The sequence below is a fragment of the Ceratotherium simum genome, chromosome 16 (genome assembly GCF_057802395.1).
Source record: "Ceratotherium simum simum isolate JZ-2026a chromosome 16, ASM5780239v1, whole genome shotgun sequence".
In the NCBI taxonomy this organism is placed as follows: Eukaryota; Metazoa; Chordata; class Mammalia; order Perissodactyla; family Rhinocerotidae; genus Ceratotherium; species Ceratotherium simum.
Window position 1 is genome coordinate 26,424,367 of NC_141915.1, and position 122,217 is coordinate 26,546,583.

A 122,217-nucleotide genomic window follows, 5' to 3' on the forward strand; every position below is an offset into this window, starting at 1 on the left:
GCTGCCACTTAACATTATCACCCTGTAATCCTAGGCTTCTAAATACCACGTTGCTTTATCACTGAGTGTGAGCTAAGCTGAGTCCAAACTGAATTAGAGAGGATGAGGCCTTAAGTCATTTGCTTGATTTTATCCTAGGAAACGCTATATGTGCACAAAATCAAAAAATATAGATTGATTAAACAAAAAAAACTTCATATGGAAACATAAGTTTCAAAATATTTATTGAAAAACAATTTACCATGACATTCCTGTACCACAAACATACCACAGGACTCTAAATAACCAACAAAAGTATACAAAGCCTATCCTGAAAATATCTTTGGAGGTATTAAATATATAGGCCCATGAGGATAGAGCCGAGTAACTTAAAAACATTAGTCCTTGGTCACACAGACTATTTGGTAATTAATAAAGAGGTGCCTCTTGGCATTAGATTGCAATTAACTGGGAAAGGGAGGTGCAGGTGCACCAATGTACTCTTTTGAAAATTAAAAAGAAAATAATTCAATTTGAGAAATAAACCCAGGTTTCAAAATGACATAAGTATAATCTGAGGATCTGGGCTTGCTTCATCTCTTTAGCTACCTCCCCCAGTGAATCCCCTCCTGGGGACTTAGAAACACTGGTTCATAACTAACAAGACTGCAAATAACAATTTTAAACAAGGTTATATTTGGGAAGTTAAAAAAAGTGATTAAAATCAAATTTATCTGAAATCTCCAATTAATTTTTCTATACTCAATGTGGCAGACAGTTTAGATTTTTTCCCCATCCCACCCCAATGTGCATGTTAAAAGAAAACCAAAATTCAACACACATCCACTCACCCACAGACTACTCCAAGCATCAGCCAGGAGTAACATCTCTAACAGCCAAGTCATGAACCCCTGAAAATAGGGGGGAAAACCCTGATTCTTAACTATAGAGGCACCAAATAGGCCACTATAATAAGAATTGAGGTAACAGCAAAAGACCTTTCTGTTTCTTGGATTGCTACATGTCACAACTTCTCAAATTTGAATATTACCTCAACATTAAATAACCTGACTGGCTTAAAAAAAAATCAAAATCCAATGAACAGAAAGATAAGTTAGTGAAATAGATATATCATTAGGGAATCTTTCCATTTGACTCTTGAATTTCAAATAAAATGATGTAGTCGTACTATTATTTACCATAAAGATGAAGGATTTCTAAGAAGACTTGTTTATTTTTGGGCATTCATTTTTCCATTAATCCCCACAGAAACATATAGTAACCTAAAATTCTCATCCAGACATGAGCTATTTCATGACTCCTAGCCAAGATACTTGTTAATTGCATCGATTATTAGGGTAACATTTAAAATGAGAGGGACAGCTGCAGCAGATATTTATAGACTTGCTTATGGCATTGCCATCTGGGTCCCTCGACTAAAGATATGCCACTGAAATTGCCAAATTTCCCTAGTTTGGTGTCTATTACATGAATATAATTTTTGCATTACCACTTTTCATTATACATCTAAATGAAATCATTCTACTGATAAAAGTATATGCTGGGGCTAAAATAATAATCTAAAGCCTCTGGTCCAAATAACCCCTTTCTACATTAGGCTGGTCCTTTTTAGATCCTCCTGGTCCTGTTAGCAAATGCTATCAGAGCATCTTGCATTGTTGTACCAAAAAACAAAATAAAACAAAACAACCAAAGAGTTATAACTGCTGGTCTACCAGCTTTTCTATTACTTACAGATCAACACTGGTCCAGTTCAGATGAATCTGACAGTCCTTCCCTTGTAAAGAGCTCTGGAGCGGCTGCATCACTTCTCTGGGTAAGGTAGCCAAACCTAAGTCAGGATGTCCCTCTTCTATTAGGACTTGTGTTAACTCCTCTATACTGCATATAAAGATTTTCCCCATAAAATTTCTTTACAATACAGTATTGAATACCTTCACAAGGAAGAATTATATGTTAAAAAGTTGTTAAAATCATCCTTACATAATAAGAATGCAACTCTTTTAAACTCTTAAATAGTTTTATTTAGGGGGTTCTTTTTTCTTTCAGGCTTTCTGCAAAATGATTTAAAAAAAAAAAAAAAAAAAAAAAAGAAAGATTTCCTGTTGTTTGTTCTACTAGGTTGAAAATATGGGCCAGACTACTTATACATGCGGGTACATGCTGAATATAACTGAATATATGCTTATTCCTACAGACACTCTGCAAGATAGGGATCACCCAAATAGGGTCAATGGACTGGACCAGTGTTTCAATGCAAATTCCAGCCCCAAAAAAACAACATGGTTTTGATTTCACAGTATGAATTCCCTGGAATCTGGGAAAAGGTAAATTAGTTAACTGAGGTCCTCCCTCAGCAGCTCGGTCCCTCCGCATTCTGAGAAATCAGGAAGGACTGCACCACTTCTTCTGTGGACTGGGGGCTGGTGTTGACGTCTTCAAGAGCATCGGTCACTGAATACTGCCGATCTCTCAACCGGTTCCAGTTAGACAGAACATTGTGATATTCAAACACTTTCTCATAATTTCCAATGGAGTTGTAAAGTTTAATGAGACCTCGGTAATCATATTCTAGTCCACTGTAGCCTTCACCAAAAAGTTTCTTCCCTGAAAGTAAACAAATAAAAAGAAAGAAAGCTCAAATAATGAAACAATGAACGGTTTCTATAAGACAACACAAGTTCAATTCTTTAAATAAGGTGGCTTGGTTTCATTCTCTAATTTAAAGGTATAGATTTAATTCTTCTATCAGAACTCCCAGACAAGTCCTACTCATAAGCTACCGCCAAGACTTAATTATATTTCACAGATTGAAGCAACTGATTTGAAAAGATGTAAAAGAAAAGGAGAATGGCAGCACCTCCATATATATGCACATATATGTAGCACTGTTTATAATTGCAAAATATTAGAAACAAATATTGGTTCAATCAACTATGGTACACACTCAACGGCATACTATGCAGCTGTACACAGAGGAGAAAGCTCTCAGCTTTCTATGAATTGACACAGAGTATTTACAGGGTATATTAAGTTAAAAAAAAAAAGCAAAGTACAAAAAGTAGTTATAGTATGCTACCTTTTATTTAACAAAGGGGAAACAAAAATATTTATATCTCTGAACATTTGTGCAAAAAGATAACACAGAAATGACACAAGAGAAACTAATGAGATTGGTTACCCTTTCAGGTGGGTGGGAAGTGGACAGAAGAAATTAGGGGGAATCACACATCTGTGAGCATACCTTTCTAAACAGTTCTGACATTTAGAACATTAAAATTTCACATACTGAAGAAAAATTAACAAAGATGGGGGAATATTATACAAACATAAACAAATGAACCTAATTATCTTTCAAATGAGTAACCAGAGTGATGGGGAGGAGGGAGGAGAGTAAATAACCCAAATAAATTTCGAACATAGTATTCTGAGTATCTACCTTCAGGCTAAAGACAAAGAAAACTGTAAACAAAGATTGAACTCTACATAGTACGAGTTTTTTTCATAGTACTGTGTTAACAATTCTAAAACTACTTTATGTATATTTTAGGATTTAGCAAGTCAAAATATCATGGGTAACGGGGAATCCATATATAAATGGATACATAATTTACGACAAAGGTAGCACAGCAGAGAGGAAAGCACAGTCTTTTGAAAAAATGGTCCTAGGTCAACTGTATATTCATATAAGAAAAAAAAAAAAAAGATCCCTACCTCACACCATAAACAAAAATCAATTTCAGGATTGTAGATCTAAATGTGAATGGTAAAACCAAGTTTCCAGAAGATAATCTTCTAAAAGAACATCTTTATGACTTTGGGGTAGGAAAAGATTTCTTAAACAGAATACAAAAAGTGCTAACCATAAAAGAAAAAAATCAGTATATTCAATTACATTAAAATTAATAACTTCCGTTCTTTGAAAGGCACCATTAAGAAATGAGCAGGAGCGTGAGAGTTGTCTGCAACACATATAACCAACAAAGGGCTTGTTATATCCATAGTGTATAAAGAACCTCTATAAACCAATAAGGAAATGACAGACAACCCAATATAAAAATGGGGAAGAGTTTTAACAGGCACATTAGATGATGACTACAGTATCTTATTTTGTAATAGACCTGAACTGGAAACAATCCAAATGTTCTGAATATCCATTAACAGTAGAATAGATAAATCATGATATACTAATCCAATAAAATATTATATAGCACTAGAAATTAACAAGCAACAGTGATATGGAACAACACAGATGGATTTCACAAGTCATGTTCACCAAAAGAAACCAGACTTATATAAAAATATACATTGTATGATTCCATTTATAACAAGTTTAAAAACAAGTAAACCTTATCTATGATGTTAAAGTCAGGAGAAGGGAGGGGGAGGAGAATGGGGGTATTAATTACACAAATAGTTTACATAACTACTTTTGCCTTTATTTGAAACTCTACTGTCATCCTTCTTACTACTGTCTTCAACATCAATAAATCATCTTTAGCAAAATGTTCCAGATGATTTCTGGGTGGTTCCTGGATATCTTAGCAGCTCTAAACTCATCTAAGTCTTAGTAATAACACTTCCCTTATAGAACATTTAAGACATGTTGACATGTTGACTTCTAATCAATTGACTAAGAAAGTCTTAACATACCAATTGCTATAGATCGCAAATAAAGTTTCTCAGCATTTTCATACTGATTCATGTCATAATTATATAAAGAAGCTAGATGTCCCACTGAAAGCGCTACTTCATAATCTTCTTGACCAAGAAGTTGCTCTTTAATCTGAATTGCTTTGATGTGCATTTCTTCAGCTTCCTGAAAAATAATTAAGCTGTATTAACCATCAGATTATACTTTTTCTAATGTCAACAATTCTTACCCAATGAGCAAGATTCTTCTAAATGCCAAAGACATCTTATGGATGGTATAAAGTAATCAGATCTGAGAACATAACTGTGTTATTCCAAAAGTTGCCTATGGGAAGCATTACTCGTTTTGGGAAGCCATGCATATAAGCTGATGATAGTAGTAGTATCCTATACTATATAATGTGTCCTATACCAAAAACGACAAAAGAAAACTTCTGGTAATAAGACATTGTTAGAAGAAATGAAATTAACATCAAAACATTCTAAAATAAAACTATTTTTTCAGTTGAACTCCAAAATTTAACTGAACCCTGTTAAGAAACTCTATACTACAGTACGTTAATATACATAGGAGTACTATTTTATTTTATTTTTTGGAGTTTTTGACAATTTTTATTCCAACAAACTAAACTCAGGTTAATTGGGACATGTAGATTGATTTTCAGGTAAAAATGAATATCTTAGGCAGTGACTCTCACTCTTTCCTTACTGCGACCCTAAAATGGACACTGTTAAGAATTTATAACCCAAAATTAAAAAAGTGAACTAAATTCAGTAAATTTTTATAGCTACAATGAGTAATAGTCTCAATATTTGACATTTCTTGTATACCCAGTATGTGCCAGGCATTCTACTAAGTTCTGTACATAATACAGCTAAGAGCTATGTTTTAAGTCTAACTATAATAACCGTATGAGCCTTTACGGTTTGATATATTTCTTATTTTTCCACTGTCTGAATTTCTGAATTTTATTTATATTTTGACTATGTTGTTTTATATTAGCTATTTTCTCAATTCTTTGGTGGAATTAGGTAGGAGTATAATAAATATATACTTTACTATCTAAGATTACTGAAGCTGTACTATTTAAGATTTATTTATTAAGATTGTACTTTATTACCTAAGATTATTTAGAGAGAGAAAAATATAGTAAAACATGCTTCTACCTTAAATTTTCTCATTGACTGATAAAGCCTTCCAAGGTTTCCATAGTGTTTTGCAGTCTGTACATTAAATTCCCCAAAAGCTTTTTTAGCTAGTTGGAGTGAGGACAGGTGCAAATCATGAGCTTCTTGAAGCAGCCTCTGTTCAGTTTCTTTATTATGACAGTCAATTGCAATCTCCTCTAAAATGAGTGCTGAATAAGAAAGCAATAAAATTAGTGTCCTTCAAACCATCTATCAAAGCTAACTAGAGCATATAGTTTAAAATTAGATTATATAAATGTTTGTTATATATATTTATATGTGGTTACAGTTTAGAACTGGTAAAAATGAAAGTACTCCACTTTAATGAAAAAATACACTTTTGGGGTCATTCTATTTTGCATAGTATAAAGAATTTCAAATTTAAGAAAAACAATGGTATACATCAAATTATTTTGCAGAATTAATTTCTATTTTACTAGACTGTTATACTTTGCCAATGTGAATTTGTTTTTTAAAGCAAATGAAAGGAAGACAAGAAGGAAAAGGCAAATTTTTTAAAGTTATGAAACTGTCAACGAGTACCTAAGTACTGTTGAAAATTTTGAAACCACACTTTATAAAATATAACCTTTAACCAAATACAACTAAAAGAACTGGTTTCCTCCTACTCACTTGACCAACCAAATCAGGCCAGAAGACAGTTCAATTTCAAAGTCACATTCAAGACTTTCAAATTCCATTTAAAGTCTTAAAAATACACACAGTCATGCAATGCTTAATGATGGGGATATGATCTGAGAAATGCGTTGTTAGGTGATTTTGTTGCGCAAATATCATAGAGTGCACTCAAAATAAACCTAGATGGTACAGCCTACTACACACCTAGGCTATACGGTATGAATCTTATGGGACCACCATCATATATTTGAAACGTCATTATGCGGTGCAGGACTGTATTCTTTTACCAGGTAATTTTATTTCTAAGAAAACTGTCCATGTGCACACAAGTAAAAGAGATTTAGTTCACTGTGGCATTTTAAAAGAACAAAAGGTTAAAAACAATATAAAGGTCCAATAATAGAGGTAAGGTTAAAAACATTAGCAAAAAAAGGGATATATACCTACATGTATTGAAATGGAAAAATGTTCATAATATATTAAGTGAAAAAAGCAGACTATAAAACTAAAAAAATATATTCATCCATTTTTTGATGAAAGAAAGGTCTAAAAAAATATTCACCAAAATGTTGATTCTGGATTGGTAGAACTTCAGGTAACAATTTGTTTTTTTCTCTTTTCTATCTAACTTTAATTTTTGACATAAATCATGTATTATTAGTGTAACTTTAAAAATGCAAACCTAAAGAGGGAAGAAAAAACCCATTCCAGAATTAAGGTAAAACTTAGCCAACATGTATGGAATTACCACATGGGTGATCCAATCAATAATGGCAAAATAAATGCCTTAAGTGAAAGGGCCTTGGTAGTGATTAGAAAAAAAGTTAAAATTAGAAAAGAAGAAAGTAGTATTTGGTAAGAGCCTTGCAACATTAAGGGTGACCTGATAAGAAGCTGAGTTTCAGAATCCTGCACTATAAAGCTGAAGGTATGTGAAAAACCCATCTTCAGCTTGCTACCCATGTTACTGTGCAAAATAATCATTTGAGTTATTCTTCCATCCTCCTTTCAAAAGAAAAGGAAGGAAGGATGGGAGGCAGGAAGAGAGGGAGGGAGGAGAATGAAGGAAGATAGATAGATATACTGGCTTATTAATGTTACATGAGAGAAGCAAACAATCTTTCATTATGAACCACTGGAAATTCTTGAGTTGCAGGCAAATGCTTTAAATCAGTACATTGGCTATTTTTGTAATATGTAAATAGTCTAATCCTATGGTACTATCCCCAAGGAAATAAACACATACTCCTATTTTATACCATATATCATTAATCTAAAAATATCAGATGGGCCGGCCCGGTGGCTTAGCGGTTAAGTGCGCGCACTCCGCTACTGGCGGCCCGGGTTCGGATCCCGGGCGCACACCGACGCACCACTTCTCCGGCCATGCTGAGGCCGCGTCCCACATACAGCAACTAGGAGGATGTACAACTATGACATACAACTATCTACTGGGGCTTTGGGGAAAAAAAAAAAGGAGGAGGATTGGCAATAGAAGTTAGCTCAGAGCCGGTCTTCCTCAGCAAAAAGAGGAGGATTAGCATGGATGTTAGCTCAGGGCTGATCTTCCTCACAAAAAAATAAATAAAAAAAATAAAAATATCAGAGATTAGACATCTATTACAATTGACAGCAAAGAAATCTAAAGAAATATACATATATAAGACTAGATTACAAAGGGTACCTTTCACCCTCTTCGAAGAAGCCAAAAGAAGATGATCTTCAGGTAGGATGTGGGTAATGATACCAATAGCTCTTTCTGCATGAAATCTGCAATACAGATAGATATATTCTGGCATTTCTTTCTAGTTGTAAAATCAGTATTTAAAAAAATCATAACGTATAATTTAATACTGATAGAATTTCTAAAACTGTATGTGGTAAACAAAAGGATCAGTTTTTGTTTTAAATTTCCAATCTGTTGTGGACTGAACTTTTAACATCCAATGGATTCCCGTCTTAGAATAAACCGTGAAGTTGTTTTTACAGCCTAGAAGGCTCAACATGATCTCTTACCAGGCTACCTCTCTGATGTCATCTCCTACCACTGTCAGAAACAACCCCTTCTTTCCTCTCCAGCCACACAGGCCTAGCAGTTTTCTGACCCAGGCAAAGCATGTTTTCACCTAGGACTCTTGCACTTGCTTTACTGTCTCTCTGGAATGCTCTTCCCTTGAATATCCACATGGGTCACTCCTCACTGAAAGCCTTTCCAGACCAGCCTATACAAAAGTCCCTAAAAAAATCTATCATCACTCTGTAAACTCTTAGCTTACTTTATTCTTCACAGCATGTACTCTCACCTGACATGTTTGGTTATTTGTTTACGGCCCATATTGCCAAACAGAAGGTAAGCTATTTGTCTATTTTATCTGCCAGTTTCTCTCAAGCAACTCCAAGCCTTCTATGCCCATCTTCCAGGTAATCGTTAATTTTCTCAGATCTGTCTTCAATTCACTAATTGTCTCTTTAGTTGTGTCTAATCTGCTGTTTAACTTGTCTACTGAGTTTTAATGTCAATGGCTATTTTCCAATTCTAGCTATTATTATTTTATTTTTTGTAATACCTCAAGATACAACTCACACCACACAATTCATCCATTTCAAGTGTACAATTCAATGGTTTTTAGCATATTCAGAGGTGTGTACCCATTACCACAATCAATTTCAGAATATTTTCATCACCCTCAGAAGAAATCTTGTGCCCATTAGTAGTCACTCTCCATTTTCCTCCAACTCCTCCCCCACCCACCCAGTCCTAGGCAACTACCAATGTACTTTCTCTCGCCATAGATTTGCCTATTCTGGACACTCATATAAATGGAATCATATGGTATGTGGTCCTTTGTAATTGGCTTTTTTCACTTAGCGTAATGTTTTCAAAATTCATCCATGTTGTAGCATGTATCAGTTTTATTTTTAAATCTGCCTTTTTTTATTTTCCCTCTAAAACGTTACTCATTCCTTCTTTTATAGCAGGGTCAGCAAATTTTTTCTGCAAAGGGCCAGGCAGTAAATATTTTAAGTGTGGGTCACATACTCTGTCCCAACTACTCAACTCCACCATTGTAGCGTGAAAGCAGCCACAGACAACACCTGAGTGAATGGGCATTGCTATGTTCCAATAAAAATTTATTTTGCCTGCAGGCCATAATTTGCCAACCCATTTTATATCTTTAATTATTTAAGAATATATTTACTTTATAGCATCAACCAAAAAGTTCTGTTGACATTCTTAGGGTTCTAATCTTGTTCATTTTGTCTGCTGACTCTCACTCACAGAGGAAATGTTTCCTTATTTTTAAATTTTTTTATGGTGAGTTCATCTTAGGTAGAGCTAGACCTATGGGAAGTTTGTAGGGTTTGGACTGAGGGTTAATTATTTCCAAGAGTTTTGCATTATCTCTTGAAAGACATCCCAGGAGAACTAGCAGTACCAAAGTGCTTTTGAATGTTTTTCTCAGTTTGGGCGTTCCTGCATGCAAGATGCCCGAACACAAGAGTAGTACAAGTCTGTAGTTATAAATTCCCCTGTGAGGCTCCTTTTGTGTTCAACTGAGAGCCCAACCCGAGACAGACAAGTTTCTCTGTCATATCTTTTGCCAGTGGGCAGATTTTTTTCCCCCAGTTTACCCTTTCCCTGAGGGCAGAGCCTTGACCTGGGCTTCATGGGAGGGTTTCACTTCTAACTCACAGCTTCCTGTGGGCTCAATGTCTTGTCTCTTAAACCCAACATGGTTGTTCAATCAAGGTTACAGAAATTTCTAAGCTTTCAAATCACCCCAGGGCAGTTATACTATAAGTCATCCCTACTCTTTTGGATTTTAGTCTATTATTGGCCCTAGAGGATTTCCTCTCTCTTGCAAGCTCAGTTATACATTTTAAAAAGATGGGTGTTATATTTTACTCAATATTTCTATGTGTTTTGAGCAAGAAGTTTTTAGGTTAAGCCTTCCATTTAGCCAGAGGCTACTATATTACTCAAAGAAAAATTATTGAAGGAAATATTCAAAAGATAAGTCATATTCTATATGAAGATATACAAGTCAATATTAAACCATGTAAGACCTAAATGAATGGCTTATAAATTGGTGTGATTTTAAATAACTTCAAGAATATTTTAGGAATCTTGTTAAAGCTCCAGGAAGACAAATTTCATTTATAAAGTATATTAAATACTATTGTACTGGGAAAAACAAAACAATAGCAACAGCATTTAATCCCTCACTGAAAAGGAACATGGAACTTACAGTGCATTGTCAAATTTCCCAGAGCTATACTGGTGAACATAAGAGGAATAAGCCAAGTCTTCATGAGCTGTTGCTACATGGATATTTTTGCCACCAAACACTGACTGCCGAATGTCAAGGGCTGCCTGAAAGAGTCATGAAAACAATTGATAATACTGTACGTAAATCCTTAGAAAATACTACCCTGTTAAATTAAGCATCCTACTAATTTAAATATATATTCTATATACTCAATCGCATCAGTTTTGAAGCAAGAAAAGTCCTGCTATATTTAAATCACAATAGAACATAAAAGTCACCTATAAGGCCTGATTTTCTGAAGACTGAGCTTGACTTAAAAGGCAATAGCTTAATAATAAAAATCATTCATTTGTCTTGGGAATGACATCAGTGTTTTTCTCTATGTCCTTCTTCAGAAGTGAACTATAAAATCAAGGATACCTTGTCTAGAGCAAAGGCATAATATGTCATTTACCAGAGAATGACTAAGGTAAGGCCTAAAATAACTATCAACTCTTCTTGCTTTACAAAGGCAGCTATAATGACCTGTGCTAAATCAACAACAAAGACAAGCCATCATCTGGACAAATGAAAAATGGAAATACTCTTAAATATGGGCCCACAACCCAACAAGTCTTTTCCTGGATGATTCTCTTTAATTCCTAAAACATTAACTTTTAAGTCTTCTCAGTATTATTTAGTAAAACAATGGCATGGCATATATAAGGAGGGGCTAAGAAATTATTTTTAGACGGCGATTTATACACAGCAAACAAACATAAGCCAGCAAATCAATTTAGGTCGAGAGAAAAAAAAGTGCAACTATTAACATACCTGATAAATTGCAACAGACTGACAGATATTATCTACATTGAGTAAGTAGAACCCATAATCTAGCAGTGTATCAGAATATTTTGGGTGTTTGGATCCAAAATGATCTCTACAAAAAGATACAAAACTATTAGGATATAAAGTAGAGAGAGACAATTTGAAATGGTATTTTTAATAACAATCTCCTACCGTGCCAAATACACTGCATGTTTAATTAACTGTTCTGCCTTCTTAAATTCACGTTTTACAACACAAGCCTATAGATAAAGAGAAAAATTGTTAAATAACTCTCAGTTCATTAGTGTGCTAAAATAAGTATAAGCTTATATATTCAGACTATAATGGTCAAAAAGAAAAAAAGCATCTTCAACATAAATAGAAGGGTTCTATTTGTAGTTTCTTTCCTTCCAACTACTTGAAAATTCTATTATAAACAGATCTGTACTTATCCTGGGAAATTGTAGTTTAAAATTTTGGTAGTCATGCCCAATACAAGCCTGCTATAACAAAATTACCTTACAAAGCTGGTATATTGCCATCATTACATATTATTAAAATAAAACAGTGGGGACAGGATTCACCATATTATTTTCTAAGATACTTATTTATATCCCAGTTCTAGAATGACTTACAACTATCTTGTAGTTTTCATCTAATAATTTTTAAACACACAGAATTTCAAATTTTCCTATTACTTCTAAAAATATTTTGATTCATGAGAATAGCCAGTAGTTTTTAAACTCTAAATATCACCACATTATAGAAAATCAGGGGGCTGGCCCTGTGGCACAGTGATTAAGTTTGGTGCGCTCCGCTTCAGTGACCTGGGTTCACGGGTTTGGATCCCAGGCAGAGACCTACATGGCTAGTCGGCGATGCTGTGGTGGCAACCCACATGCAAAACAGAGGAAGACTGGGGGACTGGCCCGGTGGCATAGCAGTTAAGTTCGCGTGCTCCACTTCAGCGGCCTGGGGTTTGCAGGTTTGGATCCCAGGTGTGGACCGACACACACTTGTCAAGCCATGCTGTGGCGGCGTCCCATAGAAAGTAGAGGAAGATGGGCACGAATGTTAGCCCAGGGCTGATCTTCCTCAGCAAAAAGAGGAGGACTGGCAACAGATGTTAGGTCAGAGCTAATCTTCCTCACCAAAAAAAAAATAGAGGAAGATTGGGACAGGTGTTAGCTTAGGGCTAATCTTCCTCAAGCCAGAAAAAAAAAAAGAGAAATATAAATCTTGAACATACATTAAGTTGTCTTTATATTAAATGTATATCCAATGTTTTAAATTAATTAAAACATATTAATCTCTCTCTTCTGGCTTTGATGATAACCTGAATATTTACGCTATTTACTGATCTAAAATGAATGACTTAACAAATTTCACAGAAATCTTGGACTCTTCTAAATCTATAAGTTTAGAATCTTTCTTCTAACTGAAATTTCCATAAGTAAAACCAACCAAAACGGAATATTCAAAATTGAAAAACCTCTGGTCAGAAAGAGTTTATCTGAAAAGTACATCAATGCTTTAAAGTCTCAGTGCACCAAAGTAGCAATTTTTAAATATTATTAAATGACCTTAAAGAGTTAATGCATTTATTTACAGAATAAGAAGAAACTAGAGGAAAAACCAAATAACTATTGCCCACTAGGTTAAATACAGAAAGCTGTCATACTCTGAGACTGCAAAACTATGGCTAAAAGACTGAATACTAGGTCACCCTTTAGGAGAAAAGTGACCAAAGGCCCTATCTCTATGCATAAGGGATTCAGGTTACTGTAAAGGTTTAAGAAAAACAAAAACAAATTCAAGCCAGAACAGCACCAAAATCCAAAATACTACTTCGATCTGTACTTCAGTGAGCTGAATTACCAAAATAAATTTTTTCACAGGTTTTCTGGGTATAGGAAAATTAGCTAAAGTCTATATGTGAGACAGTTTTAGAAACCAGATTTCTAAAACTGAGCATAGAATCACTTAGAAAATAGACCTTGTTAGTTCATGGAGTATACAATACCTAATTTGTTAAATAATAGGTTAATTAAAACAAATTTAAAGCTGGCTAAATCCTATAATCCATTTAATAATTTTAACATTATATTCACCTTAGAAGCTTGTCTTAAAACATCCACCACGACTTTGACGGGTAAGCCTGCTGTAATTTCTTTCATTGCCTCAATGCACCATTTGTATGCCTAAAAAAATTTTTACAGAAGAGCAAAAACTGTGATAAATCAAACTGACAATACTTAATGAAATGACTGTGAATTTTTCCTGTAAGCTTTCAAGTATCTGAATAAGAACACACACAAAATATTTACACTAAAAATTATCTCTGAGGCTAAGTTTTCTTGAACGTATAATTACATTTTTCTTTGAATATGTGACAGATATTCAGGAAATCAGAGGCATGTTCTCTCTTGCCCAGAAGTCTTTGCACATACTGTTCCCTCCACCCTAGAATACATTCTTCCTTCCTCCAACCTCTTAACCCACCTAACTTGTCTTTCAGGTTTTGGCCCTAGACTAGGCTTCTTGTATTTTCCCTCCCCTACTGTAATGATTATTTTATATCTTACTTATTTTATATCTTACTTTGTGTCAGCTATTGTTCTAAGCACTTTATGGGCATTAACACATTTAATTGACACAAAAGCCCTATGAGATACGTACTATTATTACGGGACACTGAGGTGCAAAGAGGTTAAGTGCCAGGCAATGTGCTAGCATCTAGGTATCTAGTGGGGAACAAAACATAAAATGTCCTTCCTCTCCTAGTGCTTAGTGGGAGAAAGAAAAAAAAGCAAAATAAATTACTTTGGATAGTTAAGAACTGCTTCAAAGAAACAAAACAATACTATGAAGGATCACAAGGAATGTGGAGAGGACAAATTAGAAAATACTAGAAAATAAACATTTGTTTTCCTTTGCGAGCTTCCTTCCCTTCCATTCCACCTAAAAGATGTAGGTATCCAGAAGCAATTTTGATGCAGAAATGAAATATATGTGATTTAGGCCAAAAAACCTGGTTTGTTTGTAAGATACTAGATAAGCTAATTTTGTGCCACAGTAACAAGGTAAAAATCTTTAGAATTGTGGTAGACTGTATGACTACTTTAAAATATTTACTGCCCCTCCTTGGGGAAGGATACACTTCCCTTCCACATTAAAGACAAGAGTGGTCACATGATTTCCTCTGCCCAGTGAAAAGATGAACAGAAGTGAAATGTGCTATTTCAGGGACAAAACTCTAAGAGCCAGTAGTACTTTCCCATGATGTTTTTGCCTCTGCTCCAAAGCTGGTAACGTTCTAGATAGAGGCTGCTCCAACGCATGGGGTTTTGACCAAAGTGCAGACATCATGCTAAGCAGAGCCTCAGACATCCCAAGACAGGATGTACTATGAGCAAGAAATAAACTTTTATTGCTCCAAGTCACTGCCACTTTAGGGTTGATGTTATCTGTGCAGAGCCTAGCCTACCCTGACTAATATCAGAATATGGTGATAATTCATCAAACTATAGCCTCAAGATTCGTATACTTTTCTGTAGATATCGATGACAGATTTATTTACATTTAAAAGAATAAATTATCAAAATTATCCAAGAAACATCTATAGACTGAAATATTCCACGAATGTGCTGAGAGTTGAAAAGACCATGAATAAGGCACAGTATAAGTCCCCAATCCAAACGTAGAAAGAAAATAACTGTCAATTAAATACTAACTGTCTAGTAAAGAAACGGGAAACTGGTAAATAAAAGGCACTTTTGTTCCACTGAATACATTGGTGGGTTTGGACATATTAAGATGGGCCTGGAGCTGAGTACGGGAGTAAAGAATGGCAATATATGAATCACTCTCTGTAACAGAAAGAAGAGAGCAGAGTTCCAGAAGGCAGTAGGAAAAATAGGCATGAAAAGAAATGAGGAAAGAGGAACCAGAGATGGCTACGATGAGTTCTTACGCAGAGATATAAAAAGATGGCGGGGCACCTGAAGAGCGTTGAAGACAGGCATTTCCAGTACTCAAACTGTTGTTGTTTACCTCCCTCTCATTTCCAGTCAAGTTGGCTATCCACACAAAGCCCTTCTGTGAATGGAGGTCTTTGTTTTTGGTGTGTGAAAATCATAGAAAGGGCCCATGTCCTTTATCGGGGTCAATAAGCGGTGGAACAGTCATCGCACACAAGGGGCAGCAAAACAATCCACAGAACTAATCCAGCAGACACAGGAATTCAGTATCAAAAATACCCAGAAGTACATACATAAACCTCCTGAGAAATTGCAGGCATGCTGATAAGGATTTTAGATGTTTACACATGGGTTTGATGCCTTCTTACATAGGTGTTAAAAGCAGGATGATCCTAGCATTGGGGTTGCACAACATTACTTTACAATTATTCCAGAATTTTCTAGTTTCACTTCTAATTGTAATTTTTCTTTAAACATGGAATATATACATATGTATTTATATTAGTGGGGCAAAAATCAAGATAGGGATAATTTTAAAATATGAAAGCCAAATGCCAACTATCTGACAGCATGAAATAATTATATTCTTCCATAAATAAAGCAATCAAGCAAAGGAGTTAAGCATAAACAGATCACTTCTCAACTATGTATTAATTAGCACCAAAGCATTAATTTAATAGTATAAAGCCAAGCGGGAAGCTATCTTTCTCATAAGGCAGAGGAAGGAGCAAAACAATGCAATAAAGTATAAATAAAATCTAGCTTCCCACTGAAATGAATGCCTTCAAGTTATGCGAGCTCACCCAGAGCTTCACATCCAATAAAAAGCATCTACTAAAGATTCATTTAACAGAGCATGCCCATCAAAATAATTTAGGCAGAGATACATCTGGTCAAATTAAAAACAAAAACAGGCCCTAAATCGTACATGTATATGTTTAAAACCCATCTCACAGAATACTCCTTGTGCCTGATTTTAAATATTCCATTACAAATATGTACTGCTTTAAGTAAACCTAATATGTGAAAATGAGATCAAGACAAGTACGAGATTATATGATTACCCTGTTTTACAGGTACTTACTGGTCACAATGAAATGCACTTCAAAACACTCACCTCATCATAGTGACTTTTTGCAAACAGGAGTGCACACAGTTCTCCATAGAGTGCAGCTTTGTTTGCTTGCTGGCCATGTTTTGAAAGTTTATCCATATATGTCTGAGCTAACTTAAATGTTTCTTCACCCAAATGATATTTGCAGTTTCCATTTCGCACATGAAGCAACCTGCAAAAGCACAAATGACATTTCTCTATTTTTGATATTTCCAGCATGGTACACCTGAGAACCTCTTACAGATCACTATGTAGCACCTAAATGAGATAACGTATGTAGATGCAAGAAATGAGGCTGCATTGGAAAACAACTATCTGGCCCAAACTGGGATTGACTAATGCACATAAAGAAGTATATGCTCTTCCTAGAAAGCTACCCATGATTAATCTCATCCAACTTTGATTCCTTATCTTCTCTGAATATTTTGCATACTTTGTCCACTCAGCACATGCTACATCTGGCTACATCTAACACTTAACTCTTTTTGTTCTAAATCCAAAAGTAATGCAGTCTCATTATAAAAAATTTGGAAAACAATGAAGAAAAATAAAAATCCACTTGAAATACTATTACCTACCATTACTTTCCATTCTTTTTTCTAGTACATTTGTGCAACACCTGATCAGTTACCATTCATTTCATTTTGCTTCATAAATACTCATTTTTGCTTATCTTTCCCGTAAGGTAAGTTCACTGAAAACAGTGGTCGGCTGTTTCTTTTATAACTTTTATCCTCTATAGTGGAAAAATACAGAGTTCTTTACACAAAGTAACTGTAAAACCATCCTGACAATCTAAAGATATGTAAAAGTAGTAAAATGCTTTAGGTCAGACTGAGGTCTGGATAGCAACAGACCATACATCTGTATAGACTGTACAAGACAGGAGAATAGTGTGATGACTGGACATATATTTATGTATCTATTATAATGTGGGCTAGAACATTATGCCCAGGCATCACGCCAATACAATTTTCTGAAAATGCTCAGCCCTGAGAGGGAACAAGGTATAAAAATCATTTAAATGAAAACCAAGTAAAGAGAAGTTAGGAAGTATTCTTCAGGAGCATTAAAAAAACCACATACTTAAAATTTATTTTTTCTGTCTACACCAAAAATATTAACATATCAGTGACATATAATGGGAAACACTGTAACAATCTTCTCATCTCTACCATTCCTTTGTAGTCAGGGAAAACAGACAGAATAACTTCAGATGAACCAGGACTATTCAATAAGGTGGCAAATATACAATGCCAGCGTGCATCCTCCCAACACTCACCATAGAGTTATCTGCTTTTAGAAAAGACTAAAACACTCAAGCAAAATAATATACTAAGGTTAATCAAAAATTCTGAATGGTGTATCTTTCATAACACCAAATTCCAACTTAAAGCGGAAATAAATGCAATAATTTATTAGACTACTCTAGAACGGTAAGTTGATTGGATTTACACTTTTAAGCAGAAATATAAAAGTAGAAAAAAATATGTTTTGGTATACAGACAACTTTTCATGCTAAAGTAAGTGTACTGATACAGAATAAAGAGACAATGTCACTTGACTGTCAGATTCCTGATCTAATGACTAAGCAGTTCGCAATGACCTCTGTAACAATGGAAACCATACATAGGAAAACAGAACTGAAATCTAGTAAAAGATTATAGTCCAAAAAAATACGGTAGCTCAGATGACAAAGTTCTGAGAGACTTGCATCGTCAAGTACTGACTGAGCACTTATTATGTGCAGCCACTTTTCTAGGTGCAAGGCATGTAGAGGTAAACAAGAGAGAAAGAACCCATGGCTGTAAGAAACTTCACTCTAGTGGGGGAAAGTGTGTTAGGGTAGGCAAATACACCCATAAGGTAGACTTTCAATAAATGCTATGAAAATGATAAAAATAAGGTAGTATGATCAAGAACTTCTTAGAGGAGCTGCTCAGGGCAGACAGGGAAGAAGTCTCTTGAGGGGGTAAGATCTGAGTTGACACCTAAATGATGAAGAGGCAAGCATGTGAAGACCTGGGGGGAGACATGTTTCAAACAGAAGAAATAACAAGTGCAAAGGCCCTGAGAAAGGGAAAAAATTCTGGCATGAGGGCCGGCCCGGTGGCTTAGCGGTTAGGTGCGTGTGCTCTGCTGCTGGCGGCCCAGGTTCGGATCCCGGGCGCGCACTGACGCACCGCTTCTCCGGCCATGCTGGGGCCGCGTCCCACGTACAGCAACTGGAAGGATGTGAAACTATGACGTACAACTACCTACTGGGGCTTTGGGGGAAAATAAATAAATAAAAATTATAAAAAAAAAAATTCTGGCATGATCAAAGAACAGAAAGAAGGCCAATGTGTCTGGAATATTATGAATAAAGGATTATGTAAGGACAGACGAGAAAGCAGAGATAAGAAAGATTTTATAGGGCCTTGCTGGCCACGGTAAGGAATTTTGAATGTAAAAGTGAGTCAGATTATTTGATTTATGCTCTAGAACAACACTTCTAATAAAACTTCCTGAAACGTTCTATACCAGCTCTGCTCAATTTGGTAACTACTAGCCACAAGCAGCTATTGAGTATCTGAAATGTGCCTAGTGTGTCTGAGGACTGATTTTTAATTTTTAACTTTAATTAATTTAAATTTAAATAGTCACATATGGTTAATGGCTACCATATTGGACAGTGCAACTCTAAACCTTGGCTGCAGTGTGGAGAATGGATTATAATAAAGCCAAGAGAAGAAGCAAGGAGGGGTCAGCTCAGTGGTGTAGTGGTTGAGTTTGCATGCTCCACTTCAGTGGCCTGGGGTTCGTGGGTTTGGATCCTGGGCACGGACCTACACCACTTATCAAGCCATGCTGTGGCAGGTGTCCCACATACAAAAAATAGAGGAAGATCGGCAACAGATGTTAGCTCAGGGCCAATCTTCCTCACCAAATAAAAAAAAAGAAAGAAAGAGAGAAAAAAAGAGTAGAAGCAAGGAGGCAACTAGGACAGAAGATATTATAACAGTCTAGAAAAAAAAAACCTTGAGAAAAAAAGGATTGGTATTAGAAATAGAGATTTGATAGTTATCCAAATGGTTGAATGAGAAAAAGGTTAAACCCAGGAATAGGCTGTAAATTCAGAAAATGAAAAGAATAGTGTTCATCTCTCATTCCTACCGTACTAAGAATTGCATTTCTAACAACCTTCACGGTAGGTATCCCCTCTGAAAATAAGTTTCTAGAAATTATTTAATAATTGGCATATGAATGGGGTAGCAAACTAAATATTTTATGCCAGAAAAGCACAGCTTGCTATTTTCTCCAGTCCCTGCTGGTTGTCTACTGAAACAAAAGGGCAAATTAAACATATGGAGACTCTTCAGAGTCTGTGTGTCCATCTGGGCTGACACCGAGCAGGATGCAAGATGCAAGGAACTTCTGGTCTAACTGAGGATCTAATTTTGCCTCAACACAGCCTAATGAAAAGGCAGGTTCTCCAAATGTGGCTCTACCATGTAAGCATATTTTATTACTTTTTAAAAACAGATTTATTCTTTAGAGCAGTTTCAAGTTCACTGTAAAACTGAGCAGAAGGGCCGGCCCTGTGGCTTGGTGGTTAAGTGCGCGCGCTGCAATGCTGGCGGCCCGGGTTCGGATCCCGGGTGCGCATCGAGGCGCCACTTCTCCGTCCATCCTGAGGCCGAGTCCCACATGCCGCAACTAGAAGGATATGCAGCTATGACATACAACTATCTGCTGGGGCTTTGGGGGGAAAAAATAAAATAAATAAAATCTTTAAAAAAAAAAAAAAAAAAAAAAAAAAACTGAGCAGAAGATAAGATATTTCCCATATACCCCCTGCCCCACAGTATTTTATTTTTATGATAACATAAAATCACATCTACTTAATCAATAGCTATTGTCAAAAGCAATTACTATTTATTTGGTTAAACTAGTCATTGTTTGAAATGGAAAATACAGAAACTTAGAAGTTATTAGCTTACGTATCTATTTACTATAAGATTGAGCAAGATGACTAATTAGATCCTCATCAGATAGACATGACAAAAATAAAATATACTAAAAGTAAACCTAAAGGAAAAGAATCTCTCTCTTGTTTACAAGTGTCTTGTTCCAAGAACTATTTAAGAATTCTGGAAATAAATGATAGACTGAAAGAGGAGGGTTAGATAACAAAATAATGGATAACAAAAGGAAAATGGATAACAAAAATCAAGACTGGTATGTGTTTTTTTATTGTGGTGAAATACATAACATAAAATTTGCCATATTAACCATTTTTAAGTGTAAAATTCAACAGCATTTAATTATACAGTCACACACTGCATAGTGACATTTTGGTCAACACAAAAGCTCATAAATGATGGTAGTCCCATAAGATTAGTATCATATAGCCTACTACATATAGTAGGCTATATGTAGTGTAGTGTAGTGTAGTAGGCTATACCACCTAGGTTCATGTAAGTATACTCCATGATGTTCACACAACAACGAAATCACCTAACGGCGCATTTCTCAGAATGTATCCCTATCATTAATCAATGCGTGACTGTATTCACCCTGTTGTGCACCAGTGACCACTGCCCATTTCCAAAATTTTTCATCACCCCAAACAGAAACTCTGTAACAAACAACAGCTTCCCATTCTCCCCTTACCCCTAGCTCCTGGTAACTTTTTTTTTGTCTTTTGGTGAGGTAGATTAGCCCTGAGCTAACATCTGTTGCCAATCCTCCTCTTTTTGCTGAGGAAGATTGGCCCTAGCTAACATCTATGCCTATCTTCCTCTATTTTTTATGTGGGACGCCTGCCACAGCATGGCTTGATAAGCAGGGTGTAGGTCGCTGCCTGGCATGTGAACCTGCAAACCCCGGGCTGTTGAAGTGGAGCACGCAAACTTAACCACTACGCCACTGGGCTGGCCCCCCTGGCAACTTTTAGATTTTTATTTATTTATTTTTTTCCCCTTAAAGCCCCAGGAGGTAGTTGTATGTCATAGCTGCACATCCTTCTAGCTGCTGCATGTGGGACGCGGCCTCAGCATGGCCGGAGAAGCAGTGCGTTGGTGCACGCCCGGGATGCGAACCCGGGCCGCCAGCAGCGGAGCGCGCGCACTCAACCGCTAGGCCACGGGGCCGGCCCCCCCCAGTAACTTTTAATCTTTCTGTCTATATAAATTTGCCTATCCTAGATTATTTCATATAAGTGGAACCATATAGTATTTGTCCTTTTAATAATTTTATTTATTTTTTTCCCCCAAAGCCCCCGTAGATAGTTGCATGTCACAACTGCACATCCTTCTAGTTGCTGTATGTGGGACGTGGCCTCAGCATGGCCGGAGAAGCGGTGCGTTGGTGCGCGCCAGGGATCCGAACCTGGGCCGCCAGCAGCGGAGCACGTGCACTTAACCGCTAAACCATGGGGCCGGACCTATTTGTCCTTTTATATCTGGCTTCTTTCACTGAGGATATGCTTTTCAAGGTTCATCTACACTGTAGCATACATCAAAACTGGCTGAATAACATTCCACTGTATATATGTGCCACATTCTGTTTATCTATTCAGCTGCTGACAGATACTTGGGCTGTTTCCACCTTTTGGCTACTGTGAAAAATTCTGCAATGAGCACTGGCATACAGATACCTGTTTGTGCCCCTGTCTTCAATTTTTTGGGGTATAAATATCTAGGAGTGAAACTGCTGGGTCATATAGTAATTTTTTGTTCAACTTCTTAAGGAACCACCAAACTGTATTCCACAGCAGCTGCACCATTTTACATTCCTGTTAGCAATGCATGAGAATTCCAATTTCTACACATTCTTGCTAATGCTTATTCTCTGTTTTTTTTTTTTTTCAATTACACCCATCCTGGTAGGTGTGAAGTGGTATCTCCTTGTGTCTGATTTGCACTTCCCTAATGACAAATGATGTTGAGCATTTTTTCATGTCCTTATTCACCAATTATATATCTTCTTTGAAGAAATGTCTATGCCAGTCCTTTATCTTTTTTTTTTTTTTTGGCGAGGAAGATTGGCCCTGAGCTAACATCTGTTTCCAATCTTCCTCTTTTTGCTTGAGGAAGGTAGTCCTGAGCTAACCTCTGTCCAGTCTTCCTCTATTTTGTATGTGGGATGCCACCACAGCATGGCTTGATGAGCAATGTGTAGGTCTGCGCCCAGGATCCGAACCTGCGAACACTGGGCCACCAAAGCAGAGCACACAAACAACCACTATGCCACAGGGCCAGCCACCTTTATCTCTTTTTTAATTGGGTTGTTGTTGCTGAGTTCTAGTTCTTTTGTTTTCTTTATTGAGGTCACACTGGCTTGTAACATTCTGTAAATTTCACGTATACAGTCTTCTATTTCAGCTTCTGAACAGCTTGCATCGTGTTCACCACCAACAGTCCGACTTTTATCCGTCACCAAACATATGTGCCCCTTTACCCCTTTCACCCTCCCCCACCCCCTTTCCCTCTGGTAACCACTAATCTGCCCCCTTATCTATGTGTTTATCTTCCACATATGAGTGAAATCATACAGTGTTGGCCTTTCTCTGTCAGACTTACTTCCCTTAGCATAATAACCTCAAGGTCCACCCATGTTGTCACAAATAGCATGATTCTGTCTTTTTTGTGTGTGAAGATGATTAGCCCTGAGATAACATCTGATGCCAATCTTCCTCTTTTTGCTGAGGAAGACTGGTCCTGGGCTAACATCCATGCCCATCTTCCTCTACTCTATATGGGATGGTACCACAGCATGGCTTGACAAGTGGTGCGTCGGTCCACGTCCAGGATCCGAACCTACGAACTCCGGACCACCGAAGCAGAGCATGCAAACTTAACTGCTAATGCCATCAGGCCAGGCCCACGATTTTATCTTTTTTATGGCTGAGTAGTATTCCATTGTGTGGAATATATACACACACATCTTCTTTATCCATTCGTCCGTTGACAGGCACTTGGCTTGCTTCCACATCCTGGCTATTGCGAATAATGCTGCGATGAACATAGGGACGCATAAATCTAGTTCTTGATATATTCTGGATACTAGACCCTTATCTGACATATGATTTGCAAATATTTTCTCCTATTCTATAGGTTATCTTTTCACTTAGATAAGGTCCTTTGATGCATGAAAGTTTTAAATTTTGATGAAGTCCAATTCACATATGAACAGAGTTTTACTTTTTTCTTTCCAATATGGATGCCTTTTCTTTCTTTTTCTTCTCTAATTGCTTTGGCTAGAACTTTCAGGACCATGTTGAATAGTAGTAGTTAAAGCAGGCATCCTTGTCTTGTTCTTGCTCTTAGGGGGAAAGCTTTCAGTCTTTCACCATTGAGTATGATGTTAGCTGTGGGTTTTTTATAAATGTCCTTTATTGCATTGAGAAAGTTCCCTTCCATTCCTAATTTATTGAGTGTTTTTATCACAAAAGGGTATTGGATTTTGTCAAATGTCTTTTGTGTCAAGTGAGATGATTTTTTTTCCTTCATTCTATTAATGTGGTGTACTGCATTCACTGATTTTCTTACGTTGAATCACCTTTGCATTCCTGGGATAAATCCCTCTTAGTTGTGGTGTACAATCCTCTTATACGCTATTGGATTTGATTTGCTAGTATTTTGTTGAGAATTTTTGTATCTATACTCACAAGGGATATTAGTCTGTAATTTTCTTTTCTTGTGATGTCTTTTTTCTGGTTTTGGTGTCAGGGTAATACTGGCCTCACAGAATAAGTTAGGAAGTGTTCCTTCCTCTTCCATTTTTTGGAAGACTCTGAGAAGGATTGGTGTTAAATCTTCTTCAAATGTTTGGTAGAATTCACTAGCAAAGCCTTTTGGTCTCAGACTTTTCTTTGTTGGAAGGTTTTTGATCACTGATTCAATCTCTTAACTCGTTATAGGTTTGTCGAGATTTTCTATTTCTTCTTGGGTCAGCTTAGGTAATTTGTGTGTTTCTAGGAATTTGTCCATTTCATCTAAATTATCTAATTTGTTGGCATACACCTGTTCACAGGATTCTCTTATGATTCTATCTCTGGAAGGTCGGTAGAAATATCCCGACTCGTATTTCTGATTTTAGTTATTCGCATCTCCTCTTGTTTTTTTCTTTGACAGTCTGGTGTGGTTTTAATTTTTTTGTGTGTGTGTGAGGAAGATCAGCCCTGAGCTAACATCCACGCTAATCCTCCTCTTTTTGCTGAAGAAGACCGGCTCTGAGCTAACATCTACTGCCAATCCTCCTCTTTTTTTTTTTTTCCCAAAGCCCCAGTAGATAGTTGTATGTCATAGTTGCACATCCTTCTAGCTGCTGTATGTGGGACGCAGCCTCAGCATGGCCGGAGAGGCGGTGCCTCGGTGCGCGCCTGGGATACGAACCCGGGCCGCCAGCAGCAGAGCGCGCGCACTTAACCACTAAGCCACGGGGCCGGCCCTGGTTTGGTTTTAATTTTAAGTGGAGGAACAAAGCATTGTGAGATATAGCAGACACTGTCGGCTCCCTAACCAAAAGCCATTTTCAGCACCTCATGCTTATTGGCAGAACCCTGATTTTGTTTACCCCATTTCTCACAGGACTCAAGAGTAAATCACAATTAGTTTAAGCTGATCATGGTGTAGAGATCCCATTCTGCCTGCCAGTGATTGATTCAGAGGTCACCAAAGGACCTAGCTTTGGCTAGTGAGACTCAAGGGTAGGTAGGCTGGGTGGTTTCTCAGAAAGATTCCCTGTCATTAAAGATAAAAAATGGTGCTTGGACCCACACATCTATGGACAGCTAATCTTTGACAAAGGAGCCAAGAACATACAATGGAGAAAAGAAAGTCTCTTCAACAAATGGTGTTGGGAAAACTGGACAGCCACATGCAAAAAAATGAAAGTAGACCCTTACCTTACACCATACACAAAAATTAACTCCAAATGGATTAAAGACTTGAATGTAAGACCTGAAACTATGAAACTTCTAGAAGAAAACATAGGCAGTACGCTCTTCGACATCGGTCTTAGCAACATATTTTCAAGCACCATGTCTGACCGGGCAAGAGAAACAATAGAAAAAATAAACAAATGGGACTACATCAAACTAAGAAGCTTCTGCACAGCAAAGGAAACCATCAACAAAACGAAAAGACAACCTAACAACTGGGAGAAGATATTTGCAAACCATACATCTGATAAGGGCTTAATCTCCAAAATATACAAAGAACTGATGCATCTCAACAACAAAAAAACTAACAACCCAATTAAAAAATGGGCAAAAGACCTGAACAGACATTTCTCCAAAGAAGATATACAGATGGCCAACAGACACATGAAAAGATGTTCAAAATCGTTAACTATCAGGGAAATGCAAATCAAAACTACAATGAGATATCACCTCACGCCCGTCAGAATGGCTATAATTAACAAGACAGGAAACAACATGTGTTGGAGAGGATGTGGAGAGAAGGGAACTCTCATACACTGCTGGTGGGAGTGCAAACTGGTGCAGCCACTATGGAAAACACTATGGAGATGCCTCAAAAAATCAAGGATAGAACTACCATATGATCCAGCTATTCCACTGCTGGATATTTATCCAAAGAACTTGAAAACACCAATTTGTAAAGGTACATGCACCCCTGTGTTCATTGCAGCGTTATTCACAATAGCCAAGACTTGGAATCAACCTAAGTGCCCATCAAGAGATGAATGGATAAAGATGTGGTATATATACACAATGGAATACTACTCAGCCATAAGAAACGATGAAATCCAGCCATGTGTGACAACATGGATGGACATTGAGGGTATTATGCAAAGTGAAATAAGTCAGAGGGAGAAGGTCAAATACCGTATGATTTCCTTCATTAAGTAGCAGATAACAACAATAAACAAACACATAGAGACAGAGATTGGATTGGTGGTTACCAGAGGGGAAGGGGGTAGGGAGGAGGGCGAAAGGGATAATTCGGCACATGTGTGTGGTGATGGGTTGTAATTAGTATTTGGGTGGTGAACATGATGTAATCTATGCAGAAATAGAAGTATAATGATGTACACCTGAAATTTATACAATGTTATAAACCAATGTTACTGTAATAAACAAAAAATTTAAAAAAAACATGGTGCTTGGGAAGGGAGTCTTTCTTCTGCTGGACAATGTGGAATCTACATGTAATACCTCAAACTATGGCAGCATTTTTATAACCACTGGGATGCTAGCCAAAGGCAAAACTGGCACACAGAAGACACAGGAACAGATGGGAAAAAACCTAGCTCCTTGTTAACTTCTTTGAATTCTGAATTAACCTACCGTGGTGGCACTCGACATTATATTGGTTATCTTTTTATTAAATTCTTTGTATTTTTAGGGTGCACTGCTTATGTAGATGGCTGCTATCTTATTTGCTATACATGAGTTTATGACCTTTTTGTGCATTTTATTATCAATATCCTTTTTTATCAACTAATGGTTTTTATCTTGAATTCTGCTTTGCTGTTAATATTAATGTTTGGGGGTGTTTTCTTTTAACAATATATAGTTGGATTTCATCTTTTTACCCTCTTGGCAGTTGCTATCTTTAGATAGAGGAATTGAGTCCATTTACACGCATTTTGATGACAGTCATATTTAGTTTTAATCTTTTCATATTATTTTTACTTTATCATTAGTTAGCTATTTTTCATTTATCATACTTAGTTATTTCCTCTATTTTCTCTGCTTTTATCTAGCTTGGACAGGTTTCCAACCATTCTTACCTCTACTCCCACTACCTTAATTTGGAATGTCTATCATACTTTTCCATTATACACGTCATTATATATCCATTCCTAGCATTGGTAATATTTTAACACTAAGTAATGACAGCCATTCCTATTCCATTCACCAACATGAGACCTTTATAACACTTTCTTGTACTACTACATTTTCCCAAATGTGTATTTTTAAAACAGGCTATTACATATGCCCAATATAACGCAACCTGAATATAATAACATACACCTCCATTTACCATCCAAAAAGTTTTTTGGCCAACTTGAATATACCAAGTTTTAGGGATATATATGATAACGCTTTAAAGTTATAATATTTAAATCATATTTATGTTATGTTATGCATAAATATTTAAATTCTAAATTAAATTTTCAAAAATTGCTTTTCCTTCTTGCAATTTATAAAACCATTTTATCCAAACTATTCACATGTATCTTTAAACATTTATCTTCATCATCATCATAACTACTTTTTGAGTCATCTGTTTTTCAGAGTAAAACATTTTCACTTGTTTGAAAATCAGCACTTTTGAGCATAGTATGATATCACCAGAAATTTTATCCCAAGGCACCACCAACCATCTGTAAAGCACTAGGACTGCTGGGCTTTTCCATTCCACCTGCAGCAAGTAGACATTCATAATCTCCACAACCAAACCACTTATTGCATTCCATTTCAAAGTAATCTTCAAAAAGCCAGTTAATAAAGACATCTAACACAACTATACAGTTATTTAATGACCTCCAGAATAATTCTAAATGTGTTAAATTCCATTACTTTCTTAAAAAGAAAATTCTGCCAGGTGGTCTCCATGAGCTTCCTGACACTGGCACTGGCTGAGTTTTCAGGCTAACATTTCTTTCCCAAATAGTACCTTGTTGTTCAAAATAATAGACCTGAAAGAACATCACATAGCATGAGGGACTTTGTAAGGCAACTCTCCTTACTGAAGGATAATTTTCAGGGAAAAAAAAAACTTACCTTACAGTTAATAGTATGTGGTAATGGAGAATTTCTGTTTTATGTTATTTCTAAAATTTCCCTTTCACTTCCAGTTTGAAAAAAAATCCTTACTTAAGACATATTACAAATTCCCAATTTGGTCTTCACTCTCTTTCTACTCCATTTACATGAAACTATATATTACAATATTCACTGCTTACCACTGTTTCTATACCATCCTTGGGATGTGTTATTATTGAACTTTTATTTGGTTAAAGAAATTCTGAGTATTTTCCTCAGATAAAGTATATGGAAGTATACTGGGTCTCTGTATGTTTGAAAATTCTTTATTTTACCCTAAAAGTTGGTGAAGTTTAGTATTTTCTCTCAATAACTGAGATACTGCTATTGTCTTCTAGTTTCTAATTTCTATTTATTCTTGGATTTCATGAAATTCAACTGCCAAGGGTTGGGGTTCTTTTTCAATCTAGATTCAAGTCTTTTTCCCCCAGTGCAGGAAGTTCCTTTTTGCTTAAAATTCCAAAAATACACTGATACAATAATTGTGGCATAGTTTTCTATATTTTTTAAATTTGTTTGGCAACAGACATGAGCATAAGCAGAAAAAACAAAGCTATTACATAGAAAATGAGTAAAGGGAAACAGGCAGAGTCTTCAAGGAATACAACAAGGACTGAGAAATGGTACCAGGTTTAACTACAGTGGTACCAGGTTTAACAAGAAGATTCTCTAACTGCTTCTATGCTCTGTAACAAGATGCTCTGTACTGCTTCCATGCTAATCCCAGATTAGAAACTGGTTTTGTGACATTACATTAAAAAATACACTCTTACTCTTGCATCAGGCTCAAAGCCACTGAAATTGGCCAAAGGATTTCATTAGTATCTGTTTTGCAAAAACACTTTTTCTCTAATTCAATTAAAAACATGGTCAATTAATCACCCACATTTTTCTGCCTTAAAAAAACCTAAATAGGGGCCAACCCGATGGTGCAAGCAGTTAAGTGCGCGTCCTCCGCTGCGTCAGCCTGGGGTTCGCCGGTTCAGATCCTGGGCGCGCACTGACGCGCTGTTTGGCAAGCCATGCTGTGGTGGCGTCCCATATAAAGTGGAGGAAGATGGGCACGGATGTTGGCCCAGGGCCAGTCTTCCTCAGCAAAAAAAAAAAAAAAAAAAAAAAAGGAGGCTTGGCAGATGTTAGCACAGGGCTCATCTCCTCACCAAAAAAAAAAACAAAAAAACAAAAAACCTAAATAACAAAAATTTAGTCTTTTTTTAAAATAATACTAAGGGGATGATAAGACTATATATCATATATAAGTTATATTAAAAATACCTGTAACAACCAAGAACTTGGCTAGTTTCATTGTGTAGAAGCAAATTTTACTTTGAAATTTCAAACTCATGAGAACAAAATGTCTAGGTATACAAGCAGTAAGCTGGTATTATAAATAGCTTTGTTTCTTGGTCCAGATTATTTTTCTAATTTCATATGTGTCTGTTTTGAAGACAGCCAGGACAGTCACTATATTGACCTATCCAACATTCTCCTCCCCTCCTTCCTTAATGTAGACCCATGAGTTCATTCAAGGCAGCAATATGCACAATTAAAAATGTTTTGCTTCCCAGACCACCTTAACATGGGTTGAGGATGTACAGAATGTGTCCCAGTTTCAAAAAGAGGTAAGCAAAGAGACAGGGCTGGGCTTCTGGAAAAGCTATTTTTTTTGACTGAAAGAAAAAGAAAAAGTAGATTCAGTTGGTATGAGCCTTTTGCCCTTCCTCTCCCTGTAACACTTGGAAGCATAATGATGTAAGCTATATGCTAAAGATGACAAAACAGGAAGGAGAGAAGGAGCCTTGGTCCTGTGAGAAAACTAAATCTTTTGGTTATACTGAAGCAAAATTTATATAGGAGCTTAAAATTAGACAGACAGAAGAAATGTCAGTTATACGGGTAACATAAATCTTCTGATTTTGTGAATAAAAAGCAAGCAAATACAAGAAGACAATGTTTTACCTTTTGGTCAAGACTGCTATAAAGAGGAATCTACAATGATAAGTCATACAAAATGGCTTTTCTGTTCCAAATTAACTAGTTCATATACGCAGAAACATTTAACTAGCCCTCAAATCCCATATGAGATAGTCTAGTCTCCTATTCCTACAAAGATAGAACAGGCAGAAGAGGGGAGGAAAGATGACACAGAGATTATTTTTGTCAGTACTACAAATTATGGGCCCAAATACCAATCCCTTTATAGTTTCTGCACATAAGTATTCCTATAATTTATCATATACTTCCAAAATATCTGTGGGAAATTATCATAAGCTTCGAAAATATTATTTATAATTACGTTTACACATTACAAAATTAACTTCAGGATTTGAATGTGTGTCTAACACAGGTAAGCCCTGTATAAAACAGAGTAATGACAACCTCAAAAGACTGAACTCTTTTAGAGAGGTTTACTCAATTTTAGCTTAAATCAACAATGGTTTTATATAGAAGAATCTATATTCTAGCTCTGAAGGGGTCCAGATTTAATTAACTCATCTCTAAGATACCAAGGAAATATGATCCTTTAATCAATAAAAATAGAAGACTATAAATTCAGTAAACAGACCAGACTTTAGTTAACTTAGGATAAGGAATTTGTTATTTTTTTAACATTATTTTGATTTCCCTTTAGTTTTATAAATAAAATTCTTTTTAGGAAATGTCAAATCAAATTGCAGAAGAGAGAGAACCTATATAAAAACAGCTAAAATTAAATGTTATATGTGCAGAAAAAAATAAGGACGGTAAAAGCAGTTACTTCTAGACTTGTTTGCCTTTCCTTTAAGTACCTCTGTTTAAAAAATGTATTTTTAAAGAAAACAGTAATTTATAAGTAAAATACTATGCATAATTCTAGAAATGTAAACAAAGTAGCAGTAAAAAAATAACACTCAAGAAAAAAGTATATTCCTTTTCCTAGCCATCCAGTAGTTCCTGGTACATATTAGGCATTCAATAAATATTTGTTGACTGAAAGAATAAACAAGCTCTATGACAAAGCAAAAAGATATATACAGTCTGGCTCACAATACTCAAATCTAAGCTAAGATGTCTACAGCAAGTTAACTTTATTTTGGGGATGACAGACAGGAGGCCAGAGGAGTGAAACTGTGACATATGAATATCTCCTCAGAAGATTATTCAAATGTTGGAGTATGTTTAGAAAAGTAAAAGTATAAAACCAAGTACCATTACAGCATTATTTGTAGGATCTATTCCAACTTACCTCACACAACATTCTACTGCACGAAACCAATGAAGCATCTCATCATGTAGAGTACACAACTGAAGGCAGGACAGAAAAACTTTCTCAGCATCACTGTACCAGCCTGCATCTGAAAGAAAGCCACCTGAAGGACAAGAAAAACCACTAACTTTAGATAATTTAATAAATCACTTGAAAGCTAAAATGACATGCTTATAAAGAATATTAGCTAAAAAAAAAAAAATCTGTAATATTAAAGCCCTGTGTTTAGCCCAAAACAAAGTCTAATTGTGAAATTAAACAAAAAAAACAAAAAAACTTTCAAACGAGGGGAATTAGGTCAAAGTTGAGACCTTAAACAAGGAGTCAAGAGTTTTAACCCTTTAAGAATACTCTGTGCCTAAGAGCTGACATTTTCCAGTTAATTAGCTACTATATTCTAAGGATCCTAATACTTTCATTTTGCAGGATAAATATAACTTTTCAATCTCTCCCTACCCAATCCCAAAGAAGATAAACAAATCTGAATAAACTTAATCTTCTTAGTATAGCACCACATCATAGAGGATACATAGATAAAAAAGACACCGATACTTGCTCACCTCGTTTTTTTAGCAAGAAACTGAATTGCTGTCCTCCAACAGTCCTAATGCACAGGACATTTCCTTAGAATATTGTTCATTTTTTTAGAGGCTCTTACCCCTCATATTAGTTTAGTACATTTTTAATAGTGTCAACAGTCTTAATAGTGTCAACAGTGTCTGAGCCAAGAAAATACTATATTCTGCTCAGATATATATTTTATGTTTAATTCAAGTTATATGTAATCAAATATTTTAATTGGAGAGAAGTATGCTTTAGAACATTTTAGGGCCCTCACTAAGTGACAGGAAATAATAAGGTTATAATATCCATACTAAGCAACCTCCTTGTCATCATCCCAACATACTGTGTGCTATGATGGTTATTAGGCTACTGTCTCTTCTCAGCTTCAAATCAACCCTTCTAGACTCTGTTTTATGATGCTGGGGCTAGGACTCTGTAAACCAGAGAGAAAGAGAGACTGAAAGACTGCAGGAGCACAAGACACATGAGACACTCTTTGCTGTTTGTCAGCAAGGCCCCTGCTGACAGCAATGCCCCAGGATAATGCTTCTTTACTCTGGCAGTGTCAATTTATCCCAGTAAGCCAATTCCAGTTGCAGTTTTCCAACACTTGCAGAACCAGATTCACAGCACCCCATTAGAGACACCAGCACCAACCAGCCAGGTGCCCCTCTTAGAGGTCTAGGTTCTAGACCCATGGGCCCCCTACTCAGAGCTCTGAGGCATCAGGACTCGCCTAGCAGCATCACAGCTCTGCGAGGCACCTCCTCAAACTTCTAAATTTTAATAATTCCAACCTCATCCCCTGGTTCCCCAAGCCCTAAGTGTAGTAGTTGATTCCTGCAGTTGCAGTGTCCATAATATCCCAGTGTTCCATTTTTGTCTTTTCAGTTCTCTAATACCTGTTTAAAAATTCTTTATATTAAATTCTATCTCTACAACATGGATGGATCTTGAAAACATTATGCTAAATGAAACAAGTCAGTCACAAAGACCATATGTTTTATGAGTCCATTTCTATGAAATGTCCGGGATAGGTAAATCTATAGAGACAGAAAGTTGACTGATGGTTGCCTAGAGCTGGAGGGGCTGGAAGGAAATGAAGAGTAACTGCTAATGGGTTTGGGGTTCTTTCTGGGGTGATGACAACATTCTAAAACTTATTGTGGTGATGTTTTCACAACTCTAAACATACTAAAAACCTTTGAACTGTATACTTTAAATGGGTGAACTGTATGGTATGTGAATTATATCTCAATAAAGCTGTTATTTAAAAAATTATCTCCATCACTATATACTTATGGTATGAAGTTTTTTCACTGTTTTGGTAATTTTAGGATCAAGACTGATAATACAACTATGAGTTTGTTACGACTTGGTTCTATCTCCAAGGTATTTCTTCAACCTGGCTCATTACAATGGCTACATTGGTATAAGTGTTTGTGGACATGACAGAGGACCTCAATGAACACTAGCCTTCCTGCCTTTCACCTTCCTTGATACTAAATTTCTCCCACAGATTTTTACACGACCACCTAGGACTAAAGGGATGTCAATCTTAACATTCATCAAGATCACAAACACCACTGTTAGATATTCTTTGGTCAAAACTCTTTGCTGCAATTTATATTCCATGAGACTATCAAAGGATAAATGCCGAGGGTTCTTTTCAGGAAAGAATGTTATGAAGTTCCTCCAGCAAACTGTCTACGACCACTACAAAGAATTATTCTAAGACTGAAGGAAATAACCACGAAAATTTGTTGACAAAGTGTATGTGCATACGCATAAGAAGAGAGAAAACATGCACGTGCACACATTAATGTGAGAAGTTAAAAATGAAAGGTAGCCTGTGGTGATGGAACAGTCGGTAATGATGGTTACATGCATCTTTACATGAAATCAACCGCACAGAAACACACACACACACAAATGAGTACATGTTAAAATTAAATAAGGTCTGTAGTCTAGCTAACAGGGTTAAACCAGTATCAATTTCCTGGTTTTGATATTATCTGTGAATATACAACCATTTCAAAATAAAAAAATTTTTAAAAAGAAAGGTAGCAACAACTGTAATAAATAATTGCCTGAAACATACTCATCTATGTAGATTTGTGAAAAACATATAAAATGTTATCAAATATTAAACAATATTTTTCTGTATGTATAGCATACAAAACCTTCTCAGAATCCTTTTCCATTTATGTTTTCACTATTCTTCAAACATCACCACGAGGAAACAGAGAATTGCCTTCATTTTAGAGATGGAAACATTGAGGCCCCAAAAGGATTAAGTCTCATGTCACACAGCATACAGTAAGCTGGTGCAAGAGGCTGGAGACATGACATGGTAGAGAGACAGGTGGTTTGGAATCATATAGACGGAGGATTCTAAACTTAGCTCCACTTCTAGTTATGTGACTTGAGCAACTTACTTAACTTTTCTGAGTTTGTTTCCTCATTTGTAAAATGCTATTAATGCCATCACATCACTGGAATGCCATGAGGATTTAGAAAGATAAACATTTAAATGCCTAGTATAGTGGTTGGTGCAAAGTTAATGTTCAATAAGTCACACCTAGTTTTTCTGATGTTTTTCCCATAACCTCCTTATGTAGACTTTGGAAATGTCCTGGGAGAATCCTTTATTGTTAGCAGGTTTAATTCTGAGTCATGTCACAGGACAAAACTTAGTCCTCTATTTTACCATTACTTACCTAAAACAAAGCCAACCTGAATGGCTTTTTCCTTTACTGCAGCATCTGATTCTGCTATATAAGAGCACCGTCTACTGAATGAGTAGGCCAAGACTGAAGCAACTTTTACACCATGATCCATCAACGCCTGGAAACAATGATGAAGCAAATGTCTGAAAAAGAAGGAAAACGTTATTTTATAAAGGTAACATATTTTGGCCTTTAAGAAAGTGCTAGCTTGCTTTTTTTTAAAAATAACAGTACCATTATTTTCCATGATGGAGTAAGATAAAAAACCTCTTGCCTTACGAACTATGAGGCCATAATAATTCACTATTTAGCCTAGTATCTTTACTCAGTGGATCCCCGACAGACCCTGTATGTGTAAAGTGACAGCAATGAAGGATAAAACTAACTTTTAACATCAGTTTTAAAAACCAAATTGTCTTATAATTCAATAATAACTCAATTAAAAAATAGGCAATGGATTTGAATAGAGATTTCTCCAAAGAAAATATACAATAGCTAATAAGCACAAGAAAAGATAATCAACATCACTAGTCATTAGGGAAATGAAAATCAAAATCACAATGAGATACCACTTCACACCTGCTAGGATGGCTATAATAATAATTTAAAAAAAAAAATGATGGCAAGGATATGGGAAAACTGGAACCTTCATACATTGGTGGCAGGAATGTAAAACAGTGCAGTTGCTGCAGAAAACAGTTTAGAGGTTACTCAAAAAGTTAGGGCCGGCCCCATGGCTTAGCGGTTAAGTGCACGCGCTCCGCTGCTGGCAGCCCGGGTTCGGATCCCCGGCGCCCACCGCTTCTCCGGCTATGCTGGGGCCGCGTCCCACATACAGCAACTGGAAGGATGTGCAGCTATGACATACTACTATCTACTGGGGCTTTGGGGGGAAAATAAATAAATAAAATCTTTAAAAAAAAAAAAAAAAAAAAAGTTAAACATAGGGTTGTCATATGGATACATCCTAGCTATATATATAAGGGAATTAGAAACATATATCTATACAAAATCTTGTCCAGGAAGGTTCATAGCAGCATATTCACAATAGCCAAAAGGTGGAAACAACCCAAATGTTCATCAACAGGTAACTAGATAAATAAAACATATCTATACAATGGAAAATTATTCAGCCATAAAAAGGAAAGAAGTACTGATACAATCAACAACATGAATGAACCTTGAAAACATTATGATAAGTGAAAGCAGCCAGTCACAAAAAACCATATATTGTATGTTTCCATTTATATGATATGTCTAGAATGGGTAAATCCAGAAACACAAAGTAGATTCATGGTAGGCCAGGGACTGGTGGCAAAGGAAAGAGAGAGTGACTGTTAATGGGTACAGGGTTTCTTTTTGAAGTGATGAAAATGTTCTAGAATTAGACAGTGATAGTTACAAAACCTTGTGAATATACTAAAAGTTACTGAATTGTATAATTTAAACTGGTGAATTTTATGTATGTGAATTCTTTCTCAATAAAAAATTTATTAAAAACAAAACTGTAAATAATGAAGTCACTGCTTTGGATAAAGGGAAAAGAAGTCAAGCTACATGATTTTAGTTTCACAAATACAGTAAACACTTACCAAGGGATTTGGACTTGGTGAAAGATAACCTGAGAGATGAAAGAAATATATTCCACTAAATCTTTACAATGGCCATGTTTAGAACTGCAGAGAGAAATTCAAATCCCAGAAAGCTAAACTTTTCTTAAAGATAGTTTTTTAAAGTTTTTCTGTAGCCTTCTTTAAGCAAAATGAAGTTCTCATTTACTATTTTTTTTTTTACACATTGATTTTAATTAATCAACTAACCAAGAAGTTTCTCTATAGACTTAGTACGCAGGCCACATTTCGAAGTTATCCCTGAACAGTGAAATCATGTTAATTATTTTACCACCCTTCTCTAAAATACAAACTCCATGAGGAAGAGAAGATGTAGATCTTATTCAATGTCGTACTCCCAGCATCTAGAACAGTACCTGACATTCTAGGCGTTCAACAAGTATTTACTTAATTTGTTGAACAAATGAAACAACTTGGCAATATTCATATTAGAGATTAGCAATATTTTGTAAAACTACTTTCCTAGAAAGGTGGGTTCTAGGAAATAAAAATAGCATTTAAAAGGAAAAAGAAATAGCATTTAAAGCAAATTTGGGGAAGAACGCTAAGGAGAACAGCAAGTACGATCAAAGGCCATGTCACGTACACCTACATGTGGTTCTTCCTACATAATAGTCACATGGGAAAGATGAATTTGGCCTCCCTTTCTTGAACACAAAGAGTAATGGTGGAATTGATGGTTTCACAACAATATGAATGTACTTAACGCCAATGAATTGTACACTTAATAATGGTTACAACGGTAAAATTTAGGTTATGTACAGTTTTACCACAATTTTTAAAAAATGAATTTACCTTTTATCCAAAGCTCTCAATACTTTAGCAAAAACTTCCAATTCACAAAATTCACTGCCTAGTTGACATAAGCGTCCCTGTTGGTAAAGCTGAAATTAAAAAAAAAGGTAATTAAAAATTTTTAATTTAATTTTAATTTCTACTTTAATCATACTTATGAATATAATTCGATGGACTTAATATTTGATGAATTTAATGACTACTATCAAAGTGAGTATGATTACATAGCAATATCAGGAAAGATGCTTATGCTAAAACAAATGTAACAGTAAATTAACAAATTTCTACAAGTCATATAAAAACATTTTAATAGTTGTATATAATAGTTAGAAATTAATATCTGTAAAGTAATATCTGGTACATGGTTAAATATTATAAAGTGCTATATAATTATTTCTTTATTAAATAAACATAAAAAGTTATATTCAAGAAACTTTTATTTTTTTTTTTTAAAGATTTTATTTATTCATTTTTTCCCCCCAAAGCCCCAGTAGATAGTTGTATGTCGTAGGTTCACATCCTTCTAGTTGCTGTACGCGGGACCCGGCCCCGGGTTGGACGGAGATGTGGTGCCTCGGGGCGCGCCCGGGATCCGAACCCGGGCCGCCAGCATCAGAGCGCGCGCACTTAACCGCTAAGCCACGGAGCCGGCCCTCAAGAAACTTTTAAAATTAACTTTTTTCCTTTAAAAAAAAAACTGGATTGTTAATATAAAATTATCAAAACGAGAGCAAAGCAAACGTCCAGAAGCCAGAACTGGTCAATATGCTCCACTTAGGGCTCTTCAGACTACCACAAGATCAGTTCAGTTCTGGAAATGACACTTCAGAAGCAGACTAACAGGGGCCGGCCCCGTGGCTTAGTGGTTGGGTGCGTGCGCTCCGCTGCCGGCGGCCCGGGTTCGGATCCCGGGTGCGCACCGAGGCACCGCTCCTCCGGCCATGCTGAGGCCGCGTCCCACATGCAGCAACTGGAAGGATGTGCAGCTATGACAGACAACTATGTACTGGGGCTTTGGGGGAAAAATAAATAAATAAAAATCTTTAGAAGCAGACTAACAGCAGATCATGTCTAAAGTATTTTAGGATGGCAGGATTTCTAATCATGTCACAATCATTTACTCATTTTGCCTGACTTTTTAGAACGTCTATTTAAAATAATATTTTAGTAAATGTGTGAAATGTTTATCACAAATGATATATGCACATGGTTAAAAAGAGACAAATACTATTGCCCCTCTTTGCCCTGCCCCAGCTTCAGCAAATGCTTTTGAATTTATATATGCTTTATAAACACAGTGCCTTAGAAGGCAGGAATTTTGTTATGTTAATTCACTTTATATTATAGGCACTTAACACTTAGCTCAATTGATGACAACATGGGTTTCAGAAAGAGGACAAGACCTAGGGTTCATTCGCCAAATGGGCCAGTTAACTTTGCATAGGGAAAACATACTAAAAACTCAGCAAACTCTTGAGCATAAATCACTATCACAATGGAGGCCAGCTCAAATGAGGTAGATATATTAATGCAAATCAATAATAACCGCTGTGAAAAATTCGTAACAACTGCTTGAAGGGAGAGGGGACAGGGACCACCACATGCTCAGGAAGGGGAGGCAGAAATGTTATCTTCACATAATGGCTGGATACTCATATTAACAATAAACCTTCATGGGGCCGGCCCCGTGGCTTAGCAGTTAAGTGCGTGCACTCCACTGCTAGCGGCCTGGGTTCGGATCCCGGGCGCGCGCCGACGCACCGCTTCTCGGGCCATGCTGAGGCCACGTCCCACATACAGCAACTAGAAGGATGTGCAGCTATGACATATAACTATCTACTGGGGCTTTGGGGGAAAAAATAAATAAATAAATAAAATTAAAAAACAAAAAAAACAATAAACCTTCATGAAGAAAGATGTGTTATTTCTGAAGATGATTATGTTTTCTGTGTAAAAAAATAAGAACTTTTGGGAATGTATACAGTGAAATTCATTACTATTAATCACTGTCATATTTACTTTGACTATTAACCAGTAGAGAAACTCAGGGGAAATAAAGCTGAGAATTTACGACCAAATCCCTATTTTGAAGCTTAATAATGTGATAAATTTCTAATTTTGGGCAGAAATTCAAACATAATTATAAAAATAAATATATACACATACCCCAAAGAGTATAGGATAAAAAATCTTACCAAAATAACTCATCATTAGCAAACTTAAAGCTTAGAATTTCTTCTTTTTTTTGCTGAGGAATATTCACCCTGAGCTAACATCTGCTGCCAATCTTCCTCTTTTTTTTGCTTGAGGAAGATTAGCCATGAGCTAACATCTGTGCCAATCTTCCTCTGTTTTTTGTTTGAGGAAGATTAGCCGTGAGCTAACATCTGTGCCAATCTTCCTCTATTTTATATGTGGGTCGCTGCCACAGCATGGCTGATGAGTGGTGTAGGTCCATGACGGGGATCCAAACCTGCAAACCCGTGCTGCCATAGCAGAGCACACCGAACTTAACCACTACACCACGGGGCCGGCCCCTAGAATTTCTTTTGTAAGACAAAAGAAATGAAAGAAGTCATACAACTTTTTTGCCTGTACTCAACAATCAAATAAAGACAATTAAACTAAATTTTGTATGTTCTACAACTCATAGTATTTCTTTAAAGACTGAAAATTGGTATATCCTACTAAATAGGATTTGAAACTAAAATTTAGGAAAGTTGCTACCTTAGTTACAATTGTAAATATATTGTAAATACGCCCTATTAACGAGCACAAGCATTTTTTCACTCAGCAGTTCAATTTTTCTAGCTAAAAATGAGTTCACATTTAAATTCTGGGGAGAGGGTAACGATTTAATTGTTTCAAATCATCCTTTACCAGGTTTATTAAAAAAAAAAAAAACAAACACAAATTTATACATTTTTGGATACCGATCCAGAATAAAAATAGCATCTAATCCTTACAGAGATCGTCTATGTGTCAGGCACTGTTCTAAGTGCTTTTCATAAGTAACTCTTCTATCTTTCCACAGATGAGGAAACTGAGGCATACTGTATAAAGTTAAATCACCTGCTTAAAATCCCACAACTAAGAAGTGGCAAAGCAAGAATCTGGCCTCAGGTAGTTTGTCATTACATCCATGTTCTTAATAACTTACACTATACTGCCTCTTGAAGACAATATATCAGGAAGTAAGAAAGAGTATAAAATGGAAAACTAACATTTTTATAGAAATAGTAGAAGTATTAAAGATTAATCCCTTCGTAGATTTTTTTATGGCTGAGTAGTATTCCATTGTATATATATACCACATCTTCTTTATCCATTCATCCGCTGATGGGCACTTGGGTTGCTTCCACATCTGGGCTGTTGTGAATAATGCTGCAATGAACACAGGGGTGCATAAATCTCTTTGAATTGTTGACTTCAAGTTCTTTGGATAAATATCCAGTAGCAGGATAGCTGGGTCATATGGTACTTCTATTTTTAATTTTTTGAGAAATCTCCATACTGTTTTCCATAGTGGCTGCACCAGTTTTCATTCCCACCAGCAGTGTATGAGGGTTCCCTTTTCTCCACAGCCTCTCTGACATTTGTTATTTTTTGTCTTGGTAATTACAGCCATTCTGACAAGTGTAAGGTGATATCTCATTGTAGTTTTGATTTGCATTTCCCTAATTTTTAATGACGTTGAACATCTTTTCATGTGCCTGTTGGCCATCTGTATATCTTCTTTGGAAAAATGTCTGTTGGTATCCTCTGTCCATTTTCTGATAGGGTTGTTTTTCTGTGGTTGAGTTGTATGAGTTCTTTATATACTTTGGAAATTAACCCCTTGTCAGATATATGATTTGCAAGTATGTTCTCTCATATGGTGGGCTGTCTTTCCATTTTGTTCATGGTTTCCTTTGCTTTCCAGGAGCTCTTTAGTCTAGTCCCATTTGTTTATTTTTTCTTTTGTTTCCCATGCCTGAGTAGACACGGTATTTGAAAAGACGATGTTAAGACTGATGTCAAAGAGCGTACCACCTATATTTTCTTCTAAGAGTTTTACAGTTTCAGGTCTCGCTTTCAAGTCTTTAATCCATTCTAATTTTTGTGTATGGTGTAAGATAATGGTCTACATTCATTCTTTTGCATGTGGCTGTCCAGTTTTCCCAACACCATTTATTGAAGAGACTTTCCTTTCTCCATTGTATGTTCTTGGCTCCTCTGTTGAAGATCAGCTGTCCACAGATGTGTGATTTTATTTCTGGGCTTTCAATTCTGTTCTATTGATATGTGCGTCTGTTTTTGTGCCAGTACCAGGCTGTTTTGACCTTTTTTTTTTTTTTTTGATGAGGAAGATTCCCTCTGAGCTACCATCTGTTACCAATCTTCCTCTTTGTGCTTGAGGAAGAGTCGCCCTGAGCTAACATCTGTGCCAATCTTCCTCGATTTTGTATCTGGGTTGTCACCACAGCACAGCTTGACGAGTGGTGTAGGGCTGCACCTGGGATCCAAACTGGTGAACCCAGGGCTGCTGAAGCGGAACGTGCTGGACTTAACCACTATGCCACGGGGCCAGCCTGAAATATTCTTTTTTTTCGATGAGGAAGAAAAATACCTGTGCCCATCTTCCTCTATTTTATGTGGGATGCCTGCCACAGCATGGCGTGATAAGCGATGCATAGGTCCACACCCGGGATCCAAACCTGCAAACCCCAGGCCACTAAAGCAGAGTGTGCAAACTTAACCACTACACCAGGGGGCCGGCCCACCATGCTGTTTTGATTACTATAACTTTGTAGTATATTTTGAAGTTAGGTTTGTGATGCCTCCAGCTTTGTTCTTTTTTCTCAGGATTGCTTTAGCTATTCAGGGTCTTTTGTTGTTCCATATAAGTTTTAGGATTCTTTGTTCTAGTTCTGTGAAGAATGTCACTGAGATTCTGATTGGGATTGCACTGAATCTGTGAATTGCTTTAGGTAATATGGACATTTTAACTATGTTTATTCTTCCAATCCATGAACATGGAATATCTTTCCATTTCTTTATACCATGATTCTTTGCTGGTTAATTTGTAACTCATCCTAATGGTCTCAACTGATATGTCACTTCATCATAGAGACCTTCCCCTTGACTTTCCAATCTAAATTCTGTTCCCTGTTATACTTTCTCATGACACACTGTATTCTTCCTCCACAGTAGCATCAAGACATGTATGCAGGCATTCACTTAAATGATAATTTGTTAAACATGTCACTCCACTACACTCTACATTCTATGAGGTGACCACTGTCACCATTATATCTCCAATACCAAGCACAGTGCCTAGTATTAGATATACATTCAACATTTTCTGAGTGCATAACCCAAATTGGTAGCAACCTACTTTGGATGGAACTCAGAACCTTAGAAGAAACAAAAAAATTCAAGACTCTCTACTCTGGAGTTTATCATTAGAGAATCAAGTATTTAGTGCTGTTACTCTATCATTATTTATTGAAACTGCCCAAATTCATCTGATGAATTTCATACGAGGGGAAAAAACTTGATTTCATACATAGTTACTTATTGTCTCCCTAACCAGACTGTAAACACCTTAGAGAGAAACATTTACAAAGCAGTCTTATGTCCTATCTCTATAGTACTCTGTATAGAACAGTGGTCAGGCAATGAACTCTGAGAACGCAAACTTAAAAAGCTGGAGTCGTGAAGAACATAAAGTGCCAGTACCTATATGGAAAAATCAAGAACAAATTCTAAATAATAGCTGCTTAAATTTATAGACAAAAATAGGTGTTTCCTATTTTAACATCTGATCTTTAGCAAGTACCCTGGCATATTCATCACATAAATCTCCTAGCTTACTCCTAGCCTTATCTTTGTGATTTTCACATCAAAGGCATGAATATGACAGCTAGGAATATTCTACTTACTATTTGTTTTTATTAACTTAATAAATATCAGGAACATTTGTGTAAGGCACTGTGCTAGGTATGGGGAATATAGCGGTGACTATGGTCATCCCAGGAATACAAAGTCAGTAAGAACTGATCTTTGATCTCAAAAAATTTAGAATCTGTTCATAGCAGAAAAATAAATAATGTGCACAGATTATATAATGGAGGTAGGCAGAGCGTTTTAGGAACACTGACTTCAAGGAAGAATTTCAGCTGAGTTTTGAAGAGGAACGGGAGTAAAGCTCCTGGAAATATGGCAGATGGCACTGACACATAGGAAAACCTTCTAGCCCCTTTCCAAACACAGGGACATGCAGGATAAAATATCACAAAACAACTTCAGGATAAATAGCAGAGTTTGAAACCAAGAGCAGAAGCTCTACAGCTGCCAAAAATTAAGACACAAACTCAAAAACAGCTGGAAAGGAAGAAAAAAAGAACAGTTTATACCTCCAAATCGCTATGGGCTAGAGTGCAAAGATCAGAGAGGAGAGAGTCCAAGCAGCAGATCCTTGTAAACAAAGAGACCTGGAGCTGAACTACAGTAGTCCCCCTTATCCCCAGGGGATACATTCCAAGACCCCCAGCGGATGCCTGAAACCACGGACAGTACCAAACCCTAGATATACTATGTTTCTTCCTATACACACATATCTATGATAAAGTTTAATTCATAAGTTAGGCACAGTAAGAGATTAACAACAACATAATAAAATAGAACAATTATAACAATATACTGTAATAAAAGTTACCACAGATCTTAGCAACCTCAGCATATGACTTTTCTCAAGCCAAGAACTTGCACCTTTTCACTTAAAGGAAGCACTTAAGGCTTCTCTCTGGCATATCAGAATTGCCAGCATCACTACTCTTGTGCTTTGGGGCCATTGTTAAGTAAATTAAGGGTTATTTGAACACAAGCACTGAGATACTGCAAGGGTCGATCAGATAACAGAGATTGCTACTAAATGACTAATGGGTGGGTAGTGTATACAGTGTGGATACGCTGGACAAGGGGATGATTCAAGTCCTGGGCTGGACAGAGGGAGAAGGCTCGAGATTTCATCTCGCTACTCCGAGTGGCATGCAATTTAAAACTTAGGAATTGTTTATTTTGGGAATTTTCCATTTAATATTTTCAGACCGCAGTTTATCGAGGGTAACTGAAACTGTGGAAAGCGAAACTGAGGGTAAGGGAGGACTACCTGTACCTGCCTAAAGTCAGGAGTAAAAAGAACATCTAGAACAGGCTAGAACATCTCCCATAGCCTTAGCATAAAGTCTGCTGTGAAAAACTGAAACCTCTAGCCTAAGACACATGAGACTATGTAGTCCAAATTCACACTACCTAGATTATTTACAGACCCCAAACCCAGAAACTGGGATTAAAAACTGGCCTGAAACCAGTGAAACCCATGAGGTCCCCACAGAGGCAAAGGCTAAAACACCTAGAAGGAATGATGAAAATGTTTTATACAGTGATGACTGAAACCCAGATTGCAGGAAACTCTGTAGAGTCTACAGGACAAAGGATCCCATTTCTTCAACAAATAAATAGCAAAGGTAAAAAAAAAACAAAGGGACAGGGAACCTACAGATCAAGAGAGAATTAAGAGATATATCAACCAACAGCCAAGGTATAGAACTTACCTGGATCCTGATCCAAACAAGCAAACTGTAAATATATATATATGGCATTTGAAACAACTGCAAATTTGAATGGATATTTAATAACATTAAGGAATTACTGTTCATTTTTCTTAGGTGTTATGATAGCATGGTGACTACTAAAATATTTACAGAAAAAATTATATGTCTAGATTTGCTTCTAAATACTACAGGAAAGGTATGTGGGTGGGAGAACAGATTCAGCAACAAGACTAGCCAAGAATTGGTAACTGTTAAAGCTGGGCGATGGACACATGGAGGTCCATTATTCTATTTTTTTTTTTTTTTTTAATTTTTATTTATTTATTTATTTTTCCCCCCAAAGCTCCAGTAGATAGTTGTATGTCATAGGTGCACATCCTTCTAGTTGCTGTATGTGGGACACGGCCTCAGCATGGCGGGAAAAGTGGTCGGTATGTCGGTGTGTGCCCAGGATCCGAACCCAGGCCGCCAGCAGCGGAGTGTGTGCACTTAACCGCTAAGCCACGGGCCGGCCCTATTCTATTTTGTGTTTAATTTTTTCCATAATAAAAGGTTTATAAGAAAGAATGTATCCTTTATCTCTAAACAAATGTATCCTTTACCTCTACAATAAATAAAAGTAGTAATATTTTAACACACATGTGCTATCTTCACTTTTAAGATACATTTATTCTTGTCTAATCTCAAAATCTGAAATGTAGCTCTGAAAAAATTCACATTGGTATAAACTTGATATTCCTTTAATTTGTTCTTATATTGTATATTATATGTAATGTCCTTTATCTGTTGTTTGACTGCATTGTGATCTCAGATTGTAAATTCTTGGATTAAAGCTAATATCATAGCAGTATTTTAACAAAATGCACATGTAATTAAAAGGTAAATGCTTTCTTCTGGAGATAAGCCAACATTTAAATTTCTAGCTTATTAACATTTTAATTTCTCAGCCATTCTACACTCATTGGTTCTATGTCATGCTTTTAAAAAAATATACAACTGATCAACATGATTATTTGGATCTTGCGGGGCAAAGTGTTTCTTTGCTTATTGGTAAGTAAGCCAAAGGGTTAAGTGGACATGTTCATATTATTAAAAACCACAAGAAATAGATAGTTAACACTCAAATGAGAGGACACCACCTTACTAACGTTTAAACATGCTGTCCACATATGAAGATGTTACTAGACCCACCATCCATTGAACAAAAAATTAAGAGTTTTTTTTCCCCAACTGTTACGAGAACGAACTTATGTCTAGTACCCAGATTCTCTAACTCTATCCCTAACATGATGGGTCAATGGCATAATTTTCAAGAGAGCATGATTGTGTTAATGGTGGAAGACACTATCATGATACAAACGGAAGGTGAAAACAAAAATCTAGTTAGAGATCTAACCAACAATGATAACCAGACACAAATAACTCAATACATATCAGCAATCTCTATATTTGGCTAAGAAGTTTCCCAGCTTCTCTTCTTAAAGCTTCACTACCAATCTGTGTTGAAAATTAGAAGTGTATCCATGAGTAGAGAGAGGGTAATATGGTTATAAGAAAACTCATTCTGTATTTTAGATAACTGTAAAACATTTGTTTCCTCTGATTTCAGAAGAATTACATATACATTTTTAGAAAAATTAGAAAATGTAGAAAAGAAATTATATAAAAGAAAAACATTCACTCAATTTTCCTGTCTAGAGAAAATCACCGTCAACATAGTGGCACATTTCTGTTCAGTCGTCTTTTTCTTCTTGATTTGCAGGAGTTATGAGTATGTTCCATACACTTTAATCCTTCATTCTGTAAGTTAACTTTTTTCCATTACACATTTTTATTAATTTTGGTTCCAAAATATGTTTTTTGGGATTCTGATTAAGTTTACCCTGAATATACAGATTTAGAGAGAAATTCTATCTTTAAAACTCCGAATCTTCCAATCTAGGAACAAAATATGTCTCTTCTACATTTATTAAAGACTTTTAGATTTCTGTATACCTCTTTTCTGATTTACTCCATGGCATGTTTTCTGTTATTTTGAGTAAGATATATTCTTTCCTATATTGCATAGAGAAAAATCATTGAATTTTTAATTATAAATGTGTAATAATCCCCTATACTGAATTATCTTATTGCTATAGTTTTTCAGTTGATTTTGCCAGCGTTTTCTTTATTCTAACTGCATTGGCTGGCACTTCAAGAATGCTGAATATGCAGTACAGTTCCAGGACTAAGTCTGAAAGTCTTTTTTTAAAAAAATTTAATGATACTGATAATAGAAGATATCTTATTATAGTCCTGATTTTCATCAGAATGCTTGAAGTGTTTCACCACTAAGTATTTTTGTTTAGTGGTGAATATTATCCTTTGATTAGGTATATGTTTATAATGTCAATCGGTGTGTTTCCTATTAAAGTTTAATAGAAGAGATGTTAAATTTTTATATTATGATGGTTTTCCTATCTTATTAATATGGTGAATTATATTAACAGATTTGCTAATATGCATTAGCTATTATTTTACCCGGAATTTTTGCTTCAAATGAGGTTTTCTAGAGACTTTTGTTTTTGTTTTTTTTTTGGTGAGGAAGATCAGCCCTGAGCTAACATCCATGCTAATCCTCCTCTTTTTGCTGAGGAAGACCGGCTCTGAGCTAACATCTATTGCCAATCCTCCTCCTTTTTTTTCCCCCAAAGCCCCAGTAGATAGTTGTACGTCATAGTTGCACATCCTTCTAGTTGCTGTATGTGGGACGCCGCCTCAGCATGGCCGGAGAAGCGGTGCGTCGGTGCGCGCCCGGGATCCGAATCCGGCCAGCAGTGGAGCGTGCGCGCTTAACTGCTAAGCCACGGGGCCAGCCCCTCTAGAGACTTTCTTTTTATGCTATCTTAGGCTCAGGTATTCGTGTTACGTCGACCTCTTTTATTTTTTATTTTTTTGGTGAGGAAGATTGGCCCTGAGTTAACATCCATCACCAATCTTCCTCTTTTTGCTTGAGGAAGAGAAGCCCCAAGCTAACATCTGTGCCAATCTTCCTCTATTTTGTATGTGGGTTGCTGCAACAGCATGGCTTGATGAGTGGTGTAGGAATACGCCCAGGATCCAAACCCGCGAACCCAGGCTGCCTAAGAGAGGACCAAACTTAACCACTACGCCACCGGGTTGGCTCCGATTTTACTTTTTTTGTTGTTTTGTTTGTTTGGTTTGTTTTTGAGGAAGACTGGCCCTGAGCTAACATCTGTTGCCCATCTTTCTCTTTTTTTTTTTTTTCTCCCCAGCACATAGTTGTATACCTAGTTGTAGGTCCTTCTAGTTCTTCTATGTGCGATGCCACCTCAGCATGGCTCAATGAGCAATGAGTAGGTCCACGCCCAGGATCCAAACCGGCGAAGCCCAGGCCACCAAAGCAGAATGGCGAACTTAACCACTAAACCACCAGGCTGGCCCCTACTTTTTTTTTTTTAATTGGAAAGAATTAGGTAGGTGTGGAACCCGTTAAATATCAGTAGCGTCAACTGTTCTTTGAATACATCCAAGAAAGTGTCAGAAGTTGGCAGGAGTTTTTGTTTGTTTGCTGAGGGAGGAGGCAGATGGACAAAGGGAGAAGTATAATTTCTCAATTTCTTTTCCCATTTTCAGTCTATTAACTTCTCTCTTGGGTCATTTGCATTTTCCTAGAAATGTAATTTCAGTAAGGTTTTCAGACTGATTAGCATAGAATTATACAAGCTATTCTACATCTAAAGAAGCTTCTCTACAATTTAAAAAGCTATTTTTCCCCTTTCCATTGTATCTATGGTTGTTTTTTCTTTCTCATTCCTAATTTTGAGAATGTGAGCTTTCTCTCATGTGTCTTGATTTGGCTAGCCAGTGAATTAACTATTTAATTATTTGAATTTATTTTTCTTTGTAAACAACCACTTGGACTTATTTCTCATTCATACCGACAAATATTTTAGAATATCAGTTTTTAGGCTATTCTCTTCTTAGTACAACTTTGTGCCCCAGATATTTTATTCTTAAAAATTCAATTTTACTTCTTCTTTTATATATCAAAATAATACATGGTCATAAAAATCCAAGTATTAAAAAAATAGAGACTATAGTACAAAACAAAACACAACTGCAATCTTACCCCTTGAGTAAACACCATTAAAATTTGGTGTTCCTCCAGATTCTTTTTTTCAATGCATAAACAAATGTACATATTTATTCCCCCACTTACAAAAAACAACAACAAACAGGATTTTGTTATTAACACTACTTTGTAACAAGCTTTATATTCTCCCCACTTGAGGTACTCTGGCATCTCTACCCTAGTATATAGCATCCTCATTCTTTATAACTGCAGTATAATATTCCATTTCTGACTGATTAACATATAGTTATTTCCAATTTTTACCATCATAAACAATACTAAACACCCCTGAATAGAATTTTCTGCACACTCAACAAGTATTCCTTTAGGAAAAAAATCCTTAAATGGTGTAGTAGGTTAAAGGGTATTAGTGATTTGAATCTTTAAACTTCGACAATCTGATCAGTGAAGAAGGATGTTTTATTTAAACCTTTTTATTGAAGTATAACATACATACAGAGAATGCACAACTCATATTTAAAATGTAAAGCTTGACAAAGTTCCAACAACATTTTTCACAGAAATAGAACAAAGAATCCTAAAATTTATTTGGAACAACAAAAGACCCCGAATAAGTAAAGGAATCCTGAGAAAAAAAGAACAAAGCTAGAGGTATCACAACCCCTGATTTCAAAATATACTACAAAGCTATAGTAACCAAAACAGCATGGTACTGGCACAAAAACAGACACACAGATCAATGGAATAGAATCGAAAGCCCAGAAATAAACCCACACATCTATGGACAGCTAATCTTTGACAAAGGAGCCAAGAACATACAATGGAGAAAAGAAAGTCTCTTCAACAAATGGTGTTGGGAAAACTGGACAGCCACATGCAAAAAAATGAAAGTAGACCCTTACCTTACATCATACACAAAAATTAACTCCAAATGGATTAAAGACTTGAATGTAAGACCTGAAACTATGAAACTTCTAGAAGAAAACATAGGCAGTACACTCTTCGACATTGGTCTTAGCAACATATTTTCAAGCACCATGTCTGGCCGGGCAAGAGAAACAATAGAAAAAATAAACAAATGGGACTACATCAAACTAAGAAGCTTCTGCACAGCAAAGGAAACCATCAACAAAACGAAAAGACAACCTAACAACTGGGAGAAGATATTTGCAAACCATACATCTGATAAGGGCTTAATCTCCAAAATATACAAAGAACTGATGCATCTCAACAACAAAAACACTAACAACCCAATTAAAAAATGGGCAAAAGACCTGAACAGACATTTCTCCAAAGAAAATATACAGATGGCCAACAGACACATGAAAAGATGTTCAAAATCATTAACTATCAGGGAAATGCAAATCAAAACTACAATGAGATATCACCTCACGCCCGTCAGAATGGCTATAATTAACAAGACAGGAAACAACATGTGTTGGAGAGGATGTGGAGAGAAGGGAACTCTCATACACTGCTGGTGGGAGTGCAAACTGGTGCAGCCACTATGGAAAACAGTATGGAGATTCCTCAAAAAATCAAGGATAGAACTACCATATGATCCAGCTATTCCACTACTGGGTATTTATCCAAAGAACTTGAAAACACCAGTGTGTAAAGATACATGCACCCCTGTGTTCATTGCGGCATTATTCACAATAGCTAAGACTTGGAAGCAACCTAAGTGCCCATCAAGGGACGAATGGATAAAGAAGATGTGGTATACATACACAATGGAATACTACTCAGCCATAAGAAACGATGAAATCCAGCCATGTGTGACAACATGGATGGACATTGAGGGTATTAATGCAAAGTGAAATAAGTCAGAGGGAGAAGGTCAAACACCGTATGATTTCCTTCATTAAGTAGTAGATAATAACAACAATAAACAAACACATAGAGACAGAGATTGGACTGGTGGTTACCAGAGAGGAAGGGGGGAGGGAGGAGGGTGAAAGGGATAATTCGGCACATGTGTGGTGATGGGTTGTAATTAGTATTTGGGTGGTGAACATGATGTAATCTATGCAGAAATAGAAGTATAATGATGTACACCTGAAATTTATACACTGTTATAAACCAATGTTACTGCAATAAACAAAAAATTAAAAAAATAAAAATAAAAATAAAATGTAAAGCTTGATAAATTTTCACAAAGTGAACACACACGTGTAATCAACATCCAGATCATGACAAAATATTATCAAAATCCCAGACTTCTCCCTTCATGCCCCTGTGTAGTCATTATCCTCTCAGGTTAACCTTCCCTGACTTCCAACACTTTTGATTAATTCTGCCTGTTTTTGAACTTTATATAAATGGAATCATACATGATATACCCACAGTTTCCAAACTGTACCAAGGTGGCCTGGGGCACTGCAAGATATTTTAAATTTGAGAGAAACAATATTCAACATCTGTACTATACCATGCCAATTACTAGACTGCTATATCCCGTTCAATGATATTTTATCTTTGTGAAGCTGCATTGTCACTGGTTGCTATGATAAAAAATAATGTACGGGGCCAGCCCGGTGGCGCATGTGGTTGGATGCACACGCTCCACTGCGGCGGCCCGGGGTTCACCAGTTCGGATCCTGGGGGCGCACCAACGCACCGCTTTTCAAACCATGCTGTGGTGGCGTCCCATATAAAGTGGAGGAAGATGGGCAAGATGTTAGCCCAGGGCCAGTCTTCCTCAGCAAAAAGAGAAGGATTGGCAGATGTTAGTTCAGGGCCAATCCTCCTCATTCATAAATAAATAAATAAACAAATAAATAAATATTAAAAATAATAATAATAATAATGTACAAAAATCAACATGGAACAGAAAATGAGAACGGGGTGTCCAATCTTATTCCAAGACTTGAGAAGTTGTATAGCGTCCAACAAACATACATATCTCATTAGTAAGCAATTGTGGTTCTTTAAGAATGAAGTAAAAATACTATTTTTTGTTTCAACTTTTGTGCATTATTTTTTTAACGGCTCTTATGTTGTTAGGACATAAGTACTATCATTTGTATCTAATTAGTTAATGAATAAACCTGTTAGGTATTTCTTTTGGCCTGGGGTGCCATGAACCAAGCGCTCTGAAGGGAGAAAATCTGGGAGCCTCTGGTATATACTCCTGTGACTAGTTTCCTTCACGCAATATCATTTGTGAGAGTCATCCATATTGTTTCAACCAGTTGCAGTTCATTAATTTTCAATGTATAATATTCCATTATATGACTATTCCACAATTTATTAATTCTCCTATTGATGGGCATTTGGACAGTTTCCATTTTTTGGTTATTATGAATAGTGTTGCTATGAACATTCTTAAGTGTATGTATCTTAAAGTGGAATTACTGGGTTATAGGGTACGTACATGTTTAATTTTAGTAGATAACACTAGTTTTCCAAAATGGTATATCAATTTTCACTCTCACTGAGAGTTTTGACTGCTCCACATCCTTACCAACACTTTTTTCTTTTTCATTTAGTCATTCTGAGGAATGTACAGCAGGACAGCAATTTCCCTGAAGACAAAATGAGGTTGAGCCCCTTTTCAAACGTTTGACTGGTCCTTTGAATATCCTTTTGGGATGCCTATTCAATTCTTTCCCAGTTAAAAAAAAAAAAGACATTTGTTTTCTTAATTTCTAGTTCTTTAGCTGCAGGATGAGTCCTTGTCAGATACATATCCTGCAAATATCCTCTCCCACTCTGTGGCTTGGCTTTTTAACCTCTTAATGGAATCTTTTGAAGATTAGATGTTCTTGATCTTATTATAGTCCAATTTACCAAATTATCTTTATAATTAGCCCATTTTTGTATCCTATTTAATAAATCTTTGCTGACACAGTGAAAACTTTTTTTCCTAAAATACAGTTTTTCACATTTTGATCAGCAATCATCCAAAAAAGATTACTGTTTATGGTGTAAGGTAAGGTCACAATCCTTTCTCCCCTACATGGATACCTAATTGACCAACACCATTTATTTGATTTTCCTTTCCCCATTGTACCTGTGTCACTTTTATCACAAATCAGGTTACAGTATATGTGTCAGTCTGCTTCTGGACTGTCCACTTTGTTCCATTGGTCTATTTTTCTATCCATGTGTCAGTATCACATTATCTCAATTGTTAAGAGCTTGATATTTGGTGGGGTAAATCCTCCAGATTTTTTTCTTCTTCTCCATGATTGCCTTGGCTTGATATAGCATTTTAATTTGCATTTCAGTTGAGTATCTTTTGATGTTTCTTGGCCATTCATATTTTCCTCTTCTATGGGCTAGCTGTTCAGGTCTCCTGGAAATGAGCTGGTTGTCCTTTATGTACTGATTAGTATTAGATCTTTCTGTATCAGGAAATTCACTCCTTACTTGACAAATGTTGTCATTTGCACAGTCTTTTTAAAAAATGTGCTTAGGGGCCAGCCCGATGGCGTAGTGGCCACTTCGGTGGCCCAGGGTTTGCAGGGTCAGATCCTGGGCCTGGACCTACTCACTGCTTGTCAAGCCATGCTGTGGCGGTGTCCCATATAAAGTAGAGGAAGATGGGCACAAATGTTAGCTCAGGGTCAATCTTCCTCAGCAAAAAGAGGACTGGCAACGGATGTTAGCTCAGGGCTAACCTTCCTCACAAAAAAATAAACAAATAAAAAAAATAAATGTGCTTACAATTTTTTCCCGTTTTTTTATGTACTCAAAAGTATCTATTTCTTTTATTCCTCCTGGGTTTTGGTTTCATGCTTAGAAAAGCCTCCTCCATGCCAAGATGGCATTACAGTATTGGCAAGATGAATAACACAGGACTTCACCTTTTACGGTACTTATATTTATAATTGATATTTTTTTAACTTGTAAATTACCTTAAAAATAATTTCTTTTTTTGTGTGTGTGTGAGGAAGATCAGCCCTGAGCTAACATCCATGCTAATCCTCCTCTTTTTGCTGAGGAAGACCGGCTCTGAGCTAACATCTATTGCCAATCCTCCTCCTTTTTTTCCCAAAGCCCCAGTAGATAGTTGTATGTCATAGCTGCACATCCTTTTAGTTGCTGTAGGTGGGATGCCGCCTCAGCATGGCCAGAGAAGCCGTGCGTCGGTGCGCGCCTGGGATCCAAACCCCGGCCACCAGTAGCGGAGCGTAAGCACTTAACCGCTAAGCCATGGGGCCGGCCTCTCTCTGTCTGTTCTTATGCCAATGCTACACTGTTTAAAAATATGTAGCTTTATAATATACTTGACTATCTTATAATGCATATCTCTCCTAAGTATTGTGCATCTTCAAAACTTCCTTGGCTCATTTATTCTCAGGTGATTAATTCCTCCACATGAACTTCATATTTAATCAGCTTCCTATATCCATTAAAATTCTGAGAGTCTGATTCAAATTGTGATAAATTCACAGCTTTAACTTAGATGAGTCAACAAATTTATAACGTATTAACTTCTCATCCAGATACATGGTATGGCTGGCTATTTATGTTCTTTCATGCCCCTCTCCCATAAAGGTTTTGTTCTCAACTTATTAATTCTAAGAGCTCTTTACATAAAAGATTAACTCTTTGGCTGTCAAATATGCTGCAAGAATTTTTTTTTAATTTGTTACCAGCCTATTTTAAAAGATTATCAGAATATTAGCTGAAGCTTATATAGCTATAAAACAGAAATACATGCAGAAAAAGAAAAAATTAAAACTAAATCAGGTACTAATTCATATGGTTTTCATCATGAGACTTATAATAATAATAAAATAAAACCCAAAATCATTAAGTTTAAGACTGAAAACAATAAATAGAACACACTACTGAAACACTTCAGGGGCCGGCCCTGCGGCGTAGCAGTTAAGTGCACGCGCTCCACTGCTGGCGGCCCGGATTCAGATCCCGGGCGCGCACCGACACATTGCTTGTCAGGCCATGCTGTCGCGGCGTCCCATATAAAGTGGAGGAAGATCAGCACGGATGTTAGCTCAGAGCCAGTATTCCTCAGCAAAAAGAGGAGGATTGGCACGGATGTTAGCTCAGGGCTGATCTTCCTCACACACACAAAAAATAAAGTCTTAAAAAATAAAAATAAGACATAAAAAAATAAAAATGAAACAATCACCTAGCCAAAACTTAACTCTGGCAAATTTTGTAACTGAACAGGACACAAAATAGACCATTCGGCAGGTAATTAAAAAGAAAAGAACATACACAAGAACCCAACTCTTCACTCTATTTGCTTTCACTTGGTATACAATTTTATAATTTCTTCTATTCACCTTATCCACTTCTATACCTAATAGGTTGAGCACCCTTGGATAAAAACTGTTCAGATTCAAAGACATTATTTTGTAGGGTACTGATTTTTACTGAACCATCTATACCACCTGTCAAATTTTTTTTTTTTTTAAACATATTTTTAGTGAACTTCCCTTCCCATATACCTCAGCAGCCGTTTCCAACTTCAGGTTAGCCTTCCTACATAAAAAGCCAACACTCCCATCCACTACGTTCAGCAGATATCTTACCTCATTCATGACAACCATTCTTTGCAAACTTACCTATGTCGATACTTTATGTCCTTAACTCTTTCCATCTGATCTTAGAGGAAAAAGCATTCTTTCCCCAACTCCAATTTAAGACTGATATCTTAATTTATGCACAGTGAAGGAAGCGGCAGGACTCATTAATTAATGTTCCTACTCAGGGACTCTGCTCCATAATTTATTTCCCTCTGCCTCACTTATGTATTCAACCTCTCACTCTGTTTTGGTTTCTGCCATTTAGCAAATAAATATATTCTAATGCCTTCCAGTCTTTAAAAAAAACCCATTCACATTTTACTCTTTCTACATAAACACCTCTCTCCCTTCCCTTCTTAAGGAGCAGTCAGCATGCCTACTTCTTCACCTCCCATTCATTCCATAATCTCCTCAAGCTTTATAACTGTGCCCTCATCCGCAGCCACTGACAAAAATTAACACAGTGACACTGCACTTCACCAATCAAGAGGGATGGGGGAATTTTTGGTTCTACAAATACTGTAATTTTGTCTATGACTATGCCTGTTGATGGAAGTTGGTACTGCTGGAGGGATCTGATTATGAGTTTCTCCTTGGCTCTAAATTGGAGAAAACTGGAAACTATAAACAGTAAGTCTCTTAAAATTGTCACAAATTAGGCAGGGGATGAGTATCCTATATTTATATGACTGTGGGAGATCAGAATTGGCCACCTCAAAATATGTTTCTTGTTCTCTGCCTTGATTATTTTCAAGAACAAAAGACTCTGGGGCCGGCTCCGTGGCTTAGCGGTTAAGTGCGCGCGCTCTGATGCTGGCGGCCCGGGTTCGGATCCCGGGCGCGCCCCGAGGCACCACTTCTCCGTCCAACCCGGGGCCGAGTCCCACGTACAGCAACCAGAAGGATGCGGACCTATGACGTACAACTATCTACTGGGGCTTTGGGGGGAAAAATGAATAAATAAAATCTTTAAAAAAAAAAAAAAAAAGAACAAAAGACTCTGAAAGAAACTCTGACCTCCTCCCCACCCCCCACTAACTGCCTAAAAGAAACTTAAGATAGAAGGCCTGGGAGCCGGCCCCGTGGCTTAGCAGTTAAGTGCAGGCTCTCCACTACTGGCGGCCCCGGTTCGGATCCCGGGCGTGCACCAAGGCACCACTTGTCTGGCCATGCTGAGGTGGCGTCCCACACACAGCAACTAGAAGGATGTGCAACTATGACATAAAACTATCTACTGGGGCTTTGGGGAGAAAAAGGAAAAAAAAAAAGGAGGAGGATTGGCAATAGATGTTAGCTCAGGGCCGGTCTTCCTCAGCAAAAAGAAGAGGATTGGCATGGATGTTAGCTCAGGGCTGATCTTCCTCTCACACACACACACACACACACACACACACACACACACACACACACACAAGGGGCTGGCCCGGTGGCGCAAGCGGTTAAATGCGTGCGCTCCGCTGCGGCAGACCGGGGTTTGCCGGTTCGGATCCTGGGCGCACACCAACGCACAGCTTGTCAAGCCATGCTGTGGCAGCGTCCCATATAAAGTAGAGGAAGATGGGCATGGATGTTGGCCCAGGGCCAGTCTTCCTCAGCAAAAAAAAGAGGAGGATTGGCAGATGTTGGCTCAGGGCCAATCTTCCTCACCCCCCAAAAAAAAAAAAAAAGATAGAAGGCCTGTCCCCAGGACAGGCCATCACCATAGATAACTCTGGGTAGGGATGGACTGGGAGGGTCCTTGCTAAGCCTGTTCTTATCAAAGTTCTGTTTACCAAACATTTGCTTTCCATTTCCATGTGAATTGCCTTCCTCCCCTCTGAAGTCCCAAACCACTATCCCCAACATCCTCCTTTGTCTTTAGCTGAAAATGCTATTTAAGATGACAACCTGGGCCAGAATGCTGAGTTACTCAGTTTTCCTGGGTCTCTTCCACGTATACATGTTACAAAGCTTTGTTTGATTTTCTTCTGCTATTCTGTCTCATGTCATTTTAATTCATAGCCCAGCCAGAAGGACCCAGAGTGGGTAGAGGATATGTCTTCCTCTCCTATAGTATTAAAATGATTAAAAAGTATCTTATGTCCATACTTCCTAAAGCCATCTATAGATTCAATGCAATCCCTATCAAAGTTCCAACAACATTTTTCACAGAAATAGAACAAAGAATCCTAAAATTCATATGGAACAACAAAAGACCCCGAATAGCTAAAGGAATCCTGAGAAAAAAGAACAAAGCTGGAGGTATCACACTCCCTGATATCAAAATATACTACAAAGCTATAGTAACCAAAACAGCATGGTACTGGCACAAAAACAGACACACAGATCAATGGAATAGAATCGAAAGCCCAGAAATAAACCCACACATCTATGGACAGCTAATCTTTGACAAAGGAGCCAAGAACATACAATGGGGAAAAGAAAGTCTCTTCAACAAATGGTGTTGGGAAAACTGGATAGCCATATGCAAAAAAATGAAAGTAGATCCTTACCTTACACCATACACAAAAATTAACTCCAAATGGATTAAAGACTTGAATGTAAGACCTGAAACTGTGAAAGTTCTAGAAGAAAACATAGGCAGTACGCTCTTCGACATCGGTCTTAGCAACATCTTTTCAAACACCACGTCTGACCGGGCAAGAGAAACAATAGAAAAAATAAACAAATGGGACTACATCAAACTAAAAAGCTTCTGCACAGCAAAGGAAACCATCAACAAAACGAAAAGACAACCTAACAATTGGGAGAAGATATTTGCAAACCATACATCTGATAAGGGCTTAATCTCCAAAATATATAAAGAACTCATGCATCTCAACAACAAAAACTACCAACCCAATTAAAAATGGGCAAAAGACCTGAACAGACATTTCTCCAAAGAAGATATACAGATGGCCAACAGACACATGAAAAGATGTTCAAAATCACTAACTATCAGGGAAATGCAAATCAAAACTACAATGAGATATCACCTCACGCCTGTCAGAATGGCTATAATTAACAAGACAGGAAACAACATGTGTTGGAGAGGATGTGGAGAGAAGGGAACTCTCATACACTGCTGGTGGGAGTGCAAACTGGTGCAGCCACTATGGAAAACAGTATGGAGATTCCTCAAAAATCAACGATAGAACTACCATATGATCCAGCTATTCCACTGTTGGGTATTTATCCAAAGAACTTGAAAACACCAATTTGCAAAGGTACATGCACCCCTGTGTTCATTGCAGCCTTATTCACGATAGCCAAGACTTGGAAGCAACCTAAGTGCCCATCAAGGGACGAATGGATAAAGAAGCTGTGGTATATATACACAATGGAATACTACTCAGCCATAAGAAACGACGAAATCCAGCCATTTGTGACAACATGGATGGACATTGAGGGTATAATGCAAAGTGAAATAAGTCAGAGGGAGAAGGTCAAATACCGTATGATTTCCTTCATTAAGTAGTAGATAATAACAACAATAAACAAACACATAGGGACAGAGATTGGAATGGTGGTCACCAGAGGGAAGGGGTCGGTGGAGGGTGAAAGGGATAATTCGGTACATGTGTGTGGTGATGGGTTGTAATTAGTATTTTGGTGGTGAACATGATGTAGTCCATGCAGAAATAGAAGTACAATGATGTACACCTGAAATTTTTGCAATGTTATAAACCAATGTTACTGCAATAAAAAAAAAAAAATGATTAAAAAGTATCTTATATTTATGTGTCAATACAGTGTTTAAGAGCAAAGAAAAATTCCTTTTTATATTTTCACTAAAGACTGAAAAGTCCAGGGACTGACTCTCACTCTATCTACTTCTGTAAGAGCTAATCAAAAATTAATTCTACAGGGGCCGGCCCAGTGGCGCAAGCGGTTAAGTGCGTGCGCTCCGCTGCGGCGGCCTGGGGTTCGCTGGTTCGGATCCCGGGCGCGCACCGACACACTGCTTGGCAAGCCATGCTGTGGCGGCGTCCCATATAAAGTGGAGGAAGATGGGCACAGATGTTAGCCCAGGGCCGTCTTCCTCAGCAAAAAGAAGAGGAGGATTGGCGGATGTTAGCACAGGGCTGATCTCCTCACAAAATAAAAAAAAAAAAATTAGTTCTACAATGTCTTTCATCAAAACAAGCTGTACCTCACAATGCAAAATCTTTCCAAGCAAGAAAGCAAAGTATGTAGGAAGTAAATACTAGGTATGAGACCTTGACTAAATTACTTAACTTTCTCACCTTTAACAAAGGTTATACCCTACTTTACAGTTTAACCGTGAGGATTAAACCAGATCACATGTGTAAAAGCACTTAACATAGTTCCACGCACATGTTAAATACCTTCCTTCACCTTAGCACAGTGCCTAACTCCCAACAGACATACAACTATCAAGGAATAAAAGTGTACCAAAAAAGCAATATTAAAATTTTATGAACTATGTGAAACAGAAAATATGGCAAAAGCACCATCTGTTCATACTCACTAATAATCATCTTCAAATGAAAAGCTTCAATTAGAAGTGAAAGTTACTAGAAGATATCCAACTATTTGAGGGAATTCAACTACTTAATGTACTCTGATTAAATTTCCCATGATTTTCTCTAAAAAGAGTAAAAGATTACATACAAATAATAAAATAGAGTCAGCACACACAAAGCTGCAGTTTCCCAGGCTGAGAAAGACAAATCTTAACTCATCCTTCCTTGGGAGGAATGAATCTTAAATATGCAAAATTTCCTTAGATATACACAAAAGTAAATCAATGTATCAAAGAGAAATGAAAGGAGGTTTTTCTCTAAATGTCCCCCCTGCAAAATAATAATATGAATGACCAAAATTAATCTTCTCCAAATATTTCGGGGGGAAAAAACATTTGAATTGTTAGAACTGGTGTAAAGCAGCTGAACTTAGTAGAATGCAGCAAGTCAGCTGCTTTCTGAAAAAATATTCCAGGGTGGAGAAAGCGGGTAATCTTCCCAGTAAAACAACTGCCATAAAACACCATACATATATAAGTACATACACATCTGTCAAATATCAGTTTACACTGTTTCGGCCAACTTACAAATCAAGAGGAAGTATTTAAGATCTAAAAACTCACTCATACTCTACTTCTGGTCAAATTTTGCAGACCAGAAGTGGCTACTGGAGAACAGAAGTTATCCAGGCCGATTCAAGGCAAGGAGGACTGAATAATAAATCCACTGTTCACATTCAAATGTGGGGGGAGAGGAAAAGGGAGGCTCCAAATCCATAAAGTTCTCCTCCCTCTCTAAACACTGCAAAAATTGTCCACGTCTAAAGACACTTACACTTGAAACTCCTTGGAAAGTGACTTGGAGACTTTCTGTTCCAATTTTTGAGGGGGAGCAATTTAGGAATGCTGCAAGATTGCAACTTTCAAATACATGAGCATAATTTAAATTCTAAAGTATTTTTTCTTTCAGAAAAGATTCTTCCTTTCAAAGAGTTTACCAGCCCTCCCATATTAATAAAATCTCCAGTTCAACCCCAAGTATACACAAAAAACAAAGCTTTAAAGAATATGCGAATACAGCACGACTATTTCCAATAATTCTTCAACTCCCTCTCGATTAGGATGAGAAAAGAGAAACGAAGGAATACGAAGCAGAAAACAATAGTTGGGGAGGAAGGCGGCGAGAGAAGTAGGAAGGGGGGTGGGTGGAAGCAGAGCAAAAAGTCCAGCTGATGCTGACACTTAATTGGGAAAAGAGCGCAGAAAATATCCCGAAGACAGGCTAGAAGGGAAGGAATGAGTGGGACAGGGGCGCAACAGAAGTCGTCCACGAAAAGGCCTACTCAAGGGGACCACTGTGTAGGAGGGAACACCAAAGGGGGAACACTCATTAGAAAGAGATAACAATCAAGGCCGAAGAGCTTGCGAGACAGCATGTGGAGATAGGGTGTTTCGGTTCTGGCAACCCCGAGACCGCACCAGATGTCTCGGCGGGCGCTCCTGCTCCGAGGGGTGCGGGGTTAACCGCAGGGGTTCGCAGACGTGGAAGGGGGTGCGGCCCCAGGGGTTTCGGCAGGAGAGCAGAGCAGGCCCATGGACCGTACCTTGTAGTAAACATCGAACTGGATGTTCTCGGGCAAGGAGCGGATGTCTCGGCGGGAGCGGATGTAGTTGTCCACGACAGCGGAGATGGCGGTGTTATAGAGAGTCTCTGGGATCCACTCTAGTTCCACGGCCGCCATCTTCCTTCCCTCCTCCTCCGCCCCCTCCTCCCGAAGGCCCCCGCCTCCCTCCGTAGCGAACTCCTCTGCGGCCCCGGAGGATTCGGAGGGGCAGCGGCAGCCACGCGGGCACGCGGCAGAAGGGCACGGCCGCCCTGGGTCCTCCGAGGGCGAGCTGCGGGGCGGCGGCAGCGGACGCAGGCCTGAGTAAAGAGCGGGGCAGGAGGCAGCAGCCAGCCGGGCTAAGGCCTCACATTGCGGGTTTCAGAGAAGCCCGGGTTCCGTCCCAGCGCCGATCTCTGCAGGGGCGGGACTGCGTGTGCGGCGTCATGACGTCACCGCACGCCGACGCGCTGGAGGGAAGGAATGCGGCAGGCGAGGAACTTGGGGAGAAAAGAGCAGTTATGCTTCCCTCCCACGGAGAACGTACGTTCTAAGGAGGCCAGAGTTGGGTGCATGGGGGTAGACTTTTACCACTGGGACGAGTTGTTCCAGGGTTATTTACCCGCCCCTTTCGAGTCACTCGGGCGCAGGAGTCCCTTCAGCAAATCCTTCATCGGGAGTTCTTAGGCACGGACACTTTAGAGGCTCGGGTGAAAGTTTGGATCCTCTCCTCGCAAAAATGCACAATTATCAGTGCATTGAAAATATGCATAATCGAATTTAATTGCATAATTGAAAATTATGCATTCAGGGAATTCACATTGCTCTAGAAACCCTTTCTTAGACTCCGATCCCTAAGCTAAGAACCCTCGGTACAGGAACTAGAGGTCAGGATGGAAGGGGCACTTGCTTTTCATTGTATTACCGTTTGCACTGTTTGAACTTTTTACCATATTTCTTTTTCCAAACAAAATTTACCAAAACAAAACACCAAAAAACAAAAGAAGAAAAGAACTCCTGCTCTAGAAGAATTTGGTAGGAAAGTTAGCCTAATTATGGAATTACAAATAGTAGTGAGAGAAAAAGGGCTAACTGGTGGCTGTGATAGGACTTAATGGTAAGATAGAAATGAAGATTTCCATTTTCTTCCATGGTTCTTAGTCCCGGCCTCAGGGAATTGTTGAAGAATTGAGAGTACTTGTTTCAGCTCCCTTCCTTCCTCGGCCTGAACATCTGCTATTTGTTTAACTTAATATTGCAAGTCAGCGATTTCCTAAGAACTTTATGCAACATCTTTCTGCTCTAGGAATTTAACAAGGAAATTACTGGCCATAATTGGTGATACTGTCAATCTCATAGTCACTCTATAACAATGTAAAGCCTGAAAACAGTAATGATAATAATGTTCTGATATTTAGAGCTAAAGGAATTGAAAGTGCTGAATGGGAATTCTTCCAGTTCACCCTGCTATCTCAATGTTAAATGGTTAAATAGTCTGGTAAAAAAGAAAGAAACCCAGTTAGTCCTCTTCTCAGTCTATACCAGTTCTTAATCTATCATCCATGAACCCAAGAAAGTTGTGTTGGCCTTAGGGCCTAGGGTTGCCAGACTTAAGTAAAGAAATACAAGTGCCCAGTTGTATTTTAATTTCAGATAAACAATGAATAGTCTTTTCATATAGGTATGTTATGTGCAATAGTTTTACCCAGCCATTTGAAGTCACTCAAGCACATCAGTTCCTTCAGCAAATCCTGCATCAGGAGTTCTTAGACACAGACCTTTTCAGACTGTTGGACCTTTTCCCACAAAAAAGCATAATTAACAATGCAAATATTGCATGGGACATGTTTAAACTAAAAAATGATTCATTGTTCATCTGAAATTCAAATTTTACTGGGCATCTGTATTTTATCCAGCAACCCTACTTTAAGGGATCCATGAATCCCCTGAAATTGAATTCAGGTGTTCTAGGACAGTTTGGCTGAATCAAGACCTGGGCTTAGATCCTATAAACAGCTGAAGTTATTTCAGACCCAAATGTTGATGGCTATACGCACCTTGAATGCTGCGGGAGAGAGTTAGACATTCAGAAATGTGTATAGACAGAGGGGTCTCTGTGGACGAAAGGGACTCTTGATCCCTTCGTCATTGTTTTGAGATTGAAAGTTATTAAAATGTGTTTGAAGGACTGGGAGGACCTGACCAAGAGCAGACAGACTGCCCGAAAAGGCACCCCTGAGAAACAATTCATCATGAGGGTTAGAGTAGTCAGGACCAATGGGCTGGGGTCTGTACAAAGGACCGAAGGTCAAAGGGGAGCGTTGACTCCAGAACTAGAACCGATCTGCAGGCTTGTGCCCTTGAGAACTGGCTGAACAGAGAAACCAGTGGAAACTAGGCTGTTTTTGTTGTGGACTGTCCTAAACTGAAGGAAGAAAGGTTCTCCCTTGTACCCTAGTGTCTTGACATGAGTACAGCCATGTTTGGCCGCTCCATTGACCTACAGCCACCAGCACAAAAAGAAATACAAAGCTGCTTTCTGTGTGGTGGGAACTGGCCCTTCTCCCGCGGAGAGAGTTGCAGGTTGTAACATTTCAAGGCTCTTGGAGCGTCGTAGCACGGGATGGACTGGCCATCTGTGCCGGGCTGGGACGATAACCAAAGAGAACAATGCACGTACACAACTACTGGGCTGGGACGTTAGCCAGGGGGCTCAGTGCACGTACGTCACTGATAACCATTTTGTGCATGGAAACACTAAATGCTTGCTCTGCAAACTCTGTAATTGCTTACTCTCAAAATTACTGATGGTATAAAAACTGCTGGAAATTGAGACCTGGTGAGAGTTCCACCTGTGGAAGGGACACCTTGCCCAGGACGTGTGATCCTTGCCCAGCCGCATCGATTGACAGGGCTTTCCCGGCAGTGAGGTGTGGATGTTGTGAGTAATTGATTTGATATGAAGTAATTGATTTGATGTGTTCTCTTTTCGGTCAACCTGGTGTTTCTCTTTCCAGTTGATTTTTGTCATTTCTCTTCAGCCGATGTGGATGTTTTCCCTTTCCAGTCAGGCTGATGTTTTTTCCCTCTTAATATTTGAGCTATTCGGATCTGTTTGCAGACTATCGCCTTTACTATCCTCTATATGATAAAATATACCTTCAGTCCATTTGTTTGGAGTGGAAAGTGCCTTTTACGTCTCTGATCGAATCCCTGAACCTCTCGTAACACCTAGGAAATTAACAAGTCAACCAGAGGTGGGATTTTAACTCAATAATTATGTAAATACTTCCTTTCATATTTTGGACTATAGTATAGCATCTGAGTTTTCAGTGATCAGGGCTAGATCATAAAGGGGCTTATGTGTGATGCTAATGGCCTTAGACTTTATCTTGGAGATGATAGCGAATCCTTAAAGAATTGTAAGCAGGGAAGTCAAAGGATCAGATTTGTGTGTCAGAAAAAAGACAACAGTCATCTATAACCAGCAGAGCCAGAAGAATGTCTAGAATCATGCACTCTCAGCTACAGAAGCGCAGAATACAGAAGGGGCCTGCTAAACTGGCATAGATGCCTATACATTTTGGTGGACAGAGGTCCTTTGTATCACAAAATTACCCCTACTGTCCACCAAATCCCCTTTAAGCTTTGACTACTGGTAGCCTCAAATTTAGCGGAAGACCTTGCACCCTACAGAGCTGTATGAGACATAAACCTGGTCCAAAAAGTGTCCTGAGACTCTTAAGAGGCAATACACATTGTGATCATTTTAAAATGGCAATTTCTCCCTTCATCGAGATGTGGGGTCTAAGTATCTTCCTCTTGAATCTGGTTGGATTATGTCTGCTTGGACAAATGGAGTACAGCAGAAGTGATGCTAGGCCAGAAAAGCCATGCAGAGTCCACCTTGTTCTCTGAAATACTCACTCTTGGATTCTTGAGCCGCACTGTGAAAAGATGAACTATGCCAAGGCCACCATGCTCTCAGAAAGTCCAAGCCACATGGAGAGGCTACATGTAAGCACTGTGGTCAACAGTCCCCGCTGTGTGCAGCCCTTGAGTCATCCCATCTCAGCTACCAGTTGTTTCAGTGAAGAAACCTCCAGATGATTCTGACTCCAGGACATTTGAGTCACCCTCAGCCATTCCGGTGTTCCCAGATGAGGGCCCCAACATCATTGAGCTAAGACAAGCATCCCTGCTCTGCTCTGTCTGAATTCCTGACCCACAGGAGCATAATAAAGTGGTTGTTCATGTATGTCACTAAGGTTGGGGTGGTTTGTTATGCCACAATAGATCACTGGAACACCCCATTCTAATCCCCTACAGTTCCCAGGAACCCATCACCTTAGATTCCATATTGAAGCTATTCCCTCTGAAGGCTACATATTACTAAGCATATGAATTCATTCATGAAAATAATACAATTCATAACCTATACTGGACAATTATCTTAACTTTCTGACTATGGCTCTGCTACACTACTTATAAGAGAGAACTGCCTAACTATAGAGTATCAGAATGGAGACAATGAGGGGCCACCCAGTGGCGCAGTGGTTGGGTGCACGTGCTCTGCTTCGGCGGCCCGGGGTCCGCAGGTTTGGATTCCGGGCGTGCACCAACACACTCTTTGTCAAGCCATGCTGTGGCAGCGTCTCATATAAAGTAGAGGAAGATGGGCATGGATGTTAGCCCAGGGCCAATCTTCCTCGGCAAAAAGAGGAGGATTGGCATCAGATGTTAGCTCAGGGTCTTCCTCACAAAACAAAAAAAAAGAAATAATGGAGATAATGATATTTGTCTTAAATTTGAAGTCTTTTTCAGAGCCCTCCAAGTCTAAGTCCACATATTCAGCAACCATTAACCATAGACCAACAATCACATGGACTTCATAAATACGGCTGTCAAGGCCCATCTATGGCACCACACGTCATATAGGCAAAATGACTAGGTTCTATAATTTGCAACCAAAGAACAGAGCAAGGCTTTGTCGACAAATTCTTGTCACTTGAGGAAACAATGCAGATAGGAAATCTGGCCCAATTCTCGTCCCTCAGTACCATTACCCATATCTGCAGAAAACTCAAGAGTTTCCTGGACATGTTCATAGTTACTGCCCATCTGGTTTTGGCCCCTTTAGATTCACTCTGCTTCCTGCATGTGGCATTCTGTCTTCAAAATTAATCCAGACTGCAATCTAATAGGATGCCCCCTAATTCTTGATCTCTACTGTCTTCATTAACATATGTGACACTCCCATTTGGCCCCAAGAAGCAAAGGAAAATATACCCTATCACTTGCCAGTCCTTATTTTGAGGAAGCCCACTTGGAACCTGCCCTGCCCAGTCTGCCTGCTTACCCTGACAATCAGAAGTAGAGAATCAGCATAGAAGGTCTGAGTGGTTTCGTATTTGTGCTGCTAATGCTGGTCTGATGTACAGAATAAAGGGTTAAAGGTCATTCTTGAAAAGACAGAGATGTAATTAATAACAACAACACAGTGTGAGAAATACCGTGGTAGAGTTTGCACAGGATATTTTGAGAGTATTGAGGAGATAATGAGTTGGTTTTGGATGTAATAATGTTATAATGTTCCCCGTATGGGTCAATTCTCAAGGTATTTTTAGTTGCAGTGAAGTTCATAGGAAAATAACATTTGGACAGATTTACTTGAACAATTATAAGTGAGTTCATTTCACCTTGAAACTACACCTGCCATTTCTGGGAAATTTTCTAATTATCAGAATGTAAAAATACGTGAAAAATTGTGAAACAAAGATGTAGTTCATTATTTGTGACAGTGAAAAGTTATGACTTTTTCAATGAGATAAAAAATAGGAACAAGGTAAACTATATGCAAAGTGATAAATGGTCATATAATAATAACTCTTGAGCTGTCTAATAGAGAGAGATACCATTATCCTGTCTAAGTGGATCCCATCTATTTCCAACACCCCACCAAACATTATAGTTTAAATATACAAACAACACAGATTTTTAACTTAGAAGACAAATATACGGCGAAGTCATTTACTGAGCTTAACAACATGCTAAGGACTTCGGATCCAGTTTTGAATTTTTTGAGGATGATGTATCTATAAGATACACAGGCAGACTAAGGAAAAGTTTCTTCAAGAGTGGAAAGAAAATTAATTGTTGATAATAGTCAAAGACAAGAGAGTATATCAAAAGAGAAGAAGAATGTGTAATTGAAGAGAGAAGAAAAAGTTAAGAGATCACATTATAATCTGCCCTGTGACATCTCTTATAATGATGTCTTATGTTATAATTTAGTTATAGCATGTGTGGATGCCTTATCTCCCCAACAGGCTCATAAGCATCTTGAGGACTAGACGACAAATATTATGTATTTCAGATACCAAGCCTAGTGCAGACACAGGATGAGCTTTCAGTAATTGGATTAATAAATGAATAGCTCTTCCTACTTCTCTTAAGGGGGAAAAAAACCACACAGATTGCTGCATCGCAAAATATTTCCTTCCATTAAACTCAAATTTTCAAAAATATACACTTTAAAATATTTTTTTCCCTTTTTAAAAATTGTGGTAATATATACATGACATGAAAGTTACTATTTTAACCATTTTTAAATGTGCGATGCATTGGCATTAGGTATATTAACAATGTTGTGCAACCATCACCACTATCCATTTCCAGAACTTTTTCATTATCCCAAACAAAAACTCTGTACTCATTAAACAATAATTCCCCATTTCCTCCCTCTTCCCAGCCCCTGGTAACCTCTAATCTTCTGTCTCTATGAGTTCACCTATTCTAGGTACCTTATATAAGTGGAATCATACAATATTTGTCCTTTTCTGTCTGGCTTATTTCATTTAGCATATGTTTTCAAGGTTCATCCATGTTGTAGCATGTATCAGAATATCAATCCTTTTTAAGGCTGAATAATATTTCATTGTATGTATATAGCCCATGTGGGAGATCAAAATTGGCCACCCTGAAATATGTCTCTTTACCTTGGTTATTTTCTCTGATGGACATTTGACCTCCCTCAAACTGCCTGAAGAATTTAGCATAGAAGACCTGTTTCAGGAAGGAGCCACTACCATATGATGGCTGTAGTATAATGTAAAATAGATGTTACAATAGGAAAGGCACCACTAGGTGCATCTTATCAAAATTTCTGTCTCTCCCAGGCCACATTCTCTAGGTGGCCCTGTAAAGGGGTGTCAGACAAACAGTTACATTTATAAAGGAAATCTCCATTTGTAAAGGTATCTCCCTTTCTGTACTGGGAAGAGGGGGGATGACCTCATCTCTAGAAACTTATCAATGTGGAATTTGAGGCTTTAAATCTGCATAATAACCTTACTCTTGTTTACTGTGCTTTTCTGGTAATGTCCTATAACTGACTCTCCCTACCCCCAACATCCACCTTTGTCTTTAGCTGAAGATAGAATTTAAAGTGAAAATCTCTGCCGTTTTGTAGAGAAACTCAGTTTCCCTGGTTTCTCCCATGTATACATGTTATTAAACTTGGTATTATTTTCTCCTGCTAACCTGTCTTTTAATTATTTGGCCATCCATAAGAACCTTAAGGGAAAGGGGGGAAGGGGATTCTCCCTCTTCCCCAACACCCATTTGTTTATCCATTCATCTGTCCATGGCCACTTGGGTTGTTTCCACCTTATGGCAACTGTGAATAACGCTGCTATAAACATAGGTATACAAACATCTGTTTGAGTCCCTGTTTTCAATTCTTTTTTTTTTTTTTTTTTTTGTGAGGAAGATCAGCCCTGAGCTAACATCTACCAATCCTCCTCTTTTTGCTGAGGAAGACTGGCCCTGGGCTAACATCCATGCCCATCTGCCTCTACTTTATATGGGACACTGCCACAGCATGGCTTGCCACGTAGTGTGTCAGTGCGCACCCGGGATCTGAACCGGCGAACCCCAGGCAGCCACAGTGGAGTGCGCGCACTTAACCGCTTGTGCCACCGGGCCAGCCCTCTGTTTTCAATTCTTTTCGGTATATACTTAGGAGTAGAATTTCTGGATCATATGGTAATTCTACATTTAACTTTTTGAGGAACTGCCAAACTGTTTTCCACAGCAGCTGTACCATTTTATGTTCCCACTAGCAATGCAAAAGCGTTCCAATTTCTTTACATTCTCACTAACGCTTGTTATTTTCCTTTTTTTAATAATAACTATCCCAATGGATATGAAATGGTATTAAAATATTTTTGTGTTTCACAAAAATTCACATTAGAGTGATGAGCTAGCCAGATAAGAAGAGAAAGTATATTAAATACATAGTTGAAGACACTAAAGTTATGTTGGAAAAAATGTTGAGGCAATACATATCAAGAGCCTTAAAAAATGTGCAAATTGCAACTTAATTTATAGATGTTTCCTCACATGTTCAAATAGACATATGTATAAGGATGTTCATACAACTTGTTTATGTGCTAAGACAACAGTTTTAAAACATGAACAGCAACACTTCCCCCCATCGAGGCAGCAGATAGAATGGTTCTATGCCCATTTGTTTTAAGTCAGAAGACACAGAAGAGGGAAACAAGGAGCCTTTTCTTTGCTTTTGCATTTCAAAAGTCTAGGCCCCGCAGGGAAACAAAGAACTCATATGCATAGACAACACTGTAGATTTGATGAATAGAGCTTCTCCATTCCTTATACCAGCCAGTTTTCCTGGAAAGGAGAAAGAAGGGAGGAAGCCCAGAGCAGAAAGTATAGGAACCTGATTACGGAAGAAGTTCCCTACACCCTGTCCCTTCACCACCACTACCCCGCACTCCACACCCCTGCATGGATCCTTGAGTAGGAATGAAAATAAGATTTGGGGGGTCTGAGTGCAGAAGGTTTATTTTCATAAGTAGAGTCCCGAAAGGCAGTAAGAACGCACAGTGGGTTTGAATGGCTGCCCGATAGGCCAGGCAGATGGGTTTTAGACAACATCACAGGGCACCCAGCATGAGATGAGAGTAATAGAACGACTGTCTTTAATTGCCTGAGGGTAACCAACATTTATGAAGGGCTTTGAGCAGCCCAAGAGCTACCCAAGAAAAAAAATCAGGTGATGTTCCCAAAAGATCAGGTCAGGGATGTCTGGCAAGCAAAAACTACAGATGTCTACCATAGCTGAATTCACCAAGTGTATTTACTGGGTCAAATATACAATATTTTTTTTTAAAAAAAAATCAACTTTGTTAAGGCATAATTTATGTACAATAAAAGTTATACATTTTAAGTGTACAGGTTGGTGACTTTTGACAAATGTACACACGTATGTAACCACCACCCCAATCAAGGTGTACATTTCCATCTCCCCAGAAGTCCCCTGGTACCCCTTTGCAGTCAATCTCCCCAACTGCCCCACCCCAGGCAACCACTGATGTGATTTCTAGTATTATTGATTAGTTTTGTCTGTTTTGGAATTTCATATTAAACGGAACAATTTTTTAATATTTCATTTTATTTTTATTTATTCATTTTTTGTGTGTGAGGAAGATCAGCCCTGAGCTAACATCCATGCCAATCCTCCTCTTTTTGCTGAGGAAGACTGGCTCTGAGCTAACATCTGTGCCTATCTTCCTCCACTTTATGTGGGATGCCACCACAGCATGGCCTGACAAGCAGTGTGTTGGTGCACGCCCGGGATCTGAACCCCTGGCCGCCAGCAGTGGAGCGCGAGCACATAACCAATAGGCCACGGAGCCGGCCCCTAAACCAATATTTTTTTATGACCATCGAGATACATTATCTATAATTTTGCTCCCCTACAGAGGATAGTTTTAGCAAGATTTTATTCTCCCCTGCCTTATACCTCACTTCCACGTTTATTGTGATTCAGTTTGATTGTTATTATTTTTCTTATTTTGTCTCTTCTATTTTAAGAATTTCTTCTGAAAAATTGCATTAAACTTCAAAATCACTTTATCAACAACTATTTATACTTAACTGTAAGCTTTGCCAGTTTCTTTGCTCATCAATGTTTCTTATATACCATACTTCTCCTTTTTGAGCTTTTTATTGTGACTCATTTTTTTATTTTGCTATAGTACTTTCTTAAGGAAAGAAAATCTCTTGTTGATAGATGGCTTGCATTCCCTCAGAACTTGTGCCAGTCGCTGAGCTGTTCGGTTTCCCCTGAGCTAGGCCTCCCACTCCCAGGCTGCAGCATTCTGCTGGCAGGCTTCACCCCGGGGTGTGATGCAGGGGCCTGGAACAGGCCTGCAGGTGAAGACCTCCCAGAGCAAGAAAGCAAGGGAGGTGGTGGAGGCTTAAGGGATTTCTCTGACCTGATTTGACTGTCATGCTGAGCTTTTTTCTTTTTTTTTTCTTTCTCTCCTCTATTTCTTGTGGTTACCTAAAATTATTTGGATCTCAGCCAGCTAATTTCTCTGACCACTATAGTAAATTGCCCCTTCAGAGAGAGCGAGGTATAGTAGTCTAGAATCATGATCCTTTTCCCTAAAAACAGTTTACACTGCTCCATTGTCATTTTGCAACTACTGTTGCATATGAGAAAGCTTGGAAAGCTATGAGTATCTTTTTATCGTTGGAACATAGAAAAGTCACCAGGATTCACTTGGAATCATCGTTGATTCCCTTGTTTCTCGCACCCTGCACCCTACCCACCCAGAAATCTTGTCAGTTGTGTGTGTGTGTGTGTGTGTGTGTGTGTGTGTGTGTGTGTGGAAGATCAGCCCAGAGCTAACATCCATGCCAATCCTCCTCTTTTTGCTGAGGAAGACTGGCCTTGGGCTAACATCTGTGCCCATCTTTTTCCGCTTTATGTGGGACACCGCCACAGCATGGCCTGACAAGCGGTACATCGGTGCACGCCCAGGATCCGAACCCAGGCCACCAGCAGCAGAGTGCGCGCACTTAACCGCTACGCCATGGGGCCAGCCCGGTCAGTTCTACCTTTAAAATGTATGTAGAACCTGATCGCTTCTCACCACGTCTACTGCTGCCACCCTGGTCTAAGCCCCTATCCTCTCTCATCTGGATGACTGAGATAGTCTCCTCACATGATCTCGCTGCTGTCACTCCTGTCATTCCTCTACTCAAAACCCTGCAATGGCCTCCCATTTTGCTCAAAGTAAAAACAAAAGTCCTACAGTGGCCAATAAGACTCCACATGACCTGACATTCTCCCCACCCCACGTCACCTCCCTGACCTGATCTCCTACTGCCTTCCTCCTCATTCTACTCCAGCCACAGTGATCATCTTGTTCGTCTGTTCTCTCTGCCTGGAACACTCTTCCCACAAATAACTACACTGTTACTTTTTCACCTTCTTCAAGTCTTTGCTCAAATGACACCTTTCAAATGAGGCCTTCCCTGATCACCCTAAATAATGTAACTAACCCTCCAACCCATTTACTTCTGATCCTCTCCATTCTCTGTTTTATTTTTTCCCAGAGCACTTACCATCTTCTAACACACCACATGAACGAGTAGTTATCATGTTTATTGTTTATTGCCTCTCCTCCTGCTGGAATATAATCCACAGGGTAGGGATTTTTGTTGGTTTTTTCTGCTGTTCTATCTCCAGTGACTAGAACAGTACCCTGCACATAGCAGGTGCTCAATAAATATTCGTTGAATTGAACGAATAGGATATATTTAGATGTGGCTCATCTTCCAGTAACCTAAAATAAAGACAACATCAGCTTATATTTTTTCCCAAATAGAGGTAATCTGTGGGAAATTCTCAATGCACAGGCCCTCTTTTTCATCCCCAAATGAGATCATCCCAAACTTTAAAAAATTGTCTATCTAGTTGCTTCTCTCCTCCCAACCTTTCATCTGACTCAGCTCCATGGAAATTACTTGAAGACTAAGGTATGAAAGGGGTTTCTCTTTAGTTTCCAGAAGCAAGACAAAAAATTTTCATTTTACAATTCTTGAATCATTTCATCAGGAAGTTGGAGAGAGGAAGTAGAATGTGTGTGGTTTGTTCAGCACGTCAGCCAATTCAACATCTGTTTTGTATTAATTTTTTTACTAAATAGTATTTAAAATATTCCTGACTTTAGTTAAATAGGTAGTTTGAACAACTGTGGGTTTTTCGCCAAAAATTTCCTTCTTACCAAAACTCTATTATAGCAACAGTGAAGGTATAAAAAAAAGGCATAAACCAGCAAGAATAAAGAAAACAAGGATGGAGACAACAGCAACAATATTTCAGCAACTGGAATGTAGATGGATGGATGTTAACTGACTAAGTAGACCTAAGAAAGCACAATCTTAAGCCAGTAATGGAGAAAATAGAAAATCAATCTGATTTATATTGGAGAACTCACAAAAGACTTGGGAAATGGCGGCACCAGGTACCTCTGGAATTGGAGGGAAAGGAGGGGCTAAAAACAGGAAGATTGGCTGAAAATTTGATTGGGAAATCTTAGGCTCCTAGTTGCCCACCTACACACATGCTGACAAACCACTCTGCTTCTTCCAACCTGGCAGAACAATGGAAGTTTATTCTTTAGAGAGGGTAAAACATAGGATCTCTGGTCTGGTGGATAACAGGTTCTGTCGAGGGTAGGGGTTCAATACTAAAAACAGGCATACTAAGTGAAAATTATTATAATAAATGCTAAGATGCTTTCCCTACTCCCTAGCCTTCCTCCTGTCTCAGCTCCCAAAATGCTGACAACCAGGTCTGTACGCTTCCTATAGGAGAAGAGGCTTCTCTAGGGAGTCTGATCTGCCCAAAAGAGGTAAAGAAAGTAATATCAAGGGTTTCCCAACAAAACAGCTATGTCAGGTTACCATATAGGAAAGGCCACAGCGAACAAGTCTCACCCACATATAGGGCCTGGAGGCAGCTCAATATTAAATATGAGCACTCAGCTACACATCACCAGACATTAGACGAAAGCATCTAATATAAAAACACAGTAAGTAAAACAAACAGAAAAAGCAACTTGGAGGAAACGTATATGAAATGGGAGAAAAAAATAAACAAACAAACAATTTCTCATATCTTCAGAGGTATCTCATCTACAAAATGAGAATAAGATGCAATTTAAAAAGGGACTTTAAACTCTAAACTTTAGAGAGCAAAAAGAACTCTTGGAAATTAAAAATATGATCACAGAAATTAAAATCTCAATAGTAGTTTTGGAAGACAAAGTTCAAATCTCCCAGAAGGTTGAAGAAAAACCAAAAAATAAAAAAGATAGAAAATAGTCAGGCAGGGCCAGCCCCGTGGCTTAGCAGTTAAGTGCGTGCGCTCTGATGCTGGCGGCCCGGGTTCGGATCCCGGGCGTGCACAGACCCAGCGCTTCTCCCGCCATGCTGAGGCCAAGTCCCACATACAGCAACTAGAAGGATGTGCAACTATGACATACAACTATCTACTGGGGCTTTGGGGGAAAAAAATAAATAAATAAAAATTAAAAAAAAAAAGAAAATAGTCAGGCAGAGAGGAATGACATTTTCAAATCTTAGGAGGATAAAAAAAAAAAAAGAAGAATAGAGAAAAATAGGGGGGAGAAAATAATACAGAAATAATTTAGGATTATTTTCCTGAACCACAGGACATGAGTTTCCAGACAGAAAGGGCCTACCCAATGCCCAGCAAAATGGATAAAAATAGACTTCCACCAAGCCTCATCTTTGTGAAATTTCAGAACATCAAGGACAAAGAATAAATCCTTCCAGCAGGATTTTAAAAAACAATCAAAATGACATCAATCGTCTCGATAGCAATACTGTTGTGAAACTATTTATTAGCGTATGGTCTCAGGAAATTCCTTTGAGAGAAAATTATTTCCAAACTAGAATTCTCTACTCAGCCAAATTATCAATTAAGTGTGAAAGTAAAGTAAAAATATTTTCAGACACAGAACATCTCAAAAAAAAATTGCTCCCCATTTACCCTTTCTCAAAAGCAATAGGGAATGGACTCCACCAAAATGAAGGAGTAAACTAAGGAGGAAAAAATATGACACAAAATTGAGAGTCCAACCAAAACAGAGCTAAGGATGATGGTGAAGGCAGACACCAACAAGACGGTGGGACAGGCCTAGAGAGGAACCAGTGCAGACTGGAGCCAATCAGAAGGCTTTGAAAGAGATGTCTAAAAAAGGATTAAATTGATAGAATATTATTGCTAGAGTACCAATATTTTTGAATGTATCAAAAGCAGATTTATATAACTAGAGGAAGCTTGGGGTTAAATTGATAATAAATAATTAGAAAGCTAAATAAATGAAAAACCAAGATAACCCCACAAAAAACAAAATGTGAATGATTAGGCACACATGTGTGGTGATGGATTATAATTAATCTTTGGGTGGTGAACAAGATGTAATCTATACAGAAAGCGAAATAGAATGATGTACACCTGAAATTTATATAATGTTATAAACCAATGTTACTGCAATTAAAAAAAAAAGAAATAACACCTTAAAAGAAAAAAAGTTTACTGATTGGGACCATAAAATTTTTATAGTAAAAAATCAGAATTTTGATGCAAAACAATGAAGCTAAGGACCGCTGATGATGATATAAGATGATTATTGCTATAAATACAAGCACTCATTGAAGTTAAACCTTTTTGCAGCAAGAAAGATCAGCATGAACAATTTTAGTTCACCTGAATAGCTTTTGCTACCAGGAACGAAAGGTTTAACAAAGGAATAAAAATTTCCTGAGTACAAAAAAAAAAAAAAAAGACAAAACGTGAAAGAAAGGAAAAGTAATCATAGTATAATACTAACTTTGATAAGAATAGCATTTATGTAGTCAAAATAAAGTAAATGCTGTATATTGCTCTATTGAAATTATAATTTCAATAAGTGAGAAGGATAAGAAAATGGAAAAGGTGCATCTGTGACACGGTAGGGGATAGCAAAAGAGTTAAATCCTCATCTCTATGAAAGGAAGACAATAGATAATGCTTAAATTTGAAAAATAAGAAGTAGCAATGCATGTTGTTTTAGAGATAGGGAGATAAATTCCAAATGAAACACCTAAGAAGGTGAAAATTGGTTGCCTCTTGGGAAAATATTTCATAAAGAGGGTAAACAAATAACAAAACATCAAACTTCTCAATAAGAACACCATTATTGGGAAACTCTTAACTAGTTATAGACTCAGTGAATGACCTTGAGGGAAAAATTATTTCCAATCTAAAACAATCTGAGAACAAAAAATGGAAAGGAGGATTGCTGTTTTTTTTTTTTTTTTTTGTGAGGAGGACCAGCCCTGAGCTAACATCCAATGCCAATCCTCCTCTTTTTTGCTGAGGAAGACTGGCCCTGGGCTAACATCCATGCCCATCTTCTTCTATTTTATATGGGACGCCGCCACAGCATGGCTTAACAAGCGGTGCGTCGGTGCGCACCCGGGATCCGAACCGGCGAACCCCGGGCCGCCGCAGTGGAACGTGCGCACTTAACCGCTTGCGCCACCGGGCCGGCCCCTGGGATTGCTGTTTTATATAATAAAACTTATAGAACTATTTGACTCTTCAAATCATGTGAATGTATAACTTTGAAAAGACTAATTACAAAATATTTTTTATATAATTCTATTTGGGGTACTATATTAAAAATTAACTCATATTGGCTAAATTAACTGGTTAAATGTTATTCTTACATGGAAAATAAAAGCTAATTTTTCTGCTTCACAAATTAACAAACGATTAAGTTAAAATGTTGTGTTGGGGCCAGCCCAGTGGCGTAGTGGTTAAGTTCGAGCTCTCCACTTCAGCAGCCCAGGGTTCACAGGTTTGGATCCCAGGCATGGGCCTACACACCACTCATCAAGCCACGCTGTGGCAGCACCCCCCATACGAAATGGAGGATGACTGGCACAGATGTTAGCTCAGGGACAATCTTCCTCCAGCAAAAAAAAAAAAGAGAGAGATTGGCAACAGATGTTAACTCAGGGCCAATCTTCCTCACCAGAAGTAAATAAATAAATAAATAAACTATTAAAAAATGTGAAATGTTTACTAGTGTGTGGATTCACTGAATCGCGTTGACCCACCTAAAGAAAAGAATATGACATTCATGAAATGGTAACTTGAAAGCCTTTTAAACAGCTGTTCTGTAGTTCCACACTAATTTAGCTTTTCTTTGTTAACATGCCTGCATTATGAGAAAAAACTTCTTCCAAGCCTGAGAAAAGGGAATGAATTCTTCTTTCGCCTTCAGGCCCTGTCCTACCATGTACTGAAGCCACATAAGTGGTTGGAGTTTAGTGGGAGCCGAGAAAGGTTGGAAAGGTCTGCCCAACCAAAGGTATCTTTTCCATCTGGCTTCAAGAGGTCAGAAAATTTCTCCTATTAGTTATTCTTTTATATGTGGACATTAGGGACCCCATTTAAAATAAAAACAGGTTGACTGGGGTGAATCTACTAAGTCATCATCACCTATTAACAATTTAGACAGTTTATCAGTTTATCTCTTAGCAAAATTCTGGTGTTAAAGGACACAGAAGTAGTAAGCAGTGAGGAGGAGAGAAGAAAGAATTATCTGAATCAGCCCGGTCCAATAGAAGTACAATACGAGCCACATACATTAATTTGAAATTTTCCAATAACCAATAAGTAAAAAGAAACAGGTAAAATTATTTTTAATATATTTTCTTTAACCCAACGTATCTAAAATATTATCTTTTTTAAATTTTTTGCAGGAGAAGATTCACTCTAAGCTAACATCTGTTGCAAATCTTCCTCATTTTTTTTCTTTCTTTTCCCCCTCCTTAAAGCCCCAATACATAGTTGTATATAGTTGTAAATTCTTCTGTTTCTTCTATGTGAGCTGCCACCACAGCATGGCTACTGACGACGGGTGGTGTGGTTCTGTGCCTGGGAACCAAACCCAGGCTGCCGAAGTGGAGCATACTGAACTTTAACAGCTAGGCCATCAGGCCTGGCTCTAAAATATTGTCATTTTAACATAGAATCAATTTAAAAAAATTACTAAGGAGATATTTTACATTCTTTTATTTGTATTGTCTTTAAAATCCAGTGTGCATTTTATACTTACAGCACCTCTCAATTTGGACTAGACACATTTGAAGTGCTTAATAGTCACATGTGGCTAGTGGCTGAAACAGAGTAGATCTGAATCAGTGGTTCTCAAAGTGTGGTCCCTGGACCAGCAGGATGAGCATCACCCTAAAACTTGTTAGAAATACAAATTCTCAATCCCCACCCAAGATCTAGTGAATCAGAAACTCTGATGATGGGACCCAGCAATCTGTGTTTTAACAAGCCTTTCACGTGATTCTGATGCTTGCTAAATTTGACAACTACCAGTCTAAATCGTGGTGAATTGGGAAAATTTTTTGCCCTTTATTCTTTTAAGTAGGTAATATATTCACATGGTTCAAAAATTTGTAAAGTACAAAAGCATATACAGTGAAAAGCTTTCTTTCCTGCCCTTTCCCAGACCACCCATTTCCACCCCCGCCCCCAGCAGCAATCAGAATGGTATATTGGTAGCCAGCCTCCAAAATGGCCTCCAGTGAGCCGTTACTCACTGATAGTTACTTTTCTGATATTGTGATAAATAAGTATGTATTTTGGTCTTTGTCCCCAGCGCCTGGCCAGAGCTCTCAAAACCTTTGTCATTTTCTAAGTGATGAAAGTGATACGAGCATCTTTTTTTTTTAATATTTGATCTTTGACCCTGATTCTTGACACAGAGCTCCTAAATCCTTTGGAATGTCCTGGGTGATAGGAGTATCTTTTCTTCTAATGAAGTTACTCTTTTGGTGTGTATATAGCTTCAGGATGGGGGCTGGTCCCTGAGTGTTTCCCTGAGTTCTGTGAGCTGCTCTAGCAAATTATCGAACCTGAGGATGAGGTCGTGGGAACCCCAACTTATAGCTGGTCAGTCATCCAAAGTATAAGTGACAACTTGGGACTTCTGACTGGCGTCTGAAGTGGGGGCAGTCTTGTGGGACTGAGCTCCTAATTTATGGGATCTGATGGTAACTCCAGGCAGATAGTGTCAGAACTGAATTGAATTATAGGATACCCAGCTGGTGTTGGAGTATTGGTCAGTGTGGAAAAACACCCCACATATCTGGTGACCAGAAGCAGAGTGTGAGAGTAAAGGAAAACAGTGTGTTTTTCCTAAACAACTGCCTCATATAGTCCCCTCTCACATTGTACCAGGGTTGGCCTGTGTGACCAGTGGAATACTGCGGTAGTGATGGTATGTCCATTCTGAGGCTAGGGTATAATAAGACATTATGGCTTTTGCCTTGCTCTATCTTGGATCACTCACTGGGAGCAGGGGGAGGGGCAGTTGCCATGTTGGGAAGACACTCAAGCAGCCCTACTGAAGGGTCCACATAGTGAGAAACAGGCCCTCAGCCAACAGCCAGCAAGAAACTGAGGCCTCCTGCTAACAGCCATGTGCGTGAACCATCTTGGCAGTGGATTCTCTAGCCCCAGAAAATCTTACAATGACTGCAGCCCCAAATGACATCTGAATTGCAGTCTCATGACAGGTTCTAAGTCAGAACTAGCCAGCTAAGCCCCTTGTAAATTCTTGACCCACAGAAACTGTGAAATAAGAAAGGATTGCTTTTTTAAGCCACTAAATTTTGGGGTCATATTCTATGAAGTAATAGGTGACTAATATTCTGTGTCTAGGAGAATTTTGAGAGTTACTTGAGGTCTGTACAAATAGTAAAACTGAGCCTAATGAACCTAAACTGCTGCCCTAAGAATTTGTTATTTATGCTAGCTTTTATAAAAACAAAAACAAAAACTGAGGAAGATTCATCCTGAGGTAACATCTGTTGCCAATCTTCCTCATTTTTTGCTTGAGGAAGATTAGCCCCGAGCTAACATCTATGCCAGTCTTCCTCTAGTTTGTACATAGGTCACTGCCACAGCATGGCTGACAAATGGTGTAGGTCTGTGCCTGGGATCCAAACCCGCAAACTTGGGCTGCTGAAGCAGAACATGACGAACTTAACCACTAGGCCATGGGGCCCACCCCAACAATTCTTTCTTAAAGTTTTAAAAATTACAAACATGTATCCTTCTTGTTACACACACACACACACACACACACACACACACAGAGTATAGATATATATGAAGTCAATAGGATAACTCCCTCATTCTCTAAAACTGCCCTGATTCCATCCATTCTTGAGTATTAATTCTTCAACTTTTCCTTCCTTTCCATGAAATACAGTATATTTTTAATATATTCTCATTTTCCTCCCAAAACATCTGCAGTCTTTCTTTTGCTTGCAATCAGAAGAATCATAATAGCATAAAATGGATGTACCATAATTGAACCTGTCTTGTTCTTGAACATTTAAATTATTTCAAGTTTTTAATATTGTTAATAATATTACAACAAACCTTTATTACATCTTTGCATACCTGTGTACTATCTGCAAGAAAAATTCCTGGAAATGAAATTACTGAGTGAAAGAGTATGTCATTTAAACATTTGATAAATATTACCAAATTTCCTTCAAAAAATGTCATACCAGGGGCCAGCCCAGTGGCACAGTGGTTGAGTTTGCATGCTCTGCTTTGGCAGCCCGGGGTTCACAGGTTTGGATCTTGGGTGCGGACCTACACACCAATCATCAAGCCACACGTGGCAGCAACCCACGTACAAAATAGAGGAAGACTGGCACAGATGTTAGCTCGGCAAATCTTTCTCAAGCAAAAAGAGGAAGACTGAAAACGGATGTTAGCTCACGGCCAATCTTCCTCACCAAAAAAAAAAAAAATCATACCAATGTACACCTTCATGAACAGTACTGTTGGAGATTCTGGATGCCCCTTTTCCCACCTCTACTCCAATTCTGATTAATGAAGAACATGCACCCCCCCAAAAATATTAGTCAAAGAGGAATTGAAATACAATTCTATTAATATGAACAAGATCCTAGCACTCCAGTGCTAAGCTGTAATTTAGCTTAGGTCTGAGGCCAAAATAGAGATGCTTATTGCCAACTTGAATCCAGATCTTGTGATCCACACACTCAGGCATTCTTGCGGAGAGATCAAAGTCAAAAAATTAAATTCCCTTCCTCTTATAAACTAAAATTCCAAATTCTATCCTCCCTAATTTCTACTGGGCCTGATGAGTCTGATTTCCAACAGCGGTAGTTAAATTTCAAACCCCTCCCCACCAAACGGTGAAGCCTCTTTGCAGTACCTCCAAAGTGGAATGAATCCTCCCTGTCACAGATGATGAAGATATTCTATTTGATTCATGACAAAGAAAGGCATACAGAGAGGTGGTCCTGAGGGATTCTTTTTGTTGAGGAAGAGAACTGGGGTCTGTTTCTCAGACTAGGTTTGAAAAATAATTGACTAGAGACTAGAAGGGCTCGTGTCCGCTTCACTGTTGGTCTCTTGGTCCACTGGATGGATGGGGGAAGTAGAGACCTGATCCCTGGTGCCAATGGTTATATTAAGCTATGTTCCTGGGGGCAAGTAGCTAGGAAGGTGGGGTATTGGCTTACTGTTACATAGTTACTGATACTAGGCTATATCTCTAAAGTATAAATGTATCATTTTACTTCCCTGATTAAAGACCTCCGGTGATTCATCACTGCCCAAATCATAAAGTCTACATTTCCTAATTTGGCTTTTAAAGCCCTTCATAGTCTAATCCAAACCTATATTTCCGCCTCTTTCATTATTCCTACTCTATCTCCTATCCCGTTCCCCTATTTCTTGAAATCTGGTCTTCAACTATGCCAAAAAACTGGCCATTGCCTCATTAGGCAACATATGATGAATCGTGCTTCCCATGCTCTTGACTCATCTTATCAATACTGAGAACATCTATTTATCCTAAATTACTCAGAATATATCCTGCGTAGGCTGTCAGGTAGCTCGAAGTTAAATTTGATGCCTACTCACTGAACTCTTATTACTAACTCTTATTACCCTAATTATCTTTTTCATTTCTTTGGACCAGATCTCTGTCCTTATGTTTAAGACTTTACTTTTTTTAATTATAAAATCAACAGAATATAGAAGAGAAGAAAAATATTATTTGTTTTTAAAAAAGAAATAATGCTATTTTAAAAACAAGTACTTAAATATGTAAACTATCCAGCCCTCCATTCTTTCCTAATCCCACTCCCCAGAAGTAGCTATTGTTAAGCTCAATAAATATACTTCCAGACTTTTTGTATAAGCAACTGAAACTCTCATACCTTCCTGGTAGGAACATAAATTGGCATAATCATTTTGGAAAACTGTTTGGCAGCATCTACTAAAACAATATACACATAGACACCCAATAGTTTTCCTCCTAGGTATACACCCAACAGAAATGTAGACATAGGTGAACTAAAAAATATATAAAAGAAACATTCATAGAACATAATTCATGGGCCGGCTCCGTGGCTTAGTGGTTAAGTGCGTGTGCTCTGATGCTGGCGGCCTGGGTTCGGATCCCGGGCACCCCCCAGGGCACCACTTCTCCGTCCAACCCGAGGCCGAGTCCCACGTACAGCAACTAGAAGGATGTGAACCTATGACATACAACTGCCTACTGGGCCTTTGGGGGGAAAAAAATGAATAAATAAAATCTTTAAAAAAAAAAAAAAAAAAGAACATAATTCATAAGAACCCAAAAGCAGAGACAACACAGTTGTAGATGGATACATTTTGGCATATTCAATAAAAATACCATATAGCACCAGAAATTAACAAACTATAGCAAGATTTATTGTGTTTTGAATATATCTCACCAACAATGATGACCAAAGAAGCCAGACACAAAAGAAAATATACTGTATGATTACATTTATATAAAGTTCAAAACAGGGAAAACTAATCCATAGTGATAGAAATCAGGAAGTGGTTATCTCTGAAGAGGATGCTCGTGACTAGGAGGGTGTATGAGGGGGCACCTGGGCTATTAATGGGTGTAGTTGCTTTGTGATAATTTATTGAGCTGAACATCGGTGCAGTGAAAGGATATTGATCTCATTATTTTTAATGGCTCCAGAGTCTTCCATTAGATGGTTGTTTACTAATTTATTTGTTTCCCTATTGATTGAATATTTACATTGAACTTAGGTTTTTATTCCTATTATAATGCTGTAATGAACAACCTTGTACATATATCTTTTCCATTTGTATGAATACATCTGTAAGATGCATTTCTAGTAGAGGAACTGATGCTTTAAAAGGAATACACATTGTAAAGGTTGATGGACATTGTCATATAACCCTGCAAAAAAGCTGTACCAATTTGCATTTTCACCAACAGAACATGATTGCTTAATTTCCATAACCTGGAAATTCCCTGGATAGTGTTGGTCTTTTACATTGCTGCCTTTCCAGTAGGTGAAAACATTTTCTCACTGCTGCACTCATTTGTATTTTTAAATTATTGGTGAAGTTGAAAAACTTTTCATGTTATTAGCCATTTGTTTATTATTTTTTATGAGCTGCCTTCTTATGTTTTTCTCTTCTTTTCCCCCTAGGCAAAGGTTTATTTTTAATAATGTATATTAAAAATTCTAATCCCTCGTCAAGTGGTGCAAAATATTTTTCCTGGTTTGTCATTTGGAGTTTGTCTTCATTTATGGTGATTTTTGGCCTTAGAAGAAGTAGTTTACATTTTTATGTGTTCTGTTTTATGTTTTTAATGTTTCTAGTATCTTGTCAGACTTGAAGTCTAGTAGGCAAATTTTTCAGAATTTGTCTTGTGCTGATCCTCAGTTTTTCCTGGAACACAGTGTACCCTTTGAATGTTCTAGGGGAGGAGATCAAGGTAATGTTAGACAAGTCCTGCCCACACATCCTGGGCCAGCCTTCTAGACACTGGTCTGGAGCAAATAAGACAACCAGTCTAGCTCCTCAAGGCCTTTATGAATGACTCTTTGATACTGGACTCTGAAGCCTTTGAAATGGGTCAAGGCAGAACTTTCACTTTTTATTGAACAGCCGCATTATATGCCACATGAGAAGTCACACCTTATTTCCTGCTCAATTGTATTTTCAAATCTAGTTTATTAGATGACACTACCCAAATAATACCACGCCAGCTATTTTTTAAAAATCATAACATTTGGAATTTAACAAAATGATCCCTTTCCCTTATATTTTAAGAGAAATTGATATTCCCAAAATGAATCTCCCCTCCCTTACTCCCAAAGAAGAATTAAAATTCCCAAATTTCCCCTTTCCCAATTCTTCTCATTCAGGGCTTTCGAAAAGTCTCATTCAGGTGCCATCTTATTGTCAGGGTTCTTTCTTTGACAACTGCAGCTCTGTCCGTCTTCTACTAGACCCATTGTGGTTCTTCCAGCTCTTACCAGAACATTCCAACCCAATTCTGTACTTTTCCTGAGTTCTAGAAGGATACATGAAAATGTTTCCGCATAATCCTCTGTCCACAAAACTTCATTCCCGGGCCGGCCCGGTGGCTTAGTGGTTAAGTGCGCACGCTCTGCTGTTGGCGGCCCAGGTTCGGATCCCGGGCGCCCACAGATGCACCGCTTCTCCGGCCATGCTGAGGCCACGTCCCACATACAGCAACTAGAAGGATGTGCAACTATGACATACAACTATCTACTGGGGCTTTGGGGGAAAAAAAACAAAACTTCATTCCCTAAGCAATAGTGATTTTCCATAATCTAAGAGCAATCTAAATCCACAGGCTAGGTGCCAACCTAGCAGAATTTGCACTGTTGGGGCCAGAGAGTAGGGAAAACAAGAAAGAGCTTCCTCGTTTTAGATTTGCCATGAGTCTTCTCCGTCCATTTCAGATATTCAGAGAACACCACCTGTGGAATTAAACTCAACTGGGGGGCCGGCCCCATGGCTTAGCAGTTAAGTGCATGCGCTCCGCTGCTAGCAGCCCGGGTTCGGATCCCGGGCGCACACCGCTTCTCCGGCCATGCTGGGGCCGTGTCCCACATACAGCAACTGGAAGGATGTGCAGCTATGACATACAACTATCCACTGGGGCTTTGGGGGGGGAAAAATAAATAAATAAAATCTTTAAAAAAAAAAAAACTCAATTGGGGAAAGTCCACAATGAGAAGTTGTGACACTAAGCTTCCCATGGCCTGAGAAAAAAAATTTACCTTACATATAAACTTGCACTTCCCCAACAATAGTATCTGAATTACTTTTGTCTCTTTGCAAAAAGAAAAAGAAAAAGGAAACTTGTAATGGTTATTCCTAAGACCTGGACTAATGGGCTTTTTTTTTTTTTTTTGGTCTATCATTCAACCTATTTTATGTTGAGAATTAGCAGCTCACCTCCCACTACAGAAACCAAAGAGGCAAAATTTCCCTCCTTGTTTCCCTTTGCCCAGCAGCCAGAACACAAGACCAAACAAAGGCTGCTACCCAGGAATTTGAGTTTTGAGTGAGGGATGAAAAGATGAAGCAATGGTCAGAATTCATTCACAAGAGGGGCTGCAGTGGTACTGTTTTGCCACAGCAGGAACAGTAAACACTTCTGATAAAACAGATGTGGTGATTCCTGCTTCTTGGGCCTGAATTGTCTTGGTTGGTTCATTTTCTGAGCCTGATTTTCCAGTATTGCATTGATTCTGTGAGCCAATCACAAGACTATACCAAGTGAGGGATACCCCTCAAAGAAGGAGGATTGATACTGGACAGCCAAAAACAGTGACAATGGTTCACTACATCTTCTTTCTACTTTCCTTAAGCCTTCATCCCATATATTTAAAACCTCTGGATTTCCATTTCATCTTTGGTTCCTGTATACCTGGGACCCCAATGTGGAAGAGAGACTTGACCTCCACTCTCTTCTAGGGATATGATTCCACATATTTATAAAAGGCGTATCTCCAAGCAAAGTTTACAGTTTTGTACTGCCCACAGTTTCATCTCCACTGCTTCTGCAGCCCTTTGCTGCTGTGTATGCCCCAGAGGCTGTTACTGCCACTGCCTACAGCTCCACAGTTCCTTAGAGTTGTGTTTCCTGGTTCCAGGTGAGTGGAACCACCTCCCATTGTGTGCATTCCTGGATTGGCTGCAAAATTTCTCCCCCACCTATTCATTGTTCAAAAGCTGGCCCAACTTTTAAAAGAAAACGTAGATAAAATCTTCCCGAACTTGTAGTAACCAACGAGTTCTTAGAGAGGACAGAAAAAGATTAACCACAAAAGAATAAATGATAAATAGGACTTTATCAATATTAAAAACTTCAGGTCTTTAGGGGGCCATCCTGGAGGCATAGTGGTTAAGTTTGCACACTCTGTTTCGGCGGCCTAGTGTTCACAGGTTCAGATCCCAGACGAGGACCTACGCACTGTGCTATTGCAGGTGTCCCACATATAAAATAGAGGAAGCTGGGCATGAGGGATATTAGCTCAGGGCCAGTCTTCCTCAGGAAAAAAAAGGAGGATTGGCAATGGAGGTTAGCTCAGGGTTAATCTTCCTCACACACACACACAAAAAAACAAACTACAGGTCTTTAAAAGACACTATCAAGAAAATGAAAAGGCTGGGAGAAAATATTCACAATCCATATATCGGAGAAAGGATTTGTATCTAGAATATATAAAGATCTCTTACTACTCAATAAGAAGACAAACAACTCAATTTTTCAAATAGACAAAAAATTTAAACAGCAACTTCACAAAAAAGTTATATAAGTGGCCAATAATCACATGAAAACATGCTCAACATCATTAGTCATCCAGAAGATGCAAATTAAACCACAATGAGATACCACTGCATATCCATTAGAATGGCTAAAGTCAAAAAGCTTGATAATACCAAGTGTTGACAAAGATAAGAAGCAACTGAAATTCATGTATATTGCTGAGGGGAATGCAAAATAGTACAAATGCTTTAGAAAACAATTTGGCTGTTTCTTCTAAACCTACACTTCCCATACAACCTAGCCATCCCATTCCTCAATATTTACCCAAGACTAATGAAAACACATGTCCATACCAAGACTTGTACTGAAATACTCACAGCAGCTTTATTCTAAAGAGCCAAACCTGGAAATAACCCAAATGTCCAAATGAATAAACAAATTGTGGTATATCTATACAATGGAACACTACTCAGAAATTAAATGCAAAAACTACTGATACATGCACCAACATGAATGAATCTCAAAATTATTTTAAGTTAAAGAAGCCAGACACAAAAAGCTATATACTGTATGCTTGCATTTATATACTATAGACAAGGCAAATATAATACATAGTGACAGAAAACAGATCAATGGATGCCTGGGGCTATGGGTGGGGGGATTGACTGCACAGGAGCATGAAGGAACCTTTTTGGGGTAGTTGTGGTAGTGGTTACATGGGTGTATACATTGTTTAAACATACAAAACTGTACACTTAATATGAATACATTTTACAGCCTATAAATTATACCTTAATAAAGCTGATCTTTGAAAAATGCTGGCACTGAACCACCTATACTTTTTCTCTACTTTCAGGCACTGTTAAGGTTGAATTGTGTCCCCCCAAAATATATGTAGAAGTCCTATCCCCCACTACCTTAGAATGTGACCTTATTTGGAAACAAGGTCTTTGCAGATGTAATCAAGTCAAGGTGAGGTCATACTGGATAGAGTGGACCCTATCCATGACTGTTGTCATAAGAAGAAGAACAAATTAGCACAGAGACACAGACACATAGGGAGAACACCATGTAACAACAGGCAGAGATTGGAGTTTGTGTCTGCAAACCAAGGAATGCCAAGGATTGCCAGAAACCACCAGAGGCTAGGAAGAGGCAAGAAGAATCCTCCCCTAAAGGCCTCAGAGAGAGCATGGTCCTGTCAACACCTTTATTTTTGACTTCTAGCCTCCAGAACTTTGAAAGAATAAATTTGTGTTGCTTAGAGACACCCGGTTCGTGGTAATTTGCTACAGTAGCCCTAGGAAACTAATACAGGCACTTAAAATTATTTTCATAATATACTTTTCCAACTCCTGCCTTGTGGGAATCTTCGAAGAGCGAGATATGAAGTCGATGAGCTTGAGGTCTGAGAACCTCCTCCTAACTGAGCACTTAGTGGAGTTCTCAAGGAACTAGACTTCCACTGTTAGCCCAACACCCAAGCCAGTCTCACACATGATCTTTTGTGGTGCTGACATGCGTGGTGCTGTCTGGTTCCTGTTTCATGAATCTCAAATTATGCAGTTTCCCTCAGCTTCATGAACATCCTAAGCCTAGCTTCGTATACATCCTAAGCATGCTGCTCGTAGCATATGTCGTTGTGTGTGGGATGTGCTATAATATTTCAAATGTTAATGTGTGTTTCCTTATTCTTCAGATCACCAATTTTTTTTTTTTGCTTCTTCCAGAAGAGATTTTTCCACAACCTAGAATTAGTTCTAAATCTCCCATTGCTTTGGGAAAACGGGGGTGGAGGGTGGGGACATCACTGTGGAATGTCAAGAACGAAAGTAAATTTTGATTTGTCAGTTCAAAAGCTGTTTCTGTATTGTAAAGCAAAAATATTAAGAAAGTAGATAAAATCAGCCAGCAGAGGATCAGACAGCCAGAGACTGAGAATTTGACAACCTCTCCTCCCTCCAATCCCTACCCTCCCATCCCCACCCGTGGGAGTTTAAACTCCAAAAGGAAGAAGGACCAAGTGGAAACAAACCTAAACATACTGTATTTTTAGCATACATTGAGATATAATTGAATTTGATTGTTTGTCTTAAATTGCAAAGATTGTTTTCTGCCTCAGGCAGGATGGGGACTCAAGGTCAGAAATTACAATTCAATTGTAGAAAATAGTTCTGTGTTATACACATCCTGCACTTGCAGGAGCCTGACAGCGAGCACCTCCTTAATTGTGCACACTAGGTGCCTCACTTACTGCACCCTAGTACCGGCCCCACTCTCTATCAGCTGCTGTCAGAGGGTACCTTTCAACGATTTTCTGACTGGCTTTCTCTGGGGGAAATCCAGCTACTTCTGAGATCACTACTTGCCTCCTCCTTTGTTAAATCTTTTGCGTCGCAAACATCCTCCCTGAAATAGTAACAATTGATAGACTACCTATTTTCCAAGACTGTTACATCTGGGTAAAGGTTGTTTCATATGTCCCTTTCGCTTGGAAGAGCACAGCCTTTCTTCCCGACAGGCCCCTCTCCTCCCTCACATCCTGATACCGATTCTGTATAAAAACTGCTGTTTGTTTCTTTGTTTAAGATTTCCTATAGTCACTCTTCTTTCTGCCAGAGGCCCTTTCTCCATCTCTCTCAGCCTAACTCATAAAGCTGAGGATTCCAAATGCAGATTCTCTTTAAATGAAATTTCATAAACCTAAAGGCTAAAAGTGTCACTCATTTTTCTCCAGTCTTTTTTCAGGAAGCCACGTACAATTCTCATGGATTCTTCCATCCGTTGTTGTTGAACATTGTGGATCTCTGAAATCCACAAATATAAGGGCTTATCTAATGACCGCTCAGGATGCCTTACCATCGAAATATAATAATGTACATCTGAAATTTACATAATGTTACAAACCAATGTTACGTCAATAAAAAAAAGAAAGTTAAAAAAAAAGATTCCTAATCAGCAAAGAATGAGAAAGTGGTGGTGGTATATCTATGTTTAAAACTAACTGCTTTGGATTTAAACATAGAAAATGGCTGCTACATGCTAAGGGAAAAAAAAGAAAAGGAATTAGATATAGAAGTAGCTCAAAAATCTTGGAAAAAATAGCAGTCTTTTTTTTGCCATTTTGACCATTTTTAAGCGTATAATTCAGTGGCACTAATTGCAATCACAATATTGTGCAACCATCACCACTATCCATTTCCAAAACTTTTTCATCATCCTGAACAGAAACTCTGCTCTCATTAAGCAATAGCTCCCCATTCTCCATCCTCCCATGCCCTGGTAACCTCTATTCTACTTTCTAGTTCTATGAAATTGACTACTCTAGGTATCTCACATTAGTGGAATTATAGAATATTTTTCCTTTTCTGTCTAGTTTATTTCACTTAGCATAATGTTTTTAAGTTTCATCTCTGTTGTAGCATATATCAGAACTTTATTTCTTTTTATAGCTGAATAATCTTCCATTGTGTGTGTGTGTGTGTATATATATATGTATGTACCACATTTGTTTATCCATTCATCTGTGGATAGACACTTGGGCTGCTTCAATTTTTGGCCATGGAGAATAGTGCTGCTGTGAACACGGGTGTACAAATATCCATCTGAGTCCCTGTTTTCAATTCTTATGAGTATATACCTAGAAGTGGACTTGCTGGATCGTAAGGTAATTCTATGTTTAATTTTTTGAGGAACTGACATGCTGTTTTCCATAAATTCATTTTTAAATAACGTTTATTTTTTACTGATTCCTTATGTGATTTAGAAAGTATTTCTTAAATATGATCATATTGGAAAACTTAGAATGGATAAAATAATCTTGCCTTTTTCCATTTTTGCAAGAAAAAAATTGGGATTTTGCTAAGGATTACATTGAATCTGTAGACTACTTTGAATAGTATTGAAATCTTAACAATGTTAAGTCATCCGATCCATTACGTAAGATGTTTTTCCAATTATTTAGGTCTTTAATTTCATCCAGCAATATTTTATAGTATTTAGTATGTGTGTCTTTTTTGTGTGTGTGGGGAAGATTAGCCCTGAGCTAACTAACACCTGTTGCTGACCCCTCTCTTTTTGCTGAGGATGATCAGCCCTGGGCTAACATCCGTGCCCATCTTCCTCTACTTTATCTGTGGGACACCTGCAACAGCATGGCTTGATAAACGGTGCGTAGGTCCGCACCCGGGATCCGAACCTGCGAACCCCCCGCTGAAGCAGAGCACTACACCACCGAGCCAGCTCCAAGTATTTGAGTCTTGATTAAATGTATTCCCAAGTATTTTATTCTTTTTGATGCCATTATAACTGGAAATTTTTTTCCTCAAGGAGCTTACTGTTTATTGAGTGTATATATACAAGCAACCATTTTTTTATTGAGATATAATTTACATATAACATTATATTAGTTTCAGGTGTACAACGTAATGATTTGATATTTGTATACATTGCAAAATGATACCCACAATAAATCTAGTTACCATCTGTTACCATACATAGTTACAAAAATTTTTTCTTTCTTTTTTTTTCTTATGATGAGGAATTTTAAGATTTACTCTCTTAGCAATTTTCAAATATGCAATACAGTATTATTAACTATAGTCACCATGCTGTACATTACATCTCCATGACTTATTTGGAATTATTTTCTTAATTTCCTTTTTATATTGTTTGTAGCTAGTGTATAGAAATACAATTGATTTTTGTGTGTTTATTTTGTATCCAGCAATTTACTAAAATCATTTATTAACTCTAATTGTTTTTGTGGATTCTTTAGGGTGTTCTACAGAGAAGATCATACCGTCTGCAAATAGGGATAATTTTACTTCTTCCTTTCCAATTTGGATACCTTTTATTTCTTTTTCTTGCCTAACTGTTCTGCCTAGATTGGAAAGAATAGATACGAGAGCAGCCCAGGCACCTCACAGAACTTCTGTTTCAGATGTTGCCATAAGGCATCTCCATTCTAATCTGTTTCTCTGTGTCCTCATTCAAGATTGCAATTCTTAGGAGACAGAATCTGCACATGCCCATAACCTTGGCGGCATAATCTCTGTGGGTGAGGTGTTACGATTCACCTATCTTGTCTGTACGCCTACTCTCTGCCTAAAGGGTGAATCTGCTACCAGAAGAAAGTGATGGCAGAGATGACAAGCAGAAAAAAGCAGTAAGTACTTCAGGATTTGAGGATCTCACAAACTACCAATCTGGTCTGCATAACATTGATCTAGGTGTCTGTTTTCTTTTTGATTTGCTAGAGATAAGTAGAAAGTTCACTGTTGGTACTTTCCTGTCCACTCAGGATGGATGAGGATTTCTGTGAGTCAATAAGCAAATTCCCTGTTTTGAATCAAAGCATTAGACCTAACATCCAAGAGAGAAGGGGGGAGCTCAGGGATTCCTAACCAAACAGAACCTGCCTACAATCCTAAGAAAAATCAGGATTATCAACTCCATCATGTACTAACACCTAATACCCAGATGATACCTGAGTCTATAGCTCACTGTGGACTGGCAGCAGAAATCTCTCTTACATCCTGACAGTATGTAATATCTTTCTTTTCTGCTAAAAAGTGTCCTCAAAGGGCCTGGTTTCTTCAAAAGGGGCACGCCCTCTCTGCAACTGAATGTCAACTTCATAACTTTGGATCATTCCCCAGTTAGGCAAGAGCAAATCTTGCAACATAATTTTATACACTCTATTTTGAAAATGCCCTCTGGTGGACATAACTAGTATGGTTTCCATTATAATAACCATTTACAACAAAGTCAGTAGGAATAAAGCAGGCCCAAGGGGTGAACAAACCCTCTACTTGGGTCCATTCACCACACAAACCAGCCAAAATAGCCTTTGATGACTTCATCACCTTTCCTCTTGTCTTTTCTGCTTCCCTCCTAGTTAATCACAATACAATCATTAAGAGGAAAATATTTATTGTTCCAATCCATGTTATCATGTTGTCCAAGTTGTTAGCTGTTGTGGTAGCAAGATATTTTGGGAAACTATATGGAGTAAAGGTTCAAGTGCTAGGCAATTATGGGAAGTTAGTAATTAGTATGTCCACTCTCTAACAGCATAGAATACTCATACCTGGCAGGAAAATCACTAAACCAAAAATCCCATGTATCATGTGAGAATTCAGTACATGCCTTATCATCTTCAAAAAGTATAAATCATGAATGTTTCTCCCCACCCATAAGAGAAACTAAAAGCTCTGGAAATCTTTTAAACAAAGGTAAGAACCATTCCTTGACCTGAGACATAGAACACTTATGGACAAGATCCTTGAAATCTTCTCTCGAGAAATGTTAGAGTAAAACTGAAATCTAACAGGGAGCTGGCCCCGTGGCCTAGCAGTTAGGTTCAGTGTGCTCTGCTTTGGAGGCCCAGGTTTGGTTCCTGGGCACAGACCTACACCTCTTGTCTATCAGTGGCCATCCTGTGATGGCGGCTCACATACAAAATAGAGGAAAGATATACAACAGATGTTAGCTCAGAGTGAATCTTCCTCAGCAAAAAGTGGAAGATTGGCAATAGATGTTATCTCAGGGCAAATCTTCCTTAGCAACAAAAACCCCCCAAAATCCCTGAAATCTAATTTCTGGGTTTAGACAGAAAAATTACCTGAAATTTATGCAGGTACTTGAAAATTCAAATTATCTGCGACTCGGAAATACCAGTGAGTGAAGCCAATAGCTCGCCTAAATACGTCAACAGGCAAAGGCCCTCTCCACGACATCTAGTGGTAAGGCTAGCCAGAGTCAATGACAAAGAAACAATATTAAGGGCAGCTGGACAAAAACAAAAAATAACATACAAAGGAACTCCCATCAGGCTCTCAGTGGGTTTCTCAACAGAAACTTTACAGGCTAGGAGAGACTGGAATGATATATTCAAAATACTGAAAGACAAACACTTTCAGCCAATACTCTATTCAGCAAAAAGATCCTTCAAATATGATGGAGAAATAGTAACTTTCCCAGATAAACAAAAGCTAAGGGAGTTCATGGCCACGAGACCCCCACTACAAGAAATACTCAAGAAGGCCCTCAGGCCTGGAAAAAAAGAAGAGAGAGAGAATACAAAGCTTGGAGCAAGGAGAAAAATAGGTAGACAAAATCGGAAAAATAGTAGATCTTTACCGGAGTAGGTTAACAACCACTTAAATACCAAAATCGAAGATCAAAGGAAGGAATTCACCAACAATAAATATAACCTCATCACTGTAAACACACACCCACAACACAAGATAGAATAAGGTATAATGAGAACGACTTAGAAGGGGAAGAGGAAAGCGATTGAATTGACTTAGTATAAGGAAATAAGAGGCCATCAGATAATGGACTATCTCATACACAAGATTCTTTATACAAACCTCAAGGTAACCACTAAACAAATAATCAAAACAAAATCACATATGATAAACAAAGAGAAAACTAGAAGAGTCATAAGACAGAACAACCAAACCGAATTGGCAGTCCAAAACAAATGGGACAAGAAACAAAGGAAGTGCAAAAGAACCAGAAAATAAGTGACAAAACAGCAACATTAAGCCCTCATATATCAATAATTACCCTAAATGTAAATGGATTAAACTCTCCAATCAAAAGATACAGAGTGGCAGGATGGATTAAAAAGCAAGACCCAACAATATGCTGCCTCCAGGAAACACATCTCAGCTATCAAGACAAGCACAGGCTCAGAGTCAAAGGATGGGAGAAAATATTCCAAGCTAATGGCAGACAAAAGAAAGCAGGTGTTGCCATACTCATATCAGACAAAGTAGACTTCAAGATAAAACAGGTTAAGAGGGACAAAGAAGGGAAATATATAATGATAAAAGGGACACTCCACCAAGAAGACATATCAATTATAAATATATATGCACCCAACATAGGAGCACCAAAGTACATAAAGCAACTATTAACAAACCTAAAAGGAGACATTAACAACAACACAATAATCGTAGGGGATCTTAATACCCCACTTACATCAATAGATAGATAATCTAGACAAAAAATCAATAAAGAAACAGTGGACTTAAATGAAAAACTAGACGAGATGGACCTAGTAGACATATACAGAGTACTCCATCCAAAAACAGCTGACTACACATTCTTCTCCAGCATGCATGGAACATTCTCAAGGATAGACCATATGTTGAGAAACAAAACAAACCTCAATAAATTTAAGAAGATTGAAATCATAACAAGCATCTTTTCAGACCATAATGCTATGAAACTGGAAATCAACCACCCCCCCCAAAAGAACTGGGAAAGTGACAAAAATGTGGAGATTAAACAACATGCTACTGAACATCCAATGGATCATTGATGAAACTAAAGGAGAAATCAAAAAATATCTGGAAACAAATGAAAATGAAAATATGCCATACCAAATCATATGGGATGCAGCAAAAGTGGTCCTGAGAGGAAAACTCATAGCGATACAAGCCCACCTTAACCAACAAGAAAAAGCCCAAATAAGCAACCTTAAATTACACCTAACAGAACTGGAAAAAGAAGAACAAACAAAGCCCAAAGTCAGCAGAAGGAGAGAAATAATAAAAATCAGAGCAGAAATAAATGAAATTGAGACCAAAATAACAGTAGGAAGGATTAATGAAACAAAGAGTTGGTTCTTTGAGAAGATGAACAAAATTGACAAACCCTTAGCCAGACTTACTAAGAAAAAAAGAGAAAAGGCTGAAGTAAATAAAATTAGAAATGAAAGAGGAGATATTACAATGGATACCACAGAAATATGAAGGATTATAAGAGAATACTATGAGAAATTATATGCCAACAAATTGGACAATGTAGAAGAAATGGATAAATTCTTAGATTCATATAACCTCCCAAAACTGAACCGAGAAGAAATGGAGAATCTGAATAGACTAATCACAAGTAAAGAGATTAAAATAGTAATCAAAAACCTCCCAAAAAACCAAAGTCCAGGACCAGATGGCTTCTCCAGTGAATTTTACCAAACATTCAAAGAAGATTTAATACCCATCCTTCTCAAACTATTCCAAAAAACAGAGGAAGATGGAACACTTCCTAACTCATTCTACGAGGCCAACATCACCTTGACACCAAAGCCAGACAAAGACAATACAAAGAAGGAAAATTACAGGCCAATATCGCTGATGAACATAGATGCAAAAATCCTCAACAAAATATTGGCAAACTGAATACAGCAATACATTAAAAAGATCATACACCATGATCATATGAGATTTATACCAGGGATGCAGGGATGGTCCAACATCTGCCAATCAATCAATGTGATACACCACATCAACAAAACAAAGAATAAAAACCACATGGTCATCTCAATAGATGCAGAGAAGGCATTTGACAAGACACAGCATCCATTTATGATAAAAACTCTCAACAAAATGGGTATAGAAGGAAAGTACCTCAACATAATAAAGGCTATTTATGACAAACCCACAGCCAACATCATACTCAACGGGGAAAGACTGAAAGTCATTCCTCTGAGAACAGGAACGAGGCAGGGCTGCCCATTCTCACCACTCTTATTCAACATAGTACTGGAGGTTTTGGCCAGGGCAATTAGGCAAGAAAAAGGAATAAAAGGAATCCAAATAGGCAATGAAGAAGTGAAACTTTCACTATTTGCAGACGGCATGATTTTATATATAGAAAACCCTACAGAATCCATTGGAAAACTATTAGAAATAATCAACAACTACAGAAAAGTCACAGGGTACAAAATCAGTTGCATTTCTGTATGCTAGTAACGAACTAACAGAAAGAGAGCTCAAAAAGATAATACCATTTACAGTTGCATCAAAAAGAATAAAATATCTAGGAATATAATTTTATTTATTTATTTATTTATTTTTACCCCAAAGCCCCAGTAGATAGTTGTATGTCATAGTTGCACATCCTTCTAGTTGCTGTATGTGGGACACAGCCTCAGCATGGCTGGAGAAGCAGTGCGTCTGTGCGCGCCTGGGATCCGAACCCGGGCCGCCAGCAGCAGAGCGCTCACACTTAACTGCTAAGCCACGGGGCCGGCCCCTAAAATATCTAGGAATAAATATTACCAAGGAGGTGAAAGACCTATACAATGAAAACTACAAGACATTATTGAAAGAAATCGATGATGACACAAAGAAATGGAAAGACATCCATGCACATGGATTGGAAGCATAAACATAGTTAAAATGTCTATATTACCTAAAGCAATCTACAGATTCAGTGCAATCCCAATCAGAATCCCAATGACATTCTTCACGGAAATAGAAAAAAGAATACTAAAATTCATATGGGGCAACAGAAGACCCCGAATAGCTAAAGCAATCCTAAGAAAAAAGAACAAAGCTGGAGGCATCAGAATCCCTGACTTCAAAACATACTACAGGGCAGGCCCAGTGGCTTAGCGGTCAAGTGCGCGTGCTCTGCTGCTGGCGGCCCGAGTTCGGATCCCGGGCGCGCACCAACGCACCGCTTCTCCTGTCATGCTGAGGCCGCGTCCCACATACAGCAACTAGAAGGATGTGCAGCTATGACATACAACTATCTACTGGGGCTTTGGGGGAAAAAAATAAATAAATAAAAATTATTTTAAAAAAATACTACAAAGCAATAGTAATCAAATTATCTGCGACTCCACCTTTACTGAGTCACATGGCAGCCCATTACAGCCCTTTCTTGTCTCTTTCCTCCTGTTGCTCTATCCTAGGTTTAGCAGAATAGTACATTTCTCCCTGTCTGCCAATCAGGAATTTCACATTTGAATTTCAGCTAGAGAAAGTGACAGAAATAAACACCCACTACAAATTATGTCATCAATAATGGTTTCTGATGAGAAAGTTTTAAAAATCAGGGGAGAGGCCTACGGCAGGCCCTCTGGCCTCCCACATTATATCCCCTTGACCTATCTCTGCTTTCAGACACCGCTGTGGTGGATAGTTCCATGTGAGCTCAGATGCACATAGCGCTGACAGTGCATGTGACTATATACAGTGCATCTTGCATGTTCCACCCTAGGACATTCTCCAATGCCACAGGTGTCTGCTAGACCCATAGACAAGTGCTGTCTGGGGCAAACTCATCCAAAGGCGAATGGGAGTGTATGATGATCCAGACTCCTATCCTTCAGATGGACAATTCTGGGAGGCATTGTGTAGTTTCTCAGGAGGCCCTGGCTAAGTGGAGCCCCCATTGCTCAGAACAGCAACCTAGATAATGACACTTATATGATCTTTTCCTTCTATGTTTCATTCTCCTCAGTCCCTCCTGTGATCATCTTCCAAATAAACTACTTTCACTCAATTCCTTGTCTCAGGCTCTGCTTTCCGGTGAACCTAATAGCCATCATTGGTGTTTGAATTCTCAGTACAGAAACTTGGATATCTTAGCACCTGGTCCCTCTAGGGAACTGTTTCTGGGGACATGTGGGAACAAATTGATGGTTGTGAGTACGGGAGAATACTGCAGAGGACAGACACAGATAAGGGAGGAGAGAAAAGAATACAGACCTGGACAAGGCAGAAGAGGAAAGTGTTCGATGGAATGGGGAAGAGGGTGAACAGGGATCCTGGGCCATCCAAAAGGGATCCTCCACCTTCACTCTAGGGAGGAGACTAGTTCAAGACTGTGCTGAGGCTACATTGATATATTAACCCCCCCACTTCCTATTCTTCCCCTAATTCTTATTCTGATAGCTCCAATGCTTCTGTAAGCCCCAGACACATGCAGGAGCATGCAGTAATGGCTGTTATCTCCATTCCAGGGATGATACATGACAAATATGAAAATGTTAAGGAGAGAAAGCAGTCCATGGTTCAGGCCTTATCCCCAAGGATCCCCAGTTTGTTCCTACCCTTCCTTAGCCCCTGGTCTCCCTGCTTTTCTTGATCCTCTCAGCTGGCCATAAGGTAGACTTTCATGATAGATTAGAGGAAGGCAAAGGCCACTGAGTTCTTCACTTTCACCCTGTATATTTGATTCTCAGGTTCAGGAGTTATGGCCCAGCCTCAGTGCCAGGTCACTTTTGTACCCTTACGGGAACACACTACTATATCACTTTCCCCATTTACCCCTCTAATTTGTCCAGAGGAGTAATTCGTCTCTTCTCACACTCCTTGGGAATGGGGTTCTAGATCCTATTACTCATTCCCTAAGCTTACGGAGAAAAATAAAGTCCATTAGGAACAGGGGGTATCCTTTACTATGGATGTCTTTATGTCTTCCACCCTTTGCCAAGGGAATCTGTGTGAGAAGGCACGCCTTCAAACTTTAGGCAGTTTATAAGACAGCCTTAGCTTTCACTTTCTGTTTGCAAAGAGACTTAAAGTCAGCCAGAAATTAGTGACCAGGACCCTCTCTGTTCTCATGTTGCTCCCGGGCATATGCACAGTCTTGTGCATTCACAGCCTTTTAGATCCACCGGAATATGCTGGAGCTTTTCAGAGTTCCCTATGGTTATCTAGTTCTCCATGATGTATGATTACATTCCCAGCCTGTCTCTTGCTAACCCCGACTGAAAGCAAAGCCTTAGGCAGCTGCAATGTTGCCAGTCAATGGCTATTGTTTTGATAATGCCTGGCCAGTAGGGCATTTTTTTCTGCTGAGCTGAATTCTGAGTCAAGTCAAATAGCCACAACTCTCTAAGAATAGAGATTTTCCAGGGAGCTGCACGTTACAACAAAATATTGACTGTGCTCTGGTGATGTTGCTTTTAACTGAGCTCCACAAGAGGTCAATCCTCTCCATGGTCTGTGAGACTGCTGGCTTTTTGTGGCTACCATGAAACTGAGCTGGGGAGGGAGGGTGGATGGGAATAGCATCCCATCCACAAGTTAAAATATCTCAGATCCCACTTTCTAACCAAAGATCGGTCGTTTCTCTTTGGTAGATGATTTTCAGTTTGTTCTGTGGCTTTGGTTAATTTCCAAAGTTCTAAAATTGTTGATTTTAGTTGTTTTGCCAGGGTTTTTATTGTTTTTGTGGGCCAGTGAGTTCACTGAGGTCCTCATTCTGCCATTCTGGAAGTTGATCTGCAGGTAAGCTCATCCCTAAACAAGGTTCTTCTCACATATCCTACATGTCTGCATCAGAGTCTTTATTTAAAGTTTGTCCTGCTTCCATCAAACTCAAGCTCAGACCGTGAGTCCTCACTGCAGCGCGATTTAAACTTATCCTGATGTGGAATACCCCAGTTATCCTTAAGTGTATGGTTCTCTTAAATGGAACTTTCAGAGGTCACTGAAACATATTGCATCAAGAGCATCCCACTAGCCTGCTGTGCAATGGAAGACTGCTTACTGATAGCAGCACCCTGACAGAAGATGGTAACTTGAGTACTGTCAAGTTCTCTGTACCAGTGCCCTGGCTGGAACAAATCCCAGTAGATTTATCTGGTTCTGTTTTTATCCATCTTGTCATCCAGGATGTGTTCTTGATCCAACGTTGCTACCTGTGGGGAAGGGAAAAGCATTGTGGTCTATTTCAGATGAAGTGCTAATCCTTCCTACTTAGCTCTGGACATTTCACCTGGCATTGGTGGAGCCAATCAATAATGCCCTTTCTCCAGACTTCTCAGTCTCTTCCCTAAGAATCAGTTCACATTGTCTCCATGTCATTCACAATTTTACTGCTGAGACATGAACTATGACTTTTTGGGGTCCCAGATGGTAGTTTAACGAAAGCTTTCTATCTTTAATGAGTTTTTGTTATCCTCTAATGATTGAGTGTGAGTGAAAGAAGTATACACCTCCTCCTTTTCTCCATGCAACTGATTTAAACAATCAAAAGAAAATTAACATCAATGACAAAAATATACATCAGTGATGAAATGATGGAAGGGAGACATAGATATATACCACAATCATAGAAGAGTTTCTGCTAGATAATGACTCAATATAAGGCTAAAACCCATACATATCATTTCCAAGACAACAGTGCAGTATCACGAAAACTAAATAGAGAAAATTCTTGCGGATCTCCACTAAAACCTACTAATCATAGAAATAAGATCTCCCAGAAAAAGCTGGTTTTGGGAGGGATGGGGGCCATTACTACTTGGAATCTCTTTTGATACTGCAGATCAATAGCACCTAAATGCAGTTGCACAGAGTTTAGGAAAGAAAAGGAGGCCATGAAAACAGAAAAACCTGTGGAGAGGTCTTGCTCTGACCATATGTCTCATTTAGAGCAGGTAGCTCATCTCGACACCAGGAGATGAGCTATTATTTTTAGGGGCAACTGACCCCATGAGGCAACTACCCTCAACTCAATCTTACAAAACGGCCAAGAAGCAAGCCATACACCTGTACTAAAGCAGAAGCTAGCCAAACAGAAAATCGGATACCAACAACTGTTACCTGGACAGCAATTTGAACAAACAATGGGAAGACAACCAAGACAAACTTCTGGATAAGTTGACTCATGACTGTGACTTCCTCTCAAGCCTTTGCAGGATGTTGAAATACTGAACTGATTATTTAAACCCACATAATGAAGGACTCCAGCAGCAGCCAGGTAAATAGTGAGGGACCCAAGGAAAATAAATGCCCAATATTTTTAGTAAATTATCGTGTCTATCTAAATCAGGAGTTGGCAAGGTTTTTCTTACAGGGCCAGATAGGTAAACATTTTAGGCTTTGTGGGCCAACAGACACAATCAAGGCTTTTATGTAGGTACTTATATAACCATTTAAAATATAATCATTAAAAAATGTAAAAACTATTCTCAGCTTGTGGGCTGTAAAAACAAAACAGGTGGCTGGCCAGGTATGGCCCATGGGCTATAGTTTGCTGATCTAGAATTATCCTCACCCAAATATGAATAATAAGGAAAAGCATTGGGTCTGTGACTCTTACGAAACATAGAAGAAAAAGATCAACATGACATACACAAGAGATATATATATTAGCTAAGATACTTTCAGTCATGACAGAAATCCAATTCAAACTAGCTTAAGTAAAAAAGGATTATTAGCTCAAATAACTGATGGTGGGTAGATCAAAATGAGGAGCAATATGGTCTTTTTCTTCCATCTCTTTTCTCAGCGCTTCTCTATGATTCAGTCACTTTCATTCTGTAGATGTAAGTCAAAGAAATATGTGTTATATTGGAAATCTGGATTAAGCAAAAGATTTGGGAAAAATAAAAATGACCAAAACTAACCAAGAAAGATCTGTGCAAATGCATAACATGAATCTCACCTTCCTTACATCCCTTCCTTCTTCTATTAACTGGGACATCAAAACACCATCTCTAGAATAAATCCTGTGCTGTCTTCTCTGCTCCTGCGTCAAGAATGATGAGCAACACTATGAAGATAAGTGCTGCTACAGATTTCTGGATCTGCAGGCCCAGTGTAATACTCAGGAACCTTATTCCTGGTCCTTGGTTGATTCCCTTCCTCTTCTGTTGTTCTCTCCCACCATTCCAAGCTTTCCCCACTCACTTCTAGCCCCCTTATATCCAGAGCTACTCACTCTGTAGCTCACTCTTGATTAGTTTTGCTGAGGAAGATTCGCCCTGAGCTAACATCTGTTGCCAATCTTCCTCTTTTTTTGCTTGAGGAAGATTGTCCCTGAGCTAGCATCTGTGCCAATCTTCTTCTATTTTGTATGTGGGATGCCGCCACAGCATGGCTGACGAACACCCGGGATCTGAACCTGTGAACCTGGGCTGCAGAAGCAGATCATGCCAAACTTAACCACTAGGCTACTGGGCCGGCCCCCCAGCAAATTTTTAACTTCAGATTCTTATCTGTTAAATGGAGGTATTAGTATTTACCTTTGCAGAGCTGTTGTATTAAGGCTATCTTACATAAGGGATCTAGCACGAACTAGGCATTCAACAAATAGTAATCATTATTATAATTTTCAATCCACATAAACTATACTATTTAAGTATCATCACAGTCCAGTGGTGAAAATAATAAGAATAATAAGAAGTTTTCACATATTGAGGTATATGGGGAGGCCCTTCTGATTTGGCCTAAAACTTGTTTTTCCGAGAGCAGCCTAACTTATGATCTGCCAAACACGCGTTGTACATCTGCTTCAAACATTTTCCCATGGGGCCGGCCCTGTGGCTTGGTGGTTAAGTGCGCGCGCTGCGATGCTGGTGGCCCGGGTTCGGATCCCGGGTGCGCATCGAGGCACCACTTCTCCGTTCATCCTGAGGCCGAGTCCCACATACAGCAACTAGAAGGATGTGCAGCTACGACACACAACTATCCACTGGGAGTTTGGGGGGAAAAATAAAATAAATAAAATCTTTAAAAAAAAAAAAAAAACAACAAAACATTTTCCCAAAACAAAGAATGCACACTCTTTAAAGATAGCAATGAATGTCTCCCTTTCTCTGACGCTAATACCAGTACTTCTTTGAAGATAAGTTTTTCTTCCCAGAGAACTAAGGTCAAGTTGACCTGCTTTGTATGTGCTAAACTACAGCAAAATATATCTTTGTGACTTTGGGGAGAAAAAATTGTATTCCTATCATGCTTGATGTATAGTCTTTCTTCTGAAATTGTACATAACCATGCTGTAAACCACACTTCCCTGGAGTGTTTCTTCTCTGGTGGAGATAGCACTTCTGGGTTAGTCTTCAGCATTGGCTCAATAAATATCACTCTATCTTTCTTATCTATAGATTGGTTATTGATTATTTGTATCAACACCAGTTAAATAACAATAATTATTTGGGGCCAACCCGGTGGTGTAGTGGTTAAGTTCACATGCTCTACTTCTGCAGCCCAGGGTTTGCAGGTTCCCATCCCAGGCACGGACCTACACACTGCTCATCAAGCCATGCTGCGGCAGCGTCCCACAGAGGAAGATTGGCATGGATGTTAGCTCAGCACCAATCTTCCTCACCAAAAAAAAAAAGAAGAAGAAGAAGAATTATTTGGCCAACTATAGAGGAGACTATTGAGAGTTTGCGTGAAGTAATATGCTTAAAGCTAAACTCTAGTTAATTGGTACCACACCCTAGTGGTCGCCACATGGGATCTAAGCAAAACCAGAAAGAGCTTGTTCCTTAAACCATATTCTGGACTCTGAAATCCTAAAATTAATTAATACCAAACGGCAATTACCTCATCTGATCCACTTATTTGACACATAATCTAAAGTGAATTCACATTACAGATCCCTGAAGAGGCTATACTGTGAGGTGGTTGAGAATATAGCCCTGGAAAGACTGTGTGGGATCAAACTGTACCACATATTTCCTGTGTGACCTTGAGTAAATTATTTTCTTCAAGTGCCAGTTTGGAGATAATAATAGAACCCATCTCATGGAGCTATTGTGAGGATCAACTGTATTCATATGTGTACAGTGTTTAAAATAATGCCTTCACACACAAATACGTTAGCTTTTACAGTAATAACTATATATATATATTTTTTGCAACTTCACATGAATGGTCATCTAGAATTATGAATGAAGATGGATGTTGCCTTAGAATTGACTTAATCCAATCCCCTCACAAGACCTTTGTGAAACTGAGACTCAAAGAGAGAAACTGACTTGGTGAAACACTTACTGTGACAGGCACTGAGCTAAGCGCTTCCTACATTATCTCAGTTAATTCTCCCGACAAGTCTATGAGATAAGTACAATCATTGGCCCCATTTTACAAGTGAGAAACTGAAGCTAAGAGAAATTAACTCACTTGCCCAAGGTTTCACAGTGGTATGTGGTGAGGCAGGATTAGAAACCACAGACTCTCGTTCTAGAGTCCACCCTCTCACAAGTTCTATGCCATTCAGCCTTTTAAAACCAATTGATTTCCTAAATTTCTACATCAAAGCACATAGTCAACAAGATTTGGGCTTGGAAATTTCTCAAGCAGATGCTTCTAGTTACCAGCCTGCGATATTGTAATTTATAAGAAATATATACTTGGTCATCTGGATGACCAAGTATATATTTCTCATATATATTTGGTCTTCATTCACAGCTCCCCAAACCCTTGGAATTTCAATTTCGTAAGTGATGAGAGCCATAAAGTTGCCTTTTGTTATCTTAACAAGATGACTTTTGAACCCCACCCAAGGGTGGGGACTGGTTGCCAGGAGAGCCAGCTATGTGATCAGAAGATTGGAACTTTCAGTCACACCCTCTGACTTCTGGGGAAGAAAGGGGGAAGTCTTGAGGTTGTATCAATGCCAATGGCCAATGACTTAGTCAATCATGACTACATAATGAGGCCTTCAAAAAAACCGAGAAGGACAGCTCATCAACCCTTCTTTTTCAGAGAGCCTTTATGTTGGAGAGCCAGAACACTTCCACATGCCACCGTGCCAGGCCCCAACCTCCACCAGGACAGAAGTTCCTTTGTTTGGGACCTTGCCCTATGTATCTCTTCATCTGGCTATTGATTAGTATCCTCTAATGTCCTTTGTAATAAATCGATAATTTAGTGAGTAAACAGGTTTTCTTGAGTTCTGCGAGCCGTTCTAGCAAATTAATCCTTCCTGAGGAGGGGGTCATGGAAACCAGTTTTATAGCCAATCAGTCAGAAGCACAGGTGACCTGGGCTTGTGACTGGTTGGCGTCTGAAGTGGAAGGTAGTGTCTGTGGGACTGAGCCCTTTACCTGGGGAATCTGAATCTATTTCCAGGTAGATAGAGTCAGAATTGAGTTGAGGGCCAGCCCCGTGGCTTAGCGGTTGGGTGCGCGCGCTCTGCTGCTGGCGGCCCCATTCGGATCCCAGGCGCACACCAACACACCGCTTCTCCGGCCGTGCTGGGGCCGCGTCCCACATACAGCAACTAGAAGGCTGTGCAACTATGACTTACAACTATCTACTGGGGCTTTGGGGGAAAAAAATAAATAAATAAGAATTAAAAAAAAAAAAAAGAATTGAGTGGAATTCCCAGACACCCTGCTGGTGTCCGAGAACTGCTTGTTGATGTGGGGAAGCCTACACACAAACACACACACACACACGTTGTAATTGGGTGCAGGAACCCCTTTGCACAGCCAAAGGAAAATCTTAGTAATTCTTCCACCACACCACATAATTTTCTCGTCAACTTGTCTGGATGAATTAATTGCAAAACGTGCTTTTAATAAGTAACAAAACAAATTGACTTTTTGTATGGTATTATAAGAAGAGCTCATTGGAAAGCAATAAGCCTTCACCTCATATTTATAATTCCTTATCCCATCAGCCTCTCCCTTGTTCTCAGCTGATGATCAACTACTTCACTAAGAAGATCATCAACTACTGATGATCTCAACTACTTCACTGAGAAGATATAGGCCAACTGGCAGTAAATTCTTCAGCTTCCTATATGCCCCCAAACCTATAAACTTATCTGCAACCTTGTCAATCTTTGCCTTTTCCTTATCTTCTCTATAGTGAAGCTCTCTTTTTTCTAAGGTGATTTTCCCCATATATATGCTAAATTAATGGTACTCAGAGTATGATCCCTGGACTAGCAGCATCAGCGGCACCTGGGAGCTTGTTAGAAATGCAGATTCTCGTGTCCCATTCCAGACATACTGAATCAAACTCTGGGAGTGGGGCCCAGCAACCTTTATTTTAACAAGCCCACAAGGTGATTCTGACGCACACTTAAGTTTGAGAACCACTGTTCTAAATTCTTACTTTTCAAAGTGGAGCCCACGGACCAGCAGCACTGGCATCACCCGGGAGTCAGTTAGAAATGTAGACTATTGGGACAGGCCCAGTGGCGCAAGCGGTTAAGTGCGCGCGCTCCGCTGTGGCGGCCCGGGGTTCGCTGGTTCGGATCCCGGCCACGCACCGACACACCGCTTGTCAGGCCATGCTGTGGCGGCATCCCATATAAAGTGGAGGAAGATGGACATGGATGTTAGCCCAGGGCCAGTCTTCCTCAGCAAAAAGAGGAGGATTGGCAGATGTTAGCTCAGGGCCGATCTTCCTCACAATAAAAAAAAAAAAAAAGAAATGTAGACTATTAGGCCCCAACCCAGACTTACTAAATCAGAATATGCAGTTAATAGACTCCCACAGGTGACTCACTTGCATGTTAAAGTTTGAGAGGCACTGCTCTCGATAACATTCTCTTCCCAGAAAGCATCCTTATTTTGCCCTCTCTTTCACCTATCACTCTTTTTTGGATCTTTCCTGTTAGCATTTAAAAAATGATCTTGTCTCTTCCTTATTCAAAAACAAGCTACTCTTTTGTCCCTTCGGCTATTTCTCTCTCTCCTTCCATTCACAGACAAGCTTCTTGAAGGACTTGCCTATACTATAATCAGGGTCTCTTGGTCATCACCACTCACTCCTCAATCCATATCAGCCTAACTTTGGTCCTTACCACCCTACTGGAACTTCTTGGGCAAAGGTAACAAGTAACCCCTTTATGGATAAATCCAACGGACAATATTCAATCATAAGCTTACCTGACCTCTCTACAGCATTTGACGCTACTGACCATGTTTGCTTTCTTAAAATTCTCCTTTGGCTTTTGAACAGGACATTTTTTCCATCTTCTCCTACCTCTCTGACCCCTCATTATCAGTCTTTCTCTGGTATTTACTCCTTCCACACGTAGCCTGCATGCTTCACAGGAGGGGGCCTGGTTGGTCCAAAACAGGGTTTCCCAGTCTTGACACTCAACATTTTGGGCTGAATAATTCTTTGTTGTGGGGGGGATGTCCTGTGAATTGTATGATGTTTAGTAGCATCTCTGACCTCTACCCATTAGATGCCAGTAGCACCCCTCTTCCCCAGTTGTGACCACCAAAAATGTCTCCAGATATTGCCAAATATCTCCTTGGGGAGAAAGTGCCTGTGGTTGAGAACCAGTGGTCTAAAAGTAACCCCAGGTGACCTAGTTCTGATAAGCACTAACAGGGGTTTGCTGAAGGTTTCTAGGAAAGTCCTTCACTTGAGAAAGAGCTATGGAAAGCCATTCTTTTTCTTCGACCACATGGGGGAGGCATGTAATATTGATTACTACAGGCAGCCATTCTATAACTCTGGATGAAGAAAGAGATGGGTCTCATAACATCACTGAATCACTGGATCAACCAGTCCTAGTGTCTGCCCTGCCCCTGGATTTAATCTTTAATAACATACCTTCCAATCTTGCTTGCTCATCTTGGTTGGCTCCTGTCGTCTCATTTCCTTGTACCTGTTTTTTGTTTCTCTGCCTGTTCCCATCAGATTGACATTTTATTTGCACTGTCTGTTTGGTTTTCTACTTTGGTTTCCCAGTGGATACCAACTTTTACTTTCTTTCTCTGTGTTTTGCATGGAGGCTAGCCACCTCACCACTGTCACGACAACTCCCAGCTCACAGGCCTCTACCGGAAACCTCAGACACAATTCTCTCTGCACAGCTGAGGGGCACCTGGAACACAGAAGTCAGAAAAGAGGTCTGGCTGGGCTCCAGAACACTTTTTCCCGGTACCTGAGGCTCAATGTTGCCCTCTGCTGATAGTAGGTCAGGAGGCTGAATCGCTCCAACCTGAAACCAATTTTTTTTTTTTTTAAAGATTTTATTTATTTTATTTTTCCCCCCCCAAAGCTCCAGTGGATAGTTGTTTGTCGTAGCTGCACATCCTTCTAGTTGCTGTATGTGGGACTCGGCCTCAGGATGAACGGAGAAGTGGTGCCTCGATGCGCACCCGGGATCCGAACCCGGGCCGCCAGCATCGCAGCGCGCGCACTTAACCACCAAGCCACAGGGCCGGCCCTGAAACCAATTTTCTTTGAAGTTTTAAGAACTCCACTTAATCCTGTAGAAGAATAGGAATTGAGAAATAGAAACAGGAAGTTGGAAAATTATGGGTCCTTGAAAGAAAGGACATTTAAACTTGAGGGGCTCTGATGAATGTTTTGAGGATATGTGTTTTTGTCTGTTTGATTCCCTTCTTTATCCTCAGTGCCTGGAACAGTCCTAGTCCATGGTAAGTGTTCATTAAATATTTGCTGAGTGAATGTGTGCTGACGAGCAAGCAAAGGGCTGGTCCGCTGAGAAAGGCATAGTTGAGACCTTTTATACTCCTAGCAAGATAAAGAGAACAATTGCCTTGGTTCCTGACAAACCCTACTCAAGATCTTCATTAGGCCTGGCTAGGCTTAATGGTTCCACGAGATACCCCTATATCTGTATAACAAATCCTTTTTTACTAATGCTGTCATGAAGGGTTTGGGATAAACTGCCATAGAGTTTTTATCTGGGCACATGGCCCATTCAGAAAAAGGAATTCATTTCTCAGCCTTCTATAAGTTAGGTGTGGCCATGTGAGTAAGATCTGGCCAATGAGGTATAAGCAGAAGTGTTCTGGGCTGGCCCGTGGCTTAGTGCTTAAGTGCGCTCGCTCCGCTGCTGGCAGCCGGGTTCGGATCCCGGGAGCCCACCGGCGCACCGCTTCTCCGGCCATGCTGAGGCCACGTCCCACATACAGCAACTAGAAGGATGTGCAGCTATGACATACAACTATCTACTGGGGCTTTGGGGGAAAAAATAAATAAAATTATTTTAAAAAATTAATTAATTAATTGAAAAAAGAAGTGTTCTGGGGCAGTTCCATATGACACACATGCCTTGGACCACACTTAGAATAGCTATGCCTAGCTCAAGGACTGACTTGGGAAGCACTGGTTCCCAAAGATTGAAGACATTAGTAACCAAACATTTCTAGAACCCTGGATTTTATCTCAGAGATGACCCTTTTTTTGTGTGTGTGTGAGGAAGATCAGCCCTGAGCTAACATCCATGCCAATCCTCCTCTTTTTGCTGAAGAAGACTGGCCCTGGGCTAACATCCGTGCCCATCTTGCTCCACTTTATATGGGACACCTCCACAGCATGGCCTGACAAGCGGTGCCTCAGTACGTGCCCAGGATCTGAACCCCGGGCCGCCAGCAGCGGAGTGCGTGCACTTAACCACTACGCCACGGGGTCGGCCCGGAGATGACCCTTCTTGTAGATCTCGCATGGTCCTTGTAATGGCAAATCTTGTTTTCTGACCCACGCCCCACTATACCAATCATTACCAATCAATTTTCAGTGATATCTGCCTCCATGAATGGCTCATTCCCTTCCAACTATTGCCTTCAATTTAAATCCCAGATTTAGAAGTGAGAGGAGATAGGGCCGGCCCTGTGGCTTGGTGGTTAAGTGCGCGCACTGCAATGCTGGTGGCCCGGGTTCGGATCCCAGGTGCGCATTGAGGCACCACTTCTCTCTCCATCCTGAGGCCGAGTCCCACATACAGCAACTAGAAGGATGTGCAGCTATGACATACAACTATCTACTGGGGCTTTGGGGGGAAAAAATAAAATCAATAAAATCTTTAAAAAAAAAAAGAAGTGAGAGGAGATAAACCCTTTATCTGCTGGGTTGCTAAGGCAATTCCCTCTACCCTTGAGTAGCCTAGCAAAGAGCTGGCTCAGCAGGACTGAGCTAGCAGAGCAGGAAGGGCTACAACATTACTTGCAGATACCAGCACTAGTATCGAACTTCTTTAGACAACTGTCCCACAAAATGTCTCTCTAGGATTCACGGCCATTCCTCCAACTAGAAAACTCTGGTTGATTAGTGTTCCCCATTCCCTCCCATTTCTCTATGAATACATAGAGCAGCTTGGGGGCAGGTTTTTTTCCTGGAGCACTATTTGTAGAATGTCCAGCTGTGCCTGACCCAAGCTTGCCTCCCCACAGGATAATGAAAGCTTGGAGGACTGTGTGCACTCTGTTGACTGTGTTGTGCCTGCATAATGTATTTCTAGCATGTTTCTCACAACCCTATGCCTGACAGAATCTTAGAGATTCTTGAAGAACCTCTAAGTCCACTGCCCACCAATCACAGAGATGGATGACCATGCCTATAATTTCAAATGGATACTCAAAGAATGCCCGTGTTTCTATATCTGTGGCTGACAGTATGACCGATCCACCTATATCGCCACTACAGAATTCATGTTTAGCAAATTACTACACTCTAGGCAGGATATCTTGTTTCATAGTAATTATGGCTTTCAATCCTGCTACTTCTCTGCACCCTCAGGATCACTTAAATCTTCTCTAGAAGCCCCATTCAGAACCTGGATAAACTATAGACCACCCAGGGCAACTACCTTCAAGACACTCCAGCAAGACAAGGTACAAGGAAAGGATAACTGAGTAGATGATAGTGCCTAGTTTCTCTCTCTCTCTGTATGTATGTACTATCCCCTTAAAGCAAGAAGACCGTATAGTGCGTTTATCAAAGTGATAGACCATTTGTTGGCCTTCTGTTTTCAGATAGTGATTCCCTAAAAGGGTTTTAAAAATTCCTTTCTAGGGGCTGGCCCAGTGGTGTTGTGAAGTTCGCCCTCTCCACTTCGGTGGCCGAGGGTTCACAGGTTTGGATCCTGGGCATGGACCTACACACCACTTATCAAGCCATGCTGTGGCAGGCACAGTAGAGGAAGATGGGCATGGATGTTAGCCCAGGGCCAATTTCCCTCAGCAAAAAGAGGAGGATTGGCAACAGATGTTAGCTCAGGGTTAATCCTCCTCACCAAAAAAAAAAAAATTCCTTTCCAGGGGCTGGCCCCATGGTGTAGTAATTAAGTCCAGCACGCTCTGCTTCAGCAGCCCAGGTTCACAGGTTCGGATCCTAGGTGCAGACCCACACCACTCGTCAAGACATGCTGTGGCGGCAACCGACATACAAAGTGGAGCAGGATTAGCACAGATGTTAGCTCAGGGTTAATCATCCTCAAGCAAAAAAAAAAAGAGAAAGATTGGCAACAGATGTTAGCTCAGAGCAAATCTTCCTCTCCAAAAAAAAAATTCCTTTCCAATTGCATCAAAAGAAAGACACTTATCTATTAAAGGAAATGCAAAAATCAGAGCAGAGGATGCTTAAGATGGAAAAAAAAGAAGAAGAAAACAAGAACCTATAGAGTATATCACATAGCCTTATTTAATATTTCGCAAAAATATCCTGGAGAGAATCAAAGATTTCCAGATGCAGTGAGTACACAAACTCAGGTCTGCAAGAAATGTAAACTTATTTTCTATAATTAAGTTTATAGTTAATACCCCCTCTTCACCAAGTTAATGAAAAATTAATCACAAAAAATTGAACGTTCTTTCAAATAATTCAGATGGTCTGATTCCATTCGGGATCTCCCATTTGTGGAGCTTTACTTAAGTAGAGCGGTGGAAGAGGCAGCTGGTCATAAGTCATCAATCATTTGCTCTGACATCTGCTGAGATTGCTTTTTCTGCTGCTGCTCATGACACTCTGGGTCCTGGAGGGACCATGAGGCTCCTTGGATGCATCTTCCCACATCCCCAAAGCAGCCGTTTCTCCTCTCCTGATGCCTCACCACGCTAGGCAAAGGGAGGGTAAGCCTTAGCAGCTAGTGACTGCCTTCCCAAGAAAATGAGGTGCATCTCCTGTTGCATCTGTTCCTCAAACCATCTGGAGGAATTCAGTTGACTCCCCTCAGGCGTAGCTTTCAGGGAGGGCCAGGCACAAGATAACCTTCTCTTGGACACACCAGTATCTAAGCTCTTTAGTTTCTCTTTTAGTTCTCTCATACAGCCTGTAGAATCATTTGCCTTTTCTCTTTGAGAATTTTTTTTAAATACAGAAAATTGGAGATTGTTAACATTTTTGTCATACTTCATTGTCCTATTTTAAATAAAAGAAATAACATATCACAGATAAATTTGACATCCCTTTACCTCTTGCTTCACACTCCAGAGTCCCATTACCATCTCCTCTCCCCAAAGGCAGTCACTACCATAATACGTTTGTATTTTTCCAGTACATTTTTTAGATTTTAGAAAGATTAAATTACTTTATATTACCTATATATTACCCAAATTACATTACTTTAGCAATATAAAGTATCGCATTGAGTGTGCTTAAATTTGTGTAAACAATGTGCTATGGCCATATCAATTTGTTTTCATTTAACATTGTTCATTTAATACCTTGTAACATTATTTTTGAGATGTATCCATATTGACATAGTGCACCAGTTAGGACTGCTTCTGGCTGAGAATAATATTGAATTCAATCAAGAATGACTTAAACAAACAGGGATTTTTTTTTTTTTAACAAATATCTGGAGGTGAATAGCTGTTGGCATTCTTCCCTTGGCTCAGTATTATCAGGACCAGAATCTCTGTACTTCTCTTGGCATTTCCTTCATGATTGTATGCTGGTGGAAAAGGCAGTGCCAGGTGTTTTTGTGTCCAGAAGCCCCCAACAAACTTCCATTTATATCTCATTGATCATTATTGACCCATGGCCTAGGTGCAATGGAGTTTAGGAAAGGGAGTATTTAGCCTTTTTATCCTCTGTAGAGAAGGTGGCTATGGAGAAAGGAGTTAGGAAGGGTTGATGGGTTAGTCAATCAATGTCTGATACACTATTCCTAAAAGAACATTCCTTCTAACTGTTATCACAGTCATATGAATGTACCATATTTTCTTATCTATTCCACTATTGATGGATGTTTTCAGTTTTTGCTATTGCAAACAATGGTGCAATGAACATCCTTGCATATGTCTTCTTGTAAATTCATAAAATCTCTATCACCTTCATTACACAAAAAACTAGCTCTAATGAATTATATATTTTTGTATATCAAGGCTTTTGAAACAAAAAAGTTGAATATTTAGCTTTTTTTCTCTAACATCTCTTTCCTGAGATATAAATTCAAAGTGAGTTTACGAGTTTATGAGTAAAGGAAGGCTCACGAGGTAATAGGAATTTCTGGGAGTGGAAAACTGGTAAACATATGAAAATAGTTTACTGCCACAAGTAAATCAATAAATCAAGTCTCCCTATATAAAAACTGTAATTTGAATTAGTACATAAGCAAACCCAGGACATATCAAAAAGGAACACAAATAAGCAGAAATCTCAGAAGAGACCACAAGGGATGAAACCAACACTGTAACACAGAAGAATGCAGGACAGTTCAGAGCCCAAACAAACAAGATCAACCATCCCCATTTCCCTATCGACGAGGAACAGGAGGTTCCTATTTTTGTCAATGAAGATTCTTTATGTTGTAAGTGAAGAAAAATCCAAGGTAAACTGGTTTCTTTAGAAAGGGAAACTGAAAAGATTGTTGGTAGGTCCAGGGAGAGTCATGACTTTATTCAAAGTTCAAATACTGCCACCAGGACCTACCTCCCAGATCTTCCTCTGTGTGTTAGCTTCATCTTCAGGCTGGTTCCTGCCCTGGCAGCAGAATGGTTGCAACAGTCCCAACTTCACATTTGTAGATACTGAGTCCTGAAGTGAGTGTCCCTTCCAGTAGTTCTATTTTTTTTTTTTGTGAGGAAGATCAGCCCTGAGCTAACATCCATGCCAATCCTCCTCTTTTTTTTTGCTGAGGAAGACCAGCCCTGGGCTAACATCTGTGCCCATCTTCCTCCACTTTATATGGGACGCCGCCACAGCATGACCTGACAAGCAGTGCGTCAGTGGGCGCCCAGGATCCGAGCCTGGGCCGCCAGCAGCGGAGAGTGAGAGCACTTAACCACTATGCCTCGGGGCTGGCCCCCCAGTACTTCTCTTATTAGGGAGAAGCTTTTCTCTCCCAGAAGCCCCAGCAAATGTCTCCTCATATCTCGTTGGCGTCTGATCAGGCTATGAGTTCATTAAAGAACCCATCACTAAGGCCATAGAGATGGAATATGTTGACTGGCCTAACCCGATCTGGGCCCTCTCCTACAGCTGGGGTTGGGACAATGCTACCCAATGACAGCTTGAGAGTGAGGGAGGGAGTGATTCTCCAGAAGAAAATCATTGTATCATTTTACCAAAAGAAGGGTGAATGGATGTTGGACATGAAAAAACAAAATGTTCACCAGAGTATTAGAAGATATATTATTTCATTTTTAGTTTATTGTATGTAAGTAGGCAGAGTAAGCTATATTATTCTCATTACAAAGATAGTCTTAGGCATGTTTTAGGAATTCTTTGATTTATTCACCTCATTTTTCATTAAAGCCCTTCTAAGAATAATTACACAATAGAAGCTCTTTCCACCAATCACCACTTACATGATTTACCTGATTAATCAGTGGTCTCCATTGCCTCTAAAAAGACACTGATGCCTAACGCATGCTAGACCTTTGGGGCTACCTTTCAACTCTCTGACACATCCAAGTACTACTGTTCCCACATGTTGAGTCAATGCTGGTTCACAAACCTATTCCAGTTGTTCTTGTTTAACTAAATATTTAATTAAATATTGCATAACATGAGTAAAAATAAGTTTTCTCTACGAAAATTAAATTAATGCTTTAGACAGATTTAATAAAGGCAAATCGATAAAAAAAACTGCTGTGAAACAGTTACGCATGAGACCACTGTAAAAAGGTGATAGTTGGTTGGGTAAGACATAAAATCCAAAAGGATTCTGCGTTGAGAGCACTTTGCACATGTTTTTAAGTTCTTATTCCACATTAAAGAAATCTAAACTGAAAGTCATAGGTGATACACTACTGATGTGGTTTATAGAAAAAGGAGGGATGCTGAACTCCCAACAGTGGCGTCATATTCAAAGTAAACATCTTAGCCCTACATCAAAAGATTGGCAAATGAAAATATATTAATGTAAGTTAAAATAATATGTTTAAGGTACATATGTAAATGTGTGTTAAAAGCTATAAATTAAGCAGAGAAGTCAATGAGCAAGAGAATTGGAATTGAATTTGATAATTAGGAGGTAAGAAGTGGATGATTCAGGTAGGTAAAGACAATAGAGGCCAGATAATAGGAGAGTAAGGTGAGAAATGAAATTATTGAGAAAATTTAATCAAGAAGCTTATTAGAAATACATCATTAAAAACAATGATAAGATGATAACATTCATCGAGTACTTATTGTATGCAGGCACTATCCTAGATATTTTCCATGCACTGTCTATTTTTTTACAACTTAGGAGGTAGGTCCTAAGTAACTTGTGCCAAGTTAAACAGCTAAAAAGTAAAATAGATTTTTCTGTTAAAGCACAGGCTGGGGGGAAATCGCAGGATTTTTCTGCGATTATGTTTCTGCGATTATAGAGTATCCCAGGGAAAAAAATAAAAGGAGTAAATCAAAAGCAAACTGTAAGTTATTAAGTGTTCTTGCCACTTGGCCAATATACATTTAAAAAATACAAGCTTCCAGGGCTGGCCTGGTGGTGTAGGCGGTTAGGTGTGCATGTTCCGCTGCAGCGGCCTGGGGTTCGCCGGTTCGGATCCCGGGCGCGCACTGACGCACCGCTTGTCAAGCCATGCTGCGGCAGCGTCCCATATAAAGTGGAGGAAGATGGGCACGGATGTTAGCCCAGGGCCAGTCTTCCTTAGCAAAAAAAGAGGAGGATTGGCAGATGTTAGCACAAGGTTGATCTTCCTCACACACACAAAAATAATAATAATAAAAAATAATAATAAAAAATACAAGCTTCCCTGCTTTAAATAGGTGATTTAATAGTTCACCTTTAAAAGTCAGTTCTGGGCCCGGCCCTGTGGCGTAGCGGTTAAGTGCCCACACTCCCCTGCTGGCAGCCTGGCAGCCGGGGTTCGGATCCCAGGGGCGCACCGATGCACCGCTTGTCAGGTCATACAGTAGCGGCGTGCCATATAAAGTGGAGGAAGATGGGCACAGATGTTAACCCAGGGCCAGTCTTCCTCAGCAAAAGAGGAGAATTGTCATGGATGTTAGCTCAGGGCTGATCTTACTCACAAAAATAAAATAAAAGTCAGTTCTGAAGTCTCTTCTAAATTCACTCAAGTCCCACAGACTGGACGGAGGAAGAAAATGTGGGAAAAAAAATAATAATGTTATGCCTTATAGCTCAGCACAGAGGAGGCAGTGAGTGTTCTAAAATACTCTGCTCCTACCCTAGCTCAGAAGCCAAAATTATCTTGTTAGCACCTAAAAACAAATGCAATGTTTACATTTTACTAGTTTCCATCTTAAAGGAGGTCTTCTCTGATTTTGTCTCTAATTCTGAAGGGTACACTACTTGAGGCTTAAAATCTTCTCCAACAGAAGCACAGTAAACAGTACTGCTGAGTAAAACTAAAGCACATAGTAATTACTTCAAGAAAAAAATAATGCTTTTCCAAATTATTTAAACAAACAACTTTTGTTTAACTTTTCAGAAAATGAGAATGGTGGAACTTTTCATCAAAGAAAAGCAATAAATTCAAGAGTAGGCCAGATCTCTTTAGAAAACAAGGCTAAGCTAAGTGCATAAGTAGAGCTATCCGAAGAGAAAAGGTATAAATATTCTTTCCACGTTAATGACTCTGAAACCAGTTATCAGTAGAAAACACGACAGATTGAATTTCCATAGCTAATTAAGAACACACACAGGTTTGACACCTTTGGGACTCTGGCAGCAGTGATTCTAATTTTGTGTCTCCTACCAATTTACATTTGTGCACAATGAATGTGACAGTGGTAGCCAGATTAGACTGATTATTTTGTTAAATACTGAGTTGCAAACACAACAGTGTCAGAGTAAAGACAGAATTACAGAATACAACCTCTTGAGACACATTATCTCGCAGTTCTAAATACCCGGGGTGGCCCTAATAGATGAACAATGGATTACTACTTAGTAGATGTTACTGATATTTTCTAGCTATGGGAAGAAACAATAGCAAATTAATTAGATTCTTATTTTGCTTCTAAAATTAATTCTTCCAGTATATGTTTGAAGATTTTAAAGTCAATAATTAAAAGCCAGATATGAGGGCCCGCCCTGTGGCTTAGCGGTTAAGTGCGCGCGCTCTGCTGCTGGCAGCCCAGGTTTGGATCCCGGGCGTGCACCGACGCACTGCTTCTCCAGCCATGCTGAGGCCGTGTCCCACATACAGCAACTAGAAGGATGTACATCTATGACATACAACTATCTACTTTGGGGCTTTGGGGGAAAAACAAATAAATAAATAAAATTATTAAAAAAAAAAAAAAGCAAGATATGACTCCCAAACCAATCAGTGGATACGAATAGTTACCCCTGACATAGATCCAAGGGTATATTAAAAACTTACTATTGGGGCCGGCCCCATGGCTTATTGGTTAAGTGCGTGCACTTAACCGCACTGGTTAAGTGCTGGCGGCCCGGGTTCGGATATTGGGCGCGCACCAACACACTGCTTGCCAGGCCATGATGTGGCGGCATCCCATATAAAGTGGAGGAAGATAGGCACGGATGTTAGCTCAGGGCCAGTCTTCCTCAGCAAAAAGAGGAGGATTGGCATGGATGTTAGCTCAGGGCTGAGCTTCCTTACAAAAACAAAAACAAAAACAAAAACTTACTATCTAATGGAGTATCACTAACCAATAAAAAAATGAATCATTTCACAAAAGACATTGGGAAACATATTATTTGGAAGATTCAAATTCACTTCATGCTAAAATAATTCCAGATGAACTTGAATGTAAAAACACATTTTAACTGTAAAAATACTAGAAGAAAACATGATATTTTAGTCCTATTTAACTGATCTCAGTTAAATAGAAGTGAAAAGAACATTCTGAGCATAAAACTACTGGAAATATTAAGAAAGTTCAAGAGGTTTTAATTAACTAATTTATTTATATATTTTTCCCCCAAAGCCCCAGTAGATAGTTGTATGTCGTAGCTGCACATTCTTCTAGTTGCTGTATGTGGGACGCGGCCTCAGCATGGCTGGACAAGCAGTGCATCAGTGCACGCCTGGGATCTGAACCTGGGCCGCCAGCAGCGGAGCGCATGCACTTAACCTCTAAGCCACGGGCCCGGCCCTCAAGAGGTTTTTCAGTATATTCTATCTCATATTTTCTTCTAGTATTAAAAAAAATCATTTACTATTATAAGCAATGCTGCTACAAAAGTCCTTATATATGTACCTTTTGCAAAGATGCCCGTATAGTAAATTCCTATCAGTGGAACTTCCAGTCAAAGGATATATGTAGTTTAAATTTCAGTTGATATGGACTGAGATTCTCTGTTCTATTCTATTGATCCATGGCCATTTCTCTGCCACTTCCAGCTTTATAAAATATTCCTATATCTGCAGGGCAGCTAACCATCGTAATATTCTTCTTTTTCAATAACATCTTGGCTATTCTTATCCATTTTCTCTTCCAGATAAACTTTATTTATTTATTTTTGTGTGTGTGAGGAAGATCAGCCCTGAGCTAACATCCATGCTAATCCTCCTCTTTTTGCTGAGGAAGACTGGCTCTTAGCTAACATCTATTGCCAATCCTCCTCCTTTTTTTTTTTTTTCCCTAAAGCCCCAGTAGATAGTTGTATGTCATAGTTGCACATCCTTCTAGTTGTTGTATGTGGGACACGGCCTCAGCATGGCCGGAGAAGCAGTGCAACGGTGCGCGCCCGGGATCTGAACCGGGGCCACCAGCAGCGGAGTGTGTGCACTTAACCGCTAAGCCATGGGGCTGGCCCCCAGATAAACTTTAGAATCAACTTGTTAAGTAAAAAAAAAAAAAAATCCAGTTGGGATTTTGATTAAAGTTATAATAAATTTGTAGATTAATTTGGGACAAATTAAGTTTTTTATCTAGGCACGTGGCATGATTTTCCACTTATGGATTTATTTTTTCCCTTAGTAAAGTTTTATAATTTTCTTCATATCAATTTTACACATTTCTTGCTAAATGAATGAGTTAATTAATCAGTTCACTTCACAACTTTTTGTCCTAGGTTCAGGGGATACAGCGATGAACAAGACAAGTTCCCTGTTCTCATGGAGCCTATATTCTAATTGAGACACAGTCAATAAACAAATAAACAAAAAAGACCAGATAGTGAGAAGTCCTCTGTTGAGAATTAAAACAGGGTTCTGTGAGAGAGAGATATTGAGTGGCTACTTTAGAGAGGATGGTTAGGAAAGTCCCTTAATATTTACACTGAGATCTGAATAGCAAGAAGAATTCAGCCTTGTATAGTTGCCGGAAGTGGGGAGAGCGTTCTAAGGAGAGGGAACAACTAATGCAAAAAGCCCTAAGGCCCCTAATGGCTTGGTCTATTCAAGGAACAGAAAGAAGGCCACTGAGGCTGGATGATAGTGGGGAAGAGAGAAACTGTTATGAAATGATGTTAGACATTTATGGACCAAATAGATCATGTAGGCCTTCATATGGAGTTTGCATATTATTATTATTTTTTTTGTGTGTGAGGAAGATCAGCCCTGAGCTAACATCCATGCTAATCCTTCTCTTTTTGCTGAGGAAGACCGGCCCTGAGCTAACATCTATTGCCAATCCTCCTTCTTTTTTTTTTTTTTCCTTTTTCTCCCCAAAGCCCCAGTAGATAGCTATATGTCATAGTTGCACATCCTTCTAGTTGCTGTATGTGGGATGCCGCCTCAGCATGGCTGGAGAAGCGGTGTGTCGGTACGCATCTGGGATCCGAACCCGGGCTGCCAGTAGCGGAGCACACGCACTTAACCGCTAAGCCACAGGGCTGGCCCCAAATATTATTTTCAATGTGCTGGGAAGTCACAAAGTATATTGAGTAGAGAAATGACTTGATCTGATTTATGGTTTTGAAAGATCGTGATAGCAGCTAGTGAAAAAAGGATTGCAGAGGGTCAAGAGTGAAAGAAAGGAGACTTATGTAGTGGTCCAAGTACAGAGACGTAATAGGGGCTTGGACTGGGATGGTAGTGGTGGAGGTAGTGAGAAGTAGTGGGTTCAGTACTGATTTTGAAGATTTAGTCAAAAGCATTTGCTGATGAATTAAAAGGATTGGAAATTGGTGGGGGTAGGGAGGGGAAGGAGAGTGGAGGAAAGAGAGGGATAAAAAACTCCTATTTTTTTTGGCTTGAACAGCATGCTGGATGGTGATGCTTACTGATGTGGGTAAGACTGAGAGAGGAGGAGATATGAAGAAGAAATCAAGAGTTTGTTTTGGCCATGTTAAGATGAAATGCTCATTAGATATCTATGTGGAACTGTCAAGTGTGCAGTTGCATATCAAGTCTGAGATTCAGGGTAAGTTCAGGACTGGAGATATAAATTTGGGAGCCATCAGCAGACAGTTTTTAGAGCTACAGTCCTGGATGATGTTACCTACAGTATATAGGTAGAGAAGAGAGCCCATGACAAAGCCTTGGGTACTCCCAACAATCTAAAGTCTAGCAGGGGATGAAATCCAGCCATTTGTGACAACATGGATGGACATTGAGGGTATTATGCTAAGCGAAATAAGTCAGAGGGAGAAAGTCAAATACTGTATGATCTCACTCATAAGTAGAAGATAAAAACAACAAACATACACATAGAGACAGAGATTGGATTGGTGGTTACCAGAGGGGAAGAGTGGAGGGAGGAGGGCGAAAGTGATGATTAGGCACATGTGTGTGGTGATGGATTGCATTAGTCTTTGGGTGGTGAACATGATGTAATCTATGCAGAAGTAGAAGTATAATGATGTACACCTGAAATTTATACAATGTTATAAACCAATGTTACCGCAATAAAAAAATTTTAAATTTATTTCTTAAAGAAACACTACATCATCATATAGGTGGAAAACCAGGATTATTTGCCATAAATAAAAGGTAACTGGGGAAAAAAAAGTCTAGCAGGGGAGAAATCAGCAAAGGAAAATGAGAAGGGGTGGTCAGTCAATGAGGTAGGAAGAAAACCAGGATAGAGTGGTCTCTTATAAACCAAGAAAAGACAGTTTCAAGAAGGAAGCAACGGTTTGACCTGCTACTAAGTTTCAAGAAGGAAACAATTGTTCCGCTTGCTGTTTCAGTTGGAACAGAAGTCAATCAACACAGAAAGGTCATCATTAGCTTTGGAAACAGAGAGGTCTGATTACGTCATTAAAACAGTCTTAGTGGCATAATGGGGATTGCTTAACTGGAATGGGTTTGGGAGAAATTAATGAGGTAGGAATCAGAAGTAGAATCTGGACAGAAACAACTCTTTCAAAAATTTTTCCTGTTAAGGGGAGCAGAGAAATGTGGTAATATAAGGGGTCCAGGTCTTTTTTTGTTAA

General features: G+C 38.8%; 1 protein-coding gene across 1 annotated transcript; it reads right to left on the reverse strand.

Annotated features, from left to right (window-relative positions):
- Positions 1-207: 207 nt before the first annotated feature.
- Positions 208-62,087, reverse strand: APPBP2 (amyloid beta precursor protein binding protein 2). The gene is made up of 13 exons (XM_004434817.3): positions 61,667-62,087; positions 37,401-37,489; positions 34,966-35,117; positions 31,661-31,784; positions 16,656-16,824; positions 13,670-13,759; positions 11,751-11,818; positions 11,565-11,670; positions 10,731-10,855; positions 8,165-8,250; positions 5,821-6,011; positions 4,654-4,819; positions 208-2,607 (listed from the first exon to the last, which is right to left on the reverse strand). The coding sequence occupies exons 1-13, from the start codon at positions 61,802-61,804 to the stop codon at positions 2,354-2,356; spliced, it is 1,758 nt and encodes a 585-aa protein (XP_004434874.1). The 5' UTR covers positions 61,805-62,087; the 3' UTR covers positions 208-2,353.
- Positions 62,088-122,217: the final 60,130 nt, after the last annotated feature.

Coding starts and splice junctions, on each gene's coding strand:
- APPBP2 (XM_004434817.3), bottom strand. CDS start 61,804: ATGGCGGCCGTGGAACTAGAGTGGATCCCAGAGACTCTCTATAACACC. Junction 35,118..37,400: donor TTGAGAGCTTTGGATAAAAG/GTAAATTCATTT, acceptor CTTCTTTTTCAG/ACATTTGCTTCATCATTGTT. Junction 6,012..8,164: donor TTCTTCGAAGAGGGTGAAAG/GTACCCTTTGTA, acceptor TTTCTTATTCAG/CACTCATTTTAGAGGAGATT.